Source organism: Zalophus californianus, chromosome 1 (assembly GCF_009762305.2).
Source record: "Zalophus californianus isolate mZalCal1 chromosome 1, mZalCal1.pri.v2, whole genome shotgun sequence".
NCBI classification, from domain to species: Eukaryota; Metazoa; Chordata; class Mammalia; order Carnivora; family Otariidae; genus Zalophus; species Zalophus californianus.
The window spans coordinates 38,662,751-38,806,929 of NC_045595.1; the positions used below are offsets into that span (position 1 = coordinate 38,662,751).

The 144,179-nt window shown below is 42.7% G+C and overlaps 3 protein-coding genes across 5 annotated transcripts; 1 reads left to right on the forward strand and 2 right to left on the reverse strand.

Moving 5' to 3' along the window:
* Positions 1-22,482: 22,482 nt before the first annotated feature.
* EIF4E3 (eukaryotic translation initiation factor 4E family member 3) lies at positions 22,483-60,852 on the reverse strand. The gene is given in 7 exon segments (XM_027584540.2): positions 22,483-24,495; positions 28,878-29,033; positions 32,436-32,502; positions 35,112-35,172; positions 37,118-37,212; positions 47,292-47,364; positions 60,674-60,852. Coding segments are annotated over 7 exon segments (678 nt in total). The 3' UTR covers positions 22,483-24,448.
* Positions 60,853-88,193: 27,341 nt separating this feature from the next.
* GPR27 (G protein-coupled receptor 27) lies at positions 88,194-90,785 on the forward strand. Its single transcript, XM_027584539.2, has one exon. The coding sequence runs from the start codon at positions 88,331-88,333 to the stop codon at positions 89,468-89,470; it is 1,140 nt and encodes a 379-aa protein (XP_027440340.1). The 5' UTR covers positions 88,194-88,330; the 3' UTR covers positions 89,471-90,785.
* Positions 90,786-97,048: 6,263 nt separating this feature from the next.
* PROK2 (prokineticin 2) lies at positions 97,049-116,019 on the reverse strand. 3 transcript variants are annotated; one of them, XR_004820181.1, is made up of 6 exons: positions 115,728-116,019; positions 112,225-112,350; positions 101,082-101,133; positions 100,717-100,814; positions 99,011-99,080; positions 97,049-97,160 (listed from the first exon to the last, which is right to left on the reverse strand). XR_004820181.1 is itself a non-coding variant. In XM_027584542.2 (4 exons), exons 1-4 carry the CDS (start codon positions 115,821-115,823, stop codon positions 103,484-103,486), a joined length of 390 nt encoding a protein of 129 aa, XP_027440343.1. In that variant the 5' UTR covers positions 115,824-116,019; the 3' UTR covers positions 101,935-103,483. The 3 variants fall into 3 exon arrangements, 2 of the variants coding, with proteins under 2 accessions (XP_027440343.1, XP_027440344.1); XM_027584542.2 differs by lacking the exons at positions 97,049-97,160; positions 99,011-99,080; positions 100,717-100,814; positions 101,082-101,133 and adding exons at positions 101,935-103,588; positions 104,879-104,941; XM_027584543.2 differs by lacking the exons at positions 97,049-97,160; positions 99,011-99,080; positions 100,717-100,814; positions 101,082-101,133 and adding an exon at positions 101,935-103,588 and having other exon boundaries at positions 115,728-116,010.
* Positions 116,020-144,179: the final 28,160 nt, after the last annotated feature.

Sequence of the window (144,179 nt, forward strand, 5' to 3'; positions counted from 1 at the left end):
AGGATCAAAGAATAAAAACAGAACCTTTTTGATTAGTACTAAATATATGATGATGCATTATTTCAGAAAATTTCCTTCAGTTCTCCATTTTATTATGTTAGCTTTGGCATATATAAGGGTTTTTTTTTTTTTTCTTTACTTTTTGCGGGGAGTGTGGGAAGGGCAACATTTCTTGAAGCATCCCTTTGTGCTAGGTACTGGTCCTAAATACTTTACCTGTGTTGCTTTATTTCCACCTCATGACAACCTATAATCTTTTGCATCTTATAATGGAATAATAACTTGCCTGAGGTTAACCAGCTTGTCCAGGGTCATCTAGCCAACCAACTCCGGAGCCCAAGCCCCAACTGCTCCCAAACATGGCCTGTTCCGCTGTGATTCAGAATTGAGAAATGCTGCCTTCTGTTTTCACTCATAAATCTAAAACTCAAAATGGAGGAATTTCTGGAGAACGGCTAAGGCCATTAAAATTTTTTAGGGATGCTTACATTTTCACAGCCAACAAACCATTTAGGGAATCGGCAAAAGCTTTAGCTTTTTTTCCCCCCTTAAACTATTTCTTTAATAAATAGAGTCTCCTGGAAGACGTCAGGGTCACACAACTAGCTCCAAACTACTCTCTAGGCTCTCCTATTGGCACACCCGCTCGGTGCACAAACTACCTAAAAAGCTTAAAATATAAAGGAAAATTTAGAAATGAACTCGTGTCTCGTGACACCAATACTTGAGTTATGGTGTGAATTCTCAAATAAGTTATTTGGACTGACTTAATTTTTATTGATATCCATTTGAACATACGTAACATCCGTCAACACTTTGGAAATTAACAACTTTAATTACCACTTACTTTCTGCTTGGAAAAAGTCATCATTCATCAGAAAGTAGAGATTCTCCTGCTCTATCAAACTTGCTCAGAATCAAAACAAACTTCCACGTTTTCCTGGTTAATTGTAACTCTCAGGGGAAAAGGCCTCCGATGTTTTCTCAGGTGAAAAGGGAACCATGGTATTCCAGGTCACCCCGTCCCCACCTCCCATGTCCGTGTTAACTGGGCCAAGAGCAAGGATCTTAAGAAATCATACAACTCTGTGCTCTCTGCTCCTTGTGGCTTCAATAATGTCAGCTGGAAGAAATATATTCCATAAAAATGACAATCAAGCATGCATTGAGTTATCAATATGCACTTTGGATGGGGGACACTTCCAAGTGATTCACCTAAAATTAAAGAAGCCCCTGTTCTTATGTTGCCTAGAAAATTGCAAATGTGGAAACATGTTTTCCCCTTTAGTTTCAAATCCCCTTGTTCCACAGTTAATTTCCCCACTGTCATGGCACGGAGTGTCATGGGATCCTATGACTGTGTGCGTGCATGTGTGTGTTTTCTCTGTGTGTTCTTTGTACTTCAGCTGAACACCACTCTAGATCATCCTCGACAAGGAAGTAAAAGTTATCATTAGCATGTTGAATAATGGAAGGTGTCCATTGTATTTTCTTGTTTAGGAAAATAAATCATCCTGAAAACTTTTATTATGTTCTATGTAAAATGGAAGCACATCAGCACTTGTTATGTTTTCCTTCTCCTGAGTGGGTTTGGCAGGGTGCCTTCGGCTGGAAAGAACAGCCAGGGGTTGCCAAGCAAGGGCTGGCTTGATTCCGTGCCATTCCTCTAGGGGATGTAAACATCCTGCCTTGGAAGACTTCACCAACCTGTAGCTAGAAAACTCCCGTGCGCAGAGGTGCAGCCAGGAGAACTGGAAGCCATGAGTCATGGCAGCAGACAGGCCCTGCTGGGGAAGGAGGAGGCCAAAGGTTCGAGTCCCCAGGAAGAAGACAGCATTGAATGTAGTGGCGAAACAGGCAGGAGTTGAGTGTGGACAAAGGACAAAGAAGATCAAGACTTCCTGAGTGCCAACGGACCGGACGCCCGATACTGTAGCACGCACCTTCACCTCCATCACCACATGTCAGACCCAGTAGGGCAGTCACTGCATGTGTAGTCTTGGGGAACTTGCTTCATCTGAGTTTCCATATTCTCATTGGCCAAGTGAGGGTGGACCAGTTACAGTACTGAAATGCCTTCATACCAGAGCAATGAGCAGTTGCTTTGAGTCCCCAGAGCACACACTCTCCCAGGATCCTGGCTGAACCACCCCACCCCTCGTGGGCTACCTTGCAATCCTGAGCTAAAGGGAGATGCGGGTACAGCAGAGCCTCTAGGGCCTGTCCAGTAGTAAGGGCTGGTTTGCACTCAGTGACTGGGACCCATGTCATACCACTTGTTAGATAGCTTTATAAGGCTGTCCTAGGGACGGGGATGGATTCTACAGAGCCTATCACATGAAGAGCCCCAGATAAATGATGATAGTTACACCCATTACACAGATGGGGAAAATGAGGCCAACAAGTTAAATAACCATGCTCTGGAAACCGGATATAAGCCTAGGATCATATGGTATCCTATCACAGATTCTCATCTCCCTGTCAACCATGATGTAGCAATGCGAGAATCCTAACAGCTCATTTAATGATGGCATAAAAGAGTGTCCCTCCTAGAGAGAGGCATTCCATCAGCTCCATTCAGATGCCCATGCTCTTCCTGAATGTCATCCCCAAGGAGTCGTTAAAAGGCCAGCACAGACTCAGTTGTGCTCACAACGTTTTAATTATGTTATCAGACTTATGACATGGCAACTGCTTTGCTCAAGACTGAATGGAAGAAACTGGTGTCAGCTGCAGAATGGAGTTTGCCAGGTACACAGCTAGTCTTCTCGACCACAACTGGATAATGCTTTTCTCATGTCTGGGTGCTCTGAGTAAGTACTGAGTTGTACCTTTGTGATTCTCTGTGTTCTTGGAGGGTAGGGGGAGAATGGATACAGAAAGATTCTATACGAGATTTCATATGGTCAATAAAATTCCTTTAAAAACTTTCATCAAGGTAGAATATTGTCAGGATAGTTTAAAAACAATCATGGCCCAGCTACTAGAAGTGTGATCCTCATATAGTAGTCACAACGTGGATCCTATGCCCTGCTCTCTTCTAATTCTTTAACCTGCTTCTCTATCAGCTATTAGCACTTGAGTATGAAATAGTCACCTGTGTGTGGACAGGAGAGTGCTTCTATGGGAAGAGAACATAAAGGGGTTACATTTAGTTAAGAGCAAGGGAAAGAAATAGGAACATTTTACAGGGAGGCCAGTGTGGAGATGATTCAGAAGTAATCTAAGATTTTTCCTGCTCAACATGTGGTTCATGCGCCAGCAATATCCGCATCCCCTGGGAGCCCATCAGAAATCAGAGTCTGAGACCCACCCTTGTCTGATGGATCACACTCTGTATTTTAATCAGATGCCCAGATGATTTGTATGCACACCGCTGTTGGAGACGCTCCGCTCCTGGGGGCCCAGCCTCTGCTCACACGTGGTGGAGAGAGGCTGGTGGGGGTTGGTGCGGAGCAGAAAATGAAGTTGTAAGAGTTGGGAAGGTACCCGAGTGTTCGCCTCAGAGGTTATCCTGTCTGGATTGGCTGCAGGGGGAAAAAATCTGTTCTTAGATGATGAGCAGGCTGTGGTTGCAGTTGCACCCAGCATGATGGCCATCTGTGTATAAAAAGAAAAGCAACACTGTGCAGGAGTGTGGAATCACTACAGCGGCTAAGCACGGCCAGGTGTTTAAGCAGGAAAGCCAGTCTTAAAGATCAAAGGCAAATCGATTGTAAAAGAGAACATCTTGCCCACCAAAACCCAGGCCCTCCGAATGGAGAGAGGGCGATGCCTGAATAGACCAGATGTGAGCAGCCGAGGGATCCGGAGAACCTCGAATAAACTGGCTGCAATAGCTCTGTGGCATCAAAACCTCATGATCCGCCAGGCCCACCACTAAATACAAACACAGGTTCCGCAGCAGATGTGAGAGGAGTCCTCCGAGGCCCCCGGCTGAGGTAGGAATTTTCTGTCCCTCTGGTAAATGGGCAGTAATTAATTATAGGACGGATGTGGAAGCCTAAAGACTAAGTTCTCCACTGCCAATGACAGGGGAGAGGAGGTTTTGGAAAGAGCTGTCTGAGCACTTTGAGGTCACCAGTCTGGGGTCACAACAGGTGCTGCCTCCTGAAGGCCTGAGATGGGCGGGCAAGTTATTTGGGGACTGAAGCATGGGGTGGCTCTGGCTCGGAAGCCCCCATCCTCCTGGGCCCATCCTTTCAGACCCCGGACCTCCGCACTGTCACTCCACCAGCACGCTGGCGGGACCGGGGGCGACGGGCAGGGACACAGGCATCCCATCACCTGGTGAATTTCCCACAAGCCCCAGCTGGTCTCCTCTTAATTGCCCCCACAGAGATCTTCATAAATACATTTAAATATAATAATTATTATTGTTATTTTACTTTGTTCTTCTCGACGGCAACTTTCCTTCAAACAGCTCAAAGAACGATTCTGAAATTATCCAATTAATCTTTGCAAAATTTCTGTGAAGAAGGTGGGTGGCAGTTTCGCTACACTTCTTGAAGGGAGGGAAAAGCAGAGAGAGGTTAAAGGGCCTGGAGTAATTTGGGGACGGTGCAGAAATGGAAAACTGGGCTCCCAACCTCCTTCCCCCAGATAGTCCTCCGCTGCCAAATTCAGTGTCCTCTGAAGAGCACGACTGCATAGGCCAGGGCCCCTAAGTCCAGGGCACTTGTATTCAGATCCTGGTGCCACTGCTCCATAAGACATAAGACTTTATGCAAGTCCTTTAGCCTCTCTGGGCCTCAGTTTCCCCATCTGTCAAGCGCCTCAATGAGATATGACAGTAAGGACTGTTTCGCTGCTTAGGGCAGGGCTTCTAGAAGCACAGCCTCTGGAATCCACCCTCAGTGGGCTTGTTGGCAGTTTTGTTTTTTTTTTTTAAGATTTATTTATTTGAGAGAGAGAATGAGAGTGTAGGGGAGAGGGGCAGGGAGAGCCCCAAGCAAACTCTGTGTTGAGCATGGAGTCCGAGGCAGGGCTCCATGATCAGGACCCCGAGATCAGAACTGGAGCAGAAACCATGAGTGGGTTACACCCCACCACCTCCGTCATCTAGGCACCCCTTGTTGGCAGTTTTATACACAAGGCGGGTTTGTGCATGGCAGTGTAAATGGCATACTTAGGCATGCAATGAAGCAAGAGGGTCCAAGATCGGGCTTGGGAGACAGACAACCTGGTTCATATCTTGGCTCCTACACTTGCTAAATCCTATGACTTTGGGCAGGTCACTTAACCACATTGAATGAGTCTGCTCCTCTGTCAATCAGGGACAGGGACGATTCAATAAGATACTGCATATAAAGGGTCTAGCATACAAGTACTCAGTGAGTATCCATAGTGTGGTTTAGAGGAGGAGTCTGCTGTCAGACTGTCTGCATTTGAATCCTGACCCCCACTTTTCCAGCTCAGAGACCTTGGGCAAGTCACCTCATTTCACGGGAGAAGGTAGGTCCCCATGAGGATTAAGTTTATACATATAATGTATAACAGAACCGGGCATAGAGTCTGTGCTTGATCAATGTTATTATTAGTTGCATTATGATTATGGCTTCATTGCTTGTTTCTATTTTGTTTGTGGAACCATGAACGCTGGCCTCCACACATATGGAGAGAGATTACTCTAAAAGTTGGGGGTGATGTGGAGGGAAAACAGTTCGTGGCAGGCCGCTATCCCCCAGTAAATTGGAAGAAGCATCTCTAGGCTGGAAAACACTCCCTCTGGAATCAGATAGGCCTTCGGTCTGCCGCTCACCGGCTAAGTGATGCTGGGTAATTTTGCCACTGTTTTTCACTCAGTCAACTCATCTGGAGAATAATGGTAACAAGCTGAACAGGGGACTTGAGCTAATATACACAAATGTGCTTTGTGAATTCATAAATACTACCTATATTTAAAGGGTTATGAATCGAGAAACACACAGACTTTAAAAGCACACTAACATCGGAATTTTCACTCGAATGAGGGCAAACTAAACACTTTTTTTTTGTATATGTGCTTCTATATTTCCTCCCTTTGGGGGGGAAAAATGAAAAAGTTCTCATTTCAGGTAGGAAAAGAATGAAGGTACCTTCATTTCCGGTAGTGCCGGCACCCTGGATTCACCACCAGCTGCTCTAACACCAAACACACCATCTTTCCCCCCACCCAGGAGACTCAAAGTAACTGTATTTCTCTTTGCTGAGTTCCTGTGGGTACTTCAAAGCCTGGAGACTTTGCAGATGTCTTGGTGGTGATTTCCCTTTAGCAAACACATGGGAAATACTTCAATAAGACAGAAAGACCAGCTCCACAAAAGAAAATTGGGAGCAAGAGAGAGATGGCTTGCAAGCTGAGCCCAAAGAGCCAGGTCGCCAGATACTCACTTCTCAGATGGACGGCCTGAATTTGCAGCAGGGGTCTATTCCTTCGGCTCACCCTAACACTTACAGCAAGGAGGCATTTCTTAGGCACCATGTCAAAACCGAACTTGACTAGAAGAAATGTTTTGAAATGCCTCACCGTTGCAAAGAGCCTCCCGGCATGCCACCACCCCCATGGGAAGATAAGAACAGTGGCCTCTCGGACCTGAGAAGGGCGGGGCCGGCTGGCAGAGGGTGGATCTAATCGCACCTTGTGTCATTTCCAGGTTGTGTTTCTTTTGCATTTTTGAGTCTCCTCCCCACGCAAGTTTCCCTTAACATGTAGTCAGGGACATTTTCACTTTGAGGAGCTCTAAAGCTCTAACCCACAGAGTCCATCTTTACATACGGCAAAGTTCTTTTGTGAATCAAAATTTGCTTTTTGAATCAAGAACCACCTCATCCTTTAAAAGTAAGAATGTATTACAAAACTACAACATTGTCTACAATCTAGACAAGGCGTGTTAAGCATCTGCGCAGTAAGTAAAGTGACTGCTCACTGGGTCTCCCAATGGTGGGGATGGTGCCTGGGGTGGGGGGCACCCACTGTGTGCCCAGTGCACTGGGTAGGATGCTCTCTCTGCAAGGCAACGGCCTAGATATGGGGGTGATGGCTGTGGCTATAGGTCAGAGTGAAGCCCCCTCATCCACTGGGGCACCAAACACACAGGGCCAACCAGGCCCTCACCTGGGAGACACCTTGCCTGCCTATCATTCATCCCTGCTTGATTTCTACAATAAAGATTATTGCACACCTGCTATCAGCCAGGCATGGTGCCCCCCTGAGTGATAATCATGGTGTCTGTCCTTGCCAAGTCTAGTGGGAAGGACAAACAGGCTGTCACAATACATTGTGCTCCTGCTCTCTTGGGACAGGTGCAGGCTCCAAGAGAGAACACAGGAGGGGGACTCTGAGGTGGGGAGAGGGACGGAGAAGTGTACTGTAATGGCACCCTGGGGGGGGGGAGGTCACTCGCCTTCAGGGAGGAGCAAGGAGGAAGGATAATAGGAGTGAAAGGAGGAAAGACTGGAGACTTAGCTCCATGTGGGCAAGTCAAGGAGTCAGGACATCATCCACAGGGCAACTGGGAACCACAGCACCACCACTGGCTTCTTAGCTTAGGCTAAGGCAAAAATTTATTGAACCTGACCACGTACAAAGATTAGGGTACCACACAAAATGAGAGCAGCGCCAATATCATCTCCATCCTGCAGTTGAAAGAATGGAGGCTTGGCAGTGAGGTACCCCACCTTGGGTCATCCAGCTACTGGGACTTTACGCTGTAGTTGAGGTTTCTGAGTCTGTCACCCAGAATCAACACCCCCTTTTCTGGGACTCCATCTCCATGAGGTCACTGGAGCTGTAGGCTAGGGTATATGACTTATGCCTGGCCTGGCAGAGCACTGCCATCCTCTGGCCACAGTCACTGGCTCAGGAATGAGAGCCAGTTAGATTCAATGGCACACAACGTTGGGACTTCCTGGGAATCTAGAGAGAGAGAGAGAGAGTGGGAGAGAGAAAGGTCTCTTAAAAGTGGGAGGATATAGGTTTAGAGCTGGGGAATGAAGACAGCACAAAGAGAACCATGAGATTAGGTCTCCTGGATCAAACTCTGCTTGAAGCCACAATACTTCACAACTTCTCAGTTAGGTTATTTACCGTATTCTTGGTAGGTTTCTCTGTCACTTGCAATGAAGTAGCCCTAATGCAACGGTGCTTATTGTGACCCTCTCTTCCTGTACCCTGAATATTACACGTGGCTGAAATTGCTTTGGTGTTTTGCTAATTTCTCACATTTAAAAAATTATCTTAGTGAAAATTTTGAGCATGGAATAAATTGAGCTATGAAAATAAAGGCAGAGAACAGGAATGCGTTATTTAAGCAACTGTAAAATTAGTTGCACAGGAAAAGGAGACTGGATGTAGAGCGAGGGGAACTGAGGTACAGAAGCACAGGTCCTGCTCTGTGGCTCACCAGCTCTGTGACCTTGGGCAAGGCACCTTTGCTCTCTCAGCGTCAAACTTATGGAATAAGGGAGCATCACTAGAGGGGACCCCAACTCAGGTTGGTGACTGCTACGTAGGCTGCTTTTGAATCATCAAAAGTTGACTAACACAGATTTAGGAGACTCATTCATATCTAAACATAAATGGAGGTTTAGCTTCAAGAAAGTTCACACCTGTTTGTATCTGGCAGGTGCAGCTGAGAAAGGCTCATCATTGGGTTTGTGTTCAGGGAAGGGCAATTATGTAACTGACAAACCCCAGAGAACCTAGCTTGTCTTGGATCCTGGAAATCTCAAATGGTAGCCCTGGGAGAGGGTTTCCAGCCTGGCTCGAGTCTTGTTGTGCTCAAGACACATGAATATCCCACCACCCTGCTACTTGTAAGAGAGGACTTTCCCACTTTGCTCTCCGCCATTATGGAGCCTCTCTCTACAAACCCTTCCAGTGAGTCCCCAAGTGCAGCTGGTCTCATCTTTTGATGACGGCCAGCCAGTGACCTGGAAGGCAGCCCACAGGGACCCATAAAAACCACACTGGTTGTTTATAAAGGTTGACACTGGCAGGTTGCAATTGGGTAGTGACTTTCAAAGAATCTGATGGGCTGGGCTGGGTGCTTTATTTAGCTATTCTGCTAAACATAAGCTTTAGAATTTCTACAACTTTTAGAAATACACTTTTCACCTACTTTGAACTTCATACAATGAAGAAAGCATCTACAGGAATTGGAGTTAAGATGCCTGTCACTATAACAGACTTTGAATAGAGTCTCCTTTTAAAAAACCTGTATTCTGTTATAGATAAACACACTTTGTTCTCCGATTCCACCTATGAACTAACTAATTAGGGCTTTTTGCCTGCAACATGTGCTATTTTAAGTTCTTTTTTTTTTTTAAAGATTTTTTAAAATTATTTTTATTTATTTGACAGAGCACAAGTAGGCAGAGTAGCAGGGAGAGGGAGAAGCAGGCTCTCGCTGAGCAGGGAGTCCGATGCAGGGCTCGATCCCAGAACCCTGGGATCATGACCTGAGCCAAAGGCAGACGTTTAACCGACTGAGCCATCCAGGCGCCCCCGAGATTTTAAGTTCTGTGTTGTAAAAAACGAAATATAAAACTGGATGTGTGAAGTGGCTATTGAGATTGGTTAGAACAGTGTTCTACTATGCTTTCTAATTGGCAGTCACTGACCGCCTCTTGCAAGGCAGAAATTATCTCCTCCCCCGGATAACACCAGGGAATATGCTCCCTGTAAGTCCTGGTGAAGTCCTAACACAATTTCAACCTCTCCCATCTTATTTGAATGATTTTTTTGGGCTACCCTATCAGGGGTTCCATGTAGGCCAAGAGCCATAACAGACTTTTTAGCAGAACAAAGAAGACCAGAGTCACTCCCACTTTTATGCTCTTGGAATTACTGAAACACCAGCAAAACATCTAATAGTAGAAAACTATTAACAGTGCCCAGCTCTTGTCACGGTGACTATCATTCAGCTACCTAAACACAAGAGACGTAAACCATTCTTGAGAACAAGATACAACACCAACAAGAAAAATAATTAGATTTAAAACCACAAACCTCCACTGAAGTTTCTCCAGGACCAACAGTCTGTGAGTCTTGGTGTGAAGATAATACACATTTGTTGATCAAGGTGAGTGCCGACTTAATTACCTTGAGGGGCATGTCTGAACTCTAGAAAGTCAGTGGGGGCTCTGGCGGGTTTCCTCTGCCCTCAGACCTCACCTCCAGGTGCAGAGTGAAGAAAGTCCTACAGGTGTTGGATGCCCGCAAATGAAGCATAATGGCTATGTTTCCTTTAAAGGATCCCGCGCACATGGGCAGGAGACGGGAGATGCTGGTAAATGACTTCTCCCGTACCACCTGAGTAAGGCCAGGCCACTTTGCAAGGCTCACTGTTCTTTGGTCTCTCCTTTTTCCTGTTCACTCTCGCCTTACTTCCTTCACATGTCCTTTGTGGCATTCCTCTCAGCCTTGCCCTGGCCCTAAGCAGCCCCACTTTTGTGCCTATCTTCAGATATCCATAAACACTGTTATTTCCCACAGCTATCATCGTGGAAAAAAAAGAAGTACTTGGCTGGGGGTACGGGGGTAGCTATTATTGTTTGCATGTGTTAAAATGTATCACTTTTATCCTAAAAAGAGGATTTTCATAAACATAAAAAGTGTCTGGACGCTATTTTACTTTTTTTTTTTTTTTTGAGGTGAGGAGAGAGAGAGGCAGAGGGAGAGACCCTTAAACAGGCTCCATGGAGCCCGATGTGGGGTTCGAGCTCACAACCCTGAGATCATGACCTGAGCCGAAATCAAGAGTCAGGCGCTTAACCGACTGAGCCACCCAGGCGCCCCGGGACTCTGCGTTAGAGTGTGATTTTAAAACACCGCGTGTATCTAAAAACAACAGGCCTATCTTGACCAGAACACTATGGTACCATAAAATAGGACTATCAAGACCCACACATGAACAGCCTGAGCTGCTACAAAGGGTCTTCCCACAGATTTTCTCATTTCATCTTCCCACCCAGCGATGGGAGTATTCATTCTTCCTGTGCCCTAGACGACAGAAGCTGAAGCTCAGAAAGGTCAGGAAGCCCCATGCGAGGTCACAAAGCTTGCAGGCTGGGGTTTAGGGAGGCAGGAGCTAGTCTTCTCCCTCAAATGGCAGTGCTCTTTCCAACCACAAAACCAATTCCCCAGGATCCTACAAGGCATCTCTCTTGGGCTTGTGGCAACGTCGCTCCTCCGTTCAACAAACAGCAGAGCCTCTGTGTAGAAAGGCCTGGGGATTCTTGAGTTAGGACCACACTTACAAATGAACACACATGAGAACGCACCTAGTGCCACAGAGGAGCAAAAAGAAAATTTAAGGGCCTCCTACATTGCCAGAGAGGGGGCTCCTCTCCAGCTTGAAAGCTCAGAGCTGGCTTCCTGGAGGAGGGGGCCTTGGCTCACACTCAGAGGCTGGGAAGGGGTGAGCGGGCGGGGACAGAGGCAGAGGGCTGAGGACACAAGGGGCTTGGCTGGCCGCACACATGTCAGAGAGCAGTGGGGTCAGCACTGTAGTCTGCTCGCTGCAGCGGCGAAGGGAGAACCCGCCATACACTTTGCTCCTGGCTGGATTCTAAAATACAGCTTTAAGTTATTAAGGACCCTGGAATGCCACAAACTTCTGAAAACTGCCTGTCAGGATAACAAAGATACTTGGAGGAAGGCTCTTCAAACCAAGTGTCAGAAATGAGAGATGAGCCTGTGTGACCCCACTTCACCGCGCACATGTTTATCAGCCATCAGTCACCGGATGGCGGTGGTGCGGCTGCGTGGAAGGAGATCCTACAAATAAAATAGGAACTCACAGTATGTGGATTTGCGTGTTTTGCCTCCATATTAAAAGGGGGAAAAACACCTCTTGGGTTCTTCTTTCCAAAACTGTGATATAAAGGTATGAACCTTTCATTTTTTTGAAGTCTTTTAGGGAAAGGCGTAAAGCCCGCCCAGGACAGTCAGGGGACCATATTTTGTGCAACAGAAATTCTTCTAAATATAGAACGCACAGCGATCACAAGAGGGATGCGAGCAGTGTCCTTGGATGCTCCGCAGAACAGGCGGATGACAAAGCTGCTAAGAGGGTTTGCATCGAAATCCTGCGCTCCCCGATTTAGCAGAAGGCTTATTTCGCTCTCTCGCATGAGTGGGTTGCCGGAGCCGACCCACAGCAGTCGCATTTTGAATCCCATTCTTTGCCTTGTCCTAGGCCTGCCTTAAAGGTACATAAAGCTCCCGGCCGGGGGAATTTGCTTTTTAACCAGGTACAAGTAAATTTCCTTAGCAAAACGCCACCTATCCCTAACGCTTGCCAGGTATCACAAGCCATTTCTTTTTTTCTTTTTCTTTCTCTTTCTTTCTTTCTCTTTCTTCCTTTCTTCCTTTCTTTCTTTCTTTTTCTTTCTTTCTTTTTCTTTCTTTCTTTCTTTTTCTTTAACTTCACCTTCCCAACAGAAACATAAAAGGGAAGCTCTATAAACATTTCAGATTGCTAATATACTCCCTCTCCTCATTCTTCTAAGTGGAAACTTTGCTCGAGAGAAGGTGAGCATCTACTAAAAAGTAATTTTCCTCTGTCAGAAGGGCTCGCCGAGCACTTGATCGCAGCTGAAATGTGTTTTAATAAGGCCTTTCTCCTTTACAAGCCGGCAGCTTTCAGCTCTGTCCCACAGCCTGAGCAGGGAGGAAGATGGCTCTCAGACATCCTTTTGTGGCTCTAATCAGAGCCAGAAGGGCTGTAGTGACTTTCAGGCCTTGGGGAGCTGTAGCTCTTTTGTATCCATCTCATCCAAGAAATCAAGTTTGATTAATTTGTCATCAAGGCAAATGTGTGATTCCCTCAGAGCCAGGCCTTTGAAGTGGAAGGCTGAACTAGGGCTGCAAAAACCCAGGTCAGCGGGATAAACGGTGACTGTGCCCAATCGAACAAGTTCTTCTGTGCCTGTTCTCATTTAAAATCCTCACTTAAAATGCTGGAAAAACAACAACAGAACCCTTTTCCACACAAGTGTTCCGAATTGGACTGCTCCCCATCCCAAGTCTCCTTTTGTTTACTTTAATTGAAAATAGAGTTATCTGGGCTACAGAGCAAGTAAGACCCGGAAAACACTGAGCCACGCCACAAAGCATGGGGGTGGAAGGCTCTGACCTCCTGCCAATCTTAAAAGCCCACTTGGAGTGGGAGATTCGAGAGGGCTGAACCCGGTGTCAGCACGTGCTTCTGGAATGAATAATCGGTAGGGGTCTCCAACTGGGTCATGGGACAGATGCTCATTTACGATGCTCTGGTCTTGTTAACCTGCACTTAGTGGAGTTCCTGAGCTGCTGAAAATGCATAAGGCAGTGGCCCCAAGATATTATTTAATCCAAGACTTAGTGTCATATTTCTTGTTCAGATGCTATATATGCTTTATAAGGAATTACAGGGCTTTTAAAAATTACAGAGTAAGCAATCTTTAGACATTCCATAGTGTAAGAATCCCCATATTGAACATGTTGGCGCACAGGCCTTTTTATGATGGTTACCCCTCAGTATATATATAAAGACATGGTGAATTACCAAGCGAAAGTCCAGGGCTCGCTTGGCTTTTAAAGATGTTTGAAAAGCACCAACAAATTATAAACAGGCTTTGTGGTTACTGAATTCAGTGTCAAAACTATTATTAGAGCAGTTTAAAACAATAATGAGATTAGTAAAAACACTCAGCTTTAGAAATCTCAGGATACTTTAACTTAAAAAAAAAAACTGCTTACAACACTCAAACATTCCTTCATTCCAGCATGCACTGAGTTTGGAGTATGTGTAGGTATGTGGAGCTCAAACATGTTTAAGATACACTTCCTGCCTTTCTTATGGTCTAGTAGTTCCTAAGTTTTAATATTTGCCAATCCGCTCAACGATAAGCTCCATGAAGAATGATGTCTTTTCTTGTTTATTTTTGTATCCCCAGTGCCTAGCAGCACATCATAGTTGTTCAATAAATACTTTCTAAGTGAATTAGTCAATATCCCATGTAATCCTTGTATCAGCTCTACTGATGTCTACCAACTTTCCTTACGGCACCCAGCATTAAAAGAATATGCATGGAATACGAGGAACCCTTGGGAGCCTCCTACGGTCCTCCTCCAGGGGTAAGTTGGAGTGCCTACAATGCACAGAGCATTACGTGGGATTTAGGTTTCAACGATAGTTTGTTCAGCCTGGAAAACATTTTCACTAGCTGGACTTCCTTCGTATATTCCTGAGTAACAATGGCAATAATGTCCTTAGAAAATAATTAACTGGAAGATTCATTCAGGTTTTTAATTGGTTCACAGCAAATGACCCAGAAGTCAGGTACACAGCGCTCCAGTGAAGAAGGCAGATTTGTTTGTGCCACTATGGCGTGAGGAGGTAGAAAGATTGGTAAACAAGCAGTCATGAGACTAGCGGGTTTTGGCCAGTGTTGCCACCAACTTGCAGGATCTCAAACAACTTAAGCTGGACCAATATGTCAAGAGGAATGTGCCAAAGTTTCACTGGATCAGTTCATTCTCTTTACCGTGTGGACATATAGTCAAATAATAGAAGTACCATTGAATAGCTCTCTACGTGAGCAAAGTGCTGAGCTGGGTGCTTAAATATGTCATTGGCTTTGAAGAAGCTCTGTCTTCTTCCCTTCTGTAGATTAGGAAATTGGGGCTATGAGAGGATGAGTAACTTGCTTGAGGCAGAAGCTAATGGGATTTCAACCCAATAAAACAAATTCCAAGCTAAGCTCTTTGCGTTGTGCCAGTCTGCCTCCCTTCCGATTGTTGACATCCAAGGCTAAGGTTTGGAAATCCCAGAGTGGTCAACAGAGAGAATCCCACAGTCTCCCACGAAAACCACCAAACCATTATCCAGGACACGTGACACTCTGGTCAAGAAACCAAATCCCATCTTCTCTGCTCTTCTCATTTCCAATCTCCAGTAGAAGCATTTGCAAACACAAATAGTTAAAGGTCACCAGTAAGAAGTAGAAGAGGGATTTTGCATGATCCATCTGTGCTGGGATAATCCAGAATTGGCCGTGAATATGTTGAAGGGCCTACACTACACCAGTAATTCTTCTCCACCTGCCATCCACACCAGTCAAATGTGTTATTCTTGTACATTCTTTGGAGGAGAGTGTTAGGCATGTGCAATCTACAGATTGGGCACTCAATAAGTGAGACAGAAAAGCAAACTTCAAATATAAATTTTTTAATTCCCAGCTAAAACCTTGAAAAAGTAAGCAAGTAGATGGTGTATCCTAGTTGTACACTGGTTTCGAGACAAATCTGCTCATGTGGAACTGATGCAAAGAAGCGGATTAGGAAATGTGTATTTTTTTCCACATAAGGTATGGAATGAAGGAAAGATCATTGATTTTAACAGCCAGGAGATTCAGGGAGCTGGCTGCAACTTTGCCACCAACTGCTTGTGTGACCTTAAGCAAATTCTTTATGCTTTCTGGGTCATTTCTTCATCTGTGAAATGAAAGGTTGAACTAGGCCAGCGAGTTTTCAATCGTTTTCTTAAAGCTGTAGAAAGGACCTTTCCTTTACCAACAAACTCTTCTAAGCAGCCTCAAAATCCTTGTATATTGGAATCTTCCATCAAGCCTAGCATCAGGAGAACAGGCTGGAGCCATAGTAACTTATATGTCCCTTGGCTCCGTGACAGACCACCTGCGTGAGCGTGGGAAAGTCATTTCACCCCTGAGCCTTAACTTCCACATACAGAAAATGGGGGCAACAATCATGACAGTACCCCCTAGTGTCTTGGGGAGAAGTAAATTAGGGAGTCTGTGCTTCGATGGCATGGAGCTCCATATGCCATTAGTTTCTACTGAGTCACAGCTAGGAACAGAGTCACACAGCACAGCAGAAGCGTGCCAAACCCTATCCGCTCCCTGACTCATGGGGGTAGCAAGGGCTTATAGTGTCATTCTGCACTTAGCATTTAAAGAGCTTATAAATAACTTTTCTGAACCCAACTTTCCTAAATAGAGGAGCTTCTATATAAAAAGATAAAGGTGATGTTTATCACCTGAGTGGTAAAACCAGAAAGAAATTCAAGGAAGAGCTTACTGGAGTCAAGTGGGCAAAGGCAGGGCCTGGGACAGCGAGGAAACTAACAAAGAGGGCTCCTGGAGTGACCGGCAAAGTTCTGTTTCTCGACCTGGGTGCTGTTCTAGGAGTGTTCTCCATATAACGATTCACTAAGTTACACATTTGTTTTGGGTGGTTTTCTCTATCTTTGTTTTATTTTTACAATAAAAAGTTTCTAAAAAGTGGTGTTTCATAAAACAAAATCAATGAGTATGTAAATTATGCCTACTGGCTTCCAAAATGTTAACAATTTGCCTTGCAATGCATGTCAGTATGGATGTGTTATTGTGTTACTACACTTTTAAAAATACTTTTAAAAAATATACTTTACAATAGGAGCTTTGTTTGCAGTATCTAAAAGTATTTCTGTAGAACCAACCACCTGGAGAACACTTTCTGAAAGCCAACAGGCTTCTGTTAAAATGTTGTTTATGATTCCATGACGTTTGTTTTTTTAAAAAAAGACACATTCTGAAAATCAGAGTCTTGTCCTTCATAATTTGACTATCTTCCTGAAACACCAATTATTTTTGCCTCAAAAAGGGAATGCTGTGTTAATATTTACCTTCATTTCTACCGGTCTCCAGTCAGGGTGAGTCACAAAACCCCAAACTTTCCTAAGACCTGAAACCTTCCTCTAGGTCCATGCTTTCTAGAATTCTGTATGTGCAAACAACAAGTGATTTAAGTTCCCCAAGTGAAAGAGGAAATTGGGGAGTAAGAGCTTGTCCACATCTTTGAGGCTGGGAGGAGCCCACACATTTAACCATACCATCTGTACAAATGGTACCAGAGTTCAACATGCTTATGATTAGAAGAGCTTATGATTTATGCTTGCTAGTTAAATATGCTTATGATTTAAAATTATTTTCTCTGGCAAGAAATAACCTAGTCAGCACCACAGCTTAGCCAGATGATGGGAAATAGATACATATTTCAATGGTACACATTTTAACTTGCTGAGCCCAGTAAATACTACTGTTTTCTTTTCTTCCTATAACAAAAGACCTATCTTCCCATAGGACTCCAAAGGGTTTTAAAAATACACTCATTAGGGAAAGCAGTTAAAAGTTCTGTAACAGCGGTTACTACAACCAAAAGAATCACCGGGGTTGGCCTCTGAAAAACTGTCTCTTCAGTGGGAAGGCAGAGCCTACAACTAAGAACATGTCCCCAAAAAGTGCATCGCTAACCACTACATGACCCAGCACACACAGAATGTATGGCGGCAGTAATTAGACCCGAATACGAGAAGGAGATACTGGCAAATCTTAACACCTTTAGGGTGTTACTCCCTGCCCTTCAAAAATTTCATGAAAATCTGCTGTGTTCATGGTGACTGGGCATCACACACATAAGCTTGAACTGCTTGCTTCTGCAGTGAGAGATAGGAAAGTCTGCAGATAAATGGAAGAAATAAGAGTTTGCTGGTTTCTTTTTGTTTTTAAAGGGATATATTGGACAGCCAGAAAGGAAGAGTAAGTTCACTTTACTTGGAGAAATGGGGGACAGTTGAATCTTAAGGGCGAATTGGAGGACAAGAGAGAAATAAGAGTAATTGACTTACTCTATAATGAGACCACTCATTATAGCAAAAAGTAGAGAAAAGGATTGAAAGTAAGTGAAATGTGTTTTCTAAGAGCCAAAGATGAGCGCTCAATACGGGAGTATGCAAGGAACAGCTGCTTCCTGTCAGGGCATCATGGACGCCCTACTACGTGTCCCACACGCCATGCTGGGAGCTTCATACTACGCTAGCTGGACAGAAAGGTTCACTAGGAGCTAGAATAAACAGCGTTATGACCATCACCACACATATACTTGGACCCTAGTTAAGATGAAGCAATGTGGTTACAAAATGGCGTGAAATTTTAAACTTGAGGGAGGAGAATGACACTTCTGTTCTATAGAATCCCAACACAGAGTGAAAATGAGTGGCAACAGATGAGAAAAAAAAACTCGCAATAGCAAGTTCTACAAACTAATGGACCCTTAAACCCCACAAAGTTATAACTTGAAAAAAGGAGCACAGATTTCATAATAGCAGCTTAGTCCCAAATGAGAAAACAGCAAGAACTTTTACACGAAAAGCCTAAACAGTCGCCCTCAACACATAAATCACTACATTTTCAAGGAAGAAAAGTACAGTCTAGTCTTACCTTATTGCTGCAAAAGGCTGGAATAAAAATTACTGACTCATAGAAGCAACTTTCACATGTATCTGAACATCAAACACAACACACAATATAAAATCAAAAATAACTAGAACAGAAAAGTTTTCAGTCTGACCTTAAAAATACTGAGCAAATCACTAGATGAAGCCAGATCAAAAGGAAGGGCATTACACCAGCTTGTAGCCATATGTGGAAGGGCCCCAACCGCATAGGGCACAGATGGTATACAATGGCGGGGGGGGGGGGGCACAAGCAGATCCAAAACATAAGGCAAATAAACCTGCTTCGGCTTACACACAGGTAAGACAGTTTGAAAGAATGAATCATTTTGAACGCAACTGATAAGATTTTAAATTTGGGGTAACTGGTGCTAGATGTCCCAAGCTAAAGTGTGCTCACCAGTTTAAGCTCTGAAATTCTTTGTGTAGTAATTTAAATGAAACTAAAATCTCAGGGAGGATACTCGCAAGGGGATGGTAACTTGTTATTAAATGATAACTGAGTAGTTAAAACTTAAAAAAAAACACACACACACACACTGTGGTTGCGAGCCATGTTACCTGATTAATGTCTGAGAAATGGGGGGGGGGGGCGGATTTAATGCATACTCACAAAATTAATAGCTCTATTTGAAAACAGAAACCCTACAAGTTTTATTAAAATGTTCAAAGTCCCCATTCATCATATAAGGTAAAGTGCTAAAATTAAAAATTTCACCTCTTTAAACTTTCTTAGGTAAAAAGACAAAACGTACCATTGATTTTCTACAGAAAACTCAGAAACGCTCACATTTACTTAATGCTTGTTTCTCTAAATACAAAGTTGGCAGTTTTATAAATCTCAAACACTTGTTCCAAAATAAAAGTTTCAGGAAAATTCTCCCACTTCAACATCAGGAGTTGAGATTTTCACAAAGAAATCTTACATTTCATTAAATGAGTCGATAGCTTTTTTAGGCAGCAACCCAAACATTTAACACAGATTTCTTCAACCTCATGATTTCTGAAGGACACAAAAGCATAGAATATCCAAAAGGCTATTTCATTGGATATTCTAATTAGTACGTTCAACACACACATATACAATGGGACTCTAAATTTTAGCAGCAATGATGGACAAAAAAATATTGACTTCACGATGACTTTTGATTATCATTCACATGGTTTTAGGGAATACTTACTTGATTTTTTTGATACTTCTTTGTATTAAAGAATCCCTCCACTTTAGTAATGGCTTTGCTAAGCTACGTCTAGGAGTGACAATTTTAGTGGAAATTCATTCCCAGGCTACTTTGATAGTCATTTGAACAGTTTTGCGTTATTTTACATGCAATTTTATAGCTCTGTAATGTTCATTTAATCTTGTTCAATGATGCTGAACCCCAGATGCCATAAGATATTATAGAAAAGTAGTTACTGCCCATATGGAGTAACTACTTTCTCTGAACATTAATTTCTTTTCTCTTAACTCGCTGAAATGGTATTTAGAAAAGAGAAAAGCCGCCCCTCTGTATTAAAGGTTTTATATCATGGACTTTCAGAGATGGGCTACTTATTACCGCTGTGGTCCTAGCCATAAAGTTCTTATTTACGAGCATCATCTTCTTTTCTCCAGCCTTCCTAGGGTTGTTGGTATTATAATTCCAATCAGGTCACCTGAGAGCTTGGGGGGTGGGAGGCTCTCCTCACTTGTCATAGGCAGGGGTTGGTATGAACAGTGGTTCTAAAAATGAGGTCTGAGGGCCATCCACATTAGAATCACTGGGGCTCTTGCTAAAAAAGGCAGATAGCTAGGCCTCCCAGACCTGGTGAATCAGAACCTCTAGGGTCGGGGCTGACAAATGATCATACTGAGTAAGCACCACGATGATTCTTCTGCATGCTACGGGGTGAGAAGCACTGGTAGATGATCTCGAAGGTCCCTTCCACTCTAAAATTCAAAGACTCGGTGAGTTTTCTTTTAGAGATGGAGTAGTGTCAGCAAGATGAGACTATCTCTATAACACAAGATGGTGACTTTTTGGCCTGAACGCGCTAGCCTAAGTAAGAAGTGCTCACAGATTTGGATGTATATGTAAAAATAGAAAACAGAAACAGAACAGCATAATCAGGCATGTAAAGAACCTATTTGAGCTTTCTTCCTTGGGACAGGATGAGTGGGAGAACCCACTCTAATTGCTACACAGAAGCGTGGGTTCAAAGGGCTCTTCACCGCGGCCCCATTCCCACCTTTTCCCTCTCCACCTTCTGACCCCTCTCAGTTGTCGAGGCCATTACCCAGGCTCTTACAATCCCGAGTTGCCAAACTCTTACATAATCTTTAATTGGTCTGCATATATCCTTTTAAGAAATAAACTACCTACAGGCAGTCCTCTACTCTCAGTTGTTAGGGAAATCACACAGAAAACATGCAGCCTAGGAAAGGTGAAGAGCAGACTTACAATTTTAAAAGGGAGTTCCATATTTAGAAAGCCCTTAAAAACCCAAAAACAAACCATAATTTTACTTCTCCCTTCGGGCACAATATTGGATGAAATATTTCTGGTATTTCCTATATGTTAGTTTATTTCGTTCTTTCTCTTCATAACTGCTTCGAGGCTCACGGAGAGCCTAAGATTTGAGATTTTTAAAGCACATCCAGAAAGTTCTATCTTTCACCCGTTTTTATTAGGTATAGGAGAGCTAAACTTCTTTGGTGGTATCTAACCACATTTTTATAAAACCAGAAGAGCAAAATGCACTCGAATCTTAACATAAGTACACAAACATAGCTGGATAAATGATGCCGCTGAGTCAGACTGGTTGGCTGGAAGGCAGCGCCACCATGTGATCGCTCCAAATGTTGTCACTTTTGTTTAAGTACAAAAGATGGGACCTTCTAGGAGCTGGGCTTCTCACAGCAAAGGCCCACCTCCTGTCCCAATAAGGTTATTTTCAAACACCAAACTGGAGCATCGCTTTAGTTGCTGAAAGTCAGAGGGAGAAAATGAGAGGATACCTGATCATGTACGGGCATATCAGTGGCCAGACAGGATCAGGTATGTAGTGCTCAAGTGGGGTGAGCTGTTTGGGGGTTAGGTTGACAGACTTTTGATTGTTCTCAGTTCGAGGAACCTGGACTGGGTATGTAGCCTGCTGTCTCTAATGCCCAGCTCTGTCGCTTGCTACCCCATGTCCTTTCACGAGGGACAGGTTTGGTCAAGGCTCTGCTAGTACCCGGCAGGTGTGTCTATTACTCAATGATACCCAAAGTTTCGTTCATCTGTAAGGTCTTGGAACTGTGTGTATGTATAGGCATAAGCTGAAGTCAAGTGTTGAGAAGGAGTCGAGTTAAACTATTTAAAGTTTTATCAGAGTTGTGTTTTCCCTTTTGCGTTTTCTTGCTGTCGATTTTACCATAAATTTAATAGCCACATTATATCAAATGTACGTGTTCACTGTAAACTATCCCCTCGTTTCAGAAATGTGGAAAAGTCGGGCGGGAAATCTTTAAGTGGAGTAAGTCAAGACTTCCGGGATGTGCATACAGAAGAAAAGTGAATACAGAGACAAGTTACTTTCAGTGGGTATTATCTGTCCTTATGAAACGGGTGTAACTTCCCCAGTGTAAGCAAGCCATTGTGATCTAACAACATAGTATGGGGCAATGGGAGGAGAAAATACATACTGGTTTCCATCAGAGACCCTTGCTCTGCATCCAGACCTAAGGAAGGACAAAAGCGAGCAAGTCAGCGCTGTGACTTCCATACGGCTCTCTGTAGAGAGGACAGGCTGCACCTGCAAGGTCCGGACTGAAAAATCAGGATCTTCCTGCAAGTTGCCACCAACCACCCCCACCCTACGCCCCCAAGCATGGGTACACTGCCCTAAACAAAAGTCACATGCCCCACAAGATATTTCCTTGTATCTCAAAAGAGTATTAGCTTCTTTAATCCAAGAAGGTAATGAGAGGTTTTTAGACTGATTAAATCAGATTAGTTCATACAAAGTCTATTAGGAACTAAATATTCAATTAAAACAATTTCCAAAGCAAAATCTGACAAAATCCACTCTTAAAGTAATTTAGATAATAGGTTCTTAACATTTGGCAAATTAAATCCTTCTCACAGTTGGTATTTTCTGCCGGGTCAGAAAAGGTGCAGAAGTTCTCTGGGACAAAAATCTACTTTGTGCGTTAAGCCATGTGCCACGATCATCAACAACAGAAACTCGAGAACACTAATGTGAGCCTAGCATTCCTATTTATTTTTTTTCTTCAAAGGCTACATACATGCAGAAGCTGAACATGTCATCACAATGCTTTAAATAAAGTTCAAAAAAAAAATAAAAATACTTCAAATCCATTTAATTGTGGAAATATATATGACAATTAAAATGAAGATAGGCAAATCCTCCTTTTTTTCCCTAATCTATCAGAAAAATATATTATAAAAAAGAATTTAACTTCATGGTCAGAATAATTTTTTAAAAAATTCTTGATGAATAACTTAAAAATAAGTTGGATGTTAGTACAATGTTTAGAGAAGCAAGTTCCAGGCTTTTGAAAAAGGGGTCTGATATCCTTATACCTCATTCCGAAATCATTGAAGAAATTCAGTTTAGAAACAAAAGAGTTTTTTAAAACTACGATCATTGAGGTTATGGTTGATGTGGTTAGTAATGCAAGTGAAGGGCACAACTTTTATAAATAGGTATCGTTGAAGGTCCTTTAAAATGTTTGAATGGAGAATTTTATTTACAAACACAGGCTGGAGGCTTCAAGTAGCCCTACCTCTCTCTGCTGGTCAATACTGCAAGAGGGATTAAAAATCCTGGGTACAGCGAAGTTCTGAGCACTGGGCCCCTTTTGTGAAATGTGTAAGCGTGCACTAGCTCCCTGGACTCAGAAAAAGCTAGCAGGAGGAAGTGTCTTCAAAAGGCCCTGCCTTTTTCAGGTAAAAGCAGTAGGGAGGCTTGGCAGAGTTGAGAGAGGGAAATTGGCACATTTTTGAAAGAGTCTCAGTGTTCCAGAGGGTGGGCATTTCCTTCTACTAAAACTGGTATTTCTTTGGTAACATAATACAATATATATCAACAATTCCAAAAATTAATATCAAGAGAATGCACTCAACATTCCACTTTGCCAATGTTCACATTCATCCTGGAAATGAGATTTACTTTGCTGCTCCTAAACGAAAAAGGCAGGGGAGAGCTGCCCAGGGAGGAGGACTATCAATTACTGGAAATGACATACAATGTGAGCAGGAAAAAGGGATAATCTAACAAAGTGTGTTCGAATGGATTTGGAAAGCCCTAAGTGGGCACACACACCCAAAATTCAGAAGCAGCTTTAATGCAAACAATTAAAATATCACCACCTCTTCAAATCAGAAATACAAGGTCTCCTACCAGGAGAAATCCATTGCTACCACTCTATGCCCATCCTTTGAGAAGGCCAAATTGAAATTCTGGTTAGAAATACTTCCACAGAGGGTGTGAAGGCCTAGAGTTGATTTATATCCTGAAACACTCAACTGTGATTATAGTTTTCATGTTCGGCAACCCAACTATTATTTTCCTTTTATTGCAAAAAAAAAAAAAAAGTTTAAAAAGGAAAAATAAGAGATGTGTGTCCTGTCAGTGCAAAATCAGATTAAGTATGGTTTTTCTTTTCCCTGGGACAGAAAAAAACAATGCCCAGTGCACAGTGTGAAGGAATGTGTCACAACAAATAATCAAGACAGGTTTCACCAAGCTAGTATTCCTCCAAGTACAGTGTGGTTTTCAAAAGCAGTATTGTCACGATTAGGCATATTCTCATTAACTAGGTACAGCAGAGCTACTTAAAGGGAAACCGATTTCTTGTGCCTCAATGAAAGGGGAGTGTAGAAAACAATAATTAGACTGAATAAGGAAATTTAAAAGGACAAAAAAAAAAAAAAAAAAAACCCAACCCAGAGTGAAAAGAACAGAGAATTTAGAAGGCAAAAAAAAAAAAAAAAGCAAGTAATGTGACGGTAGAAACCCACACAGTCCCCCCCACCCCACCTGCCACTTCGAGCCCTAATTGCCCCATCTGCAAGGACAGAAACCCACTCTAAATGGACCAGCATCGGGCTTCGGCAAGTCTTCTCTTCACTCTCCCTCCTGTTAAGACCGTTTCCAAAACCAATCAGCAAAGGACAAAGAATTCTTTACAGAGTGTGCAATTAGTGTTTTCCACGTCCACCTTCAAAAGCATGATGCTCTTCATGGGCTAAAGGACAGAAAAAAACAAAAAAGAAAAAAAGGAAAGAAAACTTTAAGCAAAGGATGGGGCAACCCTTCTCTAAGGCATCTCATTCAGTTTCCCCAAAGGCTGGCAAGAATGCAAATACCTTTTTGTGCCAGTAACTGTTAGCTAAGGCGTGCATTTCCTGAGAAACGTAATCATGAAAATTAAAACAAGGAATAAACAAGCAATGGGCATGCTGCCTGTTTCTGCTTGCTGTGCCGAGAGGGTGAGTAATCCCCGCAAGCTGATGAAGAGAATATGTGGGGCCTCCAATGCTACGGGGGTGGGGGGGGTGGGGGGAATGTGCCCCATGGGATGCATGGGGTGGGGGAACCCAATGTCACCCACACCAGGGCCATGCACGGACCTATCTTTAGAAATAAAACAAAACAAAATCAAAGCAAAGCAAAGAACAACACAAGGGGGTAAGCAATCCTATCACATCCCCCCAACCTCTGAGCACCCTCTGTGGGAAATGAAATTTCATAAAACGGATGGGTCTTTTATTTTTTTCCAATCATGTTTTTAATTTTTTTTCCAGTCCTATTGTCTGGCTTGCAAAATCACTAATTACAGTTAGGGACCCTAGAATAAAAAGCTGCGCTATCAAAAATATTTTTCAAAGACTTAAAATGTTATAAAGTAGAAGTGGGAAACGAGACATTCATAATAGATATACCATTTTCTCCAAGGCAAAAAAGGCCAAGTGTGAAAGTCCACTTCCTGGAATCTGACTAACCATCACCATGAAGCAAGGGCAGATCCTCTTCTCTCGAGGGGAAAAGTCACTGCAGCTTGGGTCTGATAAAGCTGAAGGCAACTCAGAATTCTCTGTGCTTTGTCTCCCTACATCCTCCCGCTATGGGCAGTGAATGGACATCCTGGGAAGGCATGGATGGGCTGGCCCATTTCACCTGTCAAGCCCCTTCCATTTCTCTGTTTTTAATATAGACTAAATTCTTCAGACTAGTGTCTGAAGGGGTGAAGCGGTGGGCAAAGGGACTATTTTCTCTTCAGGATCATCCTGGATGTTCGCCCCAACCTGTTCTTCACTTGGATAAAACCCTGGCAGAAGCATACCTACAGCTCGCAGGGTTACCGTGGGTTGGCCAAATTCCTAAGGAGAGCCTACAATCCCAAATGATTTAACTGAGTGCTTCTCGCACGTACAACTTTACAAATATTTCACTTTTTTTTTTCTCTTTAGAACAGATTTTTAGGGCTGGTACCGAAGCAAATATGGTCTGTTCTGCAGTAAAATATACAGTGCTGCGGGGTCAAGTGGAGGAAGCCCAGACCTCTTAGCGACGCCGGGCTCCAAGTGATAAATCGAGAGATATGGGCTGTCCGGAGATTTTTATGACTCTGAGTGCGAGGGACAGTCTGTGGTGGTCATGGCTGAGATACTGAAGTCCTGTCACTGTGATGGGCTATGAAGCTAGCAGAATAGAACATTCAGAACTGGGGGAGTTCTGTGAGACAGAAGTTCTTTTTCAGCCTTGGGTGAGCCTTGGTGGAAAGAGAAGATAGAATTCTCGAAACCAGGAGTCAAGAGAACTTGCTCCGGAAAGGGGCAGAGAATAAATATTTTACGCTTTGCAGGCCACATGGTCTCTGTCCCAACGATGAACTGTGCCACCGTTAGAACTAAAGCAGCCATTCACAGTATGTGCACAAACGGGCACCGCTAGGTGCCAATACACTTTATCTATATATGGACACGGAAATTTGAATTTCATACAATTTTCATGTGCTACAAAATGTCGTTCTTCCCTTGATTTTTTCCAACCATTTAAAGATGTGAAAACCATTCTTAGCTGCAGCCCCTACCAAAGAAGGCAAGGAGGGGGCAGATTTGGCAAAAGGTTCATAGTGCGCCAACCTCCGCTCTAAATAATTCTCACATCAGAAAAGATGCCATTCAGCTGCTCTGAAGAACGTAACAGAATGGGTGTGGGGGGAAGGGTAGCACTGGGGTGGAGGGAAGGGTCTCTGTACACTGTGAGTGTCTCCATCAAATAATTAATCTATATCCAAATCCTGTATAACTTAACAACAGCCCACTCCTCATCTCCCCTGCTGGAGGCCTTGACCGAATACGCTTGGGCTCTTTCTACATCGAAAATCTGCCATGTCACCTGGTTTCTGTATACTTGTGAATACTTACACCAGGATCCTATTAACAAGACAGAATAAAAGCATGGAGTTGGCCATTCCTAACTTAGCTCACCCTACGACTTCTTCATCACGCTGTGATGAATATTTCTGCCCAAACCTCATTTTTCCAAATCAATTCTGCAGCACGTGGTGTATAATAATCCTACTGAGTAAAGGACTGCCTGCTTTATATAAAATAAAGAGAATTGCTTGTTTTTTCCAATTCAAATTTTTATCTGAATAATCTTTGAGTCTTTAAATGTTAATTTATGCCATTAAAATATGGATTTCTATGGAGACCCTAGCCAGTTCTGCGTTACTCACAAACTTCACAATGGCATCTATCTTTAGGTCATCTATTCAGCTTGATTCAACTGGCCAGGTTGCCACTTCTCCCGCTTATTTGGCTTCCCTTCCCCCTCCTCCCAAGCCATCACAACAACTAAGCAGTGACTCATCCTTGTTCAGTCTTACCTGAGTATTACCCACAGCCCTAACAACTAGGCTAACCACTGTGAGGCTTAATTTTCTAGTGAAATACTCCTATCATCTTGGACCTGCTGCTAACAGTGTTACTTGGAAATTTAATCAGAGAATTTTGAAGTAGAAGGAACCTTGGAGATCATTTAAGACCAACCTCCTCAATAATTTGATGAGCAAGTAAAAGGACGAGAAGGTGTGACCTGCTCGAGGTCACACAGTTGAAGGGGAACAAAAATTCAGAGTGCCTGACTTGATGATTCCAAATTGCTTCTCTCCTCTTTTGAGTCAAATGTGGGGCTGGTTCAAAGGTGGTAAAGAATGCTGTAGCCCCATTCATAAATGGCCCTGAAATACACTTCCCTCCAGAGAGTTAGTCTTGTGAAGTAGAAAAACAAGAAAAGATCCTTGGTGACCTTTCAATTAATATGTGGGTTGAAAATACAATTAATGTTCCCCAAGGACTAAAAATTGCATCTACAAATGTGCCATTTCCACACTGCATAGCCAAGAATCAACTTCTGCAGGACCATCTTTCTGCCTCTTTTATTTAAACTTTCATTTAAAATTCAGAAGCTAAGCACTTGCTGAATATCTGCAGCAACGTATCAGTCTTGTTGCTTAAAATCTAAATCATTTGGCCTGTGATTTTATGATTCCTTCAAGGGAGGCCTTTGTTTTAATAACCTCTATCATACCAAGACAATCCCATAAGAACATTTGATTTTTTTTTTTTCTCCTTTTTGGCAAGGGGTTGGGAAAAGTGAAACAATAATGGAGTGTATTTCAACAAGACTAAGATGCACTCCCCAGCCCACATCGGAAGACCCCTGGATTCAATAATACAATATAGTTTAATTGGGAGCCTTTTATTTTTCTTTCTCAGTAATTGTAAAATAATACTTATCATCAAAGGCATCTTAGAGTCAATGAAATGCCACACAGTTAAAAAAAAAAAACTGGGTTATTGACTCTTGGAATGGTTTGGAAAACAGGAATTTATCAGATGTATGTGTAGGACTGTCAATACTTTTCTTGAACTCACTGTTAAAAGTGTAACCTGCAGTTTGATCTACCAAACATTCGTTTAATAGCACTAAGCTGTTTTCATTATGAAAAAGATGACTTTTTCAAAAGAGCACACAAAAGCAATGAACATGGATCATGATGGAAACAATGGGTCCACACACCTATTCATACTGTTAACATTTCACCACTGTGCGTGAATTCTCTTTCGTTCTGTGTCATGGCCTTCTGTAATGAAGAAATATTAGCATTTCAGTAGAACATTCAATCACCCCTGCTCTCAGAACAAGAGGTTCTCCACAAATACAGATGTTATACATTATAAATTCCTGTTTATGAAGGGATGATTGAATATCTACCTGCCAGCTCATATAATAACATTTTTGTTATTGTTGCTTCAAATAGAAGGTAATTTTTTTCTGAGAATGACAAATTTAAGATCAGGTTTAAATTTCTGAAATAACAAATACAATACGTATCACCTTTTCTGATCCATGTGTTTAGGTGACAATAAAAACGCATTTTAATTTCTTGAGACTGAACTTTTTTTTTTTTAACACTTATGTATATTTTATTGCATTATTTTCTGGATTATAGAATTTTGAGTGATTCTGCCTTCACCTCATTTGCAACATAGTCTCTGTCTTTAAAAGTAATGATAGAATAAGCTAGAAAGTAATAACTGAAAATAAAGCACTTACGTTTATAAAATACTGCTTTAAAAGATATGTGGGGCAGAAGTTCATAGATCTTTTCTAACACGGTCGCTTCACCCACTAAAGAGGCGTTTACATTCCAGACTTGGACGACATCTTCCCGGTCCCGAACGCTGACACTGACTCCTATTACTTCATCATCTGAGGGGAAGGCGGGGAAGAAAGAAATAAGTGATAATTCCAAGTCTGTCTGTATTGTTTTTTTAAGCCCTATCATCTTAGCTGTAAGTTATGGATAAGATAATAAGAAGGTGGCACAAGAGAACACATAATAAACACTGTTTCTGAGGGGAACCGCTGGACAAAGAGCAAGTTAGTGGACAAAAGCTGCAACAGGTACATCACATTTATCCAGGGACTTAGATAAACATCATGTTCCAGGCAAACGAATTTTCCAGATAAATAATTTATCCTTTTTTAACATGTTACCAAAGCTTTTTGACTTATTTCTTAGTCTGTTTTGATGAGACTTTTTCTAAAATGGGTTGCATAATGCTGTCCTCTGAAAGCCAAGTGAACTCAAATGAACTTTTCCTCGATGCTTGACTGTCTTTGTTAAGAACAGCAAGTATTTCTCCTGACTTCCTGCCAAATGTTCAGAGATCGTGGGGTGGTTAGTGCTATTTGCCCCAATACTAACTGGACCCAGACTGTGTGTTCCAAGCTGCTCATTCCATTTTTGTGTGGTTTGCTTGTCTGCTCCTTCCCTTTTCATTCTTTCTGCCCTCCAGTGCTTCTCTCTGGCCATTCCCCTTCAGGTTTTGGCATTTTTGAACTTTGGGCTAGAGGACCAATGACCATCTGTCAGCACTGTATATAAAGGGAGAGTAAATATCTTCTGAGTGTGACTCTGCTATTCTAGTACTTCTGTGAATGTACATTAAAGCATTCATCAATACTGATTTAATGTAGGTCTTTCCTTTATTTTTAACTAAATTCTGGGTTGGGGGCCACTCTGTAGATATCTGAGAATGGTGGCTAGATAAGGAAGGCTCTGTACCATCATATGCTTCCTTGCACCCACTTTGTGTCTGTTAATTTGTGGCAAAATGACAGGAATAAAGGGTTTTGACTCCCCGTTTATGTGCTCATGCCATACCAATGAAACAGGGTTGGCTCTCTGTACTTACATGCGCAGCATCTATAAGTAAAATGTGAAAGATGAGCATTATCAAAGTTAGGAAATTTTGCTTTAGTTAATATGCTTTGTCTAATTTGGCTAATTTGCTCTAAATCTGTGCATCTAAATATTTATACCATCAATTTTTCCAATTGTCTTCTGGGGGTTAAAACATTCTAGTATTCTGATACAATTGAAAAGAGGGCATGTCTAATTTACTAAAGGAATTCATCTTTAGTAAAATAATTCCTTTGTTTCCTCCTTCCTTCCCTCTCCTCCTTCATTCCCTCCCTCCTTCCCTCCCTTCTTTCCTTCTAAATGTGTATGACTTGACACTAAATGATGCCATTTATATCAGTGTTTGAAAACAGGCAAAATCAGCTTATGGTATCAGAAGCCAGATTGGTGACCACCTTTGGAGGAAGGGAGGGCAAGGAGGGATTCTGGGAGGTGAGTAATGTTCTGCTTGCTCCCTGATCTGGATGCAGTTATGGGGACGTGTTGACTTTGTGACTATTTATCAAGCTGTACACATTATAATTTGTGTACTTGTCGGTACATATGTCACATTTAAATCAAAATTTCTAAAAAAATAAATAGGACCTGATCCCGGCCATCTCTTAGCCAAGAGAAACATGGTTGTGTCAACAATTTTGTTTTAGTTCAGGTTTCTTATTTTTGAATTTACGCCTTCAACGGACACTTGCTCGAGCTCACTACCAGAAGTGCTATGTGAACGGAAAATCTGCGAGTGAAGAGGGAAGCCCCACGCGTGCCATTCTCATTACCCTTTTCAAGAACGGCCATGAAGGCACTAGATCGGCCTTTCAGGGAAACAGCGGCATTCTCCGGTCTTTGGGGATGGCCCATTTCTACACTCTTGGCCAGAGGGTTGTAACTGATGGCTGCTGGATCTGCTGAGCCATCAGCATTTCAGTTTGGCTTGGCTTTTGGTAACTAGGCGGCTCCGACTAGCATAGCACTTTCAGAAGCGGCATGGTCAAAGGCTGCAACTCTTATGCAAAGGCAGATCCATCAGCAATCATGTAATATTCATAAGTAGAATCGACCAGCAAAACCCTAATTATTTTAGGGTGCTGGCAGCATAAGAGCTAGGAGGAGCCACTGTTTAAAGATGGGGGAAGCGAGGCCCAGAGAGACTCGCTAACTTGCTTCAGGTGGTAGAGTGGGGGTAGTGTAAGAGCTAATGCTTAACAGACAGTGAATGGTGCACCAGTTTCCTAAGTCAACCACGGAATAACAGGCCTTCTTTACTCAATCCTGCCTGTTTATTATTACTTAGACTATTTTCCTGGGTTCTGGAAACAGGAATAATTCGCACAGGAAACCTCCTCTCCCAGGGATTAATGTGTTTATAATTATACCTAGGACGCATTTTTGGCTCCATACTGTGAAGCTGCTAACTATTCGCTGTTAAAACAGAAGGAATCTGTACTTTTAAGACAATTTGATCTTCACCCGGGTTTTGTCTTAAGGGAATGAAAGCTGGTGTAATAAGGAAGCAATACAAAAGGAGAATTATAGAAACTGCTAGTAGGTGAATTTGAAGCTTGCTATGGCAGTGACTCAGCCTCGGGCCCCCCCCCCCCCCCAAAGATAGTACCATTTAAGACATCTGGGGACTAATTAATCAGTACTAATTAGCTAAGAAAAAAATTCTTTAACTGAAAGCTGAACAGGTAAAGTATTATTCTAAATGTTACCTCAGAAGCCTTCTGAAGGAACTAGCCAAGAAGAAAACAAATCGTTAAACAAGCAATTCAATTCTTCTCCTCTTTGAGTGGTTTCATGATAAAAACAAAGCAAAATAAAAATGGACTTATGGAGGCTCTGAGAAATTCACTAAGTATCTGAAAATGCCTGAGGACCTTCTATTTGAGCTTCAGGTGTGGGGTTACAAGTCCCAGTGGTGAACCTCTGTCTCTTTGAGCAGGGGCCCAAGAGCAGGACAGGAGGGAGGGAGAAAAACCAGGGGTACGGAAAGGACTGTGCTGGCCTAACTCCACACTCCACGAGACACCACTCACCCCTGGGGGAGGACTGGAAGGAGCAACCTACCCCAAACCATATTAAGAACAAACCGATACCAAATTTTCTTTTTTCCTTTTGCCTACTGATTTTGGACAGATGTTTGTGGACACTCTTAAGATGAGCTACGTGGGGAAAAATATATGCACATATACATATGTACATACATATAACACACACATAAATATGTACATGTACATACACATATGACATGAAATGCCATGATAACATGAAAAAAACCTTTAAGTTCAGAGTTACGGAGTAAAGAACCTCGAAACGTGTTAAAAGTCAAACACATGGAAACAAATGCTTCCAAGTGACAAGCACAAGCCAAGCACACACGAGCAGGTGACCGACGGCGTGAGCTTCTTTACCTGCAGCGGCACAGTCTGTGAACTGTTCCCCGATTGTCGCTAACAACAACTCTTTCCAAACTGTGGACTGGCATGGGAAAAGAATAAAAAACAGCAAACAAAACCAAAACCAAACCAAACAAAAACAAAACAAAAAAAAAAAAACAAAAAACAAAAACCAATAACAACACATATATTTTTAGACAAGTATCTTGAGGAGCTAAACAAGTCACATTTTCTTCTGCTTCACATGCACTGTGTTCATGCCCATTATTTGGAGCCCGCAGACATCCCCAGATCACGGGTGTCAACACTCACAATAGTGGCATATACTGTATTATTTTACAAGTAACTTTACACAGATAGATAGGAGGGATCCAAAGTCACAAACTTTGCGTCCATAAAACTTTGTGTCCAAAGCTACAAAGTCAATCTCTAGTGAAACCCTGATGAAGTTCAAAAGAATGGGGTGGGTGGGTGGGCGATGCTTTCAAATGATTTATAATGTTCCAGTGCTTTTAGCTTTCACTGATTCAAAATGTGTCGACTGCTTATAGTTGAATGCTATTAGTAAAAATCCTTCTCTCCAATACCCTCCCTGCCCTCTTTTTCTTGCAGTTTATGAGATACTTAAAAAGTTACCACAGGGATGAGGTCTGAAGGAAATTTCTGGTTTAGTGAATATGAGAGACTTGCAAATTTCCATCCACTGGAGCCAGACTGTTTACGTCAAGGGGTAGAACTTGATGTGTGTATGCATGCATCTCTCCAGAAGAATCAGTTCGTGTTCCCATCCACCTCCTGCAAGTGAGAAACCTGGGGGCCCTTCTACCCAAGATCTACTCAGGCCATCCAATCAGCAGCCAGCGTGCGCTCACGGGTAGCTGGAGGCCTAAAAGTTCTTCCAGTTATCCCCCCTCAAAAAGTTCTTGGTCCCATTTACCTTCCTTGCCAGAGTTTACAGGCCCTAAACTCTTCCAGAACTGGATTTGAATCCTGCCAGGCTGCTTAGTCTGTGAGTGCGCAGGTTATCAACCCCTGGCAACATCAGTTTCCTTAGGCGAGCAGGGAATAACAACGGGCTGAACTCCCAGGGTTGTTGTGACCATGAAATTAGTCAACAAATGCATTCAAAGGGCTTAGCATTGTGACTGTAGTAAAAAAAAGCTAAGAGATAAGATCGGTTCCATAAATAGCTGCCATGTTTGCTCCATGCCCAGGTGCTCACTACATATTAACTATTAATAGTAGTGTTTCTTACTATGTTCTAATAAACTGAAAGCAGCCTAGCTGAGTTTTTAACCAAGATGATAGCAGTTAAGCACCGTGAGCTTTCACTCACAGGGAGGATTTTATTTGCCCTTTTCTAGAGGCCCCCTTTGGCTCTGCTGGTCTCCCTTCTGGAAATCATCCTCTGTTCTCTATGTCCCAACTGCGGCGTCTTACACCGTTCATGATGAAGCTGAGGGTGTTGCAAGGAAGTTAGGGCAAAGGGGAAGTTCCCTCCCATGTTGTGACGTCAAACAAGGTTGGCCCACCAGGCTCCCAACTGACAGTGAGTGAAGAGGACACTTCACTTGTACAGACACGTACGTGCTATTATCTGTGACTGCAGATGGCCAAGAAGAGAAAGGGGCAAATGCGCCCGTCAGCTACTGTTCACCACGCGCTGACAGCACCGTTGTTTCTACCAGAACTCAAAGTTTGGTGTGAGTCAATAAAGCACATGAAAAGGAAACCGTGCTCTCCCTGAAATTAAAAATAACCTATGTTCTCTCCTTTTAAAGGTGGGGGGCAGGAGGAGCTTTGCAAGCCTTGCCTGGTTGTTGGCTCCCCTGACATTTTTTATGAAAGCCAAATAACAGGCAAATCCTGGAGCTATGCATCTTGATGGTAGTCTGCATCATTAACAAATAAATGTGGCCACATCTTTAGGTTTGTGCTTACAGGGAAATGACTCAAACCTATGGGTCTCTGGAGACATTGTAATTCTTTGAGCTTATCCACATGAAAGAAACCATGAAAAGGTGACACGGGTAGCTTCTGCCCTTTCATCCATTTTCAAAGAAGTGCTTTGGTTTCCCAAAGCTTAAGAATGGGTTCAAATGTTCACTTTTAGTCAGCATGATGAATTTGAGCCTATTCTAGAAAAATCTCGGTTTCTGAGGCTTGGCCACTAGAAACCAGTTGTCTCAGCAGGCCATCCTACCAACCGGGCTCTTGTCAGTCCCGCAGGGAGGCTGGGCACAGCCTCACATGAAACCCTCCCCAAATGGTAAGATGCATGGGCTCCCAAGCATCCCCTGTCTCCGCACCAAGTTCAGTGGAGGAAGGACAAGCCTTTGGTGGGCAGGAATCTGCTTCTCAGTATGTATACCAACTTCCACATGTTGGTCATGGCTGGTGAGGAAATGACTGCCATCATCAGCCTTTCTGTAAAGTTCAGCAGTGCGCAGCTCCTCAGAATTTAGGATACAGTCCCACAGCTGCATCATTTCTATAGAGAAACACGATACTACATTTTCAAGCTGACACTGTGGGGCAGAAAATCGCGAAGGTCAGAACAGAGTTTCTCACCCCCAGTCCTGTTCTGAGATGACCAAGTGGACTGCCTAAAAAGCACAAGAGGCTCACCATATGCCGTCAACAACAACCCCAACCGTAGCCAGTTCTAGAAGAGGATCAGAACAAACGTACCGTGCTGTCCTTGGGGACTTTCATCTTCCACACGCCACCCTTCGCATTACTCTCCTCTTCCCTGGATCAGAGACCGAGGTTTAAAATTACACTCAAGGATTAAATGATTCTATATGTGTTTAGTTTAACCACAGATGACATTAAAAACAACAAATGGAGCATTCTTCAATAAACTCTCCCTCGGCCCTTTTACTGGAAAAGCAGAGGAAAGAAAAAGAAAGGGGGGTGTGGACGGGGAAGGAAGGAAGTGGGATTCAGTGACCACAGGGGCAGGGGTGGCAAGGGGCGGCCGGCTTCTCACCCTGAAGGAGGCGCTGGTGAGACGTTCCCTACACTACCAGGGATGGGGCGGCCGGCTTCTCACCCTGAAGGAGGCGCTGGTGAGACGTTCCCTACACTACCAGGGATGGGGCGGCCGGCTTCTCACCCTGAAGGAGGCGCTGGTGAGACGTTCCCTACATCACCAGGGATGGGGCGGCCGGCTTCTCACCCTGAAGGAGGCGCTGGTGAGAGGTTCCCTACACCACCACGGATGGGGCGGCCGGCTTCTCACCCTGAAGGAGGCGCTGGTGAGACGTTCCCTACACTACCAGGGATGGGGCGGCCCGCTTCTCACCCTGAAGGAGGCGCTGGTGAGAGGTTCCCTACACCACCACGGATGGGGCGGCCGGCTTCTCACCCTGAAGGAGGCGCTGGTGAGACGTTCCCTACACTACCAGGGATGGGGCGGCCCGCTTCTCACCCTGAAGGAGGCGCTGGTGAGACGTTCCCTACACTACCAGGGATGGACAAATTAATGCAAGTACTTTACACGGGTGAAGGCCTTTATGTTTCAGTACCACATTCACGGCATGGCCTCGTCTGATTCTCATATCGACCTTGCACTATATGCTTAATAGGAGACTCGGCCCCTGTGGTGGGCCTCTGCCGTGTTTTCCTGTTTAGTATCTGCTTGCTCATCTGGTAAAAGTACCCTAATTTCCCTGTAAGGAGCTCCTTGTCTCCTACTCGTATGTCAGACCCATTCCAATAGGGTTGATTCCTCATCCTAGCCTCAAAGGTGGGCTCATGACCCAGGTGTGCCAGTGAAAATACTGCCTCTTTCTAGTCCTTGTGATTGGCCAGAGATGTAAAGGACCCACAGTAGGCCAATGACAGCCAGCCTTAGCATCTTATGGGGTCTGGTGAAGGCTGAGATTGATACATTTGTAGGGTGTTAAGACTGCAGCTCCTGAGAGCCATTCTGCCACCACGAATGGGAGAGCCTGCCTGAGAAATTACACCAACTCAGAGGAAAGCAAAGCGAATCTAATGGAGCACATCAGATTCCTAAAAAGATGTGAGCATTCAGGTATGGCAGAAATCAGCCCTACCAGTGGACATCTCAGTTACTTAGAACACTTGAGGGACACAATATAAGAATTTTTTACTAATTGGGACTCCAGCCTAAGCAAACTGGCTTATTATCTACCACCCTCATCACTACACCAAGCTATTAAAGAAGGATCCCTTCCTCTAGACCCTGGGCCATGACCTGTCTCCCATACTTTCTATGGGGTCCACGTAAGAGATGTCTCTGAGGTTCAACTGTACAGCAGATGTGGATACTCCATCTGTTCCTCTCATCTCCCACCAGCCTAGAAGCTTTTACACCCCACTGTCTAGGTCATTATCATGCAAATGAAAGAACAAACCAAAATACAGCAACACCCCATACAAAGAACTGCATCATAACTTTGGCATACGAACAATGACCTATTTTTGGTGAGACCACAATGGGGTGTTCAGTGCGGAACACTGAGAAACCTACTCATCATCGTGGAGCCCAGGGTGAAGGGGAAAGTAGGCAGCAGCTTCCTTCATAATTTAGTAAGAGCTAAAATTACTTTCCATCATTACCAGGAGAAAATGACTTTGGCATTCCAATTTGGCATGAAGTAAATATTTTATGAGGTTCACAACCATTTTCCTCCCACCTTAACCTCAAATTACAAGTTGACACTTACCAAAGTGGTCGCCTCTCTCCTCTCATTAAATGATAACTACATCTCAAAGGCAGGCTAGTCACAGGAGGGATATTATTGTACACACTCCAGAATATCTTCAAAAGAAAAACACTTTGTTTAATATACCCAGTATTGATTTACTATGCCACTAGATTATAAAATTAATGCATTAAAGAAAAAAAAATCAGTTCTCATTAAGTCCTATCCATTCGAAATAGATTTTCTTTTCAGTCATCTTTCTAGTTTTCTGCTAGAAAATGTAATATAGCATTAAAGAATGTTCCTTGCTGATGCTGGGCCAAGTTCTTTGCTTCACAGGAAGCTATGGTTATCAAGCAAACCTCCCTATGCAACGTTTCTCCATGTAAAATTGGTCAAGGACTTTGCTACTGACTTTTCCGGCAGTGGATGGCATCTAATAAAGACCTGAGTGCTGAATATACGTAGTGAACCATATTTCCTTATAACACAGACTGCCTTCTTTCTAAGCCCAGAAGGAGACTTCCACTTTGGATTAGGGGATGGCTTACAGAGGAGGCAAAGAGAGATCACCTTATGCACTCTCTGCTTTCTTCTCCCCTCTAGAAGGAACAGGGAACAGCTCAAGTTACTGAAGCAACAAGTTACCCAAAATGTAGGACTGCATGTTTGTGTCCTCCCCAAATTCATATACTGAAACCCTAACCTCCAATGGGATGGTACTAGGAGGTGTGGTCTTTGGGAGGTAATCAGGTCAGAAGGATAGAGCCGCCATGATGAGATTAGTGTCCCTACAAGAAGAGAAAGACAACAAGCCCTCCCTCTCTCTCTCTCTCTCAGATAACCCTCAGACATGGCTGTCTGTCTATAAACCAGGAAGATGACCTGTACCAGAACCCAACCATGCAAGCACCTTGATCTTGGACTTCCAGCCTCCAGAACTGTGAGAAACCAGTATCTATTGTTTAAGCCCTCCAGTCTACAGTATTCTCTTATAGCAATGGGAACTAACTCAGATGAAAGGTGGCTGGTGGACAAAAACAGATTATATAAAAATAAGAGAATAAGAGTAACAGTAGTAAGAGTCATTAATAATAGTGGCTTCAGTCTATGAACTTTTACATATGCATGTCATCTATCCTACCGACAACCTCATTAGGGGGCACAGTTCTTATTCTTATTTTATACATAAGGAAATGCAGGCCCAGAGACTAATCTGTCTAAGAGTCAGTGTTTGGTATGACCACTAGAATTAGGACAAGAATTGGGTTTACAAATAAGAAAGCCCTTCCCATATTGTTTGGAATGGGCCATCGTACCACTACATTATGAACTCCATGCACAGAATTACTACACAAACAAAAACTATCACTCTGTGTGGTAGGGTAAGTAAAGGGTGGCTGTCTGGGTCTCCTAGTAGATCTGAGGAAAACAGCACAAGCAACAGAACAACTAGAAAAATAAATCCTAGGGCCTCTGCCATGGAGTAACATCAGTGGAATGAAATTTTATGTACACTGAATGATAATCCTTAGGAATTGTTCAAGCCTGTCTGGTGTAAAAATTAAAGCCCAGTTAATTGCAAGGAAAGCAACAATGAAATGTAAGATAAAACTGAAGTCAGGAAACCACCTGGCAGTAGACTGATCAAGAATACCTTGATCCCTTACATTAAAGTGGTACCACATACGGAATAGCCGAAAATAGGTTAGTAGTAACAGCAGGTCCTCAAAGAGGTGTATCTGTCCTTAGGGAGGTATTTACCCGATAAATGGTTTGCTATTCGTGCAAACGATAACATGACTCCAATACTGGTCTGTGGTGTAAGAACAGACAGACGTGGGATTTGAAGCCTAACAGTTGGATTCCAAAATGTGTGCTCTTAACCACCACGCTATTCCCTTTGAAAATATTACTGTATGTTTTAGGCACATCTTTCTCCAATTTGGAAGCCATGACCAGGTCAAGGAGTCACAGAATGAGGGATGCCTGCCAAAGAGGTCTTCCTGCCAGGAGATGCTCTTTGCCACGCTTAGTATGGTGGTTAGCTCTAGTCTGGGACTTCCGTGATAAGGTGGCAGTGATCTGTGTAGAATTTATGGATATAAGTATGCTAGCATAAAAATCCCTGCTTTAACTAAAAGGACTTTGGTGCTGTTAAACGTCAAGCCTCCTAATGGGGCACCCAAACCAGAGCAACTGCCTACCCTCCCTCCAGCCCCCGCCAAAGTTCTCAGATCTTGGCATTTCACCAAGGGTCTGAAGCACCTTGAAAAGAACACCACAATGCTCCTTCTCGTCCAAAAAGAAAACACTCTAAGGATCGTGCTAAGGTCTGTAGCTTTAATGGCTTCTCTTGAAAATAAACAGACAACTGATTTTTTTAGTCTTGGCAAATCTGACAGGAGGAGATTACAGCCCAAGAAGACGCAGCAATAGACTGAATTCTGACTTCAGGTACTTATGAAGGCACATCTTTACACGTCTGTGCATGGACACAAAACAGAAGCAAAATATCTGGCAACACCACTGAGAAGAGCCTCATTCAAAAAGCACGCGGCCCTAAAGCAGTCTGTCTCCTTGTGGCAAACCTCATCCGATATGGGGGATATTTGCCCAATTAGTTACCCACGGTAAGCTGCAGTCCAGAAGCAGAGAATCCTCCTTCTGACAGAACATCAGAAGGTCTATAGAGGGCGCCTGGGGGCTCAGTCGGTGAAGCGACTGTCTGCCTTTGGCTCAGGTCATGCTCCCACGGTCCTGGGATAGAGGCCAGCATCGGGCTCCCTGCTCAGCGGGGAGTCTGTTTCTCCCTCTGACCCTCCCTCCTCTTGTGCTCACTCTCTCTCTCTCTCCCACATAAATAAATAAAATCTTAAAAAAAAAGGTCTATATAGTAGCTTGATGCTCTGTCACATGCCTATGTCATTCACCTTACCATGTAGGCATTTTATTATCTCCTATCATAAGAAGGGTAAGTACAGTACAATAAGGTATTCTGAGACAGAGAGACCACATTCACATAACTTTTATTAGAGTATGTAGTTATAATTGTTGTATTTGATTATTAGTTATTGTTGTTAATCTCTTACTGTGCCTAATTTATAAATTAGACTTTATCATAGGTATGTATGTACAGGAAAAAAACCTACTACGTATGGACTTCAGTACAATGCAGTGTTTCAGGCATCCACGGGGAGGTCTTGGAATACACCCCTGTTGGATAAGGGGGATGACTATATACATGATGGTGAAACAGCCTGAGGAAGGAATCCAGCATCACACAGCTCCTGAGACCCTCCTCCTACTCTGCAAAAGTAAAAGGGCTATTTCACTGGATCATATTCTCTGGACCACATTTTTATTTTTGTTGAAATACCTAAATTTTACTATAGATAGGAACTTGCAAATAGATTTCAAAAGCCTAATGGCTTTTATAATTAATTCTTACAATTCTTATACTTAATTCAAAGTGGCCTGCAAACAGTAGGTTGGAGTAAAAGTAAGCACAACGTTGATAAATCATAGCTAAGTGCTTTTTTCAAAAGCCTGAACGATCCCCCTTGGACGAGGAAAGGTATAAAAGTCGGGCATCATTCATGTGGGCAATATTTGCAGGCACCAGTTATGGGCATGCACTGTGATGAGCTCTTGGGGGAACAGAGCTGAATGTATGAGGGCCAGCCTTGCCCAGAGTCCACACCTTGGTGGGTAAGTTCTCAAGCATCATTCTGGCACCCTCCCTGAAGAATGGAGACAGGGCGGATGGCTGTCCAGTGGAGTTGTAAATCCAAGTCTACCTGGATTTAGGAACAAGGTTCTCAGGATCACCTTCACAGCTCATGGGGCCCTTGCAACCCAATTTCCTCCTCTACATATCAAGTAGATAGTTATTGCACTAGATAACTCAATGATTAAAGGTGAAGGGAGAGTTTGTGATATGCCTCAACTAAGGAAGCAAGGTGTGGTTAGACTCACTAGACAGACAGTGTGACCACTTGATAAATCCCTAGTCTACTAGTTCTTATGGGAGCAATTATGCCCCAACTGATAGTCTTCTGCCAAATAGATAATCATTCATTACCAGAAAAACTGACAAATTTCCCCCTCATTTTTCTACTGGAATGTTCTGAAGAAATGAGAAAGAGAACATACTTGAAAATACTAGTGAAGGAAAAAATGCCGTGTTGTGACAGACGAGCAGGTGTAAAATAAAACAAAAACACCCAGTAAACACCCTCCCCCACCAAAAAAAAAAAACAAAAACCCACCAAAATCCAGACTTTCTTCTGAGGGTCACAGCATATGAACCAGGAGAGTATTTTTTAAATAATAAGCAAATATTTCCATTCACTAGGAATGAATTTCTAGTTGTCTGGAGCTTGTTTCCCACCAACTGAGTCAATGATATTTGTGGGGAGGAAAGAAAGAACCCAGAACAAACAAGGCAACAAGGGCAGAACTTAAAGGATGTTTTTAAGTGACAGCAGACACAGTAGGCTGAAAGCAAAGTGCTTCTGATCTACAAGAACTGGGTACTTGAGAGGTGGGTTTTGTTTTGAATTCCAAAAAGGCCTGACTTAAAGAGAGAACCAAAGTTTGGAAGACTCATCATCATGTAGATAAAATAAAGGATAGGGTGTTAGGGCAATCTCTCACCACATAGGAAGTCACTGAATAAATCACAAAGTCTGAATTGGGGCGCTAAGTGGGATTCAAACTTTGAGAGGAAAGAGCCCACAGAAAAGCCTGGGGAAACACATCAGAGCTGTGTGCACCCTGCTTCCTGCATAAGGCCCACTGGTATATATTTCTTTATTAATGTTACTACTTTTAAGTGCACAGGGGCTTCAGAAAATGGAAGTGAAAGCCCAAGAAAGTGGTTGGACTCAGAAGCTCATATACCATCATCACAAAGGGTGACAAACTGTGAAAAGTGAATGGATAAAGGAAAAGGGGTCTAGGGCCCCTTACAGGCGGTCCGTTGGGGGAGGTGACTAGGACATACACGGTAGAAACGGTTGTGGAGTAAGGTCTGCTCTCAGACCCAAGTGACAAGAAAGGGGGCTACCTTTACAAACGGAAGTTTACGCCACCCTTAAAAGGGAAATTTATGCCTGATGTTAGGCAGACAGGAGAGCAGAAGGCTCCTCCTCTGTCTGCTGTTTTTCAACTGCCTTTAGCTTGACAGAATTCTTACGCTAAAGTGGCAGTTTTGGGGGTGGCATAGTCTGATCCCCTTCGGAGACCAAGTTTTACATTTGAAGTGACTAAATTACTTTTACTGTGCAAGATTTCATTTCCCCCTTCAGCCCCCACCCACACAGTGGCCCCCAGTGCCAGCAAGCCAGCAGAGAGAGAGGATCATGGGTAACCGGACTGCAGTTCTATTTCCGCACAAATGGGCTGTGACTATAAATGTCGATCTCGTTATACACATCATGAATAAATTAAATGATAAAGAATCCTGTCTTACTCGAAATTAAGTCTGTGTTCGACAGACCTATGAGGTAGACCTGGCTGCAGGGCCTTCTGTCTCTTCAATACGGTGAGTCTCTCTCTCTTACCTCGGTCCCCTCCCTTCACCCAAATGGTTCATTCCAGGTCGTTCTATTGCAGGATGCCACCCACTGTGAGCTGCCCATCTGTGTTCAAAATCTGAATCAATCTTCACATCATTCTTCATTACCAGTACTGACCTATAAACCTCTCTTTCTGAAAGGGACAGCCCTCATTCCCCAATGATTTGGAAGGCAATCTGTTATCCTAACTTAATGATCTGTAACAGCACAACAACTTCACACCTTCTGATGAGGGATGATGTCTTCTTTTTTTTTTTTTTTTTTTTGCGAGACAGAGAGAGAGAGAGAGAGAAAGCGAGCATGAGCAGGGGGAGGGGCAGAGGGAGAAGCAGACACCCCACTGAGCAGGGATCCCAACATGGGGGTTCCATCTCAGGATCCTGGGATCATGACCTGAGCTGAAGGCAGACGCTTAACTGACTGAGCCACCCAGGCGCCCAGGGATAATGTCTTGATATCACTGGCAGGACACAGGTACAGAAGGAACATCTCATAATTTTAACAGATTGTATGTATTTTTGATGAAGACTTTCCCTTTATGGTAAATGATGCTGGATATCCATTTACAGAAGAAACACGAAGTTTCTGTATTATGTAAATTTAGGTAAAAAAGTCAGCCAATTTATGGGAAATACTGGGTAAAACACAGCCCAAGTGGGACGTGGTGTGGCAAAATCTTGAAGGGGATAACACAGATGACCTAGGTGGGGTAGAATGTGGCAGAAGAATGAGTTTTCAGGGGTGGAATTGCTGGGTTTTGCGGTAGCAATGCTGAAAGAGAGTGGGGACGAGGGAGCCCCTCCTTTGCAAATCATATTTGGCAGGTAGATCTTCATTCTCCCACAAGTAGAATCAGCCTTGCTCAGAAGCTGTGTTCTATTCTGTACTCCATCCATTTAGGACATAAAAACACAGGAGAAATGTGGAAAATTTGGAAATGTTTACAAAAGAGTAAAAGGAATCAATAAGCATCTGGAAAACACAACTAGATGAAAAAATGGAATTTTCCAAGAAAGGCAGGGAAGTAAGAAATAAATTTAACTCCAAGCAAAGAGAATTACTGTTGGCTACAGAGAGTGTCCTCAGCAGGGGTCAGTGGGCCTTGTGGAAGCACGCGCCTCCTTCCCCCTCCCCCCTAAGTCAGGGCAGAGTGAAAGGAAAAGAATTGAACTAGAAGGGGTGGGAGTTCTAGTCCCTGAGGCATGGCAAGATTGGCTGTTTCCACTGGATGTTTTAGAGCACTTACCTCTCAGCCTCAGTCTCTGCAGCTAATAAATGGGAATAACAATTCCTCCCCCGCCCCCATCAACATCTTTGATTTGCTGAAGGGCCTCAAAGTACAAAAAGACACATTATATCCTTCTCTATAAAGCAGTCATTAATAACACAGGATTCTCATATTTCACCCACAGAGACGGGGGGAAAAATCACAGACACTAGGGGTGCAGTTTTTTAGAGCTGAAAGAGCGAGGGTCCAAGAATCAATACATAATCAACAGAATAAAAACAAAGGGGAACCAAAGCATGTCCTCGAAAGACTTAAAAACTGGCACCAAAGCCAGTTGTTCAATACTCAGGACTATTCACGAATGTTCAGGGCATGCACAGGCTGGAATCCCCGAAGTTATTGATAAGTTAAACGTGTTTTCATGAGTAGGGATGGCAGCAGGGGCAGAACGGCTTGAAATAAATCATCGAGAAGTATGGTGCACAGGAGGACAACACAAAAAGATGCTCCAGAAGAAGTCGGTGAGTAACGGCGGATGAGCCTGTTATTACCGGACCCCACTGTGTGCTTTTTATCTGCTTGTGCCATTTCATTCTCAGGGGTATCGAGATTGTTCCTGTCTTGGAGATGAGTAAGCAGATACAGAGAAGTTAAGCAACTTGCCCGAGCTAGTAAGTGGCAGATACGGGATAGAAACCCAGGCAGTGTGATGACGCTACACCCTCACCCACTTCCTCACCCGTCAACAGATGACGCCAAGGGGTAGCATCCAACACCACTCTAGTAAAAGCTGCCAACGTCTGAGCACGAAGTGCCAAGCACGACTAAGAACCAGAGGCAATCTCATTTAACCCTCGCTCAACCTTAGGGAGTAGGCAGCGTTATACCCTCAGTCTGACACATAAGGAAACCGAGGCAGACAGAGGCACATCAGAGATATGAAAGAACTTCCTGATCACTTAGAGCAGTGTTTCATTATCACATCCCCTCCAGCCCACCCCAAAGAGCCCTTTTTTCTAATTACTCCATTGTGAAATGTTAATACCACCGCAAAGCGGTTTGTTTGTTTATGTACTGGATACATATCTGTGCTTTATGTATAAAAACAGTAGGATTTTCCACCCCACCAAGGATCAGTTTTTGCCCCCATTGAGAATGGGGACTACATCCTAAAGGATCCTTTTGCAAGTAGTTCTGTTGTGGTTTAGGAAAGTGGTTCATTTGTTAACTTTTCATTCATTCCTTCAATTCTTCAGTATGTATGTATGTATGTATTTATTTAAAATGTTTTATTTATTTATTTTAGAGAGAGAGAGAGAGAGAGTGAACTTGTGGTGGGGAGGGGCAGAGGGAGAGGGAGAGAGAGAAGCCTCAAGCAGACTCCCTGCTCAGTGGAAAGCCTGACAGGGGGCTCAATCCCAGGAACCCGAGATCATAACCTGAGCCAAAATCAAGAGTTAGCCGCTTAAACGACTGAGCCACCCAGGCACCCTAATCCTTCAGTACTTATTGAGGGAAAGGAATAATAGACACAGTAGAGTATGGTACTGTGTGATTCCATTTATAGGATGTTCAATAAAAAGCAAAAAGATATATAGTGATAGAAATGTGAATAGTGGTTGCTTCTGGAAGAGAAGGATGAATGGAAGGGCACAGAGGAACTAACTTTCTGACGATGCAAATCTTTTTATCTTGATCTGGGTTATGGTTACATGTTTGCATACCTTTGTCAAAACTTATCAAACTGCACATTTAGGAAATCTACATTTACTGAAAATCAATTATCTGCCAGTATAGTTTTCAAGAAAGTATTTCCTAGTATGTGCCAACCGGGGTACTTTAAAAATCGGTCTCTGAAGCCCCTGTTTAACTTGCTGCTTGGATGCTAATGCTCTGTGGTCACACAGGGTCAGGGAAACAAACGGACCCCTTGATCTGACTTTACCAATGTCTGTTCTGGAATCCCAGGCAGAGCTCTGAGGACCTGATGTCATAATGGAGTGGAAAAAGTCTACTGAGTCCCTCCAAAAGTCAAAGGGATCTAAGAACTTCCAGGTGGGGACAGCCTTCAAAATCAAGTGCTCTGAGGTTCGTACAATGATGACTGCTGGGGAAGAGGTAAAAAAGTCTACAACGTCACCTCAGGGAAGAAGCCAGAGGAGGCCTTTCCTGGAACTGGAGAGCAGTCATCCCCCTGGACAGTGGCCCACATGCTGCCTTGTGACACTGCTTGTACTTGGCTCCACAGGATTATTTACAGCAGCACTGTTCTTTTGCTTTCCATGTGCTTATGCCATTTTCCCAACTAGATCGGAAACGGACAATGGTCTGGACTGTGTCTTTACACCTGGCTCACTGGCCATGCATGACACCTTAACACCAGACTCCTGGGACTGCAAAACAGAGAATACCAAATTTTCTGAACCAGACAGTGGGAGAAGTTCTGAAAAATGGATCTTTGTGCTAGTTCTAAATGTGAGAAACTGCCTAAGGGACATAGTCTAGGTGCCCAGCCAGTGAAATTGCTAAGACATTAAAAGATTTAGAGGCACAACATCTGGCCCTTCTAGAACATTCTAAACATATAGTCATTGCAAGTAGACAGCAGCCTTAAATCCTTATTCTGTCTATAACAGTGCATTAACCTCAAAAAAGGGGATACACTTGAAAGACTTTGCTTTTAAAGAACATGGAAATGTGATCAACTAAATAAATCAGGTTTTTCAGAAATTTTCTTCATAAGGGTTGGCTAGAGAAAGAACGAATAGAACTAAGAGCTTACGTGTGTGGAGAACCTACAATATATCAGGCATCCTGCTAAGCATAGTATGCACATTATCTTACTCACTCTTCCCAACCACTCCAGAAATTAAAGGCATTGATAGCGTGCCTAATTGAGGACGATGGAAGCTGAACGTGAAGTAGGAAACAGGCTTGACACCTTCCACTTTCATGCTCAACCCCCACCTGCTTTTCCTATGTGGCCTGTAACCTTAGGTAAGCCTGCAGGGGGACCGCTACTGCCTCTCAGAGAAGGGAAACAGAGGTCAGAGCTCAGACGGGGAGTGGCCGAGCTGGCATTTGAATGGGGACACAGGCCCACGTGGGGACACACCACAGTCTGCTGCTCCCGAGGGCCTGTGAAATGTTTAGGTAGTAAATAAGTTTTAGCCGGTCCCCAACAGAAGAGAAGGCCACTTGGAGGTGTGCACAGCCAGCATCTGGGTTATACCTAGTTAAGCGCAGCGCCACCAGAAGACCTGAGAGCTGGCCCGGGGACAGGAGCCTGGGTGGGGACTGCCGGTGAAGCAGCCGTTTTCCGGCTGGAGGAGTAAATGTCCCACATACACCGTGGTCACCTGGTGTGTCCCTTTCTGGGTCTTACCTACACTGTTTGTACTGTGTAGATTTTCTTCAGGTTGGATGCACACTCAGCGGCTGTGGCACCAGGAAGGGATCTAAGCAAACAAACAAAAGAGCAAAGACACAAGTGAAACAAGTCGTCAATGTTCATGAAATGAGTACACAGGTTTTCACACAAATTATGTCTGAAACCACAGCAGCAGACAGTTCTGGGATGTGATTTAGAATTTAAAATGTGAAATTCCTACTCTGTGAAGTCATGTGTCTGCTTCTCCTAAAAGCAAGCATATTTTTTTCTGTGGAAATTTAATTTAAAAAAAGGAAATGTATGTAAGAAAGATACTGGAAACTTTTAAAAATCACATTTTAAAAAATACTAAACTTTAAAAAAAAATCACATTTTATTAAAAAATACTAAAATAACCTTGCAATAACAAAGCCTTTTGCTAGGACTTTGGATACGAAACTGTGCCCAGAGTACAGGTGACAGTGAAATCACAGGCCCTGGCCCGGTGACATGTTTGGAAAAACTTGTTAGTTCCCTGATGGTAAATATTCAAGACCTCTTAAGAAACAGAGTAACCTTTTGCCAACTTTAAGAAAACATGATTACTAAAAGTCAACTTTAGTTGCACCTGAAATTTGCATATATTTCCCCAACACGTGCTTTTAGAAAAATTCTGTCAGTTATTTTCTCGGGCTGATATTAGTTCTGGGGAGCTCTGCGGTCAGAATACATTAATCTTTAGTTTGCCATACGGTCCACTAGATGGCAACATACTACAGGTTTATTCACCAGAAACATCGGGCTCGAGGGACAGGCTTTACCCCCCACCATTTCCTGGGATTGGGGGCAACATGACAAGGCTTCATCAATCTGTAGAAAAGATTCTCAATTCCTGCCACCTTTTTCCTTTTCCCTACACTGAACTAGAAGTTTTTGCTCAAGACTGTCGGGATCCAGGAATGTCAGGCCAGAGATGAAAATTCACCACTCAAATAATGCCTGAAAGCCCTGTGTCTGGTTGTGAAGGTGGGAAATGAGGCTTGCTGAGAGAATATGCTGGCTCACAGTCAACCCACTAGAATCCGGAATCTATTAAAAAAAAGGATCTCTAGCAGCCACTGACCCTCAGAGACACAGATCCCACAGAACCTCAAGACATTGCACTTTCTGGAGAATCATAAAACCACTGCACACCAGAGATATGCAGAAAACCCACAGAGTTCAGAGGCAGAGAGGACAGCAAAGAAAAGGGTCATGCCCAGGTGTGTGTGTGTGGGGGGGGCATGACACATGAGTGACAGGGCTCTACAGACTAAACTCCTAGAAGTATGGACCAATAAATGTTCCCTGGTATATAACTGGAATAGAAAAATGCACTTCTGAATACAGTTCCCTTGCGTGAAGGTCACTAAAGAAGCATAATTATGGACTAGTTTGAGGGCAAACAAAGGACACTGTTAAGTTGGTGACGTCCGACAAATAAATCTACCTTAATGCATTGGGCTTACAACTCTTTTCTAGTTATTTATAAATATGCTGGGCATTAAAAAAAAAAAAAGCCAATCCGCAATAACCAGCATGATTGCATTTTCTTGCCAGACCTGAAGCCTAAAGTCACTATGTTGAAGAGAATGGTGAACAGCAGCGAGCTACCACGGGGCCTGGGCCCCAGGTGAATCCATCAGTCCACTGAGACTGCCTTGACATGAATAAATATTAACTTACTCTTTAATGCAGGTTTTTATACCATTTTTGGCTTCAATTATAAAAAGATTGAAAAAAAAAAACCCACTAAAACAGACCTTGGACTTTTTTTCTGGATAGATTTTCACACGAAAAATCTTTTGCTTTTTATATGAAAATCTACTGGCACATATTCCATTGCTGATTTTCCTTTGAAAAGTTTAGCTTAACCTCTCCACCAAATATGCCCCACAAGATATCCCTGGATCACCCAAAGCACATAGGAGAGCATATATACACAACTCCTTTATGAACAGGATGGGGGCTTGTTAGGGTCCAAAGGAAGGAAATGTACTTTGCCTTTCTTTCATTTTTAAAACTGTGTATTTCAAAGTTTTACTATTTCTTAAAGTCACACTTCAATGTGTAACTGTGTCGAACGAGTATTTGAATGTTTGCCATTCATGTCAACTTAATACAATGCGAGGATAATACCATTTAACCTGGAAAAAGTTTCTGATGAACATTTGCTTTCTATGCCTCTTTTTAAATGCCTCTGTCTCTACATTCCAGGCTTTTATTTCTATTCTATTGTAGGAGACAATCACACAAAATCATTTAGGGCCCCTCAGTTTCATTGTTCAAGTTTTTTTTTTTTTTAAGAGAAATCTAGTTTCCGTTTCTCATTAAAACCAACAGGATCACCCTCCATGATAGTTCTATTCTGATTAATGTTTCACAACACGGATGTATGGGCGTTTGAAGGAAATATGTCAGCTCCTATGGGCTCCGGTTTCCTGAGTTCTTAATGGGGAAGGTTGGATTCTGGGATCTTAAGGGTTTCCTCTAGCTGCTGGACAGTTTTATGGATACCCAGGTTTCAAAGTAATGCAACAATGGTGCTGGAACTTCTGATTGCAGTTAAGTGGTTGGCTTGGCCAGCTCAAGGGAGAGCATTCTTCTGCGAGCCAAGTCTGATCCCAACAGTCCCTGAAAAATCCCACTGTGCCCAAACCTCCTGCCTGCCCTGGGACATCTTTAACAAGCAAAACCGGCCTTAGCCACAGAATCAATTTTAACAGGGTAAACAGGCTGAGATTTTAAAATCATCTGTCTTGTAAACAGGTCAGTCTGTACTGGACTTGCTGGTTCAAAGTTGAACCAGAAGCTGCAGTGTCTACTGTTACTGTTTCTTAAAGTAGCAATGTAGCAAAGTGGGCTGCTCACCGTGCAGTACCCGCATCCCGCGAACCGCCCCACACCCCCTCCTCCCTATCACTCTAAGACAGAGCTGTACCAACGGGAAGATAAATGTTTGCCATGCACTTCAAGTAAAGAAACATTTTTACTCATCTTACATGTATAGTATATTCTCTGATCTTTTAAAAGTCCTTTTACTCCGTTCATGTTACAAACCTAAACCTCCCAACAGAACCCCAACCAAACCCAGATCACTCTGCAGACCAAAGGTACTCATCTGTGAGTGATCTTGCCCCCCAGGGGGACATATGGCAATACCTGGAGACATTTCCAGTTGTCACACCTGAGGGGGATGCCACTGGCACCTAGCAGGAAGAGGGCACAGGATATCCTAGAGGGCACAAGGAATTACCTAGTCCAAAATGTCACCGGAGTCAATGCCGAGAAACCCTGACACAGACACGTAACAAAGAGTCTCAGAGGATTTGTGATTTATTTAATCAACAAAGATTCAGTGCACACCTCTTTTAGCTGATGGGGATACATCAGGGGTCATTCTAGACTAAGTCCTTATCCTCAGGGAGTTCTAGTACCCCTGCTTTCTGAATTCCCCAGGCTCCTGAAGACAAAGCAACTCTGATCAGATCCTCTCTTCTTTGCCTGGGAGGGAGAAGGTGGGGGAGAAAGCAGTGGGAGGGGTGTACATATCGATGATGACCCTTCCTAGAAGGACACACAGCCAGAGTTGTGGGAAATCACAGAACCAAGGAATCAGAACCCGTTTGCACATTCTCTGAATTCTAGGCTGCCTTCTCCCGGTATGCAGCTACAGCTGAGGACACGTCAGTGGGACAATAAATGCTCCCTGAATGGATCAGGTTAAGGAGTTTGAAGTGTTTGCCAGAAGTCTTTCCTCTGATTTAATGATATTAATGTAATAATGGCCTCCTTTTATTGAGGGTTTTGCTTATGCTGTTACAGCAGTCCCATCAAGTTGCTATCATCATCCTCACTTTACTAATTAGGAAACTGAGGCTCAGGGAGGCTTTTTCAGTAGCAAATCTGTGTTCTTTCCCTGGTTGGTCAAGCTCTGATGCCCATGATCTTCCTCTTAGACAAGGATGGCTCCCAGTAAAAACCAAGCAATCACTGTCATCATGGGAGGGTCACACATGGTGTCTTAGGGCAAATCCCTTTCTCATCCCTTTTTAGGTTATCTACTCCCTCCTTGGACCCATTCCGGCCTGTCATTATTCCACCACCATCCATCTGGCCACACTCTTGGAAGCGGGCAGACACAGAGATGCAGGGCTGAGTTGGAGGCTACCAGACTCCCTGGCAATAACGATATCCCAAAATGTTATACAAGGAACACAATTCACTTAAGAACACACATACAGACCATCACCTTCTGGGGCTAGACGTGGGCAGAAGATACTTTACCAAACAAAAGCCACAAATGGGCTATAGCAGGAAGGCAGGAAAGCAGAGGGGTTAAGAGGATGGTCCTTGGAATCAACGGATTTGAGTTCAAGTCCCAGCTCTGCCACCTCCCAGCTGTGTGGCAAGCCTGACCTTCCCTGACCCCCACTTCCCCTTTCTGAGAACATGGTCTCTATGCCACCCATTATTTTGCTACTTAGATGACATGCGTGAATGCTCTACACAGCATTTACCCAATACCTGGCATCTAATAAGCAATGGTTGCTAATATCATCAGCAGCAGCAGCAGCAGCACTGGAAGCAGAAAAAACAGGAACAGATAAGAGCACAATTAGAACTAAGAGACACTGAGCACATTTTCTAATCTTGGGGCAGCCAGTAAGAATCCCAAGAAATCTGTGAGAGTTACACACAGAGCTGAGAAACTCCTAGGTTCCCTCCTCAGAAAAGAAAGCCCAGCAGGTGCCAGTGTCTCAGTGCTGAAGGCCATAAGCTACCCTGAGGGCTGTTTCCACTTGGACTTGGCTAATCCAGAAGTTACAATGGTTAAGGCTTCAGAAGTGGGATGGGATCCTTCGAGGTCTGCCAAGTAGATTAGTGTAAAGAAGAGAGGGGAACTCTTAATGTTACTTAAGATCCTAACTCCCCAATCCAGCTTTATATTACTCCTGCGCATCTTCAACTGCATAACAGAATAACAGGAAATGCATCTTAAGACCCATTATGTAAAACTGGTTAAAATTTCTTTTTATTTGGGGAGTTAGGAGAAAGCAGAAAGTCCCATAAGTTTGGACCAACTGTTCTGCTTAAATGGTTTCTAGGCACCTAAGCACCATTTATATGCAAAAAGTTACTTACAAATCATCTTTATCTATTCATTAAAGCAGGTTCCTAAGAATTTCACAAGACAGAACTCTTTTAGCTCAGTTTAAGTCTGCAATGCTTCAAAGCATTTTATCCTCTCTCTTATTCCAGAAATACTTACTGAGCCCCCGATAACTGAAAAAAAAACCAAAAACAAACTATGTATCATGTGTTACATGCATGCACGATCTCATTTCCTCCTCAATCATGAGGTAAATAATGGTTGCATTTCCATTCTGCAGATAAGCAAATGAAGTCCGAGAGTGGTAACCTGTCAAAGACACAGAGTTGGCTAGGGGCAGACCTGGGACTTGAACCATGGGTGGCTGGCAGCCTTGCTCTTAGTCACCAGCCTAAACTGATCACTTATTCCATGACCCATCCTCTGCTTGGTGCCATGCATACAACTCTGCACCAAGCAGTCTCAACTTTCCTGCAGCTTGCAACCTCAGTGTATTTCCCTGCAATACAAATATGCCTTCTCCACTGAACCCCACCCTTAAAGATATGTTTGCTATAGGTGAGGGAGGCTCATGAATAATTCATGGAGACAGAAGCCCTGGTAAATACCCAAGGAAATTATCTTCACTGTTACCTAGCTAGCTCTTAGCAGGCCATAGCACCACTTAACCAGTGACCTGGATACCTGGAAATGCTTCTCACAAAGAGAAGAAGCTGGAACGGTTTTCCCCAAATCCTGCCTGCATCCTTGCCCAAGTGCGGTCAGTCAACTGGTAGCATCACCTGGTGTGAGGGCTATAGCATCTCCAGGCCCATTAGACACCTGCTGAATCCTATGTGATTTTTATATATACTGAAGTTTGAGATGTGCTGGCCTGTGTCATCTAAATCAAGTCACTGTAAGAAATGCTAACAACTGGGCAAGTAAAAGCTAATGAACTATAGACAGCATCATCAAAAACACATAAAAATCACTTTTCTCACAGATATACATTTTTTTGTCATCACCAGAGAGATTATCAAGATGAGGTTATCATTAAATGTGAAGAACAATCCTACACAGGCTCTTAAATATGGGTATTAGGCAAGGGTCTCTTCTTTGCAAATAGTGAAGCAGGGAGTCCTTGGCTTAATTTTTTCCCATGGAACAGGAGCTTGGTTTCCTCATTTGTGAAATTCAGTGGTAGGCCCAGATAACCAATGAAGTCCCATCTAGCTTCCTTATTTCAGAATATGAAATATGGGAGAACCGTATCTCATTCACTGTTCACATTCACAGGGAAGTGGTGTTCGGCAGGGTTAGGGACACCAGTGCTTGGGGTCACACAGTCCTTAGCTCAAATACTGTTTCTATTCTGTATTAGCTGTGTGACCTTGGACAATGGCTTCTCTGGGCCTCAATTTTCTCATCTGTAAAATGTTGCTGATATGTCCTACTTCAATACTGTGAGGACCTGGTCGGTAATTATGTAAAGCACCCACTGTAATACCTAGCACACTGAAGTAAATAGTAGTTAATACTAAAGGCTACCATGGAAAAAGATGTGAAATTTTATGTATGGGACAATATATCCAAGTATACACATGCCCAGTGCGCACACACACACAAACTAGATGTTAGTGGAAGAAATGAATACTGACAATATTCCAACTCATATGAGTGACCACTTCATTTGAGCCAAGAGAATAGCCTTAGAGAGGGAAACTTCAAAGCCAGGGATATGTCTCCTAAAAGCCAGTCTTGGTGAATTTGTTCACATCGGGCTCAGCTGTCAGAGGGAAAATCTGCACAGGCTCAGTTCTATGATGAAGAGCATCCCTCATATATCATTCACTCCATTAAAGGTGATTTCACTTTAATCACTTTTAGATAGATCTGTGGCTTGTGGCTATACCAGCTTCCTGTTTGACAGTCACATACAAAAAATGGTCCAGGGCCTCTCATTAACATTTAATAATGCACCTATTGAAACATGCTTCATAATCTAAATGCTTTATTTTTGCATGTTTAGCTTATTCTTATTTTTTCCAGGCTTCCTTCTATTTTCATTCCTAGCCTCTAAGCTCCTTGACATGAGCAACCGAGACTCTTCCTCTTGCCATATAATTAATTCCTCGGTACACAGGGGTTGGGTGGAAGAGAACTATAATAGTATGAGAGGTGACAGCCAACTGAGGCCAGGTTTTGGACTGTCACCATGCCAGACCACTAAAGACTGGCTAGCTGTCTTAGGTTTGGAAATAAGGAAATGGCATCTGTAATATTAAAAGAAGGAAAATCGATTTTTTGAGCAGCTAGTACCAAGAAAGGACTGGTAACTTTTGAGTGAGGATGTTTAAGGCCTCCAGGTCCAACTGCAGGAAGCAACCCCTGACGCACAGGTAGAGAGGCTGTGAGCCCCTGGGTCAGAGCCTTTCCCTGCCTCAGCTACCTGGAGACCATTTCCCCCTTCCAGAAAGTAAAATCCTGGGCCATTAAGAGAGCCTGTGGGTTCACAAAGGCAAAAATGAGGGGAACAGATGCAGATGCCAGCCCGTCTCCCTCTCAACTACATCCTTCCACGCTGCCTTTTACCCTCGCCTGGTCCCACAGGCCACTCTATGAACAAGAATGGTTTTGGGATCCTCTCTATCAAGCCTGGCCCACCGGCCCATATCAGATTTGTTATTATGGACCACACCATCGCAATGCATGCGAAAGCATCACACTGTGAAAGGGGGAATCCCTCTGGAACTTGGTACCTTCCAGAACACTCCACCAATGCTATGGAAGCTGTGGTACAAGAGACATCCCTCCTGGGAGGTCCGGGATCATGTTGTCATTGTGCTTGCATTCTTAGCACTGAGAACAATGATGGACAAGTACTATGCTCCATTGACCTGATCAATAAACAGAGCAGTAATTCTCCAGTTGTGATGCATAAGACGTTTGTTACAAATGTGCATTCCACCCCAAAGGTCTGAGAGAGCAGGTCCTGGGCAGGGTTGGGAGCTTGTATTTGAAGAGGCACAGCCAGGTGATTCAGATGTAAGTGGCGAGGGATGACATTTTGAGAAACACTGATTGGGTAGAGGTAAACCCCGAAGCGGCGGCGGGAGGGGGTTGGTGGGAGACATATGTGACTGGGCTAACTCTGTGACTAAAGACACAAGGACACAAATACTCTCTAAGCACCTACTATGTGCACTGTAATGTCCTCTCCAGGGAGTCAGGCATGAGGCAGTCTCGAGTCTCACGGTCACGAGGGAGGGAAAGAGGAGCAATCAATAATCCGTTCTACAAATACCGGCCTATAAAAAAAATGCTGCAGGAGTGCAAAGGAGGTGGGCTCAATCTTGCCTGGGCCAAGGGCTATTTAAGGACAATTACAGAGTTAGCATCTTTGCAAGGCCTTGAAGGATGCACGGCAGCTTTTCAGGTAGACAGAGGAGAAGGGCATCCCAAGCAGAAGGGACATCAGGAGACAAATCTCAGAGGCTGGCAAGTCCATGGCTTATGCAGGAAAAGGGCCACAAGTCCCCTGTTACCAGAGAGACTGGACACACTGAGTGGTATTTTGGAGTTGGGGAGATATAGGGGATAAGACTTAAAAAAAAAAAGGTGCATTTCATGTTCAAAACAGCAATATAGAAGTTTATAACATAATCTGAAGGCTGGGGTTTTAGGTTTTGTTTTTGTTTCTAAACTGGGGAATGCTCTTTTCAAATTAGAGTGGCCCATTTCTCAAACAAACCACCACAAGAAAACCAATCGGAGCCGCTCTGGTAAAAGAAGGGGTGAAGATCCAGAATCCCACCTGCTAGGAGCACACAAAACCACAAGAGAAGCACACTTAGGTGGTGAGAGATGGAGTCATCACCCACTGCTGTGGCAGAGGAGAAAGGACGGGAGTTTTGGAATGACAAGACCAGGAGAAGGTTAGAAGGCTAAGCCTGGTAGCCCAAGTGGGGGATGCCGGGAGGAGGGCAGAGCTTGGGAACAGGAAGGGCCAGCATGTACCGGAGGCTGGAGAGCACTGGGGCCTAGGGAGGCAGGCACAGGGAGAGGAGGGGATGGCTTAGGCTTGGAGCAAGTTTTCCAAAAGGGGATCAAACATCTGAAGTGTGGAACTAGATGAAGTAGTGGACTTGAGAGAGAAGAGCAGTCAAAGGAAATTCCAACTCCGAAAGATGTGTCGGATGGTGGCATTGCTAGCCAGTACGTGGTCGACAGGGTGTCCAGGGCTCGGGACGCAGATTTACAAATGATACTCAGAGTAATATGAACCATCACCGGAGAAAGGGGAGTCATTAGGCGTAGAATTCCACAACCCTGAACTATTCAGTGTGGGATGACTTGTGCCAGGGGCTGATACAGGAGCTGAGGGCAGAACGATGTGGAAAGAACCCTGTGAAGCTGATGTTCCAGTGAGAAAAGATGGACAAATGCAGAATCCTATGGAGAAAATAAAGCGGGGTCAGGGGCATGGGGAGTGTGTGTCAGGATGTGCGTGCCACTTTGTGTCAGTGGTTAGGGAAGGCCTCGCTGAGAAGATGACATCTGGGCAGAGACAAGATGGGGAGGAAAGCACAGTCCTAGCAGATGACTGAGGGAAGAACATTCCAGGAAGAAGGGACTGTTGGTGGCCAAGGCCCATGCTTGGGATGACCGAGAAAGAGCTAGAAGGGCAGAAAGGAGAGGGAGAGGGAGAGGGAGACAGGTGTTGGGGACGGGGGTGGGGTGGGGAGAAAGGCATATTGGGCGGGGACAGGAAATGCTGCAGAGTCTCACGGGCAATTGTAAGTACTTTGGCTTCTGCTCTGAGTGAAAAGGAGAGCAGAGAAGTGACAGGCCTTAACTTGGGTATTACTTCAGCTGCTGTGATGGGAAGGGACCATAGGGGGCAAGGGTAGAAGCAGGGAGAGCAGTTAGCATGCTCCTGCTGTGGTCCAGGTGGGAGAAGCCATGTGGCTCAGGGTTTAGGATGCAGGTGGTGAGAATGTATTGGATTCTGGATACACTTGGATGGTAGAATCAATAGCCTCTGTGCATAGTGGATGCAGGGGAGGGAGAAGGAATGGGAAAGAGAGGAAGAGGAGAGTCACAGAGGTCACCAAGATCCGGGGGCGGAGCAACCGGAAGGAAGGAGTTACTGTGAACTGCTCTGATCTGAGATGGGACAGATGGAAGACGGCAAATTTGGGAGAGAAGCTGAAGAGGTGGTTTGACATGTGTTGAGTTTGGATGTGTATTAGACATCCATATGGAGACAGAGAGGAGGAACTGCATGTACAAGTGTAAAACTGTGGGAATCACCAGCATACCAAGGGCACTGAATGCCTCGTATAACTGAATGCTATCACTGGTGTGGATGGGGGCAAGAGGCCTGAGGACTGAGTGCTGTAGATAAAGCTCAGAGGAAAGGGGGTCACCACTCAGAGACATGCAACCAAGAGCAGCCTCCAAGATCAAGACAGGGTTGGGTTTTCGATATCCAGAAAAGGGGAGGAAAACTCCTCAATTCTATATCCCCAATCAAAATCATACCCCAAATGCTTGCATTCTTAGCCATACAGTCTAATTAAAACATGCACGCATGCACACACACACACACACACACACGCACACACACACACACACACAAATAAGGACTTACTGGAATTTGCTATTGAAAATGCAAATAACTCTACTTAAGGGACTCTCCATTTCACCCAGTGGGGGAAATAAGTTCAGGTTGCTGGCTTCCTAACACTAAGTTCAGACAAGCTGCTCCAGGGACTGCTGGTGTGTGTGTGGGGGGGGGGGGGGGGGCGGGGGCGGGTGGTAATTTGGGAGCTTCAGGTAACAATGTTAGTTATCAATATTTATTAAGCACTTATTCTATGCCGGGCACCCATGTTCGTGTTTTATATTCATCCATTAATCCTCAGAACAATCCCTATGAGAGACAGCCTATGAATATCCTCATTTTACAAACAATGAAACTGAGGCTTAGTGGGGCTAGATCACTCGTCTCTGGTCACAAAGTAGGCTGAAAGGGAAGACAGGACAGGTGGTAGGTGCCAAAGGAAAGTTTTAGGGATCAGAAGGCCTCTGGATGCTGTGGAACTCAAAACTGTTGCCTTCAGTGGCAGACATCAGCTATGCTGGGATGAAGATTGCCTTGGGGGGCTCTCCTGAGAGCCTTACTACTGTCTCTAGAATCTTGTTTCCTTAGGGGGAAAAAGTGACAAACAAAACTTCTAGAACACAATGTGTTCATAACCCTGAAGGGAAGGGGGTCTGCTAACGTAAAGGTAATGGACTCCCAGAGAAGTGGAGACAGTTCGATAAAAGCTATGGGACAACTGATCAGGCAAAATGAATTCAAATGAGCAATGCTGGAAGTAATTATAATTTCTAGATTAATGTAATTATTTCTATTACAAATTTGGACACGGCAGCTATAACATTTCATTGGATTGCTGGCTTTCAGAGAGCAAAAACACCCAAATGCATCCTAGGAAAGCTAGAGTTTGTGTCTTCATTGAAGTTACTGTATTCTTATCCTGAAAGACCCCAGATATTCTTAGAAAGTTATTTGTTGTTATGTAGTATTAAAATATTGGACCATTCTTAAAATGATGTGCCTTTAAGTAGACTAATTTGTGAGCCATTTAAAAAGAAACTCTCTTGATACTGTTTCCACCAGGCAACAATCTCCACACGTTAGACCATTAGACCAGAGATCCAAGTTTTAACACCTCGAAAACAGATACCAGGTTGCAACAATAGTTACAGCACACCTTTGGAAACAAAAACACATGATTTCATTCAGCTAATGTTAGCCAAACCCACTCCTATTATGACAGTGAAATGCTTTCTTCGCATCCCATAATGAAAGTGAAAATGTTTTAGAAAATGAGACTCATTGTATCTACCCCACCCCCAACTTCTTTGTGTCCCCGGAAAAGACAGTGGCTCCAAGTGTCAGTTCTTATAGATTCTTACAAAGGGTGCTAATTCCAACAAGAAGAAAGGAATGAAATTATCTTCCCTAAAAGGATGATTATCATTTTTTAAAAATCTTGCAGGAATTTTATGCAAGGCTTTTAAAGACCAGATTTGGGTCTATTAAGTAAATTTCATAGAAAGCAGTCATATACCTTTCTTCCAAATATTTAACCACAGCTACAGTGTCATCAAAGTTTCCATAAGCTTTTGGGACAAACTTGAGGTGTCATCTTTGGGCACCCACAGGGTAACGGATACTAAGAAGGGCTTTGCATTCATGCATTTATTCATGTGTCAAAATTTTCTTGTGCTCCTACTACGTGCCAGGTACAGTTCTAGGTGCTGGGATATAGCAAGTGTCAAAAACTAAGTCCTTGCTCAACGGCTTTCAACAGAGGGGAAAGTATTGAGGGACTGAGACAGACTGAAAATAAAGAGATTCGGACATAATACTTACTATGTGGCAGCATTAAGCATTACAGAGAAAAACAAGACAGAGCAGGGGAATACAGAATGATTGCAAGATGGGGGTGTGCTAATTAGGTACGGCAGTCAGGGAGGAGTTTCTGAGGGGATGGCACCTGAGCTGTCCCCTGAGAACGCTATAATTGTCCCCACTTTATTGACAAAGTGAGGTATGGCTCACTGTTGAATTCCCAGCGCCTAGAAGGCATGTGGCTGCACAGTGAATGGTCAAGAAAATACCTGCCCAGGGTTTGAGGCAGAATGCCAAGAGGTGTCCGTGGCAGTTTCGGTGGGGCACGGAGTGGAGGCCCCCGCTGGTCCGTGATCCAGCCACCCCTGCGCAGTTCCCAGGGGGCCGGCCCACTTTCCCAAGCGCTGAGACAGCAGAGGTCGGGTCCTGAGCGCCCCAGGAGCCCCGTGAGGCCACCAGGACAGCACCGCTCTCCCCACTTCACAGCGAGGACCCGACGACCCCCGGCTGGCCCATCTCCCAGCGCCCGGCCAGGACGGCCGCTCGCGGGCACGCTTCCTTTGAGGGAAATAAAGGGAGAAAGTGCTGCGGAAACTTTTGGGGCTGCGCCGGTGTCCTCCCCGCCGGAGGCGAGGCCGCCAAACACTCGCTCGCCCCCGCCCGGCCCCGGGCTCCCGACCCGGCTCTGCGCGAGTCCCGGGCGCGCGGGCGGCCGCGGAGCGGGGCCGGAGCCCGGCCCCGGGCGGCGCCGAGACAAAGCGGCGGCGCGGGCCCGGCGGGCGCACGGCGGCGGCGGCGGGGCCGGGGCCGGACGCGGCGGGGCCCGCGCCCCCTCACCTGTCGAGCCAGAAGGTCCAGGGCGAGTGCAGCGGGACCTCTCCCGGCTCGGGCCGCAGCGCCGACAGCTGCTGCAGGCCGAGCGGCGGCGCGGCGGCGGCGGCGGCGGCGGCGGCGGCGCGGGGCCCCGGCGGCTCCCGGGCCCGGGCGGGGGGCACGGCGGCCGGGGGCATCGCCATTTTCTCCGCCCCGCCTGCGAGGCCGGCGGACGCGCGGACCGCGGGGCGAGCGTTGGCTGAGTCACCCCGGCCCCCGCCCGCCCCGCCGCGGCCGCCCCGCCCCGCCCCGCGCCCCGCCCCGCCCCGGGCCCGCCGCCCGCCCGGCCTGGGAGCCGCGCCGCGGGCCGCCGGGGGCACGGTCCGGCCGGGCCTCCAGACCGAAGCCGGCCGACCCGCTGCGGGCGGCGGGGCCCATTTGGCACGGGGCACGGACCCGGCGGGCGGGGGGCCGACGGCTGGCCGGCCGGGGGGAGGGTCGAGCTGCAGCCGGGCACAGATTAGCAGGCTCTGGGGGTCGGGGAACAGAGGACCGGTCAGAGAGAGGGCTGGTTCTGCAGCCAGACCGGACGGAGGCCGGTGAGATGGACGGGCGTGTTCCGGAAAGATGGAGGGATGGACGGACGGACCAGTGGATGGAGTTTCAGACGCACATGGTGGGAGCGGAGGACGGGTGCATGGAAATACCAGCAGTCTGAAGGATGGGTGGGAAAACTGGCAGATGGCTGGAGGAGGATTGAGGGACGGAAGGGCAGATGGAAGCGCAGTTGGATGTGACAGAGAGATGGCAAGGGGGACCGCTGGCCAAATGGATGAAGAGACTGGAATGTCCAAGAGTGCCTGAAGGGAGGGCCAGCCAGACCCAAGCCAGGAACCACTGGCTTGGGCATGAGGTTGTGATAGGTCAGTTTTGCATTCCTCACGGTGAGCACTTTTCCTAACTCAGCTAATTTTAAGGGAACACAGCTCCCATCCCACCCTTTCCAGAGCCACCATATGTCTATAGTAAGGGACCAAGTCTGGCCCAAAGTATGGCCAAGTTCAGAGGAAGGTTCCTGAAGTCAGCCGAAGTCCCCAGACCTGCCCCAAAACACCTGCAAAGAAGAAGGAAACCAGGCACTCTTGAACACAGAACCCTCTGCTTTCTGAACTTCTGAAGGCACAGGAATCCCCTGTGGCCATAAGATTCCCGGGTCCAAAGTAAGAGGAACCCTCCTGGCACAGCTCCTTGGGGGCTATGAATGCATGTCGTAAGTGGCATGGGCATGGATGCCCCCTCGAAGCTCCAATTTTGGTTAGTCCCTCCCTGGCCTTTAACAGTTGTGGATGTAGAGTTCCATCTTCTCATGGATTTTCTACCTGGCCTAGTATATGTTCTGCTCTTAGCTTGAGCATTCACTGGGATGGACTAGAACAGGAGCTGTAAGACCAGATAGGTTCAGGGATTGTAAATGCCTATTGTCAATCCCAGGATAGGTGCCTTCCCTAAAAGGTATTCAAGTTCAGATAAGATGACAAGCTAAATGAGACCAATGCTTTGTGATGCCTGCTTCAAACATAATCTGTATACAACATATGAGGCTGAAAGCAGTGACATATTTATAAAATCTTTCTGGTTCTGAGATCCTGGGGCTCCTTTTGGTTAGATGCAGGGTTTTTTGTTTAATTTTTCCTTTTATTTTTTCAAGAAAAGGCATATATGGTATTGTTTAGGCTCTTCTGAGTGTATTAATTCATTTAATCCTCACAATAATCCAATGAGGAAGGTACTATTTTATGGATGAGGAATGCAGAAGTTAAATTAATCCCAAGGTCACACAGCTAATAAGCAATAGAACCAGGATTTGAGCACAGGGATTCAGACTCCAGAGTCTAGGTTTTTAACTGCCAGGCTCTACTGCTTCTCTACCTGGAGAATGAACAGGTCTACATAGTAAAAAGAAGGCAGTGAATAGTAAGTCTCCCTCCCTCCCAAGGCTATCAATCTTCCTGCCCAGAGGAAATGACTGTTAACAGTTTCCTTCCGGAAAAATGCAAGTAGGCACATAAAAGCATATATCTAGATACAGAAATTGTATACCTATCTATATCTTTTATAAGAGAAATAGAAGCATTTTATACCATTGCTGCACTTCCTTATCTATTTAACATTATATATTTGAGGATTTTTTCCATATCAAAATATATACCTCTACTTCAAGAGCCGCAAAATAATCCATTGTAAAGAAATAATATAATTTAATTCACTAGCCCTCAAGAATTACGTGGTTTAGTCATTCTCTTTTATAAATAATGCTACCATAAGCATTTTTATATTCAGTGTCTTTCTTCAGCTGCACAAGTTTACTTCAGAATAAGTTTGGAGAAGTAGAATTTTGGTCTGCATTAAAAAATTTGACACATATTGCTAAATTACTGTGCAAAGTGGTTAAATGAATTTATATATAACTGATTTAGAAATAAGGGTTGATTCTGAAGTTATGTTTATTAAGCGATATTTATCTTCATAAAATTCTAAGATAGGAAGGGACTTTTTGCTTTCTAATTAGATTAGAACTTGTCAAACTGTCTAGTCTAGCTTCTTCCTCTGTCCTTCAACAATACTGTCAACAAAGGGTTATTTTAAAAAGTTTTATCTGCAGTTTCTGAAAGAGAGTCAGCACCACATGATAATTTACTTTCAGAATTTAGAACAAGGAACAGTTTGGCAATTTTTCTTTATTGAATAAAATTATGTACCTCCCTCTCTTTTTGCTTGGGCTTCCAGGATGCTCAGAATTACATCTAATGCTTAATCAGAACACTGATGATAACCAATGAAGCAGCATCACTATTTTTATATTAACTTACTCCTATTTTTATTTTAATGACCTAATTGCACATAGGCATCTTATACTGTGAACCCCTCAGATCTATTTTGGAAGGAGATGATGTACAAAAGGATAAAAGTTAAATGAGCTTAAGATTAATAAAATGGCCCAGGCAACGTGGCTAGGATGAGAGGCAAGCAGAGAACAATGGGCCTGATTTTCATCCCCTTCCTGTTTGAAATGTGTAAGAGACTTAACTATTGTTACTACAGCTCTTCAGACTCATCCTTAGAAGATTAAAAAAAAAAAAATTGGGAAAATTCTCCTCCTCTTCACCACTTTGCAACTGGACAGCAGGAATTAGAAATACAGGATAAAAAGGAAATGTGGAGATTATCTAAGCAAACCCCCCATTTTACCAATGAGGAAACTGAGGCCCAGACAGGTGAGGTGACTTACCTGAGGCCACAGCTCTGGGAAATGACAGAGGCAGGACTAGAACGTGAGTAGCTTGAGATCCAGGCCAACGTGCTCTCCCACTGTGTAACGAGCACCTCAGACGACTTGGGGTAGCAGGAGGGAGGAAGAGAAGGTGACCCCACAGCCCCTAGCAACGAAAACAACAAAAAGGACTTGAGGCACTCATAAATAATTAAGCAATTAGCTGCAGCAGCTACTCCCCTCCCCTCTAGTATCCAGTCACCAAGGCAACTTGGGCAGGGTGCCTGCTGGTTGCCTAGTAACAATGTGGTCTGCTCCCTTGACATGCTCCCTAGGCATCAAAGGATTTGAGAGCTGGGAAGAGCCTTAGACGGGGGTCCCTATTCCAACACCTTCATTTTCCATCTGGGGAAATGGAGGCTCAGAGAAGCCGAGTAACCTGCCCAAGGTCACACAGCTACTCAGAGGCACAGCTAGGCTCCATTTCCAGTTGCTTTCCATTGCACTAGGGCTGCCTTGGGGACGCTGAAGATGGAGGAGAGGAGAGCTTTCCACAGTTTCCACAGAAGAATGAGAAAGTAAGAGCGAGCCAGCCCGCAAGCAAGAGACAGAGACCTTGAGCTCTCACATGCAATTAGCAGGAGCTGGTAATCCCATCAGCCCAACTTCCATCATCACCATGGCAACATGGGTGAGGCGAGTACTGGTTGCCTAGGAACGAGTGGTCCTCTCTCTTCACTCTCATCCAGCTCCCTGGGAGTCACAGGAATAGGGTATTGGCGCCGGAAGGGAAGGCGGGGATCCTAACTCTGTCTCCTCCTTTGACTAATGAGGAAGCTGAGGTGTGGGGGCACTGTGCGAGGTCACACAGCCACATGGCTAGTTAGTGACGGGGACTCATTGTTAGCTGGCCAGCCTTTCTTGAATTGCCTCCATTTGCGGCCTCTGTCATAGCACTGTGGGATGGAAAACTTCACTCGGTAAAGTCAAAGCACAGGAGGTGAATGGCTGGTGGTCCCCTGGCGGCACTTCTGCCACCTGTCTAAATGGTGGCAGTCCTGCACACGAGGCCCGCACACAGAGCAGACGAGAGGGACCATGCATGGTAGCTAAATGCCGTGGCTCTCAAGTCAGCAAACCTGAGTCAAAACCCGGCAGTTCTCCCCAGACTCGGCAAGCTTCTTGTCCCTCTATGGCTCAGTCTTTACATCTGAGAAATGGGCATCTTGACATTCCCTGTCTCTTAAGTCATCATTAGGAGTAAATGAGAAAACATGCATGTCAAGTGCCTGGTGTATAGTAAAGGTGCACTAAATGTTAGGTCCTCATTTATTCTACATTCAATAAATATTTACTGCGTATCTGCTATACAAGTGCCACTGTTCTAGGCTCTTGAAATTCATTAGTGAGCAATACAGACAAAAGAAATCCCTGTCTCAGTGAGCTTATTTTCCAGTGGGACGAATATATATGTGTGTGTGTGTGTGTGTGTGTGTGTGTGTATATATATGAATGAATATATATATAAACACAAACACTTAAATATATATGTATATACATATATATGCATTACATATATATTTAAATGTTTGTTGAACGGGCGGAGGAACTCATTGCCAATATGCTATGTTTATGTTACCAGGCTCCTTCTCTAAGACTGAGAAGTTTCCTGTTTACAGGGTGTGATGCTATAAATATGCAGGCCTGTCTTGTATGTGGGAACTCCCGGTTTCCTTTCTTTTAAAAGCTCAGAATAAAAAGGAAAGCAGTGGCCGCTAGATGGCAGACCTCAGTCTCTCTAGATTCAGGGGACAGTGAGGCCCAGGCCCTGCAGAAGCTTCCAGCAAAGGCAGGTGTGGCAGTGGTCAGTCCCAGGAGGGGCCTGGAGGAAAGGGGGAGGCTTGAAACTCCTCTGGGGCACTGAGGGTGTCGGGGGAGGCTATAAGAGTTATTGCTTTAGTGAGACCGAACCCTGCTTTAACCAAGATTCTGCCAGGAGTAAGCTGTGTGACCTTGGTAAGTTATTAACCTTGCTGAATGCCAGATTCCTCACTCGGAACATGGAGATAACAAGAGCTCCCTCGATAGGCTGCTTTGAGGGATGTATGAAAAAACATGTTTATGCACCTTGCAAGCCACACACAGGAAAAGCTCGACTCATGTTATTTGTCTAGAATCTAAAAGACCCCTGAGGGTCCAGTTCAGAGCTGCAAGTGCAAGGGAAAGGGGTAAGCAAAACAGCATTTGTTGAGTATTTGCAATGAAGAGACTGAAGTCCTCCCAACCGCTGAGCCTGGAAAATGTGACATCCAGGTTCAGTGGACCCACCCTGCACATCTATATCCACCTATCAGCCACCTAGTCCTGGTTTTGCTCCTCCTGCAGCCCCTGCATTGGTCTTCCTCCTTTATTCCCACCAATAACACCCACTCCCAGTCCTCACCTCCTGAGTTCTGGCCAATCACAACATGCTTCTGACCAGGCTCCTTGCTCCCAGCCCTTGCCCCTCCAACCCGGTGCCAGACAGTAGTCTCAGCAGTTGTCTCCCAGCACCAATTCAATCATGCCTAACGTGCTTTGCCCGCTTCCTATTGCTCTCACCATCTCTTTTTGGTTGCAAACAGGGCTCAGTATCTTCTGCATGCTTCCTGCCTTTCCAACCACATGGCTGCACTCTCCCTGGTTCCTTACAGCATCTCTGCAGCCTTGAGGCATCTACACAAGCTGTTTCCTCTGCTGAACCGCCCATCTCTGCTCTGCATGACTAGCTTCTTCTCCCACTCAGGCCTCCTGGGCAAGAGCTTCCCAACCATCCGGCTCCAGAGCAGGTCCTCATCCCCACTGATGATTTCCCTAACATGCATCATAGCTGCACGGATCTACTGTCCATCTCCCACTCTAGAACAGCCAGTCCAAGAGGACCAGGACCCTCAGTGCCCCTGGTACCCAGCCTAGGTCTGGCCACATGGATGGCATGCCCCCAAGATTTGTGAAGGAAAAGAACTGGGTATATAACAGCTGTTGATTGAAAGGAACAGTCAGTGAATTTGTTTCCCAATTTCTAGTCTTTCTCCTCTGCCAGTTTATCCTTTCGGAGGATGGTATATTACTCTTCCTAAAAAGCACCTTTTCCCTGCTACTTTGCTCAACTTATATGGCTGCTTCTCTCCCAGAGGCTGAAGTCTGAAATCTCCAGTCTAGCATTTGCAATCTTCCCACTCAACCCACCCTTCCAAATACATCTGGGGAAGGCTTTCCTCCTCCTCCAGCAACAGCCCACACCCTATCAGCCAAAGGAAAGTCTCTGTACTCTCAACTCCCAGTTTACTCCAGTGGATTTTTTGTAACAGCCTTCCAACTTCCCCCTTTCCTCTATAAGAGAGCATTCCTCTCCTTTGTTCTCTGGACTTGCCAATGGTTTGGCCATAGCTTGCTTGTCCTGGGTTCCAATTCTCTGCTATTTCTGAATAAATAACTGGAGGTTTTATTTCTAAGGTTAACATAACCCACTCCTACTGCTGGCATTCAGATTGTTACCAAGGTTTGTCCCCATTACGTGCAACCCTGCAATCAATATACTCTGCAAATCACTGGCTCCCTATCATAGACTAGTTATTAATGCTCCCCTGGCCTATCAATCAACCAAAGATGTGAGGATGCTCAGGTCAGAGAATGGACCTGAAAAGGAAGGCCAGCAGGCTTCAACTTGGTCTTTGGAAATTTTTTAAAGGGAGGAAGAGATGGTCAGTAGAAGGGCAATGTGATCAGGGGAAAACCCCCGAATGTGTGTTTGAGCCCACACTTAACAGCTGTGTGATCTGAGACAAACCAATCAACCTCTCTTTTTCCTCAACTGAAAAATGAGTGTACTATTAATACTGGGTTCGCAGTGCTGCCTGGAGGTGAGGGCCCACATGAGCCATAAAATGCCACACAATTACTGGTTCTTGTTTCCTTATTACAATTCCTGGCAGAGATAACACTAGGCTACTTGAATAGAGGTGTTCTCCTTTACACTCTTCGGAGCTTTACAGAAGAGTGTATGAACCATCCATCCCAGTTTGTGTGAGACTGCCCTGATTTCAGCAACATACATCCTAGAAAACCCTTCCTCAGTCCTGGGCAATCTGGAATGTTGGTCATGCCAGGAGCATGCCCACAGAGCACTTGGTGGCCCACATCCATCCAGGAGGCCTCCAATCCCCACTGCAAGGTAACGGTTGCTTGCATGGTGGGATAAGTCAGCCGCAAACTGGTTACTTCTTCATAGCTAAGAAATTCTTCAGGGATAAGATTTGATTTTGAGCTTTCGCTTATGGCTCAGAAATCACTTAGGGGAACATTGTGCAAGCCTGTACTCTTGAGAAAGGGCACTGTGCCTTCCAAAGCTTTATTTTTAAGCTTAAATAATCACATCATATTATGGCATAAGAAATCATACAGAAAATATCAACTTACTAAGCAAAATATTAGGAGGTGATAAGTCATGTTACAAAATGACTACCTATACCTTACTTCTGGTATTAGTTTAAGCTCCTTGTGTGTGTAGGGGCATGAGAGGTCACCTTTGTGTTCCTCACAGAGTATTTTAAAGATTGCTCATGTAGTGAATATTCAATAAATATCTGGATAATGAATCTGTCTATGATTAAAACATTCATTAAAGTAAATATTAAAATATTTTATAAGTCATTTACTTCTTAGGAGCTGAGTCCTCTAAAATTTGAGAAGCTATTATCAGTTGATGGGCAATTAGAAAAGGAAAATAAAGCAAGTCTGGAATAAAGCCACATTATTTGTTTTCCAAAAAAAATTATAATTGCATAAAATTTTCAGAACTGCAACTATTGAGCAAAGTGCTACATTAGAAATCATGAAGATGCTTGCAAACAGAATTTTAGGCCAAAGAAATCTCTGTGGTTACTTAATCTCTTTCTTTTTACCAAGTGCTAGAATTGCATACTCCCAATACAGAAAGATATTGTCATTTTTTTCCTTCTTTCCTGTTGGCTTTCATTTTTTACAAATTACGCACATAATATTAAGTTGCATGTTATGGTATATCTTTAAAAGTTCCTTAGTTTTGGGGCACCAGGCTGGTTCAGTTAGAAGAGCATGAGACTCTTGATCTCAGGATTGTGGGTTTGAGCCCCACGTTGGGTGTAGAGATTGCTTAAATAAATATAAAAATAAAGAAATAGGGGCGCCTGGGTGGCTCAGTCACTTAAGCATCTGCCTTTGTCTCAGGTCATGATCCCAGGGTCGTAGGATCAAGCCCCACATGGGGCTTCCCACTCAGTGGGCTCCCTGCTCAGCAGGGAATCTGCTTCTCCCTCTGTCCCTCTCCCCACCACTCATGGTCCCTCTGGCTCTTTCTGTTCTCTCTCTCTCAAATCAAATAAAAATTTTTAAAAATGTGGCTTCTAATGGGGGTTATGATAAACTGGTACCCGACACACCACTGGGCACACGTGTTTTGGGTCACAAATATTTATCATCATTGAGCACGATCTTGGAGATAGCTAAGAATCATTTTTGCCCTTTCAAAACCTTCCAGGTCCCTCAGAACTAAACTCTGAATTATCCTACTTGGAGTTAACTCTCTATCGTTCCTAAAATGCCCAAGGGTCATACTTTCTTGCCTTATGGACTAAAATATTTCGTATGACATTAAAACATCACCTTGTCCATAAAATACACTACCATCTTTCTCATGTTTTGCACAAGCACAGTTAATGATGCAAATAATTTCCTATCTTTCATTCTGAGGGAAAATCATTAATAAAACCATACTCCTTGCAAGAAGCGAAATTCAGCACTAAGAGGGCACAGACCACCCATAAAGGCAAGACATAAGTTCGCAGTGAGGAAACAAGCCTAATGATTATAGTGTCCAGATGGAAATGAGTAACTGAATCATTCTCTGTCAAATCAAATAGCATCTTAATAAGCTGTTGCATCATCCTGTTGATTTAATTTAACGGGAAGATATCAGAAAATGAGTACAACCTGCAACAGTATCATTTCCTGGACTCATTAGCATTTGGCCTGGGAACCCTCTCCTTTTGTTCTGAAGGTGGAGTTACCCCCCAAATGATCTTTGGGTTTCTTTCCTTCAAAAGCAGCCCGTGTTAAAAAGAGAAATACCCCCAAACTGGAATTAAATTATTGGAATTAAAAAACTGGAATCCCAGTGTTTGGCCAAATCTTTTATCACAGAAAGAATTCAAACACTTCTTTTCCCAGGCAAGCTGGTAAGTACAAGTTGTCATGGAAACAGGATGTATTCAAATTATACGAGAAATGACGTTCTTCATCTAACTAGGTGTTCATCGCCTCTAAATGGGGAGAAATTGTTGTAGCTGAAATCCATTATATTTCTTTCAAATCTGCATTAAAAACAATCATTTCCTTTATTTTATATAGGAATACACAGACACAAAACCTCACTCTCATGAAAGGGAGAATTAAAATCACTTGCAAAGGAACTGGTGCGTAAATAAAAAGACATAAAATGAAAACGAATCCCATGATATAAATCTACTGACGCATAGTGAAGGGGTGGAAGAATGGAAATATAATACATCCTTCACCTGCAATGGGACATATTTTTCTTCAGTAGCACTGGTGACTATTTTTTATAGAATGATCTAGGCCAGAACAGTTTTCTAGAAGTTAGGGTGGTTTGCTACTAGGTGTATTGTCACTGCTGCTGATTAGAGCAGAGGCCCTTGTTATTCTACACATGCCTATGGAAGACACAGAAGAAAGGCAATGCTGTGCTGAACAGATATTTCCCACTACTTAATAAGGCATTTATTAAGAAACACATGGCATAAGCTAATTTTGTAGGGAAGGATTTACAGCACAGAAGCCCCATGAGGCCACAGTTGTACCTAAGAGGCAGCCTGAAATTCTTTTTGGATCAAGGTAATCCTGGGGAAACCTCTTTTAATTTTTTTCAGGTGAAGATAATTTCTCTACTTCCCTCAAAAAGGAGAAAACAGATTTTTTATTTTCGCAGCCTAGAATGCTGAGGTGTCAAGAAAACCCTCATAGCACTGAAGACAATAATAATTCAAATTAAAATGCCAACAGCTCCAAAATAAACAAAGAACTCTTAAAATTCAACAAGAAGAGAATGAACGGACTAATTTTAAAATGGGCAATGATCTGAACCCGACAGCTCACCAAAGAAAATATACAGATGGCAAATAAGCATATAAAAGATGCTTCACATCATCTGTCATTAGGAAACTGAAAATTAAAACAAAGAGATTCCATATACACCTATTAGAATGACCAAAATCCAAAACACTGACAACAGCAAATGCTGATGAGGATGTGGAGCAATAGAAACTCTAATCATACTGGTGGGAATGCAAAATGGTACAGCCACTTCAGAGGACAGTCTGGCAGTTTCCTATAAAATTAAACATACGCTTACCACACAATCCAGCAATACGGCTACTTGGTATTTACTCAAAGCAGTTGAAAACGTGTTCATACAAAAATATGCACCCAGACATTTATGGCAGTTTTATTCACAATTGCCAAAATATGGAAGCAACCAAGATGTCCTTCAGTAGGTGAGTGGATAAATGGAAATGGTATGTCCATTAATTGGAATTGTATTCAGTGATAAAAAAGAAATGGATTATCAAGCCATGAAAAGACATGAGGAAGCTTAAATGAATATTACTAAGTGAAAGAAGTCGATCTGAAAAGGCCCTATACCATATCAGTCAAAATATACGATACTCTGGAAATGGCAAACCTATGGAGAGAGTAAAAGATGAGGGGTTGCCAAGGGTTAGGCGAAGGGAGAATGAACAGACAAAGCAAAGGGGATTTTTTAGGGCAGTGAAACTCTTTTGTATGATACTGTCATGGTGGATACATGTCATCATACATCTGTCAAAACCCACAGAAGGTAAAGACCGAGAGTGAACCCTAATGTAAACTATGGATTTTGGGTGATAATGATGTTTCAACGTAGATTCATTGATTATAACAAATGTACAAATCTAGTGAGGGGTTTTGATAGTGGGGGAAGTTGTGCATGTGCACGTTTAATGCGAAATCTCTATACTTTGCTTGATTTTGCTGTGAACCTAAAGTGCTTTAAAAATAAAGGCTATTAAAAAAAATACAAACAATGACAATAGGTACCATTTCATGAGTGTTTAGCTCTGTTCCACATTTACTTACCTATTCCACATATCAGTCCTGTAAGTAGGTATGATTATCAACCCTATTTTATACATTGGAGGCTCTAAAGGGTTGAATAACATTCCCATAATTACACAGCAAGAAGTATGGAGTTCAAACCAAAGTCAGCCTGGTTCCAAGTCTGTGCTCCTACATTTGCAAACTTACCTCTAGAGGACAAGTTTCACCTCCCTCCAGTTATCCCTCTAACATAATGAAAAACCAGATGGGCCTTTGACTTAGGGAAGTTTTCAAATTATGCCCCCAAATGTTTAAAACTAGAACACTGTAGAAAAGGGCCTGTGTATCTGGTGTACAAAGCATATGTACACCTATTAAAACACGATATGGAATCTCGTAAGCAGTGGAGTTGAACTACAAATTAACAGCAGTTAAGCATTTGCCATAAGGTTGGTTGAGTCATCTGCTTTGGGAGAGGGGCTGTAAGAGATGTAAACCCACAGATCTAAGAGAATCTCCGTGAACTCCAGATACAAAATCATAAAGAAAATTACACTGAGGCAGAACATAATCAAATTGCTCAATACCAGGGGGAAAAAAAAGGACCCATTATGAACAGAAAAACAAAAATATTCGAGGAGATTTTCCATAGGAAATAATAAAAGCAAGAAGATAGGAGCAATCCCCTTAAAGTACTGAAAGAAAAAAATGTCAATCTAGAATTCTAGAGGCAGTGAAATATCTCTTCTGAAACAATGGAAAAGAAGTCTGCCTCCAGAAAGATGGAGTCGACATGCTTTTCCCAATTCCTTGTACTTGGTACAGTGAAAAGTCCTGAACACTACCTATAAACTAAACAGAAGAGGGCTGTAAAAGGTGGCAAGAAGGTGGCATACCAGCTAGGAACCTTGGCAGCCAAGGAACAACACTGTGCTCTGTGCCGTGGGTTTTCTTGGTGCCTCACATACCCCAGACGTGGAGCTGGACAAGCTGGCATCTTCGAAATGCCAATGAGCAGAGGCAGAAAAAGCCCAAGAAAAATTGGCTTTCTCTCTAGCCAAAGGACAAGAAAAGCAGAAGCCTACCAAGAAAGAAAACTTTTAGACGAGAATTGCTGTACACCAGCTAAACACCACAGAACAACTATGACCCCACCTCCTACCCAAGTCATCAAGGCAACACGGGAGTGTAGGCATCTACCGTCACGGGGGCGGGGGGTAGATTAAACAAAGAAACAATGACAAGAACAACAACAACAAAAAGACCCCTCATGACCCAATAATATCTATAAAAAAACTCACTTCAAACATACAGTATGGGTAGAATTAAAGGAAAAGGATAGAAAAAGATATTTCATGTAAACATTAACTTAAAAAATGCTAAGAGTGGTTATATTAATATCCATTATATGTAATATCTGTTATAATTAATATCTGGTTATATTAATATCCGACTTCAAAGCAAAGTTTACTAGAGACAAATGAAGATATGATATAATGATGAACAAATCAACTCAAGAAGACATAATGACCCCAAATATGTGTGCACCAAGCAACAGAGCCTCAAAATACAACAAAGCAAACCCTGAGAGAGGGGAAAGGAGATAGGCAGTTACAGTTCAGAACTTAAACATCCCACTTTCAGCAACTGATAGAAATACTAGGCAGAAAATCAGCAAGAAAGAAAGGTTCCAGAAGGTTCCAGAAGAAATGAATAACAAAGTTTAGCCAACAGTACATAACTGACATATATTGCACTTTAGCAGAATACACATTTATTTTTTAAATGCTCCTGGAACATTCACCAATGTAGACTACATCCTGGATATAATACAAACCTCAACAAATTTAAAAGAAACCACTAATAGAAAGACAACAGGAAAATTTCCAAACACATCAAAACTAACAGTATACATATAAATAATCCATTGGCTAAAGAGAAATCTCAAAGAAAATTTAAATATACATACAATTGAATGAAAATGAAAATACAACATATTAAAATATGTCAGATGCAGCTAACACACTGCTGACAGGATATTTTACAGTGTGAAATGCTTACTTTACAAAAGAAGAAAAGTCTAACGTCAGTAACATAAATTCCTACATTAATAAACTAAAAGGAGAAGGGTTCAAAGTAAACTAAATCAAGAAGGAGGAAGGGGAAAAAATAGCAAAAATCAAAAAAATTAAAAAAAAAAATAAAGATGTTTACAGACATCCGAAAGCTGAAAGTATCCATCACCAGTAGACCCATGCTACAAAGAAGGTCACATGAAGTTCTTCAGGAAAAAGAAAAATGATACCAGAAGGGAATTTATATCTACAGAAAGGAGTAAAAAGTACTGGAAATGGTAATCACATGGGTAAATATATGAAAATTTTCCTTACATTTAAAATCTCTTTAAAAGACAATGGACTGTCAAAACAAAAATAATAAGAAAATAGTATGAGGTTTAAAACACAAATAAAAGGAAAATACGTGACACTAGCACAAAGTTTGGGAGAAATGAAAGTACGCCATTTGTAAGTTTGTACACTGTATGTGAAGAGGCACAGTATCACCTGAAGACAGACTGTGGTAAGTCAACGACTACACTATAAACCCTAAATAAAGCACCGAAATAACAAAGCAAAAGATTATAGCTAATAATCCAACAAAAGAGACAAAAAAGGAATCATAAGAAACATCTACTTAATCCAAAAGTAGGTAGAAAAACAGGGCAGAGGGAACAAAGAACAAGTAAGACAAGTAAAAAACAAATAACAAGATGACAGATTTTAATCTTACCGCATTAATATTCACATTAAGTGTAAATAGTCTAAATATCCTAATTAAATGTTAGGGATTGTCAGATCAAGACCTACCAATAATACTCCCTACCAGAAACACACTTTAAATATAAAGACAGAAACAGGTGAAAAGTAAAAGGATTAGAATGTTTTCCTTTCTGCAGGTAGTATACGAAAACTTGCAATTTAAAAAATATTTACTGAGCACCTTCTATGAGCCAAGAATATATAAGAAAAACTGTTAAGAGAACAAAAGAATTGTAGGAATTCATTCAAAACCACACACCTGAGGACATGCATAAACACAGGTGCACATCTTAAATCTCAGGTTTAGACTGTAAGCAAAACTGTAAGTTACCTTGATCCTTAGCTTGATTTTATGAACCTATCCTACCATAAAATAATTTTTAAAATTATTTTTAAACAGAAATAGATATACTGTGCTACTTCTAATCAAAAGAAATCAAAAGAAAACTGGAGTTGCTATATTAATATCACACTAGGAGAATTTTAAACCAAAGAATATTATGGGGAATGAAGAAGATCAATTAATTATATAAAAGAGTCAATTCACCAAGACGACAAAACAATTCTAATCATTTTCACTCCTGATAACACAGCTCCAAAATACATTAAAAAAAACTGTTACAGCATAAGAAAAAATATATGAATCCACACTTACAGTCCAAAATTTTATTTATTTATTTTTATTTGTTTTTATTTTATTTTTTTAAAGCTTTATTTATTTATTTATTCATGAGAGACAGAGACAGACAGAGAGAGGCAGAGGGAGAAGCAGGCTCCCAAGGAGCAGGGAGCCCGATGCGGGACTCGATCCCAGGACCCTGGGATCATGACCTGAGCCGAAGGCAGACGCTTAACCATCTGAGCCACCCAGGCACCCTATAGTCCAAAATTTTAACACTCCTCTTTCAATAACTGATAGAACGGGTAGACAGAAAATCAGTAGGAATATAAAACATTTTAACTTTATTGAATACAAAAATATTCAAATTAACCTGATTGTCATTCACAGAATATTCTACCCAACAACCACACAATATATATTCTCTACAGGGGCACATGGAATGTTTAGCAAGATAAACCATACTCTGAGCCATAAAACAACTCTCAATAAATTTAAAAGAATTCAAGTCATACACGTATGTTCTCTGATACAATGGAATTAAACAAAAAATATAAAACAATTTTATATAATCCATGGTTTAAAAAAGTCATCAAGAAAGAAATTAGAAAGTATTTTGAAATAAGGGGGCGTCTGGGTGGCTCAGTTGGTTAAGTGTCTGCCTTCAGCTCAGGTCATGATCTCAGTGGGGAGCCTGCTTCTCCCTCTGCCCCTCCCTCTGCTCATGCTTTCTCTCAAATAAATAAATAAAATCTTAAAAAGAAAAAAAAGAAAGTATTTTGAAATAAATGAATATGAAAACACATAGGTCAAATCTGTGCAATGCTGCTAAAACAGTAAATTTATAATACAAATTTAGAGAAAAATTTATGATACAAATGCTTGAATAATGGTCTCAAATCAATGAACTTGATCACTGAATCATGTTAAGAAACTAAAAATGAAGAGCAAATTGGATTCAAGTTAAAAAGGAAATAATAAAGATCAGAGTAGAACCCAGTAAGTAGAAAACATAAAAAAAAAATCAATGAAATAAAAATATAGTTCTTTGAGATTAAAAAAATTGATAAACCCTTAGACTGTTCAAGAAAAAAAAAACTGAGAAGAAAAAAATTAGCAAAATCAGGAAATAGATGATATCAACACAGAGTCTATAGATATCAAGGGAATTCTAAGGATAATGAGGGAAGATTATTAACTTTATGACAATGAATTGATAACACTGATGAGCGGGACAAATAACTTGAAAGACACAAACTACCAAAGTTTACTGAAGAAACAGATAACTCAAACTGCCATACATCTATACAAGAAATGGAATATAAAGTTAAAAAACACCCCACAAAGAAAGCTTGCTTAAATGGTTTCACTAGTGAATTCTACCAAACATTTAAGGAAAAAATAATAAGCACAGAAACTCTTCAAAAAAAATTGTAGGGGCACCTGGATGGCACAGTCAGTTGAGGGGCTCACTCTTGGCTTCAGCTCAGGTCATGATCTCAGGGTCATGAGACTGAGCCCCACATCAGGCTCTGCGCTCAGCACAGAGTCTGTTTAGGACTCTCTTTCCCTCTCCCTCTGCCCCTCCTCCCTAAAATAAATAAATCTTTAAAAAAAAGTTTAAAGGAGGGTCATTTCCCAACTCAAATGGCAGCCTCACCCTCAAAACAAACAAAAACAAACAGACAAAACCAGGACCAGAAAAGTATCAATAAAAAAAAGTAAAGAATCAATAACCTTCGTGAATACAGATGCAAAAATTCCAAACAAAATTTTAGCAAGTACAATATAAGAATATATAAAAAGGATAATACATCATGACCAACTGGGATTTCTCTCAGGAACACAGGCTGGTTTAACATTTGAAAGTCAATCAATACAACTCATCATTCAACAAATTATACTAGTAAATCCATGTGATCATCTCAATAGATGCAGAAAAAGCACTTGTCAAAAGCAAACAATCATTTTTTATTTAAAAAAAAACTCAGAGCAAAAAAGGGATAGAAGGGAACTTTCTCATCTATAGGCATCTACAAAAACCTACAGCTAATATCAAACTTACTGGTGAAAACCTGAATGCCTTCTCTTTGATATGGGGAAGAGATCAATAAGGTCCGCTCTCATCACTTCTATTTAACATTGTACTGTAGGTTCCAACCAGTACAATAAGGCAAGAAAAGGAAATAAAAAGTATCTGGATTGGAAAATAAAAAATAAAAATGTCTTTATTTGGTGATAACACAATCATCTATGTAAAAAAACCTCATGGAACTTATCCACAAAAGCTACTAGAATCAGTGAGCTTAGCAAAATTTCCGGACACAAGATAAATATGCAAAAATAAATTATGTATTTACATACTGGCATTGAACAATTAGAAACTGAAGTTTTTCAAAATGCCATTTGTAATAGTATAATATGAAATGCTGATGAAAACATCTGACAAAAGATGTAAAGAATTGTGTGCTAGCTACAAAAGATTACTGAGAGAAATTAAAGAAAACTTAAATAAATGGACAGATACGTCTTGCTCATGTACAGGAAGCTGTGGTATTGTTAAAATGTCAATTCTCCCTAAATTGATCTATACACAATCCCAATTAAAATCCCAACAGGACTTTTTGTAGAATTTGATAACTTGATTCTAAGAGCCATACATGAATGTTAATGACTTAGAACAGTCAAAGCAATTTGAACAAGAAGAACAAACCTGGAAAAATAACACTCCCTGATTTTAAAGCTTATTTAAAAAGCCACAATAATCAATAAAGTGTGGTATTGGCATCAAGATAGAGAAAGTGAACAGAATATAGAGTCCAGAAACAGAGACATATATGAACAGTTGATTTCTTTGACAAAGATGCAAAGGCAATTGTGTGAACAATAACGGTCTTCCAATAAAGAGTGTTGGAACAAGTGGATATCCACGTGCAATAAATAGAACAAAAACCTCAGGCCATATCTCACACCATTTACAAGAATTAGCTTAATACGGAACATAAAATTAAATGTAAAACTTAAAAAAATAAAACTTCTTGAAGCAAACATAGAAGAAAATCTTTGTGATTCTGGTATAAGCAAAGACTTCCTAGAAAAGCCACCAAAAACACATCTATAAAATAATCCAAATTGACACATGGGACTTAGTGAAAATTAAAATCTTCTGCTCATCAAAAGACACTATTAAAAGAATAAAAAACAAGCCACAGACCAAGAGAAAATATTTGTGAATCATGTCTGAAAAAGAACTTGTTTCCAAAATACATTAAGAACTCTCTAAAGTCAATAAAAATAAGTGATCTAAGGGAAAAAATAGCAAAAATTTGAACAGACTTATCAGAAAAGAAGATATATGAATAGCAGATAAGCCCATGAAAAGATGCTCAACATCAGTAGTCATTGTTTCCAACCTGGTAGAATTCTATTCCCGGCTGAACTATTGCGTAATGAAGGCAAAATAAGGGCATTTTCAGATGTGTAAAATCTTAAAACAGTTACTTCTAAATCACCTTTCTCAGGAAGTTTCTGATGTACTTACAACCCCCTAAGAATGAAATGAAAGAACAAAACAAGAAAGAGAAAGATGTGGGCTTCAGAAAATGGGAGATGTGACATAGCAGGGGAATGAAGAGACCAGCATGATTTTGATGGAAAGTGCGAGGGCAACAGCTGTGCAGACCAGAAAGAAGAGAAAGAAGGGTCCAGGAGAGAGGTCTCCAAGGATGAAAACACTACCAATCGCCCAGATGATGAGAAGCTGCAAGATTCTGTCAGAAAGTCGGAGGTCAAAGTGGCATATAACACTAAGGGGTCGGGGGGGGGATAATTATTCACTTTAAGGAAAACAAAACAGTGGTACAATTGACAAAATCCAATTATGTGATTCAGCTGTGGACTACACCATACCACATGGCATTTCAGGATCCCACACTTCACTAATGCTAAGCGGACTTGAACTCGTACTCATTAAGCGAGTGCTATGCAGGTTAGAAAATGATGTAAGCGGGGTGCCTGGGTGGCTCAGTCGTTAGGCATCTGCCTTCGGCTCAGGTAATGATCCTGGGGTCCTGGGATCGAGTCCCACATTGGGCTCCCTGCTCCTTGGGAAGCCTGCTTCTTCCCTCTCCCACTCCCCCTGCTTTTGTTCCCTCTCTCGCTGTCAAATAAATAAAATCTTTAAAAAAAAAAAAAAAGTGATGTAAGAGTGGTGGGTTGGGGGTGGGGGTTCAGAGAAATGTAGCTGTTTAACCATAATGTCAAATAAGAAATGTGCTGAAGTCATACCTTCTGTGTGACTTGTTTCACTGTCCAGATCTGTCTGCCTTGTCTCTAAGGTAAGCCTGGATCTTATTTTTGCAGATGCTCTCCCCAAACAACGGTAATAATTCTGGCCAATGAAAGAGTCTGTCTCTACCTCATCTAAATCAAAACCCAGTGCAAAGGCTGGCCGTAAGTAAGGGGGAGAGAAAGAATTTGTACGCATATGGGATGTGTACATGTACAGAGGGTGGGTATTTTTGTAAATAGTTACTTTTCTTTTTCTTTCTTGTAAGAAAGTCGTTGCATAACAGGTAAGATAGGAAATAGCAGATACATCTCTAGAGATGTGTCTTGTGGGTCTCAGTTTCACGGCTCAGAGCATTTTATAAGGATGTGCCCCCCAAATCTGTTATCTTACAAAGTACCATCTCTGGGGCGCCTGGGTGGCTCAGTCGTTAAGTGTCTGCCTTCGGCTCAGGTCATGATCCCAGGGTCCTGGGATCGAGCCCCACCTCGGGCTCCCTGCTCAGCGGGAAGCCTGCTTCTCCCTCTCCTACTACCCCTGCTTGTGTTCCCTCTCTCACTGTCTCTCTGTCAAATAAATAAAATCTTAAAAAAAAAAAACACAAAGTACCGTCTCTGTAATTCTCTAGAGAGTAACAATAATCAATGCACAATTGGACTTTCGAGTAAATAGGACAGAGGATTATAGCAGGAGAGCTTTGACACATGCTATTCATACCCTTAGTCCATACACAGAAGGACAGTTAAGGATTAGGTTTGACCCTACAATCTTCTGCATTCACAGTTGTACCCTTGTCCAGGGAGTCACATTCAATCTCTAAAGAGCAAAATTTAGGGTCACGTCATGTCTTAACCACTAGAGGGAGTTTAAACAGCTATTAAACATAGTGGGAAAGAGAAGGGTCACCTAAAAGGCAGCTTTTTTCTCACTTGGAGCCATGGCTGTAACTCTTAGGAAAAAAACTATGACAGAAATCCAAAAAAATGAGAGTTTAAATGATAGCGGGATAACATGTTAGCGTAGATTTTCGTTTCTTTTCAATATTGGAAGTGTTCATTTTCAGGTGATTAAATTACTGCCTCCAGCATAATGGTTTTTTCCAACTCTGTCTCAGGCGGTACAACCCCCCAATTTAATACTTATATGATATTGATAGGTTTTCCTTCATTATGTATTCATCAACGCAGCCCTGTAATATATTTACTAAGCATTCAGGCTTTCAGGCCAGTCTCAACTGTAAACTTGCTTCGCCACTTTGTGCTGTGTGACCACAGATTGCATGATTAACTGCTCTAATTAACATGAGACTCAGGGTTTCTCTTCTGTAAAATGGGGGGAACAGGGTTTTGTAGGAGTAAATTACATAATGTATGCAAAACACCTTAGAGCATTAGTGGATCTAAAAAAGAATAATTTTCTAGTGGACAGACAGCGAAATATAAAGCGACTAAATAAGAATTTAACCCTCTCCTTCCAAGTTCACTTCTGCATCAAAGCACAAACACTGAAGGAGCCCAAAGAGGCAACACGTGACCACAGGGCAAGGCATGACTTATTTCTGTGGCCAACCCCAGGAAAGGACATATGAATTCACATCTTAAAGGCCTACATTCACTCAGAAAGCACTAACAAGAAGTCCCCATTGCTTTCCAGGGCCCTATCCACCATTCATTCATTCATTCATTCATTCAAGTAGGCTCCACACCCAGTGTGAAGCCCAATGTGGGGCTTGAACTCCCAAATCTGAGATCAAGACTTGAGCTGAGATCAAGAGCTGGACGTGTAACTGACTGAGCCACCAAAGCACTCCCCCATCCACTTTTTAATAAGGACACTGCCAAAGGACACAGAGGTGACCTGACTTTATTATGAATTTGTTCACAGTTCTGTATTTTCTTAGAGGACATTCACGGAGTTGTGCAACCAGCACCACTATCTGAGTTTAGAACATTTTCAGCATCCCCCAAAACAAACCCAGTACCCCATTAGCAGTTACCCTCCAATCTCTTCTACCCTCAGCCCCTGGCAACCACCAATCTACTTTCTGTCTACATGGACTTGCCTATTTGGCATTTCGTTAACACAGAATCGTATAATATGTTGTCTTCTGTGTTTGGTTTCTTTCTTTTAGCATAATGTTTTCAAGGTTCATCCGTATTGCCGCAGGTATCAGCACTTCATTCCTTTCTATGCGTGGATATTCCATTGTATGGATCTGCCATATTTTGTTCATCCATTCATCCACTGATGGACATTTGGATTGCTTCCTCCTCTTGGCTCTTCTGAAAAATGCCTCTATAAGCAGTTGTGGACATTCTTTCATTTCTCTTGAGTATATGTCTAGGAGTCTAACTGGGTCATATGGTAACCCTATGTTTAACTTTTTGAGGAACTGCCAAACTATTTTCCAAAATGCCTACATCAAGTTACATTCCCATCAGCATTGCAGGAGGGTTCCAATTTCTCCATATCATCACCAACATTTGTTATTGTCTGTCCTTTTGATAATAGCCATCCTAGTTGGTGTGAAGTGGTATCTCATTATGGTTTTGATTTGCATTTTCCTAAAGACTAAAGATGTTAAGCATTTTTCCTTGCTTTATTGGCCATTTGTGTATCTTTCCGGGAAAATGCCCATTCAACTCCTTGGCCCATTTTTTTAAAATTGGGTTATTTGTCTTTTTTTGTTGAGTTACTAGAGTTCTTTTTTTTTTTTTTTAAAGATTTTATTTGACAGAGAGAGACACAGTGAGAGAGGGAACACAAGCACGGAGAGTGGGAGAGGGAGAAGCAGGCTTCCCACAGAGCGGGGCGCCCGATGTGGGGCTCGATCCCAGGACCCTGGGATCATGACCTGAGCCGAAGACAGATGCTTAACAACTGAGCCACCCAGGTACCCGAGTTACTAGAGTTTTTTATCTATCCTGTACAGAAATCCCTCACCAGATATTAACCTGAAAATATTTTCTCCAATTCTATAGGTTGTCTTTTTCACTTTCTTGAAGGTATTCTTTAAGTACAATCTTTAAAAATTTTTAATAAAATCCACTTTATCTATTTTTCATTTTGTTATTTCTCTCTTTGCTGGTATATCAAAGAAATCATTGCCTAATCTAAAGTCATGAATATTTACCCCTATGTTTTCTTCTAATTGTTTTATAGTTTCAGCTCTTGCTTCTAGGACTATAATCCATTTTGAGTTGATTTTTGTATGTGGTTTGAAGCAGGGGTTCAACTTCATTCTTTCGCATGTGCAGAACACCAACTCCCATTAAAAGAGTTTTCACTACAGTGTTACAATATACCATGTATATACACATAAAGATATTCATTCAACAAATACATGCAGCAAGAACAATATTTTAAGATATGAACTGACAATTTTCTTCCCCTATTTTTCCTATTCCTTCCCAACATTCAAGGACATAGCAGGCAGGCTTCCTTGCCTAGGACAGGTTTATGTGAAGGTAGCCTCCTGGCTTTTATTTTCCCAAACACCTAAATTCTAGTAGCACAGATTCCTAGGGGAATTGACCCAATCCCAGAAAAAACAAGGAAGAACTGGTTTTTCCCTCTGCCAGAGTGGATAGGGAGTCTCCAGAAATGAAGAAGGGAGGAAAGGGGGTTTCTGAGAGACAGGGGATCTGCACTTGGTTTCCCAGACACACTGCTGAGAGGATGTGTGGGTACATCTATATCATATGCATCTCAGCTCAGATTCTCAACCCTAAGTCTGGCATGAGGCGGCTAAGAATCACAAAAACACAATAGTTTCTAAGGACGGGAGCAATATGGCAACAACTGACCAAACATCAGATGGACTACCCCACCTACACATGCACACATTCTCCTTAATGACTGAGTGCTGTGCAGTCTGGGCATTACCCTGGAACTATGGCACATCTTGAGGAAGCAGGGGCCATGATGAAATCCAAGAAGCACTGAGAAGGTTACATTTTCTCTCCCCACCAGCCAGGCAAAATGGTAACTCAGAGTCAGAAATTAGGTTTCTAGGAAGCAGTTATGTTTCTTGTGCCCTTGATTTTATAGACTGACCTTCATACCTGCCACACAAATACTGAGAACCCACTATGTATAGGGCATCCTGTTAGTCTAAGTTGGGGCAGAAAATATAGACATTAATCAAGACATGGTTAGCCAAGGCACTTATAGTCTGATAACAGCAAAAAGGGTAACTGTAGTAATCACTGTGTGCACACCATGTGCTTACACTCTTTGTAATGGTTCACATTTACAATCTTCTTCACAACCGGCCTTTGAGGTTCAGAGGTTTAAAGAAGGTAAGTTACTTGGCTAAGGATGCACACTAGTAAGGTGTCGGACTTGGCTGTGAACTGAGGTACACTAACTCCCAGTCCATTTTCATTCCTATAGTTATGAATCCCTCCCATGGAGAGGCTAATGTAAGTGCTATCCTTTGATAACTCAACATTCATTGGATGTAGACCCTGTCTCATGTTTTCTAAGAGTTAGGATGGGGTTAAGTCAAACCAATCTTCTCTAACTTCTCAATGCACCCATGGGCAGGTGACTGGCCTAGGGTTGGACAAGAGAGAGAAGCTAAATTGGCTCCCAGGACCATGGGACCCATGGCTTTAACTATATCTGTCAAGATGGGTCAACCAGTTCCTCCAAACAGTCTGGATTTCCATTACCATTGACACTGTCTACGTGTACAGCAAAAGAAGTGACAGAATTGATTTGGGGGTGAAATCCCAAATTTTCTATCTATGTGCAAAAGGGAGAATTTGGTTATAAGCAGAACATTTTGCTTATAGAAAAAAACTCATAGAACTGTTTGGCTTTGAGATGCAACAACTTAAGTCCATGCCTTAGAAACTATTTTAAATTCTCGTCTGATGCTTCCTAGAAACAATAAAAGGAAAATAAGTTGGTTCTGGCAATAAAATGTTGATAGTTCTTCCTTAAGTATTAATCTACTGAACAAATGTTGAGAATGAAAGCAGCAGTCATATAAACGCTGTGAGAGCCAAGATTTATGTATTTTCTTTCACTGCTTCTGCTATTTGATCTTGGGCAAATGACTAAACCAAATCTCAAATCCCAAAGAGAAGCATATTGAACCACAGAGAGAAGTAGAAAACGCACGGAAATCTAAATTATAAGAGACGAATGTCCCTTCTTTTGTGTCCTTTTTGGAAGAATAAATGCTCCCCATTTGGGATTATATAACCATTTAACTTTCATTTTTCTCATAGACTCACTGAACGTCATCACTGACTACCTGCAGAAATCAGTCAGTCCCCTGTCCCATCTTGTAAAAGGCAACATTTGAGATTCCATGAGGTGAAGTGACTTGTCCAATGTCATGAGTTCATTAGGACAAATAATATTATTCCAACTAAGTGGGAAGGGTACTGACCTAGGAGTAAAAAAGACCTGGATTCTCCTTCACATTCAGCCATTAATGAGACTCTATTTATAAAATGAAAGTGTCAGATTAGATGGTTTTGAAAAATTCTTCCCTCTCTGAAGGGGCTATAATTCTGTGAACGTGAATATCAGTAGTTCTTGCTTGTTTTTCTTTCCAGAAACTCAATAACCTTCTTTGCAGTTAGGATAAAGAGACAATATGTATAGAAGTTATGAGTTTGGGCTGAGTCAGACTCTGCCTCCCAATCCCAGCCCTCATATGTACGTGTAGGGAAAGCCTGAACAGATTACTTAACCTGTCTGCCTCATCTGCAAACTGAAGACTCTCACAGTACCTACTACATATGGCCCTTACAATGATTAAATGAAGTAACACATGTCAGGTATTCAGCATAGTGCATGGCACATAACAAATACTCAGTAAACAAAGGCTGCCATTAATATTACCGGAAAGGAACCAGATTTGGTGACTTTGTGCGGGGGGGGGGGGGGGTTCTAAGAAGGCATGCCTTCCTCAGGGCAGAAGCAGAGCAAGTGCTAAGGTCCACATCAAGGCAGGATCTCATTCTTGGCTATGTGTCTGGCTTTCAAAAACAAAACAACAACAATTTCCCAATCTCCCTTCCTGCTAGTGGTAGCCAATGATGTGTTTGTTGTAACAGAGGACTTCTAAGAAGCTCTTCAGAGCGGGCCTACTTAAATGGCAGGAACACTTTTGCACTTCCCTTCTTTTCCTTTGTTTTTGTCTAGAATGCAGAAGCAATGGCTGGAGTGTCAGCAGCTTATGGGTAATAAGGGGAGGGCCAAAATACTTTCAGAGATTCGGTCCTTGAGCCAATAATTCAATGCCAGCAACCACTGACCTCTGGACTTCTGGTTTCATGAGGAAAATAAACGCACGTTCACATTTAGGCTACCATTATCAAAATGCAATTCCTACCCAAAATATCCTCCATAACCTATTTCTCTTTTCTGTCAACAAATATTTGCAGACCTACATGGTCAGCCACCTATTTGTCCCTGGCCCCTTTAGGGGTCCCCTAAGACAGACTGTCACTGGCCATCACTTAAATTTTTACAAAAGGTCTAAATTGTCCTCGACATCCTTGTTACTCAGTGCGGGGTGAGGACCAGTAGCATTAATGTCACCTAGGAACTTGTTCGAAATGCAAAATTTTTGGCTCCATCCCTGACCTACTGAGTCAGAATCTGCATTTTAACAGGATCCCAGTGATTTCTGTGCACATTAAAGTCTGCGACTCTGGACTAGACTTCTAGGCTCTACTCTGTCCTTCCTCTTAATTAAGCACTACTGCCAAAAGAATCTTCCTGAAGCACAGCTCTAACATTGTCACTCTCCTTGGGATACTTCAGGTCACCTCACTGCCTACAGACTAAAGTTTAGACTCCTTAGCCTGATGGTCAAGGCCTTCTGTGATCTTATGTTGTCCTGGAAATGCCCATCAAAGTGCCTGCCATGCACACGGTAGGCGGGCAATAAATAATGTTCTGCGTAAGAGAAAAAAAAAATGAGTGTACCCAAGAAACAATATATTCCTCAATTCTGGTTTTACTATGCTAGGCATTTGGGATACAGTAGTACAAAAACAAAAACAAAACAAAACCCCACAAAAAACCCAACCGAAAAACAAAACAGACATGGTCACTTGCCTTCATAGAGCTTACAGACTGGTTGGAAGGAGAGAATTTAAAAAAAACAAACAAAACTATGGAAGGAGAGAATTTTAAAGAACAAACAAAACTATGAAACGATAAATGATAAATGCTATGAAGAAAATGAGCAGGCAGTGATGCAGAACGAGGGGGACTAGTCAGAAGGATGGCCCACACGGTGGGAAGCCTGCTCTGGCGCTGGACCAGGCAGAGGGAAAGAAAGGCACGCGCAAAGCCTTGAGAGAATTTGTGGTGTGTTTCAGGATCAGAACAGGGGCCGCCCTTTCAGGCTCATCCAGAAAAGAGATTCCCTGGGAGAAAGGTGTCACGGGGTGGCACTTGAGAGAAAATGCTGAATTTCTGTTTCCTGGCATAAGTCTTCACCGGGACCACAGGTGAGGCCGAGAGCAAGGCACGCTGCAGAGTCGCTGGGAGTCCAGCCCTGGAAATCAGACCCAGTGGAATTTGAATCCCAGCTCGGCCACTCACTCACTGGCTCTCAACTCCCTTGAACCGCAAGCTTCTGCTCCCTCAGGTATGAAGTATGTTAAGAATAGAACCAACTTTGGAGTTACTGTGAACGTTAGGGAGATAATGCTTGTAAAGCTTCCCCCGAAGACTGCCTCCCACATCAGTGCTCACCTGAACATCGGCGGTTACAGGATTACGATGGTGACGATCACTACTGTTAATCACTAGCTTGCGGGCAGAAGGCTCAACCCACAGATTCCTGCCCGCCCCCGCCTCCCCAAGCCTCCCGACCCTGCCATCCTTAGCCACCTCCCCCTGCGCACGGCCACCGTGACCCCAGCGCGGGCGCCGGACGCCGCCGCCGGACCCCCGTTACCTGGGGCCAAACGCGACTAGTCGCCACCTTGCGTCCTGGGCCCTGCCTCCCTCCCGGCCGCCTCCCGGCCCCGCAGCTGCCGCGGCGGCGCCCCCAGCCCAGCCCAGCCCGGCCCCGGCGGCGCGGGCTGCCTCGGCGGGGCTGGCGGCGGCGGCCACGCTGCGCGCTCCGGCGAAGGGGAGGGGGCTCGGCGGCGGCGGCGGCGGCGGCGGCGGGCCCGGCGGGGGGCAGAGCCAAGAGGCGCGGCGGCGGCGGCGGCGGCGTTGGCGGAGGAGGAGAAGGAGGAGGATGCGGGGGGCTGCGGGCGGCGGCGCGGCCCTGTCCGCAGTGAAGCCCGCGGCGCCCAAGGTGCAGGGAGTGGCCGTCGCCTCCTGCGCGCATCATTCCTGAGATGGCGGCGGCGGCGCGGCAGCGGCTCGGAGAGCCCGGGAGGGGCCAGCCGGGCGCGGGCTGAGCCCCGCCGGCCGGGAGCTCGCCCGAGGGCCCGCGCGGCGGCAGAACCCGGGCCGGGCGGCCTGGGGAGCGGCGAGGCCGGGAGCGGCCCCGGAGCGGAGCGCACGGCCTGGAGAGGCCGCGATGGCGAACGCTAGCGAGCCGGGCGGCGGCGGCGGCGGCGGCGGCGGCGAGGCGGCCGCCCTGGGCCTCAAGCTGGCCACGCTCAGCCTGCTGCTGTGCGTGAGCCTGGCGGGCAACGTGCTGTTCGCGCTGCTCATCGTGCGGGAGCGCAGCCTGCACCGCGCCCCGTACTACCTGCTGCTCGACCTGTGCCTGGCCGACGGGCTGCGCGCGCTCGCCTGCCTCCCGGCCGTCATGCTGGCGGCGCGGCGTGCGGCGGCCGCGGCGGGAGCGCCGCCGGGCGCGCTGGGCTGCAAGCTCCTCGCCTTCCTGGCCGCGCTCTTCTGCTTCCACGCCGCCTTCCTGCTGCTCGGCGTGGGCGTCACCCGCTACCTGGCCATAGCGCACCACCGCTTCTACGCCGAACGCCTGGCCGGCTGGCCGTGCGCCGCCATGCTGGTGTGCGCCGCCTGGGCGCTGGCGCTGGCCGCGGCCTTCCCGCCCGTGCTGGACGGCGGCGGCGGCGACGACGAGGACGCGCCGTGCGCCCTGGAGCAGCGGCCCGACGGCGCCCCCGGCGCGCTCGGCTTCTTGCTGCTTCTGGCCGTGGTCGTGGGCGCCACGCACCTCGTCTACCTCCGCCTGCTCTTCTTCATCCATGACCGCCGCAAGATGCGGCCCGCGCGCCTCGTGCCCGCCGTCAGCCACGACTGGACCTTCCACGGCCCCGGCGCCACTGGCCAGGCGGCCGCCAACTGGACAGCGGGCTTCGGCCGCGGGCCCACGCCGCCAGCACTCGTGGGCATCCGGCCCGCGGGGCCCGGCCGCGGCGCGCGCCGCCTCCTGGTGCTCGAGGAGTTCAAGACGGAGAAGAGGCTGTGCAAGATGTTCTATGCCGTCACCTTGCTCTTCCTGCTGCTCTGGGGGCCCTACGTCGTGGCCAGTTACCTGCGGGTCTTGGTGCGGCCCGGCGCCGTCCCCCAGGCCTACCTGACGGCCTCCGTGTGGCTGACCTTCGCCCAGGCCGGCATCAACCCTGTCGTGTGCTTCCTCTTTAACAGGGAGCTGAGGGACTGCTTCAGGGCCCAGTTCCCCTGCTGTCAGAGCCCCCAGACCACCCAGGCCTCTCTCCCCTGCGACCTGAAAGGCATTGGCTTATGAGGGGCTCGCCAGCCACGTACGCCTCACCCAGCCTTTCCCTTTGGTTCAGACAGTGATGTCGTCTCCCCCCTTTCTGCCCCCTTATTAATTTTCTAAGCTGCCTTCGAAATGACTCTCAACGTGGATAAGCACTTGGATTGTACAGAGAGACTACTTTTTCGGGGGTGGGGAGGGATGGGTTTCGATGTTCCCGCCCCACCACAGCTCCGTGCATTTGTCCTACTTAGTATATTTTCATCCTGACAATAGGCCTTGGAGTCTGTACTGGTACTGACTGACGTATTCTTTCCATGTGTTCCTTTTTTTTTTTTTTTTTTTAATAAAGGCTAAACTAATTTTCTTCGTGCAATGTTTCCTAAAGACCATGGCCAGTTTTCTACAGAAGCTATTTTTGACAACCTCAAGTGGCATTACATTTTGCAGTGAAGTAGAGAAACCTAGGGGGACTTCACAAGTTTGATTTCTTGAGGGTCTTCTGTTGGAAGCAGGAGAAAGGGGGGAAATTGTCTTAAGTTCCCTCTGAATTGCCGGCCGTGGGGTCAGTTGCGCTGCCCTGGTTCGTTGAACTTTGTTCCGTCTTGATAATGAATTTAAAGAGCAGAAATGGGAGGGTAAAGTAGCAAGGCAGTGTTTTTTAAGCAGTAACAAGTAACAAGATTTGTTTCCTACCTTACTTTGTACAACTAGAAAATATACATCAGCAACCACTGCTCTCTGTATTATACCAATCTTGAGTGGAAACATTTCTGTAAAATTGTAACTTTTAAAAGAGTAAAAGTGTTTTGGTTAGTGATGGTGTGGAGAATATACAGTATTGCATGTTTTTGTACTGATTGTGGTTCACGGATTGGGAAGGCTCTGAGAAGCAGAGTATGAATCAGAATTGCTTAGGTATTTTTTGCCAATAACAATTAAAATACGTTTATGGAAGCAGCTTGTGCTTTGAGAAGCCCAGTTTTATTCTGTCTTATGAAACTAATTTCCACTTTGAAAACTGTTCTTCTTTTGTTCACGGCATAAATGAATGGAATAAAATGATACTCTACTTCTACAAGACAAAGCATTTCCTTAAAATGTTTGCTAGGTTAAGCTGTGCTGTTCATCTGATGGATATTTTAAATTAATAATGACAACCATAATTTTAAATACTTGTTAGACACATTGTAATCTTAAATGGAAAGACTAAATTCTGCAAGTACTGTATAATATTTTTTGCTTATAATGCTACATTTTTATTAATGTACCTTCTGTTTTGAGGATTTATATCTGTATTTCTCTTTGCATTATACAAATATACCAGTATTTTCATTCTGGAGTGGTTTTTTGTTGCTGTTGTTTGAGGCTGTGACTGGTACTAAGACACTTCTAAATATGGTATTCATGTTCCATTATCCTTTTAGTGCATGCCTGTTTAGCTTAGTTGACCATCAGCATATTTAAGACATTTGGAGTCTTGTTAACTTAAAATGCAAGATAAAAATCTACAAATCTTCTCTTTAAAGGAAAGAAACAGTAGATGTATATACTGCTTTTATAACTTTTTTTATGAACATACAAAATATGAGTGTGAGCATTTTGATAAAAACAAATAAGGGTGCAATAAATATATTGCAATTTACTATAGTTGAGCATAATAAGAACTATTAACTGTTCAGTCCCAGAGGGTTAAGTCATAATAAGAGGGTGTGGCCAATTTATCTCTGACAAACACATTATTTTGTCTATAGAAGACAGTCTGTGAAGACAGTCTCATATTTGGAAAATATGCGTAAATATTACCCTATTTCTCCCCAGGTCATGAGACCAAATAGATGTTAATTATCCAAGGGCCGCTTGTCAGAAATCTCAGCTAACCTGAAGACAGAGAGGCCCGGGAAGTAAACCTCATCCAACCCCCCCATCCACCCTAGTGACCCAAGTTAAAAAAAAAAAAAAGTCACCAAGCCCATGTGATTTTCAGAATATTTCGTACCTAGCACGGCTCAGGGACCAAGTCATCTGACTCCTGAACACATCCAGCCTTACATAGCAGACTGACTGTTGAAACAACCTGTTGGCCCTATATACGTGGCTTTGAGTTCACGGATATTTTTTTTCATAGGAGAATCCATAAGCGAGTGATTCTCAAATTTTAGTATTCATTAGAATTACATGAAGTGCTTACAGCATCCAGAGATTCTTATTAGGAGGGGCTGAGGTTGGACCCAAGAAAGAACATCTTTAAGAAGTACACCAGTTGGCTGGAGAGATACCAATACGCCTTTGTGTTCAGACATAAGATGTACTTTAGATGCCATGTCTACAAACTGGGTTATCTGGTTTTGGTTTTGTTGTGTATTATTCTGATTAGATGGATGATTTCTAATGAGATTTCAGGTGAAGAGTAATGAGAAATGACAGCCAAGTGTAAAGGGAACAGAAGAACAGAGGCAGAGAAATGAGCTGTCTATGGGAAAAGTGTGTAGAGGCAAAAAGCCCCTCACACCTCAACAGCTTTTTGGATCAATGAATCTATTAACATGTACTTTGACTGCTAATTATATTAATAAAACATCACCAAGAAAAAGTTTAGTTGTGTTTCAGAATACTCTACTCATTTTACCAGGACAGGTACAAGGTCTTTGGGGAAGACTTCTATTAAACTAGCTTATTTGTTTATTTGGGAAGTTAATTTAGCACATCTCCACCCTTCTCCCCGCCCCCTCCCCGGGATAAACAAGTTGCCACTGCACTTGAAGCAATAGAAAATAGATTTCTTGTATATAAACCTTCATCAGCATATCCTGGCATGGAACTATTGGGTCAAAAATAAGAATTTTTAGGTGTTTTGATATCATTGTGTCTAAAAGCTTTGCAGGAAAAGGATTATCTATTTACATTTCCACCTGTGTTCCTTTTTGAAAAAATGAAATATCTCAAGTGGGAAAGCACGTAACAAGTCAATACCTATAATGACAATAATCTCTGTATCCATTATCCAGCCTTGACAAATCTTGTCAGTTCTGCCATATTGGTTTGCACTGCCCTTTTCTTTCCTTGACCTTTTCTCTTCTTCCTTTGTTCCTCTTCTCTTATTCCCTTCCTCCATCCTCCCCTCCCTCCCTTTCCTTTCTTCCTTTCTTTCCTTTTTTCCCTTTCTCTTTTTAAGAGAAATAAAACACGACACCATTATTTTTGCCAAGTCTGGTCTCACCACCACCCCCTCCCTTCTCAAACGTCCTGACCACTAAGAGATAAAAGGATCCTGGGTCCTAGGGCTGACTTAGGGGTTCATTTTGCAGGGGGGTGATTGGACGGGCAGGATCAGGTCTATCCATTTTGGTCTTTCTAAGGCCTACAGGATGGAGCGCAAACGTCTTTGCCTGCCACAGAAGGCCTTTCATCGTCCGGCCCCTCCATGCCCCTGGCCTCACCCTCTCTGTGCATTTCCATCTCTTTCTTCTCTGATGACCTTTGTATAAGCTCTTCTTGGAAAGCCCTTGTCCCCTTCTCTGTCTGGGAATCCTTCACCAACCCCTCCAGAGTAGAGGCAATATTCACAATATTTAAGAACTGGGATGGCGGAGGCATAACTCTCCTGTACATCTGTACCCCTGGGTCCTGGCTAACCATCAAGTTTGCGCGGGCCCCAGATCCAAGACTTCTGTGCAAGCCTTTCTTGGCCCAGCCACTCCTCCTCTGGGCTTTCCTGGCACATTGTGTTTACCTGCATGGATCCTCCTGCATGCCCATGGCTCCCAGCTCCCTTAGGTCTCACCTCTTCCCATTCCTTTCCCAGGCCCTGTCTTCCAGCCCCTCCATCACTGCCAGATCGTACTGTGTCATACCAACATGGCTTTACATGTATTGTTCCTTGTGTCCAAAGTCCTCACTCCCTCCTTCCCCAACTCAATTGCTACTAAGCCTTCAGATGTAAGGGATGAATTCCTAGACATAAGGGGTGAACTAGCCTCCACAGAGGGGGAGATCATTCTAGGGCAGACCCTACAAAATTTTCAAGTCTCCAAACCTATGCATTAGATCTGAGTGCCATGGTGGGTTGAGTAGCAAACGTACTGTCTTACTGGCATTTTGAGTTGTCTTTGCACTGAAGTGGCTGAGGTTATAAAATGTAGTGGATGCAGAATACCATTCTCTTGCAGATGTGTCATTCTTTGTCACCTGCCAAGACTACTTAGTTTCAGGATCCCCTCCATGAGGGGTAAAGGAGGTAATGGGAAACCTTCTCTACGCACCCACATTCTAGACCACTGTTGCACTATTATTTAGCTGCTTCTGGAGTGAATGGAAGGAAGTTAAAGCAAAATTGATCTGAGTCCAAGGGGTTCTTTATGCCTTTTGTCCAACTTAGTTAGGCAAGACTTTTGGGGTCCAACCCAGCCCAGGAATAAAGCTCTCTTGTCCCTCCACCCCCCCCACACACCACTTCCTTTCTTTTGGGATGCTTTTGGTGAGGATTAGATGCTTGGAGCCACAGCATCCATCTTGCAACCATGAGAAAAGATACTGTCAACACAGTGAAGGTAGCAGACCAGAAAGATAAAAAAAAAAAAAAAAGCAGGCATCTATTTTTAACATTGTTGAGCTGCTTAACCAAACAAACAACCTCATATCTATAGACTTCTGGTCTTGGAATAAAAACTACTATTGCTTCAGGCATTAATATTCAGTGATTCAGGCACTAATATTGTGGCTTTTTGAAGTAACAATTAACTGCAACATATTAAAATATTTAATTAAAATATTCAATTCCCTCCACTCCTTTGACAGGTATATTAGATATCCTGGAACTGTATTTACAAAGTCAAAAAAATTAGACTTATTTAATTCACCCTTTCCAACTATTGGGTCATTCAGCCTGCTGTTAACTGTGAAATTAACCTGCCTCTGGAAAAAGTAGATTTGACTTGATTTCTTAGAATGAAATACATTTGGAAGATTAAAAAGATACCTATTACTAGGCTGGTTTTTGATCAGTGTATGTTTAAGATTTTGATTTCGTAAGTCTAGCTACAAGAAAATGGAAAACCACTTGAATGAATCCATCTACAGTAATCAATAGGTATTGTAAGCTAATAAGCTAGTTTCTGTGTTGGGCAGTGCAGGAGGACACAGGGGTATTGTTCTCTTGCTAATGAGTTAGCAAGCTAAGTGGAGAAACCTGGCAAACATGCCCCAAACCACAAATCAAGTCAGAACATAATATATGCCAAAAGCGAGATCTAGATAGTTTGGGTATAATGAGGAGATCAGACATCATAATCAATTGTCTGAGACAGGCCCTAGGCATTCTATCTCTGGTGACCCAAGTGAAGAATGCAGGAAAGACCAGAAGACTGAAACAAAAATTGTCCAGTTTCCATCTTCCCCCTCCTCTCAGGTTCTTACGTTACCTTCTGACTCCCACATCCTCCCCACTCTGGTGTCCATTTTTAAAGTAAATCCCTCTAGGGGCACCTGGGTGGCTCAGTCGGTTAAGTGTCTGCCTTTGGTTCAGGTCATGATCTCAGGGTCCTGGGATAGAGCTTGTGCTCTCTCTCTGTCTCAAATTAGTAAGTAAAATCTTAAAAAAAAAAAATAAAGTAAATCACTCCAAGTGAAATAAAACCACCTAATTCTCTCCTCAGCATTTTCTGTTCCACTTCTCTCTGAATATTCAAGGGTCAGTAAAGAATGTGGTCATTTTAATGGAGTAAGTTCGTTACACAAAATCTTGCCTCAAGGAGAGCCAGCAAAGACATTATTGATTAGAAGAGTCAGAACTTAATAGAAATCAAACAGGTAGTCTTTAAGAAGACCATTTCACTTCCCTCCCAAAAGAAGAACTAGAAGCAGTAGGTTTACCCTACAGAAAAGGGTATTTTGTGCTTTTGGTCAAGGAAAAGGGAGGGGGAGAGACTTACTAGGTGTTTAACTCACTCTGTGTCCTGGTTGCAGTTATGTCAAATAAAGAAACAGCTTGAAATTTATGTCTACAAGTCCCGAGTCTTGAAGTCACCTCAAATTACAAAGTGAAAACATGCAAAACTATTTTAAGTTGCAATGTCAAGGCATAAATGCAATTCTCTTACTTCTCAGTAACATTAGGAAGACAGGTACATTAAAGCTATTATTATTTGGCTTCTAGGAGGAATAATTTAGTCATTTATAAATTAAGATTTAAGCGGTCAGTCTACGCTAGGTGGAGAACATGTGAACTGTTGGTTAAGTGTATGTTTTAAAATTTCCCCGATTCATTTCTATTACCTGAATTATGCCAGTCTGGGAAGCTTTCTAGGATGGGAAATCTTATTTTCTGCCAGGCTCTGATATCTGAGAAGCACACACTGTTTTTTGGTTAGGACCTGTGTTGGAACGTGGAGAGTGCAATAAACGGTTTCATTTTCTTGATATACAGATGTGCTGCAATTTCAAAAGGCTTTGAAAAATTATTAAAGTTTCAATGCTGACTTAATACATGCCTTATTAGAATATTCTCTAGAGATCATGAAATGTAAAATGCATGAGGCAATGAAAATTTTCCTTGTCTTTTTCATGTAACATATTTATTTTTTTCCCCTTTTATTCCTCCATATATTTCCCCCATGTATTTCCTGAGCACTGACCAATTTGCATAGCAGTGTACTTGGTAGAAGAGGAAGAAGGAGAGAAGATAGGGAGGAACCTGTCACAGGTATTCATTCGGCAGAGTGACATAAAGAGTGAAACTGTACAGTGTGTAATTCTTTCAACCCACAGTCACGAGCCATTTAATTAGCATATCTATCTTGAGGAATTATGGGATACCCTGAGCTATTTCTAGAATTTGATTTGCATAATTGTTCTAATCCTTTATGAGTATGGTAACATGTGGTCTGACAAAAGATTTTTTAAATTTCTAAGTTACCTTATAAGTTTTATAAAGATATTAGAATTAAACACCTTTAGATATATATTTAATAACCTGCCTCCTATTGAAAGGAACACAATTATACAAAGGCATAATTAGTCTTCCGCTAATGGCATATTACTTTACTACCTGAAAAAACAGCTTTGTTCTCTGAAAGTTTGTCATTTAAAGTTTTTACCTAGCACCTTTTGGTGAGATTAAAATTCACTTAAACATCCTAAGAAAATTTACAGTTGTAATGGACCTCAGTGACATTCCCTGTCTCCAAGATTTCTTAATCCATGGGTAGATGACATATTTGAGTTTAGAACAGTGGCAACAAGAAATGGATTTACACGTTTTCTTTGGTTTGGAATATTAATAGTCTCATGACCAAAGTATCTAAGTAAGTTTAACTATTTCAGATTTGAAGATTCCTCTTCCATTTGGTTATCAGGTTCTTGTTAAGATATTATTTCAGGACTGGGATAAAGAGGAAAACCCCAATTTGGATGTTTGAACACTGACCGCTCTCAAGCCTCACATTCCCTTTATTTTTTGCCCTGCAGCTGGATTATCCAGCCCCGGCAGGTAGGAATTCTCAGGCTGGCCCTGCCTCTTGGCACAATCAAAGCTAAAACCATCCAAACCACCTGCCTACTGCCACCTGGACTGACTTATACCTGTTCTACTCTCGCCAGAAAAATCCCATGATATGAGTAATAAACCTTGCCACATCCTTTGGGAGGTGTGCCATCATCAGTCCCAAAATGCAAATCAGTTTTGGGTAGGGGGTTGATCCCACTCTCTGCAGGACAGTCACTAAAGGAAAACACAGAAACAGTGTTTTGAAGATCACAGAATCCAGTATAAAGTACAACAAAACAATGCACTTTTAAAAAAGAATGACTCCATTTATATTGGTTAGGGCAGAGGTGTTTTACAGAGACCCAAAATAAGAGCGGCTTATTTCTCTGGTTCTGGATGACCGTTTCAGGACATCATCCAGTGACCTGGCTAGTGGGTCAGCTCTACTCTCTTCCCCAAGTGCCTTCCACTCTGGGCCTAAAGTAGCCAGATTCATTGTTCCATCTCCCTGTTGGGGAGGAAGTGGAGGGCACTTCTTTTAAGCAAGTGAGGCAGAGGACTTCTGTTCACATTCCATTGCTAAGAACTTATTCATATGGTCACACCTGGCCAAGGGCTACTGGTAAACTAATCTCTAGATGTCTAGATGAGTGGCCATGTGCCTAGCTAAAACTTTTGGGGGTGAGAGGGAGGAGGAGGAGGTGGAAGAGGAAAGAGAGAGAGGGAGAGAGAAAAGAAGGAAAAGAGAAAAAGAAAGAAAGAAAGAAAGAAAGAAAGAAAGAAAGAAAGAAAGAAAGAAAGAAAGAAAGAAAGAAAGAAAGAAGAAAGAGAAAGAAAGAGAAAGAAAGAAAGAAAGAAAGAAAGAAAGAAAGAAAGAAAGAAAGAAAGAAAGAAAGAAAGAAAGAGAGAGGAGAGAGAGAATGGGAGAATGAAGGAATGAATTATGGAAGATCGAGTCCACCAGCCAAGTCCTCCATTCAAAGATTTTCCCCCTCCTAACCAAATCCAGGAAAATTAACAGAGAATATTAACATTTGCTGTCCAATGGACTATTGGTTGTAGACAACATTCAACTCCCCAGAACCCAAGCCCAACACCATAGTTCGCCATAGTCCGCAATATTCTTCTGTGAGTCTTTTACTTTGAGCAGCAAATATTTTCTTTTAAAATTTTATACAGGAGCAAACATTCTTTCATATAGTCACTTTCTGGGCCTGAAATATTTTGCTCCTCCATTTTGAACTCCAACTTGGGATTTCAAAAATACATCTCAAGAGTAAATATTTTGGGGCACAGGCTGGTCAGTGAAAGGACCTTAGCAAGATCCAAGCAGAGAGTGGCCATGAAAAGAAAAAGGATTGCTACCATTGGTAACACACAAGACTGTGGCTGTCTTTATCCATCAGGAAGCAAACTGATGTGCTTCAAGACAACACAGGAGAGTCGGAGGTCCTGGGGGGAGGGGTGGTGGAGCAAAGTTGGCACTGAGATGGGAACTGTTGTTAAGATACCAGAGATGAATCTATGGAGGCTGTCTTATAAAATTTTGCTTACTTTTATGTTTACAAATTTCCATAATAAAAAGTTTTTGTTTTGCCGGGATGAGCCACATACACTCAAGCCAGCCTCAGCCCTGCCTATAGGGAACAGGTCCATTCCCAGTTGCACTGAGAAAACTCAATTTGGGAAGCTTCTCAATTGCTATTCAAATCTAACTTAATACAAAAACGCAGTCTTCTCCAAATTTTTCTTGTTAGCTTTTGAGTTTCAGCAACACAAACGTTTTTCATAAATTATATCACAGTTTAATCAAGATGGTGAAAATCTGGATTTAAACAATGTGGAAATTTACTCCGAAGTGCACTCTAAAGCTGTGAAATCTTTCATCTGCGACTGAGGTTATTTTATCTGAGCCCTTTGCCTTAAGCTTTAAAGAGAGGCTCATAAAAAAATGGCTTACTTGAAACCGGAAACTATAGAGCTGATGTACAACTGACAACTCTTTGGTTGGCTATTAAAATGGATCTGATGTTTACCTTTTCACAACTTTGAATTCGAATGATAATTTCTTATTTTCAGAATACCTGTTTTGTAGAGCCCCATTTGAAGGTTTAACTTTTCTTTTAATACTGTCATCTCAAATTTTGTTTGATCCTGAAACAGAATTTATACAGACGGAAAGTATTTTCAGACTAAACCAGTGGCTCTCGCAGGGGGACAATCTACCCCTACCCATTCGCTTGGTCTAGAGACATGTTTGGGTGTGAGAGCTCAGGGGAACTACTGGATCTAGGGCAGCTACTCAACAGCCTATAAAACACAGGACCATCCCTCACAACAAAAAATGGCCTGGCCCTGAATGTCTGGAGTGTCGGTTTTGAGAAATCCTTGATTAAAGTGAGTGAATGCCTGGAAACATCCCCCACAGCTGCCGTTCCAGGGGGCAGGCCATGGTTTTGCCTGGCTGGCACAACTCATGCATGCGTAGGGGCCCCAGGCTTCCCCATAAGGCTGAAGTCCGCCCTGGACACCAGGGTGCGTACCGTGTATGTACATGATATAGATGAGACCATGCCTTTTATCGTTAGAAATCATGATCACACAATGATTTCCCACCTTCTGGCTTCTACTCTCTTGTGGCATATATAGGTTTTATTTAAATGCTTTCTAGTGTGAGTTATTCAGTTACAATTTGCTGCAACATTGGACTTTGTAGAGCCTTTGGATGATTTATGGGCCCAGTAAAATAGAATGAAATCTGGAGATATATGGGAAAGCGGGGCTGGCAGAGGGGGCAGTTTGGAAAACTGTCACCTGGGAGGGTTCCCCTGGAGGAAGAAAGCCCCATGGCTCCACGCCCTGCCTCAGGGCTAGTGCAAGAGCCCAGGGACAAGCTAGGTCCTGCTCCCCTAACCTAATTCCAAGGAACTTTGAATAGACTTCTCAAATGAGCTATGGAACTGTGGTTAAAACTCTCACATGGGACCCTTTTGTGACTATCGTTCTAGAAACTGTGGTGGGGAAAAAAAATCCCCCAAACAGATTCATTTCTGCTTAAGGATCATAGGAACTTCTGAGGGTGGCAAGAAAAGGCAGACAGCTACTCTCCCCACTTCTAATCTAACTAGAAAGGTGTCTTGCCAAGGGGTGTCCCAGGGAAGCAGCAGCTTTCCTATAGAAGCATATTCCTTTATTCTTTCTCAGTGGCTCTCAAACATGGGTGCACCTTAGAATAAAATAAGTAGTTACAAAAAAAAAAAAAAAAATTCTAACACTCCAGCCTCGCCCTAGATGAACAAAGCCTACAATCTCCGAGAGTGATGGATGATGGGAAAAAAAAAGGAGCAGTACTTCCAGAACAGCATATTAATGACACCTCTAGTTTTGGGAGATGTGTGTTCTGAAAGTGCTCTGATTTGCGGCAGGGGGTGGGGGTTGGGGGGGTAATAAATTTACCTAAGGATTATGTTGTTAAAGATACTAGAAGGAAAACGGTTCTCCTTTGTGCAGAAGGGAACACTGACCATTAACAAACCAGGGGCAAGATGTGGAAGAACCAAAGAAATATTAATTCTGATGATATTACCTGAAATACATGGCCATGTGTTAAAACAGAAAGATCAGAAAAGGTTGTCAATGAATTTTTAAACAGGGATCCTCACTGAACACCAAAAATGTCCTGCTTTTAAAATCGTCCCCAGCTTTAATCTTCTCAAAAAATGAAGTTAGGAAATTCTGAGTGGGATGAAATTTCTGATCTTAAAACCAATGAAGAAGAAAATTGGCTTACGTGTGTGATCTCTCCCTGGACTGACTTTGTAGAGCTCCAACCACAGAACAACACCGAAACGCTGGGAAGGATGAAGGTCTTCAGTTAGATAAGAGGGTCTGTAAGGAAATAGTTTTAGCACAAACTTTTCCATGGTCAAAAAAAAAAGAGATGCTTAAAAAAAAAAGAGGTTGAAGTCAGAAATGATAGTTTTCATGAAAGTCTGTGTTTGCAAAGAAATCCAAATGTCCACTTGAGTTTGGCCAGTAGGTGCTGGCCTGAGATCTATTTCTCTCTTAGAATGGATAGAATCCATTCCCAATATTTACATCAAAGTAGGTTGCTGACTTTAACTTTTTCTTGTGTAAATTCTCACTTTGCCTTACCTTGCAGACATTCTGGCCTATGAAGTCTGGCCACCTTCGGTGAGAGAGCATCCTGGGGATGGGAAGAAACAGTACCACAGTCTTTATAGTGCAAGACTTTGTGAGCTTTGCATACAATTATCTTAAAGAATCTCCATGGAACACGATTATAAGTTTTTTGAAACAATTATGTGAAAAGTGCTAACTTTGGTGACAAGCTAAAAAAAGAAAAAAACTAACCAAATAAAGCTGTACACTAAAAAGGAGTTATTCCCCAATAAAAATAATAACCCAGGGGAGAGGTACCAAATGATAAAGTTCTGTTTTTCTTTGAATGGCAGTGAGCAAGTCAGGAGACACGGTTCTGAGTTTCCCACACACACTCTACCTTCCTTCTCTAGACTACAGTCTACCTCTTTGTAGTGATTTTTTTTTTTAATAACTTGGTATATGTAAAACTAAAATTTTATAAAAGTTTGTTTGATGTTTTTTAACTTGGGGGAAAATGGATGATTGACCCAATCAAGTGTTTACAACTTTTGAAAAAGGGTGTCTCAACCATTATATGAAAGTGACATTTAGCAAAACTCTGTGGTGCGTTTCTTTACCCATAATTCCACTTGTTGAAGTCGATGTTTTTTTCCAACAGACTCACTGAGGAACGCTTCTTGCACACAAATGAAATTGAACCAAAAATAATACTTCTATGCCCAGGTATGGTAATGAGTACAGCAAAATCCCATACATTTACAGGACACGTTAGCCCCTAGGGTAAAGTTATATATAACATGCAACTGTAAGCCTTGGCTGAATAAATAACTACAAAATGGACAAATTTTTCTTTCTTTCTTTTTTTTTTTGCAATGGTTAGTGGGTTGGCATGGTCAAGTTTAGTCAGTTAAACACATTTCATAAGTTGTTTATTTGCGACGTTGATTCCATTTACAATACTTGGAGGGGTTTTTCAAGGTTTCTCATCACCGTTCGGCTAGCACCTAGCCTCCTGCCTAACCACTCGTGATGAACACTGGATCATGATTTGCTGAATCAATACAGTGACATCCCAGGAGTCCATTCCTGATTACAGCCAGTTTTGCACGTCACAATCTTCCTTCATGTTCCAAAACCTCACTGATTTACACATTGTTTTTTGTACGACCTTAAAATTCATGCAAACAGAATTTTCCTGTATGTAAAGTGAACACAAGCACATCCTGTGAGTGCTATCTGACCAACGTTGGGGTCTTTGCCCATTTTAGAATATGAGCTAATAGAAATCTGCTTGTAATAAAAACTGACGACAACTGTGACAAAAATAAGGATATAATATTAAAATAAATCAAATGATATACAATACTGTCATTATTCTGATACAGAATTTTTACACAGCAATATTGATATAGGTACACATGGCAGATGTCAGATAACCCATTATAAGAGAACTTCTGGTTACAAATGAAGCTTAAATTACAACTTAATACCGATTTTAAAATGGTAACAAGGGTTATGCCAGAATAAAATCAATACTTCCTCTTCAAGTGACATTTTCTGGACCATCTCTAACTGTGAGACTTAAAAAAGAAATAAACTTCATAAAAAGAAAGAGAAACAAATGTACTGTTGTATTGGGGAAGTGTTTTTTTTTTTTTTTTTTTTTTAACCAACCCAAATCTAGAAATAAGGACCAAATTGACTTTCCATTCCCTCTGGACTCACTCAAACCTGTCACACAGCCAACCTGAAGGCACAGGTTCCATGAAAGTTTAGAAGCACCCCAACCTCTACTCCATCTAGGAGAAGTCGAGTGTCTAGTTCAACTACACACCCTTCACTGTTTAAGTATCAGGCAAAAAGCTTGATTCTCAACAGTAATTCTGCTAGCAAATTAGAGGAGATCGATAACCCCGCCCCCCACTTTAAAATGCAAAAGAACTGGTGAGGGAAATGGTGAAAAATAAAGTGAGAGCCTTAAAATTCTTTGAGGAGAGAAAAGAGACCTTAGGGTGTGTGTGTGTGTGTGTGTGTGTGTGTGTGTGTATGTGTGTGGTGGGCAGGGCTGGGGGGAGAGGGGGTTTGAGAAAAAAAAGTTTCCGTGACAAAGTAACAAATTCTTATTCTCCTCATTTTTGTGAAAATGGGTGAGTTATTGGCATTAAAAGAGCCAAGCCAAACCAAAACACAAACAGGGAAATGAGAACCGGTTCCATAATGCCCTGCACTTTACATTCGTATCCAAAATTAAAATCCTCTTTCAATTAAAAAAAAAAAGTCATTTAAACATCAAAGATAGAAATGTTACTTGGATAGTTGAGAAAGCAACAGCATTTCTTTCTGGCATATTATTTGTTTGGCACAATCACAAGTAAATAGACTTTACAGACATCATGTGGCTGTTCACATTTAAAGTTTCTACTCTCAAGTGATTACTTTCGGGCTAAACAAATAAATCGATTAAATGAAGTCCGTAAACAGGCTAAGCCCGGCATACATGGACATGTGTGATGCATTCTCCGCCCAAAAAATGGAACCTAAGATAAAAGAAGAAAACTGAATCAGAGCAGGAAATGTTAAAAAACAAAAACAAAAAACTATTCTTGAGAAATGTCTTTGAATAAGAACAGCTAGTGTTATATTGAGTGTTAACTCTTCATCAAGCAATACACTTGGCATTTTATTATCCTTCTTCATCCCATAACCGCTCTGTGAACATGACAAATGCTTTCATTATACCCATTTTACAGGTGAGAGACTGAGACACAGAGAGATTAGCAACTGGCCCAAGCTCACAGACCCAGAACTTGAAGCTTGGCTGGCAGCTGGACCAGAGAGACAAAGCTTTTGACCACCAAGCTATACTGCCTTTTACTTCTTCATTTTAATTCTTTTTATAGCATCCTACTAATGAAGCTCCTTAAGGAGGGCATGACATTAAGGGTATGACCGCAGTGATGAGAAAATATGAAGTCACTGACAATGAGCAATATATAAACTCACACGTTTGCACACAGATGGCAGAAGGGGTCAAAATTCTGGGGAGTGTGGATAGGGGAAGAACAAAAGGGAAATTAGGGAAGGAGGCAAGCTTGAGTCACAGAAAAGGAACTAAACCCTGGCCTAGGGAGAGCCAGCAGAGAAAGGTCGGCTTCATTCCAAGAGTCATCCAAGTGGTATTTCTAAGTCTTGCCCACGCCACCAATGAAGCAGGGTTGAGGAGGGTCAACCAGCAACTGGCATGGTGGGCCTTTCAGGGGAGTCCCTCAAAATATGTACACGTTCCAGAGGCAAAGAACAAAACTCATTCCCTCTCCCCTGGGAATGGTGCCCTCTTAAGAATCCACTTCCTTGGCAAGTTATAGAGAGAAAGTTTAACCCCAGGCCTGGAGGCAACTGATAATCAATGAAATGGGATGGCAAATTACTCTGGCCCAGGGTACTGTGAGAGAGGCAAGCTATTAGAGGATCCTTACACAGTTTACACAGGGCAGAAAAATGCATCCTGTCTGTTTCTCAACTGAGATGCTTTGTTTGCTATCATTCTAGTGTATTTCCTTCCTATTCTCTGCCACCAAAACAGGCTGCCCCATAACCAGTTATCTGTCCTAATGAGAAAGTCTGAGATGCATCTTCCAGATGTCTTCTAAATAATTTCTCTGTACATTAAAAAAAAAATTGTCTGCAGACAGTGACAGAACCATTCTAACCTTATTTAGGGACTGAACTAAGAGGACAGACCCATCTGTATGGTAGTCCCAAAGTGGCCAGGGCCCACGATGCTGGACATTATCCTTCAGTGGGTACCATGCTCATGTTCTTCTTACCTCCTTCCTCCTCTTTCTTCTTTTCCTCTTTCTTCTTTCCTGCCTTCCATTTCCAAAATGGTTCTGGAAGGGCCAGGGAAATGATTGAGATCAATAAATACAAAAGGAAGACAGGGAAGCAGCAGGTGGGCACTGATACGCAGGTGAACAGGCAGAGCCACCCCAGGTTCCTCAGCCTTTTGCCAAGGGCCTTATTGTCAAGGCTCTAATGACAGTGCCTGCCCGCAGGTGCCACAGCCGTCGGCGCCACGCAGACTTGTGCTCAGAATGGTTCTGTCACTGTGTGTGTCAAAGGGCGGCACGCGGATGGCTAGCTCATTTGTTGGCACTGAGAACACGTCAGGGGAGGCGGGTACAGCTGCCTGGCTCAGACAATCACAAGCGGACAGCATGAGGAGTTCTAACCCTTGACCTGTAGGATCTCCTCTAGCCCTGAGACTTTGCGAGCTTCATTTGGCCATGCCTGAAACTACTGCATGGGCCGGTGGTCCCCAGCTGGGGGTGACTCTGCCCCCGAGGGGACATCCAGCAGTATCCAGAGATATTTTGTTTGTCACAACTTGGGGGAAGGAGTGTGAGTAGGGGGTGGAGGGCAGGGGTGCGGCGAGGCAGCTTCCAGTGCGCAGGATAACCCCCCAACAGTAAGAACTCGCGGGCCCAATGTGCCGACTGGATATCGCAGCCTCTGTTCTGAAAAAAGAACAGAGGCTGCGATATCCAAGGTAAGGGAGCCTGAGCTAAGTGAACTATAACTATAATGAACATGTCAAACTGTTATACACAGACAACACCAAGCATGTTTCCTTTATTCGCTCATTCAGCAGATGTTTACTGTCACTGACATATCAGGCCTTATGTTATGTGCTACAGATACAGTGATGAACAAAACAGGAAAGGCCTGGGCCCATCATGCAGCATGAGTTTTAATGACAGAAGACAGATAAGCAGTAGGATAGCTAAAGCTGTGAAGAAGCACCCTCATGATGCTTGCAGTCTTGTGACGTGTGCATCAAGACACCACGGGTGCTCTCTGGCCTGTCAGGTACCTTCTTAGTGCCTTGAAAACAGGAGCAAAGAAAAAGAAGAGCGGTGGCCTGCCATGCCCAGGCTTCATAAGGCATGGCACATGAACGTCACACCAAACCTGTATGCCACATTTTTGCCTTATTTTGACACAAGCTAAGTGGCTTCCTCTTGAGGTGAAGTAACACGGCTAACTGCAGTCACCCAGCTAAAAGGGAACCTGCCATAATCAAACCCAGTCCACTTTCTTCCAGACTTTGCTCTATCTCCTGCCAATGCCTGCCCCCGTCCAGACGTGCTCTGCCTGAAGGCAGAGGGGTGGCCTTCCCAGGTCCTGTGGCTTCTCCTCACTCTGCACACCACTGCCCGGCACTGAGCAGGCCCCAAGTGACTCATGCCACCAAACTCACAGAGATGGACTTAACGTGAAGCCAAAGATGCAGAAGGCCTTCCTGTGTATAGTTCCCTCTGGGGCCTACATGGGGCCCTGCAATGAGCTCACAAGGTCAGAGGTTTCTGTGAATCCTTCAAAAATATTGTGAATTATCCTTCTTCTTATGGAGGGTGCCAAGGCAGTATCGGCCTCAGCCCAGATCTGTCCCAACAACCTTAACATCATGATTACACTGTCCTGCAGGGATCCTTATACCTGCATGCTCTCTTCTTATTCTTCTCAAGCCCACTCCCCTTTTTCAAGATCCGGTCTGTTTCTCCCCCTGCCAAGCCTTTTTTATCTGCACCTGCTCATAAGCAGTTTTCCTCCTCTCCTTCCATCTGTGAGCCCCTAATGACAAAGAACACCATTTCTGATGTGATACACTTAAGAGATACTTGGCAATTTCTCCAGTGCCCCCCTTCATTTCTAGCTCTACACATATTTTGTTTTTTAAAGATTTTATTTATTTATTTGGGAGAGGGACAGAGATAGCAACAGTGATAGTGGGAGAGAGAGAGCACAAGCAGGGGGACGGGGGAGGAGGAGAGAGAGGGAGAAGCAGGCTCCCCACTGAGCAGGAAGCCTGACTCAGGGCTTCATCCCAGGACCCTGGGATCATGACCTGAGCCAAAGGCAGACATTTAACAGACTGAGTCACACAGGCGCCCCCTAGCTCTACACATACTGTGTGGCAAAGTTAACAGGTGTCTAATAGCCAGAGACATGAGAAAGTATACAGAAGATGCATCTTCAGAGGCACAAAGAAAGCCCAGGAGCTAACCATTCAGTCCCAACTTGATGGTTTATTTTAGAATCAACTCAATCCAACACTTCCAAAAGCCCAGAATTCCAAAAAGCAGATTCTAGAAGTAACCAAGGTAGGACCTGTAGCACTTTCCACAAGGTACAATTCTTATCCATTTGTGGCACTTTTAAAGAGAAAATAGGACTGATACAAAACACAGGTATCATTTGCGATTTCTCTCAAAACAGCCACTTTTGCTAAAGAAAATGTAAAGAAGAATACACGAAGAAAACCCTGGTCATGTCACATAAAAAGCACTGGTCTCATGTGGGAAGGAGGTTTGGGGTAGGCAAAATGAGTGAAGGGGGTCAAATGAATAGTGATGGATGGTCATAACTTTGTAGTTCAGACAGATGTCAAATTATAATGTTGTATACTTGAAACTTACATAATTAATATAACAATTTTACCTCAATAAAAAAATGACAATTTTAAAGAAAGCCAGTTTTGTTACCATAACTTTTGTCAATAAAAGTACATAGTTCAAAAAATTTCAAATAGCATAATAGCACATAAAATAGAAACTAAAAGTCTCACGGTTCCTGTCCCCCTCTCACAGTTTCCAGCTTTAATAATTAGGAAGATCGCCAATGTATTTTAATTTGGTCAAGTCTTAAAATGTTTCTTCAAATTTTTTTTTGGAATAAGTATATATTCGTACAACCCTAAATCATGCAATGATTTGTCTTCTTGTGGCTAGAGAGGGTTAACATGGGCTCTGGCCTCCCACTGCTCTGTATCCTTGCAAAGAGTAGAGGAAAACAGGGAATGGGGGGGGTCAGCCTCTGGCTTGTGTGGAACTTGAGTTGGGTTGGGAAGCTGTTGGCATGCAGGCTTGGGCCTCTGGGTCTAGAGGGGTGCAAAATATTTGTAAGAAGTAGGGGTGGGCTTCTGTGAGTCAAGAGGACCCACCCCCCCCACACACACTTTAGCTCTCATTTAGGGCAGCTACAAGTGCCCCGTGTGGAAGATACGGCAAGCCATGTTGTGTGTTTGGGGAGCTGCTGAGCTCCCAATGCAATGGTGCTGCTTTATCTCCTACACTGTGTCCTGTGAGGGGAAGTAAGTGGAGCGTTCGGCCAGTGGCACTCAAACAGGGCAAGGTCCATCCCCCAGACCGTCACAGGGGACACATGTGTCATAGTCTGGGGACATGGCTGGTTGTCACAACCGAGAGAGGGAGACTATGGGTATCTTGTGGGTAGAGGCCAGGGATGCTGCTAAACATCCTATGATGCACAGGATGGTCCCCACCACAAAGAGCTATCAGCCCCATACTGTCAACAGAGCCCTGGCTGAGAAACTCTGTATTCGACTAAAGTATATTTATGTCCCCTGAGTCTCTCTGACAACGAACTTGTATTCACAGCGAGGATGCTGTCCTGAGAGAGAAAATGTAGATAGCAGCTCTTGACCTCTGTCATAGGAAAGATGAGGAAATTAACATATTAGGCTTTCATCCACCCATCTTCCACTAAATTCTGAAGTTATATTAGTCATATTTTAGTTAATATTTTTTAAAGTTATACTCTATCCTGAAAGTATGTTTACAAAGTATGTCATAGGTTGGTTCTAAAACAGAAACTGCTAAAAATTTTTTAAATTATCCTTTTTTTAACACAGACAAGTCCCAGGTTTTAATTTTAATTTTTTTTTCAGAAAAGGAAAATGTATTGGTCAAGTTTTAAAATGTAGCTAAAAAAAAAAAAAAAACCACCAGAAAACAAAAAGTAAAACTGATACTAAAAATGTTAACATAAAAAGCGAAGCAAAAACAATTTTGGGGGAGGAAACACAGTTGTTTAAATTGAAAACAAAAATATAATGATAAGCAATAAAAGTATTAACTACATAATTATAAACTTCCAAAGCCAAGAAGCAATCAGAATGGGATGGAAATGGCTAATCTTTGTAAACTCTGAGAAGTGTAGGTATTAATAGAAATACTAAAATAGTGGGTTTTTTAAAACAGTAAAATATTCCTTAAAGATATACGATTCAGTAATTCATCCGTAACTATTAAAAAATTGTTAAAAATGAATACATGTTAAAACCTTTATTTGACTAAAAATGTGTTTGGAAAACATACATCCTGTTCTTAGGTAAACTGATTTTTTATTCTACTTTTCAATCATCAAATGTAAAGTTAAAAACTGTACAATTCTAAAATTAGAGTGTAGCAGTCACTGTAAACTCCACAAATTAGTTGATGTATCTGAAATAAAATAGCAATCTGTGACTATCAATTCCTACCTGTAGTTTGCAATTCCATTCATCAACTATTACTCACTTTATCAAAATAAACAGACATTTGTGGTTATGACTAAGTCAAGCCAGAATGGAAAGTTTAAAATTTAAACAGGTGTAGTCTTCACTTATTCATAGTCTTGTGTTTTTAAAACACCAATCCCTGTAACCACAACCAGTTAATCTCCCCTTTAAAAAAAAAAAAAGGAAGAAAAAGGAAAGAACACATCATATTGAAATAGAATTTTCAATGCAGTGTCTACACTTTTACCATTTACTGATGAGCCATTAAACTGTAGTTTGAAGTTGAATACTGTATATTACATTCACCAGGATGCATTTACAAAAAGTTTTTATTCTCAAATTGTTTTGAATAGAACATAGTAGAGAGATAATCTGGAAGTAACTAGATTTTTACCAGGATAAGTTAATTTCACCCAGAACAAGTAACAACTCCGGGACCTACTTTAAAAATAGAAGTGACATAGGAAAATGTATTTTCGAGACAGAAAAGTATCCAGTGGCAAAAGTTGTAAAACTGAGTTCTAGAAACACTTTTCAAGTGGGCATCTGAATGGGGGGAAAGTTAAGATCTGACATAAAACCTTTATTTATTTTTTTAGTTCTTTAGTTCTTTAATCACTTCATTCTACTATGAAAACCATAACTTAATATTAAAGACTTCATTATTACAACTGTGATTAAAAACAAAGACGTAGAGATGTACCTGGGTTTCCGGGAGAAGAATGATTTTGTTTACTCTCAGAAATGACCTTACACTACATATACCTGAACTGGAAGTTATCCAGGCACCCGGGGAAAGAGAATTTGGTTCTCTTATTAAAATACCTCAGATTTGGAAAACTCATCAGAACTACAGGATGTGACATATTCCCAGGAAGGACCGTTATCTCTCATCCCACACAAACCAGTTTTGGTTAACCTGAGCAGACGAACCCACTTTCACGGTGGCAGAAGAGTATGGTGATTAACACCACACAACCAACAGAGCATCACACAGACATGAAGTCCCATGCTGCTGCGTGCCCTCTCACCTGGTGACCCCAGCCAGTCACTGAGTCCCTCTGAGGCTTACTGTGGTTGTATGCAGAAGGTGCTGGAAACAAATGTGCTTCACGGGCTTGTTGTGTGAAATGAGAAACTCATATCCAACATTTAGTACAGGGGGTCTGGGATGTCACAGCCCTCACCAAGGGGCAACTGTGCCTTGCTATGATGACAAAGAACAGTTGCACAGAACATGTCAGGCTGCACAATTCTGGTATGCAGGGTGTGTAAGGGTATACTAACACTGCACAAAAACAACACTATTCTTAAAAGAAAAGGTTAAGAGCAAACTTTTTCAAGCACAGCGGCTCAAATGTACAAAAGTTGGCTTGCACTTGATGACAAAAGTGACATCAGTGCCAAAGGTGGCTGGGCTGGTGTCACCTCCTCACTGGGAGCTTGGCATTGAGACAGACCGCTAACGGTTTACAACCTTTCCTATCTTAAAGTGGCCAAGAATAAAAGGTATGTGTCACGTGTGACAATGACAGTGAAGCCACGGGGAGGGATGGGTCTAAACGGAACAGGAAGTTATTTCTCAAGGAAACCACAGGAAAGCCAAACTCTCTTCAGAGCGACCCAAACAAGTGGAGTCCCTATGAAAGCTCACAGAGCTGACATAAGCCCATTTATTTCACTACCCTCACTCGGAGAAAAGTCAAAACAGTTAACTGTCATCTGCAACTGTCGAGGACAGGGAAGATGTTGGGCTTTACTACAGCTTTCAACCCTAAACCACATGTGGAGAAGAAAAAAAGGTAGAAGGCAGAGTCCAGAAGGTAGATTACTTGGAAAACATTCCATCTATTTCAAATGGGAGAGAATGCTGCAGACAGACTGAGCTCTGCCCCCAACAAGCCACCTGGCCTGGGACCGCGCCTTCCATGGCCCTGGGGCTTCCCTTTGCTGCTGGGTAAAACCAGTAGGTGGCGCTAAGGGAGCAAGGCACTGCCACCTGGGTCCCTGGGGCATCTTACTGAGATCCCACCATTTTAAGTTTTGATTCAGAAGGGCCAAGACTCTCCAAGCTCCACACATTTTTCTGCTCCCTCCTGCCTCTAACCCACCCCACCTTCCTGAGTCATGTCGCTGACTGGCCCTTGCACACAGGAGCCTCTGCCACACAACCTCAAAAGTGCCATCCGATCCTGCCAACATAAGGTCATGCCACTTATTGCCAAAACTGTTCAAAAGTGCTATTTAGGGACACTGAACTGTTAGGTAACTGAATAAATTGGAAAATTAAATATCATTAACCTCTATGGTTATGAAGTGTATTGTGTAGATTAAGTGAAAATAAAGGACTTTTAAATTAAGATACAAGGATAACAGTATCATTGATGATCTTGTGCAAGAAACAAACCACAAAGTTATCTACTTCTGCTTTATCAGTGGGTCTGATATTAAGAGTCTTCTCAAGAACTTCCATACTCCAATTGCTGCAAAGAAGTATACACTGTACCACACACATATATTTTTGTCCTAAATCATTTTTAGGCAAATTCATGTGTTTGAAATTATTTTTCTGAAATGTTTCTAATGTCATGAGAGCAAGAATATGAAAATGATTCACTAGAATAAGGATGGTAGAGGATCCAGTTCTTTAAAACGGGAGGGGAGGAGGGGAGGAGGTAGTTTTCCATTGTCATCCTCTCCAACTTATAATTTCAAGCACATTAGCCTGGGTTTCCTGTCATACAGGCCTTGCTTGGAGTTAAATTACCGCAACATAAGAGAACCACCATGAATACAAATATATATACTAACTTTACGAGTCAGCGGATGGCAGCTGTCTCCCACTTTGCCCATAGGTGTGCAAATCCTTATGCTCTTGACCCAGATACTAACAGCACAGCACATGCCTCCACCACACTGGGGATCCTTGTCGCAGGCCTGAAATGTAACAAACAAACAGATAAATATAGATGGCGGGGAAGACTCGGGCTAAGGAAATCTAAAATTAGCAGTAAAAATGCTCTTTACATCTCCAACCACTAGGATTTTAATAATCATACATATAAAAAAGAACTGTAATCTTCATTTGCTTGCACATATTTACCATAAAATCTGAACAGAAGAGATTTTCCTAGTTTAAAAAAAAATGGCCTAAAGAATGACCCACACGTTATGAAAATCTTAAATAAACACACACAGAAAATCACCTCTTTTTCTAGTGTTTTGTGGCTGAATTGGCTTTGAATTTGAAAAACGAGTCTGCATTAGTCTTATACTATACATGACCATTAGGAACTACATAAATTGAATCACAAGATTTTATGACTATTAACCGCAGAATACATTGGGCCCAATTTTAAAAAGGGATTTAAATGGTCTCTAAATCTGGCATGAAATGCTCCAGACCCATAAAGGCACTGATGTAAATTTTAAAAGTGCTCATTTTCCCTTTCAAATATTTGCATTTTGGTTCCTGAGACTTGATGTTTCTCAAACCACTGGCTTGATTTTCACATTTCCTCTTTAAAAAAAGAAATTTCATAGGTTGGGAGTGGACAAACCAAGACTTTTGTCTTAGGTTACTGTTTTTTTTTTTTTTTTCGGGTGAGTAAGCTGCAAAAAGGAAATTATTGGCTTAGGGTATGCACATGTGTACATTACAAAATCAGTTGAACTATTCTTTAAGATTAATCAGATTTAGAAATGCAAATGACAGATGCAATTATCAACAATGATTACTCAAGGCATCTGTTCCCAATATAAAAATTGTAAATACAAATAATTAAAGAATCAACTATGGAGGAGTTTTCAGACTCTATCTAAATAGCAATAAATAATGCAGTCTAAATTTATTTGCATAAAAATAGATCTGAAGAACAATTGTTCCTCCCTAGAGCCAACAAAAAATAGAATGCTTTGTTTGAATGGTGTGTAATACTCTGTTTTGCTAGCGATGAGGTAAAAACATGCTGTACTATATATGTAAGAAACTAAAAAGTCTATAATTTAGACAAAAATTTAAATTTTTTACATTTATTGGAAACAACTAAAACACTCCTTCCACGTTTTTCTCCTTCAAAGTTTTGGGCCTAGCCACAAGTTCTCAAAACATAAATATATGGGCACACCCTTATTCACTGCTTTTTTGGTAAAAATTACCAATCATCCTGCTTTAGAGTTGGTTTATTTCCCTCATTAGAGTTTTTTTCCCAGTCTATTTAAAACAACTATATGGACAAAAACATACAATTTGAAAAAAATACAATTTTCACCTTGGGGCGTTAGGACATTCAGAGGAAAACATCCAAACATTTCAATTTTTCAATTTTTAGCTGTATGCCAGAAATCATGTATACATGGCCATGACATTTCATAAATGAGAGGTTCTGTACATGATCTTTTCCAATATGGTTTTAACAAATCTATGTGGAACATAAATCAATTTCAAAATAACTACACCTATTACCAAAAAAAAAAAAAAAAAATATTAAAGGTGGAGGTTTCAGGCAGTATTTTCTGTCAACAGATACTCAAGACCTGGAATTCTGAAACCCCACTAACCCTTTTTAAAAGACAATCAAAATCCAGCCAAAATCTTCCAAAAATTCAGTCAATCACTTGGATGTTTAACATCCTGAAGACAGTAAGTTACCAAGTTTTTCATTTGGCTCCAGATGGTTCCTGTCATGAAAACATAACTACATTTCTTTATTGCTACATTGCTTAGAGAAATTTTTAAAAATTCTCTTTTGGTAATACTGAGTTAAAACAACAAAAACAGCATAGAGAAGTCCACTCTAAGCCTCTCCAACAGATAAACACCCCATGTGATAAAATTTCATTTTTGTAACAAAAAGCATCACTTCTTGGAAATATTTACAAAAAAATGCATAGGCTGATATATATTTAATTAGACCGCTGTTTCCTAATGCCCTTCATCCTTAACCCATTGCAGATCTATTCAAATAGTGTTGTCCTGTGAATGGAACAAAAAGATACTTATATTGCAAAAGAATTCTGGGCTCAGAGGATTAGGAGAAATTTAAAATGAGCCAGCAGGGGAAGAGGGGGGAGAAAACCCAATCATGTTCCAACTCATATATTAGAAAGACCTGTAAAAAGTTTTTTTTTTTCAACCACACTGACTGACAAAGCTATTCAAAGACACTTTTAAAAAACCTCTATTTTATAAACACCACAATGCTTATAATACCTATTGGATATAACCAAATACTGTTATTGTACAAGGGCTTTCAAGATGCTATAAACCTATGAACTAACTTGAGACTATGGAGCTTTGTTTTCTCAAGACAAGGACAGATTTCCCTCAAATTTCAGTATGTCATTATGTATCATCAGTTCAAACATATAAGTCTTATTTAAAATCCCATAGTGTGCCTTAGATAATTGAAGTAATTTAATGGATGTGTAAAATAATTTAAGATTAAAAAAAAAGATAAAAGAGTAAAGCAGATGAGCAACCAGGAAATGGTAGGGATTTTGCACTGTTGATGTAGACTACTGTAAACTCATCCTTCAGATCCACACACACAAAATTGTTGGTGGGAGTAGGAGAGAATGGACTCAGTTCCTACTTTCAAAAATGATGAGGACAACTTCTCTAAGTTGAAACAAACATCTACATTGTAACCTACTCCATAATTATGCCCGAACGCTGGAGGTGTTTTATCAGGAACTGGAAATGGAAAACTTTTAAAAGGAAAACCTGAAGAAGCTGAAGAAAAAAAAAGCCCTGGAAACCAGAAGGAAGCGCCCACACTGCTTTTCAAAACGCACACAGGGCCTCGGACCAAGTTATTTCAAGGGGTTTCTGCGGAGGGTACAAGGGGAGCAAACTCCTTGACCAGAGGATTAAGTCTCAGGATTGGGGGATATTCGTCTTGCCCCTATGCATTTCAGAAAGGGTCTCCCAAATTTTAAGGTTCGAGGTTGGAACGCCTCGAAGAAGTGCTAGAGAAGACTCTGAAAGCAAACTTCTTTCAGCTTAACAGAAAAACAGACCAAACTCGAGGAGAGAGCTTGCAGGGGTCTAAGAGGGAAGCAAGGGGGGAAAGGTGGTGAAAAAGGAGGCCGGTGACACTTCGGTCACTTTTTCTTCCACGGCGCGCCCAGGGTCCCGGGCCGTCCGCTGCTTTTGGAGCAGGGCACCTCTCCCAGAGCGCCAAAGGGCGACTGGGGCAGGTGTCCCCGCCCGGGGCGACCCTCCCGGAGCCGCTCCCCACCCCCCGCCCGAGCCCCCAGGGCGCAGCGCGGGCGCGCATCCCGGGCGGACAGGTGCGCCGGGGGCCGCTTACCCCGGTGATGACTGCGGCGTCCCCGGCGGGGGGCGTGAGCAGCAGCGGCGGCAGCAGCAGCAGGAGCAGCAGCTGGGCGCAGCGCGGGCCCCTCATGGCGCCCTCGGGACTGCGCGGCGGTTGGGGGCCGTTGGGGGCGCGGGGCCGGGGCGCGCTCGCTGGAGCGCGGAGCGGCCGGAGGGCGGACTGGCGGGCGGCTGGCGCGAGCCTCCGGGCCGTTATAAAGGCGAGCCCCGCTGTGACTCACGCCGGCGTCCGCCCGGCAGCACGCGCGGGGGGCACGGCGCGGGCACACACCCCACACCCCCACGCGCACACGCGCGCCCACCCCGGCCCGGCGGCCCCGGGAGGAGCACGTGCCGGCGCGCGGCTCCCCGCGCCCCCGCCCCGGGCGCCACGCAGGCAGCGCCCCCCGCGGGGCGCCCCGCTCCCGGCCCGCGCCTCGCCTCCCGCCTCCCGCCTCCGCCCGCCGCAGCCTCTCGCACGCGCCCCAGCCGCTTTGTGGTCTGAGACACGCTCGCTCACTGTCCTGGTTTCCAAAGCTCCACGTGCTGGGCGCCGAAAACTTGCAGCTCATTTGCCGTGCAGATGTTTAGGGAGCGCCTACTGCGTGCGGGGCGGTTAGACACCCGGGGGAGCGGGGAGGGGAGGGACGGGAGCCTCCGAACCCGTTCATTTGTTCAGCAGGTCTTCGCAGGGCGCCTGCTGCATGCCAGGTACTGGCCACTGGGGTCTGGCCTCATGGTCCAATAACCGAACAGAAAAGACACACATCAAACAAATAAACCGGGAAACGTGGAAGACAGGAAAGAAGAACAAAGGGCAAGCAAAATCACCCCTAATCCCACATCCCTGACGACATGGTGGGGTTTGTCCTTCCAGCTGTGGGAGTCCAATTTCTTTCTTTCATTTCTAATGCTTTCCCTTTATGCTCACATCTGTTCCCGACCCTCTCCTCTCTGATTTTCCCCACATGCCTTTCCTCCCTTCTGTAACACCGCGCCAGCTTCAGGCAGAGCAGTTCAGGATGATGCCAAGGGGAAATGAGAACGCCTGGTTCGGGGCCGCCAGGCTGAGGCCCCCTGAACTGTAGGTAGGCAGCTCTTTCTTCTTTTACTTTCCAGCCCAGGAAAATCACCCTTCCTTCTTGGAAGATGCCATGTAGCATCGCTGTGATGAATTCATTCAGGTAAACATGACTTGAGCGCCTACTGGGCTCTAGGCTACTCATGAGAGAACGAGTGACACATTACCTTCCATCTCTGACCCAAACCTAGTTCCAAGAATCACAGCTTGTTTTTCTTCAACGAAAACGATTTCATGAATACCTCGCTGTGACCACTGCCAACCTTGCTTGCGCCGAAGTTCTGGGAAACACAACTTTGTTTCTGAATTGTTAGAACCTCTGGCTTTCTCTGGTCCCTCAAGGACCAGAAACTGTTGAAAAGCAGATGCGTCTTTCAGCCTCTTTAATAAACGCAGTGAAAATAAATAAATAAATAAATAAATAAATAAATAAATAAATAAATAAACGCAGTGAGTAGAGTTGAGACAAAGTTACTTTCAGACGGTGGGGTTCCCCATGCCAAAGCATTCAGACTAAATGTGGAAAAAAAAAAGGAAGGCAATTATCTGAATGTTAAACAGCTGAATATTTGGAAAACCAAATTTTTGACTGTTTTAAAATCTTTCTTTTTGCCTGTGTTTTTATGTTTGAGAGACGTCCTGAAACAAAACAAAACAAAAAAGAATTAAACTTGTTTTAATGTTAAAAATTGTTAAAATTGGACTCACAGTAAAATAAGTGGAAACAGTAGCAAGTGACAGATTGGTGGAAAGTTTCCTTTTCCAGTCTCCATGCCAACGCTAGCATGGGAATGTTGCCGGGTAAATGTAAAAACCAGTCAACATGGATTTTAACATTCCTACAATTTTTTAAAAAATGGTCTATTTCATATTTGCTACGACTGAGTGCCAGCCTGGGTATTCCCTGCTTCTCCAAGCATAGAAAACAGGTTATGTCTACACAGGAAAATCAGATTTCAAAAGTGGATGGCTTCATACATGGCTGTTGGGAAAACAGTCCTCATAAGGCTGTTTTGAAACAAGGTTGGAAACACTTAAAAATAGGGTTGGTTGGTTTCATGTTGTTTCTTTTGATCATGTTGTTCCTTTTAATTGTTTTTAATGCTTTAGAGGAGAAATGATGGCCCCTGATAGGACAAATCTTTGCATCCATGGCCAGCTTAGAGAATTAAAGTCTCAAAGTTCCATCTTATAAAGGCAAGGATGAAAGGTTGAGTTTGGATTAGTTCATAGAAATCAGGTGGGAAGGCCACTTTAACAACGCTGAGATCGAAATTGAAGAGTGGCTTAACTATTTTATTCTATTTATTACTGCAAACTGTTGATATTGCCACATGGTAAGTTCAGCCCAGGGATAATTGCATAAGGAGAACCAACCTTGGCGTCGCTCAAGTGTAGACCATCATATACTAGCAGCCTATTAAGACTGAACTGAATTGAAAGGTCAGTAAAGTCCATAGGACCCCAAATTTGTGAATCAGACCAACCTGGATTAGAATACTGAATGACCATTGGGCAAGCTGCTTAAGCCTTTCTAAGCTTGTTTCCTCACTTGTAAAACAGATACAAAATACCAACCCAATGGGTTACAACCTCCACGTGGATGAAAGAATGTAACACCTGCAAAGTGCTTACCATAGAACCTAGAACGCACCAGAAGTCCTGTTAGCATTCCCTCTTATTAAGTCATATTATTTGGTGTCCTCTGATAATTTCAGCCAACACTGATAGTTTTTTTTCTGTTTTGTCCACCAGATTAGATTATATATTCCTGATAATTGGGCTCCTTGTGTCTAATTTCCCGCACATCCCTCTTGGCACATAGAACAATGATAGGCATATGGCAGGCACTCAGTAACTAATGATCAACAGGAATATATTCTATGGAAGACAGTCTGGAAAACAGGTCACAGGAAAAAGATATACAGCACAGGCACATTTAATTTGCATGACTCAGTGAAATGTAGTCATCAGATAGCTATAGGGATAAATACTTGACCCGGGGCAGGTGATTCCACCCACCACTCTAACTCAGGGGACATCATGGAACTGAACTGAGGTAAACATGGAGGCACAAACCTGTCTCACTGCAGTGACCCAGGGAACCAGGCTGATGAAGGCTCCACCTCAGCATGTGCTGCATGGGGAGAACGGGTTCCATTGCATCCCTGCCAAAAGCTATGTTCATGTTCTAACCCTCAGTACCTGTGAGTGTGACCTTGTTTGTAAGTAGGGTCTTTGCAGATGTAATCAATTTAAGATAAGGTCATCCTGGACGAGGGTGGAACCCCAAATCTAATAACTGGTATCCCTCTAAGAGAACAGCGAGGGAGACCTTGACACAGAGACACAGAGGAAACACACCGAAGACGGCCATGGGAAGACAGGGGCAGAGACTGGAGTCATGCATCTACAAGACAAGGGAAATCCGTGGATTGCCAGCAAGCCCCAGAACCTGGAAGAGTCCAAGAAAGATTCCTCCCTAGAGGCCTCGGAGGAAGCGTGGCCTTGTTGACACCTTGATTTTGGACTTAGCCTCCCGAACTGTGAGAGAATAAATTTCTGTTGTTAAAAGTCACTCAGTTGTGATACACTCTTCCGGCCGGCCACCGGAAACTAATACAGGCGGGCTGACCTGCAGGGTTGCACACCAGCTTTCAAATGCCTCTGCCTCGAGTTGATGCCTATCACTTTTGCTCACGTTTCAATGGCCAAAGCAAGTCACATGACTTAGCCTGTCTTCAAAGGGCTGGACAATGTAAATCTGAGGGCAACCAGAAGTCTGGTGAGCAAGGCCCTATGTTACAGGAAAGGGATCCGTCATGGCTTGGATTCCTGAATGAGCATATTGAACTCTGAATGATTATAAATGATAATGTGCTATTTCCTTGGTGTTTCTCTCTAGATCAGTGTTCCTTATGCTAGAATTATACAAAGACTCTGCAAGAGAATAAATGTATAGGCTGATGTTTTCTTGTGGGTGGGTAATAAGTCATCATTCATTCATTCAGCAGACATTTACAAAATACTTACTATATGCCAGATATTGTGTGAGGCACTGGAGGTACCATGGTGAGCAAAACAGACTGTGAATCCAGCCCCCTGGGACCTTACAGTGTAGCGGGAAGGCCATGAATCAAATAATCATACAATTACAAAATTACAGGAAACAAATGTAGCACATTAGGACATGGCACAGGGGGATACCTGAAGGTTTCCTGAAAGTAAAGAAGCCTAAGCTGAGATCTGAAGCTTGAGCAGGATTTAACTGGGATGGAGAATGGGGGCAGCAGGAGTGGAGGGTGCTGGGCACTCCAGGCAGGGGAATCAGCTTGTGCTGGAGATTGGAAAGAGCAACCATGTTCAAGGAGCTGAAGAGAGACCAGTGTGGCCGGAAGAATGAGCCTAAAGAGAAATCTGATACAAATATGGGGCCAGAGAGGTGGTAGGGATCCCATGTAGGGTCCTAAGCCTTGAGGAATTCCATCTTTCTATGGCCAGGGAAGACGGAAAACATAAGGATGAACCAGGCATGATGAGACTAGTTTTTGAAAAGAAGCCCCTTATTGCAGGGTGATGCAACATGTCCAGAGCCAAACTCCTGGTGGCCCCACCCAAACCTGTTTTGTTGAAGGCAACTCTGTCCTGAGGATGACCTTGGAGTCATCCTTGACCCTCTCTTTCTCTCACACCTCATGTGCGGAATCTTGTTGACCTTGCCCTCAAAATCTAGACTGACCACTTTGCCCTCTCTTATGGCCACCCTTCTTGTTCTGAGCCACCATCAGCTCCAGCCTGGTGCCCTGGTTTCACACCTGCCCTCTACATCCCATCATCACCCCAGCTGCCTAAGCTCTTCTTTTAAAATATAAGTCAGGGGACACCTGGGTGGCTCAGTCGGTGAAGAGGCTGACTTTGATTTTTGGCTCAGGTCATGATGTCCAGGATCAAGTCCCATGGCTGGCTCTGTGCTCAGCGGGGAGTCTGCTTGGGATTCTCTCTCTCCCTCACCCTCTGCCCCTCCTCTGGCTCACACACTCTCTCTGTCTCTTTTAAAAAAATTTAAGTCAGACCTTTTGCTCAAAACCATGCAGTGGATTCCCATTTCTCTCACAGAGACTTGAGATCTTCGGCTTCATCTACTCTGACTTACCACTTGTCTTCCTGCCGGCTCAGCCATATTGGCCTCCTGGAGTTCCTTGAAAACACAAGCATGCTCCCACCATGGGAACTTAGTCCTGAAACTTCCTTTGTCAGGACTGCTCTTCCACCAAATAGATAGGAATACAACTGACTCCCTTTTGCTCAAATCTTACCTTCTGAAGGAGGCTTCTCCTGACCACTCTAATTAAATTCTCAACTGCCCCAGCACTCCAGAGTCCCTTACTCTATTTTGCATATTTGGCTTTCTCCTATAACACTGAACATCTTCTAACATACTTTGTTATTTACTTATATGTTTATTGCTTTGTCCCACTTATCCTAACACATAGACCAGAATATAAGCTCTATGAGTTCAAGACTTTTTTAATGTATTGTGTCTACCAATTTATCTCCAGTGCCTGGAAAAGTGCCTGGCACATGGTAGGTAATCAAGAAATATTTACTGAACCAATTACTGGGAATGTGGAGAAGAGATTGCAGGTGGGGTAGGATGGATGACGATGGATCTGATGGCAGGTTCCTGGAGTGGTTCAGGGGGCTTCTGCTAATATCACTGGCAGTAAAGAGGGACAAAAGTCAATTGATTCACTTAAGTGAAACAGGTAGAGCTTACTGTTGGTTAAGATAAAGAGTGGAGAAGAAAAAAATCAGATTGATCCCCAGGATTCACCTTGTATCAACAGCAGCGACGCTAGGGGTGCAGGAAATGTATCGGCGTGTGGGGAGAGGCAGAGAGGCATGGGGCACAGAAAAGAGGCTGGGCTGGGAATAAAATTCTGGACTGTTTCCTTTAAAATCTTTTCCTTTGTCTATATCATATAATATAGCCACAATGGTAAAAATTTAGACTGGTGGTTGGCAAACTGTGACCTACTACCTGATTTTATAAATCAAGTTTCATTAGAACACAGCCACACTTGTTCATGCATTGTCTAGGACTGTTTTTACACCACAGCAGCAGAGTGGAGTATTTCTGAGAGACAGATTGTATGGCCCACAGAGCTAAAAACATATATTATCTGGCCTTTTATAGAAAGTTTTTATCCAAAGTTTGCTGACCCTTGCTTTAGAGGATAAAGAGGAATCTGGAGTTTTTCTACCATTCCTCAGGGCAAATTTGTTACCGTGAGATTTCCCTGGGCCTCGCATGGGCTGTACTTTAGATATTCCCTCGGTTTATCAGTTTAATCCATCAGCTTCCTGAGTTTGGGGAAGTTACCCCAAATGCTGGCGTCTTGATGGACCCCTCGCATGTTCACCTTGTTAGACGTACCTTCCACCTCAACTGCTTGTTATGTAGTAGGTGCTCAGTGAATGTTTCCTGGGAGAGCTGGAGGAAGAAGGACAATACATTTGTTTGGCCTGCCATATTGAACGAGAAGCCTGAAAACTTTTTTCAACCATATACATCAAGAAAACTTTTATTACTCTTGTATACAAAACTCTAGTTTTTAAAGTGATTCCAGCTTGCTTGAGGACTTACTTTCTTGTATGTCTTCTTCATATGACTTGCAATTATTACGGCATAAAAGGTGGTCCTGTTAACTTCATAGCTGGCTCCCATTTGTCTTAGTAAATGATCTTCATTTAGATGGGTTTAAATAAAAAGTAAAATTGGGGCGCCTGGGTGGTGCAGTCAATTAAGCCTCCAACTCTTGGCTTCTGCTCAGGTCATGATCAGGGTCACTAGAGGGAGCCCCGCGTCAGACTCCATGCTGGGCACAGAGTCTGCTTAAGATTCGGTCTCCTTTTCCCTCTGCCCTCCTGCTTGTGCGTGCTCTCTCTCTCTCTCTCAAATAAATAAATAAATGAAGTAAAATAGATATTCTGCTTGTTTTTTCACTTTTCATCTTTTATCACAATACTATTAGACAGTGGCTTTTCCTGTTAACAAACCCATATTATCAGTCTGAAATATTTTTTAAAAATAAGAACCAGGCTTTAAATGTGACATATGAAAAATGAACTGCTTTTATAACTCTAAATAAGACATCTATTTTAATCTATTTCAATGCTGATGATTTCTCTTTATTTTTAAAAATAAATCACCGTGCTTCAATTTGAAAGCCATTGTCTATGGAGGCACTAAAATTATTTAGTCTATTCAAGTGATAATGTACAATAAAGCTTACCTATTTTTAAATAGTTGAAATATAATCCAGGAGAAAGAGTTTTCTTAAAACAATTAGTATAAAATTCATCTGAAAGAATAGGAGGGGTCAGGATGAATAGTTGTTTCTAAAAAATTTAGGTTTTATTCATTATAATGCTGAATGTATTTAATATTCATTTTTAGCACTGAAGATGCGCCTTAAGGCTAAGGTTTATATATCATGTACTTCACTAAAAGGAAGAGATTGTTATGCAAATCTGTAGTATATTTAGTAACTTTCCACAACAAAAGAGAAAAAGCTTATATAGTAAAGAGTTTTAAGATAAAAACCAGGGCTAGGTAATTACTTCTTTATTATTTTAGATCAACATTTATTAGCTATCCCACGCTAGTAAATTTCACTTAGCAATTTGTTTTTCTCCCCTAAATTTGGACCGTATTTTTCTACTGAGGGAAATGACTTGGAATAATAAGGCATCTGGGCATAGGAACTTAAGGCGCAAACCAGTTCATAGAACCTCCATTTCTAAATGTAAAGGCTGACTATTTCTATCTTTTGCACATGGTAAATAAATTTCAATACAGCTTGTATAAGACCCCCAGTTCCTCTATGGGGTATCTACTAGCACAATCCCCATTTTACAGAAGGAAAAAAATGTGATTCAGAGAGATTAAATATGTTGCACAGAATCATAGTAATTTCTAAGTAGTAGAGCTGGGTTTCAACCCAGTCAGTCTAATGCCAAATATTTCAATATTATAGCTTTGCCTCCTATTCTTGTGGTTTACATAAACATTGCCATACAACATTTAGGTAGCCAATAACCAGAAGCAAGAAACTATCGCTATGGTGTGAATTTTCCTCACACTCTTCTTAAAGCCTTCCTTCTCTCTTTCAACTCAGAGATCAAACTCAAGAACAAAATGTCAGAGAGCAGGTACAATTCTAGATTTTTTTGTTTGAGGTTTTGTCCAGAGGGATTCCCTCAACAATAGGGAGGGTTCAGAAGAGCTATTATTTTTTATTTTTGTAAGTAAACAGGTGATCAGTATTTCTACTCTTCAGCTTCATTTGTCAGAGTTTAAAGAGAAGACTGGTACCTCTGCTCAAGGGCATCCTGCTTGCTTTATGAGGCAGGAAGAGACCTCTTAAGAAGTCACCATTTCTATTAACACATTATAGGCCCTGAGAAGTCCTGCAAAAAGCAACCAGCCCAACTTGCTGCAACCCAGCATTTCCAAACTATTTGTCAATAGAGCACTTTCTGCATGTGTCAGGGATAAAATTTTAGGCAAATCTAAATCCCCTATCTTGACCACATGCTAGCCTTAACAAAAAACCCACTAAATTTAGAATAAGTGCTTTGAAAATGTAATGAGTCTTAGATGAACTCATCAATCAAGTACAAGGAATGCTGAGATATTCTGATCCATCTAATTGCTTTACAGACAAGGAAACTGAGAACCCAGAATATTGCTTCTCATAGGAACGAGGAGACAGAGCTAGGAAACAGATCATGGTTCTCTTGCTTCCCTAATTCAAATTTTTCCTGACTATACATGCACCTCTTCGAGATAGGGGTACCAATTTACAAAACAGTTATAAATACGTTTTCCAAAAAAAAAGGCAGATTCCTGCCCTATATGTTGAGCCATTATAGCTGCTGTTTCCATTGTCCCTACAGTGAGAGATGACCATCAAATTGTGCATTTGAGGTGAAAGCACCCTTGGTCTCTATCCACTGCTGTCATTTACCCTTCACATGGTTCGGCAGTTTGGGTTTGTTAAATGTATATATAAGTATTATCAACATTTGGTCTGTGAATTAGCAAACAGGATAGCAGAGGCTTAGGGATAGAGCGTTTTGGAAAATGACTTTTGGTGGGCTAAACCCTCACTTGGAGAATCCTAAGTGGTAAACTGCTAACTCATTTGTTTACTTCTAAAATGTCTTTGAACTGATAGATGCAATTCTCCATAATGAAAGTATTTCCAAGCCCTAGCCAATGATCCATAGTAATTGTGGTTTTATGATCTTATTACACATTCTGCCCTCCACTTCCTCTGTTTGTCTGTTTAATAGACCCCCATCATAATAGCTGGAGGTGGAGGAGACGGAGTGAGGTCAGGAGACGAATTTACTGGGGTGCTTCAAAGTGTTTTCCTTGTAGGGCAGGTGGGGCCTCAGAACCCCACCTTGACTGATGTGTTAAAGCTGATGAAAACCCCCAAATCTTATCCCAGCACAAGCTGCTTGCAGTTATTCAGTTATTCTTAAATTAATTGCTAGCCTGATTTGCAAATTGATCTCATATATATTCAGTTTGTGTAAAATAGTGGATTTCAAACTTTTTTTTTCCCCTTAGCTGAACACCCAAGTTTTGGTAAGAACGCTGTCAGATAAAATTCTTCCTGATTGCCTTTCTTTTCTGGTACTTTTATATGCAGATAGGGCAGTGGGAGCTGTGAAGAATGAGCACAGGCAACTTTATCCACTAGACACACACTGGGTCTGCAGGCGCCGTGAGAAAAGTGCCCTGAGAACCAGTCTACACCACATGCTGGTACCAAACGATTCTTTTTAGGGCTACGGTCTCACCATTACCATGTTCAAAATCCTAAACTGATTTTCTTTTATTTTAAATTCCAGTATAGTGAACATGCTTTGTTATATTAGTTTCAGATGTACAAAATAGTGATTCCACAATTCCATATATCACGCGGTACTGATTTTCTAAACTAATAGCTCATCCCATTAAATCTACACCCCTCTGAAAAGCACTCAAGGGTTCTCTGTGCTTGGAATCCAGCTCCCCATCTCACAATCTCCCCTTTGAATTCCACGCAGGCAGATTTGTTTTCTGACATCACACAAGCTGTGAGCATCTCTGCTCCTGCTATCACTCCTGCAGGACTGTCCCTCTCCTGTCTTACTAGGTACTTGCTCCTGAAGGCCAAAGAGCTGCACCCCCCTCTTGTCCACGTGACTGCAGTCCACATTCCACTTTCTTTTCTAAAACCTGAGAGCATTTGGAGTGCACCCCTCAGCCACTCGTAAGATACATCTTGATCTGAGTCAGGGCTCCTTCACCTGCTATGTTACTTCATGTCGTTGAGCTTCATCTGTAAAATGGGGATAATGATGGCTCCATCCTCAGGGGGCTGTTACGGGAACTAAATGAAATAATGACTAACTGTGATCCATGAACTGCATCATCATAAGAGCACAGTAACTCTAAGCTAGCAGTATCCTCATACCTACCTAATAGGTAGGAAACAACAGGTAGGCAAGAACAAAAGCACTGAGAGCATTAAAATGAGATTAAATGAGAAAGCAGACTGCCTGGCATACTCTGCTTGGTACCTATTATATTACGGTGATGATGATGAGATTGTGTGTTTTTGACTCTGCATGCACCTCTCTGAGGGATGAGTACCCATCTATAATCCAGCTGTAAACACATTTTCCAGATCCTGGAACTGTGGAGTAAGGAATAAAGGAAGTGACCTATCTAAATATTTAAAGTGCTTAGCACAGTGCCTGACATATAAGCATTTGAAAAATGTGACCCATTATCACTGCATATTCTTTTGTATTATTATATTTGCTCAGAGTAAGCCTATCTACAATTTTTCTGGTTTTCCCCAATATTAGGCCTCTGGTGGGTATGTTTTCACTATTGGATATTTGTCCCAATTATAACGAGCCATGATAGCAAATGATGAGCTCCTGAACTCAAAGAGTATACAAGTACAAGTCATCTACAATATACTCTATATTTGGAATGCTATTACTTACGTTTCTTAAATATCACGATAAATTTACTGGAAGTTCTAGCCAATTTGGGGTTTAACCATGTCATCACAATTTGGGGCCAATGGTTAACTGCTCTCCCTTCCCCCTCCCGGGGCATGTGCCAACTTAGCAGACACGGAATCTACTCAGAGATGGAGGGTGTGAAAGTGAACAGGCAGAAAGGCCTTCCAGTCTGGCCTCCGAGGCCTGCCTGTTAGTCTTTTTACCCCAATCATATTTGGAATTTGCCGCTCTGGGGTTAGATCTGATGGAGACCATTTCTAACTCTGCCGCTGACTGCCTGACCACTCTTGGGGAAGACAGGCTCTTAGAGCGTCAGTTCTCTTATCAGGAACACGGAGCTAAATATAGTCAAACCTGCAGTATAGGGCTGTTAGGAGAAATAGAAGACAATGTGCCTGATGCAGTAAAACGACCCAATGAGACATTTGCTCTTATCAAAGGAAAAGGGTATCGTGCCAACGTCAATGTCCTGGTCCTGACAACATGCTCTGGTCATGTACCACGCTCCTGCTGGGGATAGGAGGAGGGTAATCAGGAACTCCCTGTATCATTTCTGCTATGCCTGTGAATATTAGTTCAAAATAAAGAGTTAAAAGAAGAAAGAAAGAGAGGAAGGAAGGAAGAAAGGAAGGAAGGCAGGAAGGAAGGGAGGGAAAAAAGGGAGTCTCTGAATACAAATTCAGCAAAGCTGACTATCATCGGGCCTAGGGGCTTCTGGCCTGAGAATCTGCCTGTCTAGCTCCAGTGACAGGCAGGTCTCCCTTGAACTTGGGGAACGGCATATTCAGACCACACACCGCTGCCCTTGCTCTGAGTGTGGCTCACTACAGGTCTCTTATAACTGCAGGGAGAGGCTCTGGGAACCAGAGGGCCTGAGTGCCAGTCCTTGGGCAGTGAGGGTTTTCATCCTAAAGCAACAGACTGGCATTCTGATTTCATGACCCAAACTGAGGAGGCCTGGTTATCCTAAGTGCCCTGCTCCTTCTCTGGAGGTGCAGACAGGTCAGGGAGACCCTGGACTACTGTCACTGGGTGAAGGTGAGAGGTCATCTGTGACCTCTTTCGGGACACAGCCAGAAAACCTTCCCCTAAAAGTGCATTTTCTCCCAGGTCTGCACATGGAGGGTTTCACACTTTTCCAGTTCTGGTTTCAGTCACTCCCAGAACAGCACAGTGTGATCCAAAAGAATTTTCCACAATGATGGAAATATTCCATACCCTTGCAGTCCACGACAATACAATTAGCCTCATATGCCTGCACTTGAAATGTGGCTAGTGAAACCGAGGAATACATTTTTCAATTAAATTTAAATTTAAATAGCCACATGTGGCTAGTGACTACTATATGGTACAGCACAGATACTAATTAAAATTCTTCTACACTGCTGCAAGACTCTTCACATGTAAGGCTGGAAACGAATACAAAAGATGTACCAGTATCTCTACTCGTCTCTATGTTTTGTATAAAATGTCTTCTATAGCTTGAACGGTAGGAGAAAAATGCTCGGCCCACAAACACCATGGATGACCTGCTTCTTTGGAAGACAGGTTGGGCCAGAAAAACATATAACCAGTTCTGATAAAAATGATAATAGCAACCATTAAAATAAGCACTTACTAGATGTCAGAAACAGTGCTAAGTGTTTCATATGCATTATCTTCTATAATCCTCCTCACATCCCCAAACAGTTATTATTAGACTAGCATGTAACATCTACTGAGCACTTGATGTTAAAGCCTTACCTGCTCTACCTCATTTAACCCTTACAGACCTATGAGAGAGGTACTAATATTGCCCCATTTATAAGCCCTGTGATTTTGTGCAAGTTTCCTAACCTCAGAAAAATAGAACTATATAACCCATACATAAAAGTAGAAAATATATATGTACATAAAAAATAAGAATAAATGAAGTGTCTGTGTGGCTGACAGCCACCTGCAGTGTTTGAACATGGCCGGTGCTCTCGAAGCCTTCTCTGGGTGCTTCCGCAAATATACAGCATCAATTTTTGGTCTGTTAACCATTTCCTTAGTTGTGTTTTGTTGTTTTGCCGGCTACGTGCAGATTCCTAAATAAAGGTGGATTCTTTCTTCTTCTAACTCCATTCCACAGGCATCTCTGAGTCCTTAGTCCTCTCTAGGTTCTGCAGAACTTGACCTTCTGAATTCCTCAGGAATCTTCCAATTGCAAGTAATGAAATCCAGCGCAAACTGGTTTAGGCAAAGAAAGAATTCACGCACTCTTGAAACAGAGGACTAGGCCTGAGTCCAGGCTAGTCTTCAATCGTGTTTTGGCTTGGGTTGATCTCCTCCTCTGGCAGGCTCTCTTGAATGAAGTACCCCAGCATTTCCAGGAGGTCACTCTCACTGTTTCTTATTTACCAAAAGTGGGGCTCTACACCCGCCTCCTACCCAATAATTCCAGCAGAAACCCCAGGACTGAGTGCCAGTGGACCATTCTGGGGTAGGCGCTCATCTCTGAAGCAACCCCTGTAATCACAGGGGTGGAACATGCTGTTGGACATGCTTGTGATTTAGGGGTGTGATGCTGATACACATATGAGGGTAGCCCCACCAGACCGCTTGTACTTAGGGTGAGAGGAGCTGGTTTTCCTTAGGAAAATGAAGGTGCTGTTAACAAAGGAAGAGAGGGGGGACACGGCCAGGCAAAGGCAAGAGATGTGTGCCCTGCTTCTGAGCAAAGAGGGTTACTCTGTATACATCTCAGGGGCTGATGAGCCATGTACACCCTCCCAAGACACAAGAAACAAGATAACTGCTCCTCCGTAGGGCTGACCTTCTTAACCTCTTAGGATATTTAAAACATTATTCTCTTCCAAAAGGAAGACATGACTGAGGACTTTATCTTTGGGTTTTCATTTTTCCATGCAATACTCTTTGACTCTAAAAATGTACTTTGCTCATTTAAATTGGAGAGTTACATCTCTAACTTCCTACTTGATGACTACATATATTCTCTCCATACCACAGTGAGGTAAATTAAAAAGAAATTAGTGGGTGCTATTTCAGAGATGTATGGCACAGAGATCAGCAGAACAAGCCAGAAAAAACACAAAAGCAACCCATGATTAGTCATAATAAAGATTACCACCAAACAATGAGACTTTATGGGGCTAAAATGATGAAATATTTATAGACCAGTTCATTTTGTTTGCCACTGCAAACTAGTTTTCATTTTTCACATTTCTCTCTCTGTTTCTATTAGAAGCCATGGAAACAGCCCCCTCCTTTTCTCCCCTATGCAAACTGACTCACCTCAGCGTTTACTGACCTTTCCTTGGCCTATTCTCTTTTTGACAGTGGCCATGTCAGTTGTAAAAGGATACAGAGAACCTGATAATGAATGCTTTCAGAAGATAACAATGTCAAAATCTGACCTTGAATCAATGATAGACAATTACTTTGTAGAATTAAAAAAAAATATATATATATATCAATGACAATTTTCCTTCTTTAAAATAATTATATTCCTATATTTCTCAACAAGACTTTTGGAAGGAAAAATAGTATGCCTCATTCTATATACCTCTTTTCCCCAAATTTGCATGTAAATCACATTTTTATAAACTGAATCATCATTTCAGGTCCAGGGTAACACCAAAAAACTTTTCAGTGAATCATGGAATAATTTTAAAGATTTTATTTATTTATTTGACAGAGAGAGACATAGCGAGAGAGGGAACACAAGCAGGGGGTGTGGGAGAGGGAGAAGCAGGCTTCCCGCAGAGCAGGGAGCCCGATGTGGGGCTCGACCCCAGGACCCTGAGATCATGACCTGAGCTGAAGGCAGATGCTCAATGACTGAGCCACCCAGGCGCCCCTGGAATAATTTTAATTTTAAAGGGAAAAAAAATACTTCTGAGCTATCCTCTATGTAAGTTCCTCCATTTGTAGTTTTGGAAACTGAGATACATGGTGAAGAATGACTTACCTAAGGTACACTTAAAGTGAGTTTCTTCTGTGATTTGTATCACTACTCTTTTTTTTTTGATAAATGCAGATTTTGTTTTCAATGTTTACTTAAAAAAAGGTAGACCTATAGGAACAGAAGAAGATTGTTTTCTTCACAGCCCTCTTATAGTTTAAATATAATTTATCATTTTTTAAAAGATTTTATTTATTTATTTGACAGAGAGAGAGAGAGAGAGAGCACGCAAGCAGGGGGAGAGAGGCAGGCAGAGGGAGAGGGAGAAGCAGGCTCCCTGCCGAGCGGGGAGCCCAATGCAGGGCTCGATCCTAGGATCCTGAGATCAGAACCTGAGCTAAGGGCAGACGCTTAACCGACTGAGCCACCCAGGTGCCCCTATAATTTATCATTAATTGTAAAGTTTGTAGATAAAACTTAGAGGTTTTAAACAGCATTTTGAAAGAAAAAGATCACAGGTTAAACCACTGGCCTTTAACTGGGTGTGATTTTGGCCCCCAGGGGACATTCAGTCACCCCTGGAGACATTTTTATTTGTCCTAACTAGGGGGAGGGGGTACTATTCAGCCACCAGCAGGTGGGGGCCAGGGATGCTGGGAAACATCCCACAAGGCACAGAGCAGCCTCCACAGAAAGGAATGATCTGGCCCCAAATGTTACTAGTCCTGATGTTGCGAAAGCCTGGGTTGAATGAACCCATTACTGCAGGTGAAGATTCCCACAAAGATAATAATCCATGTTCTTGTACTTGGTCTGTTGAGCACTACTCTATTAAAGTGTCATAATAACCCTGAATCTCTTTAGAGAAGCTAATGTGAGAATCTTTCCAACCTACTTCTGTATTTACCGTCTGCTTCTTCCTTCCTGTGAAATTGATCTTCTCTTCTAGAAGGTCAACCCCTCCTCCAAAGCTTGGGAGCTGCTTAAGATTAAATTCGGCTGGGGCACCTGGGTGACTCAGTCAGTTAAACGTCCAGCTCTTAGTTTCAGCTCAGGTGATGATCTCAGGGTCCTGGGATCGAGCACCACATCAGGCTTTGTGTTCAGCAGGGAGTCTTCTTGTCCACCCCCCTCCCCCGCTCCTCCCCCTGCTCATGCTCTCTCTCTCACTCTAAAACAAATAAATGAAATCTTCAAAAAAATAAATATACTCAGCTGCATGCAACAGAAAAATCCAATTTCCTCTGGCTTCAACAAACAGGAATTTTGTTTTCCTCACAAAAAAGAAGTCTGGAGGTGACTAGGATGGTGCACGGGCTCCATGATGCCATCAGAGACAAGGGATTGTTCCACCCTTCCACCCAGCCATTCTTAGAACTTTGGTCCCCATGCATGTCCCCTCAGGGTGCTAAGATGGCTGCCCCATCGGCAGGCGTGGGGCAGAGGGGAGAAGAGCAAAGGGCAAAGGGTGCCTGTGGGCTGACAATGTCCACCTCTGGTGACCATTCCAACTAGATCCTCACCTGTTAGTCTTTAAAAATCACACTCTGTTTGTTGCTCATGTGCACTTATCGTATTCGATAATGCCATGGTTACCTGCTTTCTTGCTCCCGGTCCCTCTCGCCAACCCATTAGATGATAAACTTTGAAAGGAGTGGGTAGCAGCCTGGTTTGTGCTCTGCCCAGCTGCCCTCCCATCCTTCTTCTGGTTTCTGTGCTCTCCTCCCCTAGCTGCCCTACACCTTTGCTGCTAACCGTGGACGCGAGGGTAGGACTGCTCACAGGCTTCACTCTGCCTGTGCAGGGAGCCAGATGCACCTGCGTGTTGCCATTCACAGGGGTGGCCTGTAGCCAGTGAGGGCTAGTTATGTGTTAGCTGTTGGAGACAACCCGGAGGTGTAGTTACTCTGCAGAGCTCCCTGCAGGAACTGGCGGAGGCTGGGGTTTTGCCTGAGAGCCCCACCCGGCTTGCCTTCTTCCTTTGCTTGTTCTGCCCTCCCACCCTCCCTCTGCTTTACAGGAGTCGCCTGGGAACACTGCCTTAAGAAATCATTTTCGCCAGAATCTTTGGCTCATAGTCTGCTTCCGGGAAACAAACCATGTTATTTTTATTCACCAGCGCCTAGTACAAGGCCTGACACATAGTGGGTGCTTGAAAACCTCTGCAAGATTGCTTTAAAAAACAAACAAAACAATATTAAACTTGACCAAACAACCAGCTCTAGTGAAAAGTGATATTTGAATTCAGTCAAGTTCGTATGATTCAGTGTCAGTGAGTTACTAATTCTCTATATAGGTTTGATTCTACTAAGTGGAACTCAAATTCAAAGTAACCTAGTAAAAGTTGGATATTAAATTTTCACTTAAATTTGAGGTGATGGATCCACATAATATGAGAGGGACTAAGATTTTAAAACATGTCTCATTCCTCAATTAGCTTCAGGTGCCCACTGACAAGCCCAGTGGTCTTACCCTACTAGATGCCATAAAACCTTCCTGTTGGTAAGCAGGCTGGCTACAATGGCATCCCAGGAGCAATGCTACCAGTGCCATAAAATGAAGTTACTACAGATGACAGTGGCAGTTGGGGAAGAAGGGTGAATTCCTACGGGGAGTTTAAATCTATGCAGAGCTCTCCTGGAGCCTCAGGGCTCATAGTTTCTGTTTGTTACACTCCTTTTAGCCTGCTGTCTACCCTTCACGGTTGGTCCTGGGTGTTCTTCAGCGATGACTCCGCCGCAGGTCATGACACCTTAGCGCTGGAGCAACGGCTCCTCCCAGCCACAGAGAGCAGAGGCTTGAAAGAAAGGAGACTGAGGTTGGCTAGGTACTGCGACTGAATTTCAGTTAATATTTTACTTCACACTTATATTACTTCACTGGGAACCAAACATTTTCCTGTTACAACTCACTCTTGGTGTTGGAGTTAGACTCCTCGAGTTCAAATCCCAACTCCGTCGCATACAATCTCTATGATATGGCGCAACTTGTTCAATCCCTCTGGGCAGCAGTTCCCTATTTACAGAATGGAGGGCCCATGAGAGAAAAAGGTTTTGGTCTTTTTGGACCCTTACTATCTTCCTAGCGACTAGGCATGCCTGAAATATGGTATGTGCTCAGTAAGTATTGCCTTATTAGTGACGGGGATGTTTGTGAAGATTGAAGGGAAAAGTGAACGTAAAGGACTTATAGTGTCTGGCACAAAGCAACCTCTCAGTAAATATTAGCTATACATATTTAAATACATATGTAAGTATAGACTTTTATTTTTTACACCTGGTAACATAGTTTCTAAGCATAATGCAATGTGTTAGAATTCATGTTTTTGATTAATAGAGGCATCCCCCTATTTTCTGAGAGCAATAGCACATGTAGTCAACATTGCTGATTGTCCCTTCAGCCTCCATTCACCCCTTTCTTTCTCCTTAACAGAACCCAGATTCTGGCCAAGTATTCACCATTCCACACGTCTCACCACTCAGGAGACTGTAATCCAAGCCTAGGTTCTAGGAGTGGTCTTAAGCAGTCTGAGCCAATCACACACCATCCCTTCCCCTTAGCTCTGTGTTTCTGATTGGTCACATAACTAAGGCTGGCCCAATCAGAATGAAGGAAAGATTTACATTTCTTGCTTTGGGTGTGGTTTTTCCCTTTCCCATCAGGTGGTTGAGAACAAAGAAGCATGTAGGTCCAATTGCCACTGAAGTCATGTCGCAATCACATAGTACTCTAGAATTAGGTTTAAATCATCATGAGAAAATGGAGCAGAGAGATGGAGTGAGCCAGGTATTTGATAGTATCTTCGATGGTTCCACTCTTTCTAGTTACATCAGACAATATATTGCCTTTTGTGTAAGTCATTTAGGATGGGCTTTTTAGTACTTGCAACCAGAAACACTCTACCTAATGGACTTTAAAATTATTTAGGTGGTGACAGTAAAAGTGACTTCTTCAAATTATAATAGTAATGATAGCCAACGCTTACTCATCACTGTGTCAAACCTTGTACCTAACTCTTTGGCTATTTTACTTATTTATGCTTCTAAACAATCCTATGAGGTAGAGATTGTTATTAGCCTCATTTTCAGATGAGGAAATCTTTGTCCAGGTGTATGTCAAGGAATATAGAACAGAATCAGTGAAAGAGCTGGGATTTCAACACTGGCTGTCTGGCTCTGGAGCCAAACTTATACTTACCACTAAACCTAACCATTGAACTATACAGTATTTAATAGTATGAAGGTTCATAATGACACATATACACACCACCATCACTACCACCACCACAACAAAACAAGAATGGAATATGCTTCACTTTGTTAGAAAAAAAAGTATACTAAATATTTCTCAGAAAATAATTGAACACTAGCTTAATTATATTGTTGGTGTACTCTTTTACATAAAATTTATCCTTTTTGAAAACATGTATTTACCCATTCAGTCATTCATTAAATATTTATCAGGCTCTTATGTGTCAACTGTTGTGCCAGATGCTGGAAGTACACAAGTGAAAAACTTCCTGCCTAGGAGGAAAGACAGACCAGCCAAATAGAAATCATCAGGCCAGGTGAGGAGCACCTCCACAGGTGAAAAAACAGTGCCTACACCATGGGAGCATCAAAACATAGCACCTAAACCAGTTGGTGCAACAGTGGTGTCAAGAAATGCTTCCCAGATGAGACATAAGACTTCCCTAGGGGAGACGCGAGAACACCCTAGAGAGGCCTGTGGGAGAGAACGTGGCATGCTCATCATGCTGCTGAGGGTGTGAACACTGGGCAAGTGCTCAGAGATAGAGGAAGGTAGACTCTAGAGTCAGGGAGCTAAGGAGTGGCCAGGAAGTTTGGTCTTGGTCTAAGCACAGGGCCTCTAGAAAGTGGACCCTGAGGCAAGAATGAAAGCACTGAGACTTAATGTGGGAGATGCAAGCCCAGGGAAGTGGGGGTAAGTTAGAAAGGGAAGTAAGGCAAATGCAGAAGCAGAGCGTGTGAGGGAACTGTAATACATGGTCTTGGCAGCCACCATGTTACAATGAGCCAAAATCAGATAGAGCAGGTAACTAACCCAAGCAAGTGAATCTGCGTGGGACAAGGGACTTTGCTTGAAATGTTGCAAGGAGAAACCCCTTCTTATCATAGTCCACAAAAGTAGCAAGAAGGGGAAACTTCTCTGCCCAGCTCCCTTCCATCTTCTATTTTCCTTTATTTAAGGAATATCCTTTGGGAGTTAACTTCTCCATCTTTCTGGTTGCATCACCTGGCACCGCCTGGGAAGCCAGATCTTATGCCCCATTGTGTGCCCTTTCCTGTAATTCTAGAAGTGGAGGTTGGTGTGTGAGACTGGAAGGCCATGCAGGCCCATCACTTCAACTTGGGCCGAAGCCAGCAGAGCTGAGCTCCTTTAGAGAGGAGAAAGTTAAAAGAATCTATGAAGGTGGAGAGGTTTGTGTACAATAGTCTTTTTCCTGAAACAAGCTCTGAAGGGCTTCCAGCCTAGGGCAACCACAATCCGGTTAGAGCTTAGAAAGCTCATCCAGGCTGTGGTGTGAAGGCAGGGGATTTGAAAGGGCAGATCTGAGAATATGTAGACCACTCTGCAGCCTGCTCTAAGGGAGAGGGAGTGGGCATGAAGCCAAGGGGATGGACCTGACCAATACCAAAGCAGACAAGTTGATTGTGTACTTCGTAACAAAGTGGATGTGGAGAGTGAAGGAGAGAGATGGTACCCAGATGTCTGGCTTGGGCAACTGAGGATTAGAGTGTGGTGCCATTTCCTGAGATAGGGAATGGATAGGAAGAAGAAGGCTGGAGGTGGGGCATGGTGGGGAGGAAGTAGGGATGGTGAAATCAGTTTTTGAACATACTGAAGTTGAGAAACCTAGGACACATCCAAGTAGATGTGTTTTAAGGCTATTGATGACACAATTCTGGAGCTTGGGAGTAATAGCTCCCCAGGAGACACAGATTTTTGAGCCACTGGAGGTGGGTAATAAAGCAGGTGTGGGGGTGCCTGAGATATGTGAAGGAGAACATGTCCGAGAAGAAGAAAAGAGGGTTGAGGGCCCAGCCCTCTCAGGCTCCACAATGCCAGAATATAATGACCAGACATCCAGACCAAGAGGAGACTCCAGAGAAAGAGGAGAAAACGTGACCCAAGATGTCCCCAGCTCAGGAGAGCTCTTCAAGGAAATGGGGAATGATGTCAGCTGCTGCAGAGGGCTCAACTCAGAAAAAAAGTGAGAAGTATTCAATGGATTTAGAAATGAGGGGGTTATTGGTGTCCTTGTTGAGAGCATTGTCAATGAAATGGGTTGGATTTGGGGTGTACAGAAGCAAAATGTGGATAAACCATTGGTCTCTCATGCAGGGCCTACTTACAATTCAGAACAGTCACTGTGATTAGTGATGATGCAAAGGTAAAGAAATTACAGAACAAAAGAGAGTTCTAGTGGATTTATCTCCTCACCCTGCTTTATGTTTCTTCACAGCATCTTTTACAACATGAAATGATATTACTTATATGTTTGTTTGTCGTCTGTCTCTCCTCTAGAATGGAAGCACCATGAAAGGTTGAAATTTTGTCTCATTCACTCCTGTATCCTCAGTGCTTAGCATAAAGTAGCCATTAAATAAATATTTTTTGAAAAAAAATTTGTCGAATAAAGAGTTGGCTGAATCTGATGAAAATATGTAAAGGACAAAAATAAACATAATGAGTTTAGTTTTATGGACATATGTTCAGACTCTTTACAAGGAGTTATAGATGCATGTTCAAATAAGAAAAAGCAAGTTGTGAGGATGCCTATAGGACATCTCCTGCGGTCAGCCTCCCAGACTTTACTCCTAATTTAAGTGCAAATCAGCAATATTCAAAGATTATGATGCACTTCCAAAAGACTTTTGTTTTTTTAAAAGATTTTATTTATTTATTATATATATAGTGTGTGAGCAAGTGGGGGGAGGGGCAGAGGGAGAGAATCCTTAAGCAGACTCTCCACTGAGCAGGGAGCCCAATGCAGGGCTTGATCCCAGGACCCTATCATTGACCTGAGCCAAAATCAAGAGTCAGCTCCTTAACTGACTGAGCCCACCCCAGGCACCCCAAAAGACTTTTCTAATCTACAGCTCTCCTATAGACTTTTATGAAGAAATTTTATTACCTGTTAGACTAAACTGCAAAGTAACTATCTTAGGAAATAAATAATAAATGTGCATGTTTGTGTGTATTTATGCTTGTGTGTGTATATATATATGCATATATATACACACACACACATATATATATTCATGATTTTAATCAACTAAGAGAGATAACTATGTACTTGAATTTTGAAGCTTACATATCTATAATCTTGCATTCCTATTAAAGACAGTATCATATATAACATGCAACAACTATGTCAAATACCTGCTTTGCTGTATTGTAGTAAAAAGACTTTCTTTCTACTGAATCGATTTTAAGGGAAATAAACATTGAAATGGCAATCCCAAGAAAAATGCTTTCTTTGGCCTAATTTCTGTTTATCTCTATTTTCTACAGCTTCTGCATGTTACCATGTTTTAGCCAAAATCAATTAATTATATGCTTTTAAATAAAATATTTCATAATTTTACCAGGCCCAATTCTGATAGTGACTCAGTATGGTAGGCATGCATTCAATTTAGGTTGTGAATCCTGGTCTTCGAACCTTGTGATTTCAATGATAAGGATGAAATGCAGAGACATGGAAAGAAAATGTCTTTTCAATTTAAGGAGAATTACTCTTCATGATCATAGTGGAAATTAAGAAGGAAAGAATACCACTTAGAGGATGTTAACAGTGTCAGTAGAAAAGCAAAATTCATAAAATCAGAATCATTTGGGGAAATTCATTTGCCTTTAAGTGGATTTTACAAGGACAGGTGTGAAATAGTTAAATAGTAATACCCCAGGTTGTCCTAGCTGGCTAATTAGTCAGTTTAGGGTAAATTAATTAGTCTGTAGGAACATACATACCCTCAAATCTCGAAGACTTTCAATCATAAAAGCTTATTTCTGATTCTCATTATATACCTATCTCAGAACTGGCTTTAGAGAGTTCTACTTCCAGTATGGCAGAGTAGGTTCCAAACAGATTGCTCTTCCTGCAAATAAGGATTCTGAACTCTGAACAAAATCCATTTAAAACAAAACAAAACAACAACAACAACAAAAACTACCCAAAGGCTCTGGAGAGTTAGCAAAAGCAGGCAGATTTTGGAAGGGAGTCAAAACTTAGAAGAATCATCATCAGAGGTGATGATGACATGAGTTTCCCATTTCAGTGTGAAATCAGGCTGAAGTCGTAGCATGGGTGGGTTAAAATTCTACTAGAAAATCTGCTGTCTTTTTGTTCTGAAGAATCATTGGTTCTGAGCCAGTCATTGCTGCTGGAAAGTGAGAAGGGAATTCCAGAAATGAGTGAGCCAGAGCAGAAGGGCCACTAATTCTGTGCATAAACTCTGTCCCAAGTCTCTAACCCCTGAATAATGTGTGTGGCAGACTTAAAGCAGCTTGGAGGAAGGCTAAGAGAAGTGTATTGAAATGTGAGCTCACATACCTTCCACAGGCAACATAGAGTTCACCGTTTGAGTCTGTCCTAGTTAATTGCCTGCTAAAACAAAATCATCAATACTCTGTAGGAATATAACAGAAGAGTTTCTGTATTACATCCAGAAAGAAGGCAGGCAAGGGGAAAGAGAGGAACAAAGAGCAGAGAGGAAAACAGAAAAAACAATAGAGTGAAATATTTAAATGAAATCATATTGATAATTGCATTAAATATTAATGGATAAACATTTCCATCAAAAGGCAGAGATCATTGCATCTGGTTCTGGCTCATCACTCTGATCTAAGCTACAGGGAGGACCTTCTAACATGTTGTATCTATCATAGCAGAAGGAAAGGAGGACTGAGGAAAGTACATGATGGTTCTTAACAGCCTTCTTCTCATAACTGACAGCCACCATTTTCACAAGCATTTCACAGGCTAAGGGAAGTCACATGGCCAAGCCTGACTTCAATGGGGCAGGAAACTATAATTCATCCACAGGGAGGGGAAACAAATATTTTAAAATAGATAATAAAATATACTCATGAAGAAAAGTAATTTACTGTCATGGAAGAATAACTATCTTAGGGTGAATGATTTCTGCATAATGGGAATATTCTTAGAGATTATAGACTCTCCTGACAAAATCCAGCATTATCTATGTAACCACAGAAAGCTCAGTCACCAACTTGCCTGCCTGATCCATAAATTTTTCTCAGAGATTCTTTCTTGCTAAGTGAACCACATGAAACCACTTCTGTGGCTGCAGCTGTTTGCATCACGGGCCAGGTATCCACACCCTGGTCCATGTTTGGTGTAAAAATCCTTGCTAGAAGAGCCATTTATAGTTATTTGATAATGCTTTCCTCTTTTCAAACATGAAAAAATATAATTCAGTACATATTCTATATGTATACACATACCTCTCATTGACAAATTTATCTTCATATATTATTCCTGGATGGAAATTCCACATCCTATAGCCTTAGTTCTTTGATTTACCTTCCAAAATTGTGTAAGCATGTCTCCATTAATTTGATTTTACAGACTCGTCTCTGTATAGTGAAATATTTAAATATAAGTTTAAAGCCTCATATATTTTAAGAGTTTTGCCTTCCTTTGTCTCATAATTTAAAAATATGCCATATAATCTTATCATACAATTCAATTCAGAAATACAAAATGTATAGACAAAGGCTCTCCTGCTGTTTTAAACACCATTTAGCAAGTTTACAGTTGAAAGGTTTGCCAACGTAACTATCACCTCCTTATTATGGTGAGTATCCGAATTTTTTTTTTAATAAACCAGATAAAGATGCTTCTATAGCCAAGCACAGCATGTATCTTTCAACAGTCAGTTCTAAGCCCCTTGCTCTTAATCCTGTTCCAGTATTTTTTGGAACCCTTAGAGCACAATAAACTCTCAATGCCTACACTCACAGAGAGAAACACAGAGCAAGTTCATTCCCCAGTCATTCCTAGTTGCCTTTGGTTTGCATTTTTATACTTACAACATGCAAGTGAAAAAAAAATTTTTTTATATTATCAAGTGTTCTCTATTCATTTACCTACATGTAGATATTTTGTCCCTGGGGACTAAATTGTTTCAAATACTTTTCTTAAATCATGTCATCATTACTTGAATTCTGTTTAGAAAAAAAAAAGATATATTGACAATCTTTCTTAGCATGCCTTTCTGTATAATATCCTAGCCTGCTGTCTTGGACTATCAGTTGAAAATTATAGCACAGTACAACAAAGTGGATCAGTTGATAAATGAACTTGACCATCTTTTGCAAAGTTAAAAGCACCATATCAATTTAAAGTGTTGTTATTGCCCATAATTAAGGAGACAAAAATCACCAGCTGAGGCTAAATTCAATCTGTTACCCAGTGGAACAGATTGTAAAAATATTTCCTTACAGTTCTTTTGAACTCTGTCGAGTTTTTTTTTTTTTTTTTTTTTTTTAGAACAGCTTTGCACATAAAAGGAAATTGTTTCTGAATGCTAGCTAATTTGGTTTTGCCTGATGGTTCTAGGACTGGTTTAAATAACGATGGTGAACCCTCAGATAAGCTTCATTCAAGAATCAGAGTTATTTACTGGAAGGGGCCTGATTGGATTTGCCAGTTCCCTAATGTGCTCCCCCAATAGGGGAGGACAGAGAGGGGTTGAAAATCTGTTCTCAAACAGTTGTACTTCCCATCTAACTCAAAAGATATTTGTTCCCCTCAAAACCGCAGTTGGTTTTCTCAGAACCTTGGCTAATTTCACTTAAGGTTTTAACACTTGCTCCTCTCTGCCAGACAGCGCATATAATCAGGGGACTCCGTGGGCTCCACACTCTTTCCTGTCTAGTTGGCTTTTGTCTGCAATACTGTGAATAGCTTCACTGCAGCACTTAAGCTGTTCAACTCTGGCAAGAATTACAACCTAAGGTGAGCAAAATTCATTAGGCATTTATCATTTGGCATTTAGTATCTCTCAATAGCTTGAAACAGGTTTTATAATAGCTACATAAATATTTCCGTCACCCAGCATTGTGGGGAAGCTGAAGACAAATCACTCCACCCAGAACTGGAAGTCGTAACTTCTTAACCCTAAATTAAACAATGACAGCATTTACTGGAGGAGGCGGAGTTTGTGGGAGAGACCTGCCTCTGTCACAAACTAGCTGGGTGGACCTTGAGCAGGTCAGTTGTCTTTCTTAGACTCAGTTTGCTTCTTTGTAAAATGGGGGTAATTGGGTTTTTATGAAGAATAAGTGAGATCATATTTGAAATGTTAAATAGTATGTATGAAGGGCTTGAAAAATACTAGTTACCACTAACCTGTAGTGTATTAGCCACGGTCCTCAGAGAAACAGAGCCAACAGAATGTATATCTATCTATCTATCTATCATCTATCTATGTATAGTTATAGTCATATATATATGTGTACACACATATATATATGTATGGATATATATATAGAATCCAATATCTGCCAGGTAGGCGGGCAGGCTGGAGATCCAGGAAGGAATTGCAGTTCCAGTCCAAAGGCAGTCTATGGCACAATTCATGCCTCCTTGGGGGAGGTCAGTCTTTTTCTGTCAAGGCCTTCAACTGATTGGATGAGACCCATCCACATTACCAATAATCTGCTTTACTCAAGGTCTACTGATTTGTCAGTGTTAATCTCATCTAAAAAAAATACCTTCTCAGAAACATATAAAATAAGGCTTAACCGAATATCTGGGCACCATGGTCTAGCCAAATTGACACATAAAATGTACCATTACACACAGTAATGAGAATTCAGTGCTTTGTGGGTGCCACTGTGCTAAGCACTTTACATTTATGAATTTATCTACTCCTTCACCACAACCCTTTGAGGTAGGGACTGTTTTCCATTGTACAAATGAGAAAACTTGAGCATAGAGGGGCTAAATAACCTGCCCAAGGTCACACAACCAGGGATTTGTGCTCCTAACCACTGGGCTAGACTGTCAGCCACCTGAGGACAGAGCCACAAGGGGTGGTACCTGCTGTGGCTGGCCTAAGGCTGTATGAATATCTGTTAAGTGGACACCCAAATGGCTCAGTCGGCTAACCTCTTGGATTCCTCTAAGCAATGGTATCTTTTCTCCTAATTGACTAGCTGTTTTGTTTTTGGTTTCCTCTTGTGGATGAATCCTTAAAATGACATATTCTTTTTATGTCTAAAATACTCTCCAGCAATTAGTGACAATGTCCTGTGTAAATGGATTTAAATGTATATAGCACAGGAAGTTGTCCATATATACAGGCTGTAAGAAGACCATGTTAAGCCTCCAAGTTGACTTGTGTATGTCAAGGGAATGGCCCAGGCAGGGAGAAAATCTGGAGTTGCTATAAAATATGTATCCATTGGTATAAAATTTCTGCTCAAACACTCCTAATATAGTATAATATATAAATAATAAGATATAAATATTCATCTGTAAGTTACATTACATGTTATTGTTTGGATATCTAAGTACATTATAACCGTACAGAGAGAATGAACTTTCAAAAGGGTGAGATAGGGGCACATGGGTGGCTTAGTTGGTTAAGTGTCTGCCTTTGGCTCAGGTCATGATATCAGGGTCCTTGGACTGAGCCCTGCGTCAGGCTCCCTGCTCAGCAGGGAGTCTGCTTCTCTTTCTTCCTCTGCCCTTGCCCTACTCGTGTGCACGCGCTCTCTCTCACTCCCTCAAATAAATAAATAAAATCTTTAAAAAAATAAGAGTGAGATAGGGAATAAATGCTACTCAAAACTCTACTTTTTTTTTTCTTTTCACATCTCTATGGCTCTTCTTGTGTTCTCCCCATTTTGATTTCCATTGACTTAGAGTCTTGAGTAATTAGAAGTTTATCCCTCTATACAACTTAGTGAGAAATGAATTGATTCACCCAATCAATCTCATGCATTCAAGGAGATAATGAGGCTCAGCAGAAGAGTACCATGAGAGTTAAATGAGACGATATGTGAAAGCCTTTGACACAGCACGTGGCACTTGTTTTTATCACAAGACACCTAGTATTGCATAGTTGTTAAGAGTACAGACTCCAGAGGCAGATGCTTGGTGGCAATTCCAGTTTCACCATGCATTAACTATGATTGAGTAGGTGGGGTTGTTTCATGGACTAAATGAGTTAAAAACAAACAAAAAACAAGTAAGTAACATTTTTATGACACCCTGGCATGTAGTAAGTACTATATGTTACTGAGCGTCATCACAAGGGCCCAGTAAACATTAATTAGTTGTAAAACCAATGTAATGACGTATGCTGAGGCCATTATATCTCTAT

What these genes read in the sequence shown, in the direction of transcription:
- PROK2 (XM_027584542.2), bottom strand. Translation starts at nt 115,823, where the DNA reads ATGAGGGGCCCGCGCTGCGCCCAGCTGCTGCTCCTGCTGCTGCTGCCG. An exon ending in ACGCCGCAGTCATCACCGGG is followed by an intron (nt 112,351 to 115,727) that starts GTAAGCGGCCCC and finishes GTTACATTTCAG; the next exon opens with GCCTGCGACAAGGATCCCCA. An exon ending in GCCATCCGCTGACTCGTAAA is followed by an intron (nt 104,942 to 112,224) that starts GTTAGTATATAT and finishes TGGCCCTTCCAG; the next exon opens with AACCATTTTGGAAATGGAAG.
- GPR27 (XM_027584539.2), top strand. Translation starts at nt 88,331, where the DNA reads ATGGCGAACGCTAGCGAGCCGGGCGGCGGCGGCGGCGGCGGCGGCGGC.